The sequence below is a fragment of the Pinus tabuliformis genome, chromosome 7 (assembly GCF_031772625.1).
Source record: "Pinus tabuliformis cultivar Carrire ecotype Pingquan chromosome 7, CPIR1, whole genome shotgun sequence".
NCBI classification, from domain to species: domain Eukaryota; kingdom Viridiplantae; phylum Streptophyta; class Pinopsida; order Pinales; family Pinaceae; genus Pinus; species Pinus tabuliformis.
This window is the reverse complement of record NC_142293.1, coordinates 1767536194-1767680372: the sequence shown is the minus strand read 5'-3', so window position 1 is coordinate 1767680372 and position 144179 is coordinate 1767536194. Positions and strand designations below refer to the sequence as shown.

General features: G+C 38.9%; 2 protein-coding genes across 2 annotated transcripts; both read left to right on the top strand.

The window, feature by feature from the left end:
* The first annotated feature begins 30509 nt into the window (after window positions 1-30509).
* Window positions 30510-101606, top strand: LOC149255425 (pentatricopeptide repeat-containing protein At1g02150-like). Its single transcript, XM_089460486.1, has 3 exons — window positions 30510-30565; window positions 30736-31156; window positions 99978-101606. The coding sequence occupies exons 1-3, from the start codon at window positions 30531-30533 to the stop codon at window positions 100977-100979; spliced, it is 1458 nt and encodes a 485-aa protein (XP_089316612.1). The 5' UTR covers window positions 30510-30530; the 3' UTR covers window positions 100980-101606.
* Window positions 42446-44008, top strand: LOC149255426 (FT-interacting protein 3-like). The gene has a single exon (XM_089460923.1). It carries the CDS (start codon window positions 42446-42448, stop codon window positions 44006-44008), a length of 1563 nt encoding a protein of 520 aa, XP_089317049.1.
* Window positions 101607-144179: the final 42573 nt, after the last annotated feature.

Here is a 144179-nt window from a genome sequence, read left to right as displayed (position 1 = left end):
ATGACCATCTTTCTGAATTAGATGGTGTACTCTTGTACACTTTGCCCTTGCTTCTGCCTGAAATAATGCCACCAGAACCCCTAGTCCTCTACATACCTGATAGGATAAAACTGTGACTTTATAAGAGTTTTGAAATCCTCCCACTTAGTCACTCAAGGATCTCCCTCCAACCTCAAGGTCTATGTGTGGCCTTGCCACCAAGTTAGGGCATGTCCCTTCAATTTCAACGAGGCAAATGAAATTTTATGTTCTTCCTCCATATGATGAACACTAATATAAACTTTTAATTGTTGTGACTGATTATTTAACTTCAATGCATCAATCTCACCTCAATAGAGCTTGATGTCAACCTTCACTCCCATTTTGAACAGGGACTGTGAATGGTTCACGACACTCAAATTAAGTTGTTCCTTTTTGGGTTCTTTCTTAGATTCCCTCTTTGGTCTTTCCTGATCTCTCCATTTCCCCTCTAATTATACCTCTGCATTAGAAGCTCTATCGTCTCTTAATACTTTGATATTATTCGCCAGGGTTGTGTGAGGAAACTCACATTACAATATATATCTGCAACTTGTGCTTCTATCTGCGCAAACCTCTCCTTTGCGAGATCTTAAGGGTTATTAACATATTCACCAACCATGGTTTGGGTTTTATGACCTTTGGCTTAATTGATTTGGATCTCCTGCAACTCCCTCAATATACCAAAATAAATATGCTTTGATACCAATATGATCTATAAATTGTCATGAATATTTCGCTAGACAGTTTTTCACAACATATCTAATAAAATTATACATAAAATATAAAATGTATATTATGAGGGTTATTTTCCTTAGACTTATGGATTTTTTTTTCTTTTTTTTTTTGCAATATATAAAATGTGGAAAAAGGAGAACAAACACAAATGCAATCGCTCACAACCATAAGAACATCAAATATGACCTAACCTTTTCGGGAGAAAACCCAATTGGAAGGTGAGGCTACTCTACTCTCTCTTTCTCTAAACAAAAATGGATGCAAGTATAAAAGAGTGATACCTATAGCTCGTGGGTAGCTACAGTGCACAAAATCTCTATGTTTTCTCTCACTCTATTCACTCTTAGTGATTGTTCATCTATGAAATAAAATGCACTCTAACAAAATGGAAACCCTTTTCCTCCTAGAGGCTCGATTATAACATATTTCAATAACCTATTAGTGGTTAATTTTCACTCCTTCAACTATTAACTAGAGTTTGAATATGGACTCTTCTAGAGTCTTCTTCATCATGATCATGTGCCTAGCCCCTTTCCCATAAATAATGGGGGCTAATCTGGCATCCTCTCAAATCATGGTGATCAAAACCGAAAGGTTAACTTCTCAGTGGCATAAATTTTGCATATAGTCTCCAATTGAGACAATTATTTCGTAATTGGAATGGTATTTGTGTGGAGAATAGTGTTATGGGGTGCACACTTAAGTGGAAAATTTTTATCCCCAATAAACACCATTTGATGCGTCAAATTATTTTTGAAATGTTTTAGACCCCAATTTGCCAAACTGGGACCTATCATTTAAAATAGTCTTGTGAATTGATTCCTCCAAATTTTCCACTCTCAAAGCATCAATATGGATGAAAAATAATGATCCAATCTGGATCATTCGACCAAAGATTATATGGAACAACGCAATACTCAATATAAGAACAAGATAGGATTTATAGTGATCCTCCTATTTCCATGACTTAAGCAAAGAGCCCTTTGTTTAATGATAAGTGTCAATTAACCAAAATTTCCCAAAACTAACTTGCAAATGTTTTGGGTATCAAAGTTTGAAATGTACCAAAGAGGAACAACCTAAATACACTCTCGATTGCAAGGGAGGACCTGGTAGCAAGATGGATCTTTTCCGAATAGATTCCAAAAAATTATAATGTCTTGGAAATATTGTAGAGTCACACACAGAACCTCACCCAGGGCCACATAGAGAACCTCGCTTAATGTCATGCACCAGTAATGCCTTTCCCTCGAAGGCAAAATCTAGCAAGATAATCCTTATTCACACCTTCAAGGAAAATAAGATAATTTGAAGTTCCATAATACTAAACAAAGCTGAAGAGTATGTCCTACGAGGATTTACCAGGTGAACTTCCCCTTTGAATCACAACAAAACTCAACCTCATTGAAAAATTCTATCCAACCTTGTCGAAATAGATGAAGCAACCATTAATTCATCCATGTTGATGGGGTGTGTCCTTTTAAATTTATACCTTATATTTGAAATCTAGTTGCAGAAATTTACTAATGAGAGGTAATTAATTGACACGCTAAATGTCCTTGAATTCATAATCAAAAGTTACAAATGATTTTCATCATAAGACTTTTGTGATCAATGTTATAGTATGAATCGTCTTTCGGAATCATCAGAACAATTTTTGGATCAACATTTTAAATCATATAAGTGTGGTCCATCCTCGAAATGAGATATGAATTAATATGAATTATTATATTTCTAACCAAATATTAAGAAGTGACTAATTAGACCAAAAAAAAAAAAGATCAAATGAAAACCTAATTTAAATGTAAACCTTAATAATGTAATTAGTATTAAGCCCCAAGGGTTAGCTTAAGTGTTCTGGAGCTATATATGAATTTTTTGATATTGTTTCTAGTTGTTGTTGATCACGGATTCAACTCTCTTGGATTCCCTTGGGGTGAGGCCCCATAATCAAGGTCGATGATTTACTTGTTAGATAAAAGTAATGCTGAGAGGGGTGGACAGGGAGGAGGGGTGAATTAGTATTACTGAAATATAAAAATTATTTCTGCAATTAAAACTTATTCGTGAATTTACTTCATAAAGATATAAAAAGATCATGCACATGAAAAACACAAATAATCATCACATGGAGATACTTGGATTTTAGGTGGAAAAACCCCCTTCCAGGGCAAAACACCACCGAACTGTTTGTTGCTTCTTCTTATTATCTATTTCTTTAAAATATTCTCATTTATATTACATCAACTTGCTACCACTAGCAATGGAGCACACACCCCTTGACTAAAATGAGAAATGTTGGCCACAACCAACATGGAGCACCCATTCCTACAATAGACAATCAACATGCACTTAACTTGAAGCCCCCACTCCAAGTACAAACAATTCTGCAACAAGATAATATAATTTTGAACTGAAAACATTGTTGCATAAACAAAACTATCATCAAGTAAGAACCCTCATGCAACCACAATTACACACTCCAAATGATTGAACAAATATCTCCACACACACTCTCCAAACTGATCTTCAATCTTTGCACACAACTCTGAAACAATATTGAAGAATAATTTCTAAAGCATGCACTAACTGCTACAGTCATTGGTTTGTGCACTTTCTCTACATGCACATGCACTCACTCACATTGTTAGAGAACCAACCAAATGAGCAACCATTCTCGACATATTTGTAATATATGAGATCAATTAATTATTCCAGGTGATGGAGAACATCCAAACCTATTCACATGATTCATATTTGATTGAGTTTGACCTTTTAACCAAATCAAGCTACTCATTCCACTAGCCTTTTGATAATTTCAGCTTTGATCACCTTCTAGAGACCCCACAACTTGTCTCGACCTTTTCTGGAAAATTTTGACAATAGACTTCGCCAAAAACAAAATAATTCCAAATGAGCGTGCGAAATCTGAAGAAATTTTCGTGAATTATTTCGGTTGCACAGACAGGCCTGCTCAAATCTAACTGGTCGCTTGCACAACATAACAATTCAGCGACTAAAAAGTTTCAGTCTCTCTCATAACCCATCATCCCAACGACTAAGGCTAAGCATAGGCTAAAACAAGAAACCAGGGCCTCATACTTACAAAAAAGCTTCAAGGGATCATGTAAACCTACAAATCAACCTTCCAATCCCATCATGACATCAAGAAACCAATTGCATAACTTCAACAAGACTCCACAGACATCAACAACTAGACCTCTAGCACACATGTAGCTCAACTTCAAATGAGGCCTTATTACCTTATGACACCTCTTTTACAGACCTTCTGAGACTATGACAACATTTTACATCAGCATGACATCCCTCAACAAGTATACAACAGACTCAAGATGATACATAGGGACTCATGAGTACATAACTTCAACATGTGACATCAATGGCAACACAAACATGCCAACAAACTCCCCCTTAGCCAATGATGTCAACCTTTAGCTTGTGAAAACAAATATTACATTTACATACAACAATCTAAAGTTGAGCACATACACAACTCACTCTCTCTCCCCCTTTGACATGAATGGAAAGCGATTTTACATGGCAAGATAAAATACATAACAACAATGTGATACATAACCAAAAATGAAGTACTCCCCCTGAAGAGGTGAAACCAATACCCCCCTGAATATATTTGAGATCACACCATCTTGAAGAAGCAATACATCTTGAAGTGAAGCAAGAAGAAGCAAGAAAACAATTCATAATACCTCGAAAAGCATGAAAACAACTTATCACTACCAATTATCCAAATTTTGTAGTAGAAAGTGCTCTTGGTGGTAGCCATATTGTCAGGCCAGGCAGTAACTCCTCAACACAAATCAATTCATATTATTCCTTCAGGTTGGTCTTTATTATATACATGAGGGAGACTGTTCACTTCATCTCCCGATGACTGTTCATATCTCTTATTATTTATTTACATTGATTTTATTTATTTTCCCAATCCTGATGATTAGGTGTCAACATTCCCCCCCCTTAATCTGAAGGGATGTTGGTGAGTCCAAGCATCATTCTGAATCATTCAAGCTTTTCTCTTCCAAGTGCTTTGGTGAAGATGTCGACAATTTTCTCATTAGTGGAACAATGATAGAGATGGATTGTTTTGGCCTCAACATGATGTCGAATCAGATGATATTTGGTATTGATGTGCTTTGTTCGATCATGGAACTTTGGGTTCTTGTCCAACTTTATTGCAGAGGTATTGTCAATCATGAGTGGAGTTGATTGTACTTGTTTTACCTGCAAATCTTCAAGAATTTTCCTGAGACACACAATTTCTTTTGTTGCTTCAGCTGCTGCCACGTATTCTACTTTTGTTGTGGAATCTCCAAGAACTGATTGTTTGCGTGATCTCCAGGAGACAGCTCCTGATCCAAGACTCATAGCATATCCTGAAGTGGATACCCCATTTTCTTTGTCTCCATCGAAGTCTGAATTAGAGTATCCAAACAAATTGAAGTCGTCCACCTGTGTATACTTGATTCCAAAGTCTTGAGTTCCCTTCAAGTACCTTAGAACTCTTTTTGCAGCAGACCAATGTCCCTCACAAGGCTTTTGCATAAACCTGGAGAGGATTCCAACAACAAACGAAATGTCTGGTTTGGTAGTAGTTAGGTAGTTGAGACTTCTTACAAGCTGTCTATACTTTGTTGCATCCTCAAATTCTTTTCCTTCAATAGATGTGAGCTTTAAGTTTTGTTCGATTGGAGTAGTAAGAGGATTGCATTCCGTCATGCCAAACCTATTCAACAGATCTCCAATGTATTTCTTTTGAGAAAGAAAAATGGACTTTGGTTGTTGGGTTACTTCAATACCAAGATAGTAATGAACATAGCCCAAATCAGTCATTTCAAAACTTTTCCCCAATTCCTTCTTTATGGATGCAATGTAGCTTTCATTGTTCCCTGTCATCAAAAGATCATCTACATATACCACAAGATATAGAACTATTTTTCCAACTTTCTTGACAAATAAAGTTGCATCATCAAGATCATAATGTTTGAAATTGAGTTTCAGAAGATGCTCAGTTAGTTTTTCATACCAAGCTCGCGGTGCTTGTTTGAGGCCATACAAGGACTTCACAAGTTTGCATACTTTATGTTCATGTCCTTTCACATCAAATCCTTCAGGCTGGGACATAAAAACATTCTCTTTTAGATCTCCATTCAAGAAAGCAATTTTTACATCCATTTGATGGAATTTCCAACCATTCTGAGCTGTTAGGGCAAAGAGTGTCCGGATGGTAGCCCATTTTGTTGTGGGGACAAAAGTCTCCTCACAATCGACCCCTTCCTTCTGTGCAAAACCTTTTTCCACAAGCCTAGCTTTGTGCTTGTCAAGTGAGCCATCAGCTTTATACTTGTTCTTGTAGACCCACTTGCAGCCAATTGGTTTGGTTCCTAATGGAGGATCAACTAGCTTCCAAGTGCCATTCTTTATGAGGGCATCATACTCTTTTTGCATCCCTTCTTTCCATTCATCATGAGAAGCAGCTTCTTTGAAGGAAGTTGGTTCAAAATCTGTAGACAAGTTCAATTCACAATCATAAGAAACATCCATATCAACAGGTGAATTAGAGTCATCCACATCACCTCCATTTTTCTGGTTTGAATTTCTAGTTCTTGTCTTTCCAACCTCATCAAGATGAACACTTTCAAGTGTCTTTGTCAACCACTTTGGGGGACCTTTCTCAGATGGTACAGGCTGCTCCGCTGATTAAGTTGCGATTGAATCAAGGTTGAGTCTCCCAATTTTGTCAATCACATCACTTAAAGCATCATCTGTTGTTGGAGTTTCATGCAGGGGAGAGTGTTCTTCAGAAGAAGATTCCACATGTTGATCTAGTATAGGAATCCCCCCTTCAAGATGTGGAATATGATTATCAAATTCTTCAAATGATTTTGCTTTTGTGAATCTATCCAAGCGATCAAGTTGCCGCTCAACAACACTGTCAGTTTTGGATGATTCAAGAAAAATTACATCTCTAGATACAACAAACTTTTTATTTACTTCATCATAGAGACGATATGCTTTGGAGGTGTTTGAATACCCCAGGAAGATACATTTACGACTTCTAGCACCAAGTTTGTTTCTATGTACCTTTGGTATCAAGGCATAACAGGTGGAACCAAAGACCCTGAGATGCTTTACCGAAGGAACATGTCCATACCACATTTCATATGGAGTCTTGTTTCTAATAGCATTAGATGGACATCTATTCTTTATATATGCAGCACATAGAACAACATCAACCCAAAACATTATCTTTACATTTTTGAAGAAGAGCATGGATCGTACCATATTTAAGATTGTCCTATTCATTCTTTCAGCTACACCATTCTGTTGGGGATTATAAGGCACAATTGTTTGATGTTTGATCCCATGTTGGCGAAGATAGTTTTCAAATTCATTTGATGTGTATTCTTTTCCATTATCAATGCGAATAGACCCAATATGAGATTGTGCATCATTTTTAATCCATTTATGAAAGTTCTTGCATGTTTGAAAAGCATCAGATTTGTTCTTCAATAAATAAACCCAACACATTCTAGTGTAGTCATCAATAAATGTCATCATATATTTATTTCCATTTGCAAAAGGAACAGGCATTGGACCACATAAATCTGAATGAATGAGTTCAAGTTTTCTATGTGCTCTTGAATTTGAATCATGAAAAGACTGTTTGCTATGCTTTCCTAGAATGCAAGCATCACATTGCTTAAGTTTCCTAGGAATTGTGGGCAAACCAGCAACACCATTTTTCTTCAACAAGTGGAGGTTGTCATAGTTCAATGTCCAAATCTAGCATGCCATAATAAACTTGATGGAAGTGTACCTTCTTCATAATGAGAATTGTATGAGAAATTTTGTGCACGAGCAGAGGTTCCTTGCAGCTTGAGAAGCCTTTCTTCTTCTATTCCCCTCATGACAAGTGAGTGGTCAGATGCTTTTCTTACCTCAAGATTGCCATCAAACATATGAATGGAGTGAACTTGCTCGCAGATGTGGACCAAGGACAACAAGTTTCTCTTGAGCTGTGGGAGATATAGAACATGATGCGAAAAAAAGTCTAGAAGACCAGGCAGTTTAAGCCTGATTGTGCCAAGCCGTGATGGCTTGATTTTTTATTGGTCTGCAAAGTATACTGCTCCATCAACATTGTCAGTAAATTCTTCAAAAAAATATTTTCTATGAGTCATGTGGCAGGTTACTCCTGAATCGAGCAACCAATCATTTTTCCAAGAAGCAAGTGAAGCATTAAATAAATCTTCATTTACTCCATTATTACATTGTGCCACAACATAGTGAGCGGATTCAGGTGCTTTACCTTTGTCTATATCATCAGTTTTACCTTTTTGTTGGTTTCTTTTCTGCTCAATTTTGTCCCATGGTAACTTTCATGTAGAGGCATCATGTGATCCATTTCTTTTGCAGCGTATGCAGTGCAAATATGCCTTTTCTGCTTGAGAGTGTCTGCCCCCCCTGCCTCTGAAATATCTTCCTCTTCCTCTTCGACCACCTCTTCCTCTTGAAGAATCTTGAGCAGGATGCTTTTCTTTATGAGCAAGGCACACAACCTCTTCAGAAGATTCAGGGGTTGTCTTCTTTCCAAAAGCTTTCTCTCTTTCAGCAAATTTTTTCACAAGAGAGTCAAAGGTAATGTCTTTAAGATTTCCATTTGCTTGCAATGACTCAAGATAATTGGAGTAAGTAGGATAAAGTGCCTTGAGAAAAGCGATAAGAGGAATATCCAAATCAATTTTAGTGGCTTGGATATCATGCATTATAGACTTTACTTCAGATGCAAGAGCAAGAGGATCATTATTTTGCAGTTCAAGAGTGAAGAGTTTAATCATGAGTTGAACAACTTCAAGTGCAGAATGTGAGTCATAGAGTTCTTTCAGCTTTTGTAAGGCTTCAAAAGCAGTTGAAAATGGCATAATATGGCGACTCACCTCTTCACTTACAGATGCTGCGATTAATGCATAGGCTTTGTTGTTCTTGTTTTCCCAAATGGCGAGCTCTTTGTCTGATGTAGGTTGTTCTGGCTATTTGTCTCCGTCTCCAATGCACACTCCTTTCCACAACTCATTGAAAATGAGGGTGTGTTTTATCATCCGGGACCACTCAAGATAGTTCTCCTTGCCAGTGAGAACTATTCCCACAATGGATATGATTGAATGCATACTGTAACAAAAACTTATGCTGCAAAACTTTTACTCTTAATGGGAAAAAATATAATTCTGATATGTCTGGACAACAAATTCAAATCGACAGCGAATGTCAATACCCAAGGCTGTAAATACACAAATCTGTACAACACATTCAACACTTCATGCCACAGTTCTTTGACCCACGACCTAGTTTTTTAAAAAAACTCTATTCTACACATGGCATTCAACACATTTTATATGCCAAAAAACTTCAACGCATATAATGATAGCAGTGTTATATAATGTAATGAGACCAGTGTGAATACAATGTAATGAGACCAGCGTGAATAAAATGTAATGAGACCAGCGTGAATACAATGTAATGAGACCATCGTGAATACAATGTCATGAGACTAGTGTGAATAAAATGTAATGAGACCAGCGTGAATACAATGTAAGGGGACCAGTGTGAATACAATGTCATGAGACCAACGTTACATTGAAATCACCATATTGGCAGCGTAAATACACTGAAATCACCATGTTGGCAACGTAAATACAATGAAATCACCATGTTGGCAACGTAAATACAATGAAACCAGCGTTACAATGAGATTAACCTGTTGCACAGCATCATCGGTTATGGGGATGCGAACCAGGATTGTGCACGCTGCCTTATCTGCTGGTATTTAATGCGAACCAGGATTGTGTGCGCTGCCTTATCTGCTGGTAGTTACTCGAACCATCAACGCATCAGTGTTTCACTGCTCCTCCGCATAGCTTCTCGGACCATCAACGCAGCAGCGTTTCACTACTCCTCCGCATAGATACTCGGACTATCAACGCAGCAATTCAGAAGGGTTTTCAGAGCTGAGGCATGGCAGAAGTGGCGCAGAATTAATTATGGCAGACATAGGTCGGAATGGCGCAGAATCAATTATGGCAGACATACTCCACAGAGGGACAGACTACAAGACAATGGCAGAAGGGAGTTACAATAATTTCAGGCGCTGGCTCTGATACTATGTCAGGCCAGGCAGTAACTCCTCAATATAAATCAATTCATATTATTCCTTTAGGTTGGTCTTTATTATATACATGAGGGAGACTGTTCACTTCATCTCCCGATGACTGTTCATATCTCTTATTATTTATTTACATTGATTTTATTTATTCACCCAATCCTGATGATTAGGTGTCAACACATATGACAACAATTAACTCCATGAAAAAATCCTCAATGCCTTTGAAAAGGCAAAACACCCATCTTCTCTCTAAGATATTCAAACTGCTCCCTTGGAAGTGGCTTGGTGAAGATATCTGCAATTTTTTCATTTGAGGCAATATATTCCAACTTCACAAATTTGTTGACCACTTGTTTTCTTAGAAAATGATATTTAAGTATGTGTTGTCTACCATGATGGGAAGAGGCTCTTCATACTCAACATGCATGTCTTGATGAGTTTGCTTCATCCATAATATGTGTGTACAACAAGTGGTTGCTGCTATAGATTTAGCTTCAATTGTGGACAAAGAGATATAACTTTGTTTCATGCTAGCCCAAAAGACCAAACAATCTCCCAAAAAGTGAGCTGCTCCTGAAGTACTTTTCCTATCATCAATACTACTAGTCCAATCAGCATCAGTAAAAAGAACCAAATTGAAATGTTTACATTCGGGATACCATAATCCATAGTCAAGATTGCCTTGATGGTACTTGAAGATCATTTTTACTGCATTAAGATGAGTCTCCTTGGGATTAGCTTGAAATCTTGAGACCAATCCTACAGCTTGCATAATATCAGGTATAGAAGCAGTTAGATACAATAAGCTGCCAATCATGGAATGATACATGGACTAATTTACTTCTAGTGATTCATCATCTTTACTCAATTTACAACCAGTCACCATAGGAGTGCACACTGGTTTGCAATCTTCCATGCCAAATTGTTTTAATTTTTCTCTAAGATACTTTGATTGAGAAATGAAAATGCCTTTATCATCTTGAATGACTTGCAAACCAAGGAAGAAAGTAAGCTCACCCAACATTGACATCTCAAATTCTTTTTGCATTTCTTGTCGAAATTTTGGCCCATATTCTCCAAATCACTCCAAAAAATAATATCATCTACATACACAAAAATTATTAGAAAATGATCACCTTCAAATTTGATATATAAATTGTTGTTCATGGATCCTTTTTTGAAGCCTTGTTATTGTAGATGTTTGTCTAGCTTTGCATACCATGCTCTTGGAGCTTGTTTCAAGCCATAAAGAGTCTTTTTCAACCTGCACACTTGATTCTCATCATCACCCAATAAAAAACCTTCAGGTTGCTCTATATAAACTTCCTCTTCTATATCACCATTCAAGAAAGTTGATTTAACATCCATTTGATAAAATTTAATTTTCTTGAAACATGTAAAGGCCAAAAACATTGTTATTGCATCTAATCTAGCTATAGGTGCAAAAGTTTCATCAAAGTCAATACCTTCTACCTGAGTATACCCTTTGCACACAAGTCTTGCTTTGTTCCTTACCACCTTGCCTTCTTCATTTAGCTTGTTCTTGAACACCCACTTGGTTCCAATGATTTTTTTGTCCTTTGGCCTTGGCACAAGCTCCCATGTATTGTTTTTCTCAATTGGATCTAACTCTTCATTCATTGTTTTGACCCAAAGTTGATATTCTCTAGCCTCATTGAAGCTTTTGGGGTATATTTGAGACAATAGTGCAAAATGAGCTTGATTGAAGCTATCCAACAACTTCCTTCTAGTTTGAACTCCAAGATTTTTGCTTCGAAGAATTTGACTTTCTAAGTGCTTCTTTTGGATGTGACTTGGTGGAGCCTTCTTTGTAGTGGAGGTCTTTCTCTCTTCTTCCTCTTCTTCATAAATTTCTTGGTCCTCTATTCTATGAAATCATGATCAACCGCAACGTCTTTGGAATCATTAGATTTAGGAAATTATTCATCAACAGCAATATCAATACCTTCAATTACCTTTTTGGTTCTCTTGTTATAACATTTGTATCCCTTGATCTTGAAGGAATAACCAAGGAATATGCCTTCATCAACTCTTGGTTCAAACTTGCCAAGTTTATCTTCTGTACTCTTTATATAGCATTTGCTCCCAAATATTTTGAAGTGGTCAACTTTGCTGGTCTTCCTTTCCAGAACTCATGGATTTTTGTCACTATTAGGCCTAAGAAGAACTCTATTAACCAAATATATTATTGTTTGAGTTGATTCTCCCCAAAAAATGTCTGACACGTCAACTTCATCTAACATAGCTCATGCCATATCTTGGATCAACCTATTTTTCCTCTCCATTACACCATTTTGTTGTGGTGTTCTATCTATGGCCTCTTGATCCCATGCTCCTTACAAAAATCATCAAATTCCTCGGACATGAACTCACCTCCTCTATCATATCTAAGACACTTTATCTTCAAATCAACCTCATTTTCAACAAGTACCTTAAAATACTTAAATTTGTTGAAAGGTTTTGATTTTTCTTTCATGAGCATAATCCATATGGCTCTAGTGAAGTCATCAACAAATAATATGAAATATTTCTCACCTCTTGGACTTTGCTTCCTTGTAGGACCACATACATCTGCATGCACTAGCTCCAATGGTTTGCTTGTAGTGAACTCCTTGGATTTGAAATGTACTCTTGTTTGTTTCCAAAATTGGCATGACTTGCATATTATGCTATCTGGTTTAGCTAACCTGGTAATCCTTTAATTGCTCCAATCTTGCTAATATTAATTAGATTATCAAAATTAACATGACCCAATCTTCTATGCCATAGCCAAGATTCTTCTATTTTGCTCATGCAACAACTGTGTCTAGTGTCATAAAAAATATACATGTTGTTGTCAATTCTAATGGCCTTTACCACCAACTTTCCCGATTTTGCATTTATGATCTCACACTCTTTAGATCTGAAAGTCACCTCATGCCCATTATCACACATTTGACTCACACTAAGGAGATTTTGCATCGACCCATCAACATAAAGCACATTTTGAACTTTGGTCTTCTTGTCCAATCTAACTATTCCTTTGCATTTGATGGGAACTATTGCATCACAGCCTTTTTTGTACTCTTTTAGCTACAAGAATTTTCGCTTATCACCGGTCATGTGCTTGGATCAACCACTATCAATCAACCATTGCGCATGTTGATCATGAGCTATAAGGCAAGCTCACAATTTTCAACATTTTTCTTCCATATTTTCTTAACTTTCAGTTGATTAGATTTCTTTTGAGGATGTTGCATGAAAGAGTTTTGAAAGTTAGATTTGCACTCACTAGATCCGTGACCAAAGTTATTGCAACCGAAACACTCAATCTCATTCATTACTGGAGCAAAAGAATTATTTCCATTAGCATGCAAAATGTTTGGTCCTTGAGCAACTCTTGATCTATCAATTTATGGCTTTGTGTCCAAAGTTATTACATGCAAAATAATAACCATAAAGCAATGTAGGATGCTTGACTTTTTGTTTCCATGATGGAGGAGTGAAATTTGAGGATCTTGCTTGCTTCACTTGCTGATTTTATGCTGATTTGATTTCAACTTCATTTTTTTCACACTCTTTCGAGTTGTTCCAATATTTGCTTGATTTTATTTTCCTTTCAAAACATCTGCATAACTGGTACTTGGTTGATATTTAACATTTTGTAGAGGAGGCTTGAACCCCAAACCATTTGCGTGTCGAGAATATTTTGCAAAGTTTCAAATCCCTTGACAATTTTTTTATTTAGACATGCTTTAGTTTCTGATTCTGATAGATTGGCCCTTAATGCAACAATTTCTTCCTCAAGTTTGTGAGGATTTTCTTTCCATTCTTGTAGTTAATTGGTGAGAACATTTTCTTTCATTTTTTCTTCTTCCAATTCTCTCTCTAGGCGGATGATGTCTTATTCATGGGTACATGCAATAAAAGCTCCACCAATATTTTGCTTCAAAGATTCATTTTCTCTCTCCAACTCGACCAGATTATTTTGTTGAACCACAATTTGTTGCAACAAATTTTCCTTGAATTTCTCAAGCTCATCCAACTGGGTCTTCAAAGAATTATCAACCAAAGGAGGTTTATTCTCCTTTAGTTTGCATATTTCCTCTTTCAACAACTTTTTTTTGTTTCTATCTTTGCTTAGCTCATCAAGTGCAGTAATGAGCTCACCTTCATAATCAATCTTTCCATCCTCAAGATTTGATTCATCTTTGGACTCAAAAGCCATAAGAACACATTCATTGTGCTCTTCTTCTTCTGATGAAGATTTCTCACTGCTTTCATCTGAAATATCACTTTCTTCTTTAGATATTTCACCGAGACCCAATCTACAGGCTTTATCACATATCCCAAACCCGAGATTACTAAACCCAACAGAGAGCAAACCACCTCTTGGGTTTACCGTATATCCTGTCATTCACCGACAAGGATTCCTAGGCCCATCAAGGCAACACAATCCTAGCTTTACCATAACCCACAGTTTGGCTTAAGGGTCACTAGGCCAGTGGCTTTACCGTGATCCATAGTCCAGTTCAGGGACCACTAGGCCATGTGCTCTATCATTCAGATATCCACGCCACTCAGCGTCAAATCTATCCGGAAATCCAACTCGACCAAAACATGAGAACCTCATCACACCATCTGAAAATGGAAATGCTAGACTAAAAACACTATTACACCTGGCAAAACCCATGCCACAACAACAAAAGAACCACATTCAATACCATGCATGTCAAATCTAGCAAGGAAAATACACATACAAATCGATACCTGCAAAGAATCCTATTGTAGCTCCTTGATCCTGCGTTTCCCTACTTGATCTTTGCTTCCTCTTACCTTCTTTGCCTTTCTTACTCCAATGCAAAAATGCTCCAATAAAAATCTAAGTGTCCAAGAGTGAGTGAGAGAGAGAGAATAATGAGAGAGCTCCAAAACTCAACTAACAAAATGTTACCAACTGATCCTCATAAATCTTTTTATTAATGAGGCCTCTTTTTTCTTCATTTTCCATTATTTTCCTTCAATTTCCTCTTCTCATGCAACCTATGACCTTTCACCTCCCTTTTCTCCTAATTTCAATTATTTTCATAAATAAATGTGCCAAAATGCCATTTTGCCTTTCCAAAGCCTTAGTCATTGCCTTTGCCAATTTCCTTAGCCATAAACAATCAAATGAACACTCCCTAGGATGTCTTGCCCAACATTTAGCTTGGAATAAGTGTCCTATCAACCGTGGTTATTATTTTTTCCTTTATTTGCTTTTATGGCATGAAATTTTCACTAGGGCTATTACAGGACCCTGCCCCTTGGGGAACACTGTCCTCGGTGTTAGACCTCAACAAAACCGCTGAAAAGCAAACATACTACCCATGGAACCTTATCACATAGCTCGATACAATATTTACAATGATCACCCTGCTAAAAAGCAAACCAACATAACAACATAATAACATGACATCATAATGACATGATACCCATACTGCTTATTGGAGCTTTATAACTTAGCTCATGGTGGTATTTACATCCATACACATATGTACATATACCAACATCATCAAAACATATATGAGAACATATACCAAAGCATATACCAAAATCACACCAAAACACCAAGTCAAAATTGATTTGCCTCAACGGGCAAACAATGAAGGATACATAGCCTGCATCTGATCCACCATCTCCCATGTAGCTTCATTAGACCCAAAGTGCTTCCACTACACTTTAACTTGCTTGATTGCTTGGTTACAGAGCATAAGCACCTTTTTCTGCAATATACACTGAGGCTCTAGCTAGAATTCTCCATTTAGTTCCACCCCAATACAGACCAGTCAATCACATGATCAACATCTTTAACATACTTCTTAAGCAATGATACATGGAAAACATCACGGACTTTCACTGTCGGAGGTAGTGCAAGTTAATAGGCTATTGGCCCAATCCTCTCAATGATACTAAAGGGTCCACAAAACTACGGTGCCAGCTTGGCACATGATCTAATCCGTAAGGAGCTCTTCTTCGATTTGATGCTTTAATACACATATTCCCCAACTTGGAACTCCTTGAAAAACTTGTTCCTATCTGCATATCCTTTCTGCCTATCCTGTGCTGCCTTTAGATTCTTATTTATAACCTGCATTTCCTGTGTCATGACTGCCAACATATCTGGTCCAATCAACACCCTATTAATTGGATCACTCCAACTAATGGGAGTGTTGCAACTCCGCCCATACAATGCCTTAAAAGGAATCATCCTCAAAGATTCTTTATACCCATTGTTTTATGTGAACTCAACCAAGGGAAGGTACTCTTCCCACTTCCTTTATTCATGCATCACATACATCCTCAACATGTCCTCCAATATCCCGTTGACCCTCTTTGTTTGTCCATCTTTCTGTGATGATAAGTTGTACTAAAGGCCAACTTTGTGCCCAAACCTACAAATAACTTCTTCCAAAACTTGGAAGTGAACTTTGCATCCCTGTCTGACACAATCTTCTTCGGAACACCATGCAATCTGATCACATCTCTGATGAATACCTATGCGACATCGCTAGCTAAGAATGTAGACTTCACTAGAATGAATTGTGCAACCTTTGTCAACCTTCCCACAACAACCATGATGGAATCATGTTGTCTCACTGTCTTAGGCAACCTTGTGATGAAGTCCAAGGAAATGAATTCCAATTTCCACTCTGGAATCGCGATCAGTTGTAGCAATCCAGCTGAATTTTTACACTCTGTCTTCATACGCTGACAATCAAAACACCTAGCCACAAAATCTACTACATCCCTCTTCAGATTCATCCAATAATAAATTTTCTTCACTGCAGTCAATGTTTTCTAATAACCTGGGTGACCTGAATAAGGTTTCGCATGAAACTCTCTCGAGATCACCTTCTTGAGCTCGCTGCTATCAGACTCATATGTCCTATCTCTGGATCTGACCAATCCATCTGTTGTAAGGTAATAATCCATATCCTGTGCACCTGAACCTGTACCTATACATGTACCTGTACCATGACCTGTACATGTACCTATACTAGCACCTGTACCTGTGCTCTGCTGCAACCTGTGCATAATCTCTATATATCTGACATCCTGTTGACCTGCCTGCAAGATCCTATCCTATAAGTCTATCCCATAGGAGCTTATAGTTGACAAGTGATTTACGTGTACCGGCCTACTAAGAGCATCTGCCACCCTGTTCTCTTTACCTTCGATGTACCTGATCTCGAAATCAAACTCACTGATTGTGGCTAACCATCTAGCCTGCCTGGCGTTCAGGTTTGGCTGATCAAACAAATACCTCAACCCAATATGATGATTCATTAGTACAAACCTCCTGCCAAGAAGATAGTGCCTCCACATCTTCAATGCATGTATGATCACTACCAACTCAAGATCATGCGTGGGGAAGTTTTGTTTGTTCTCATTCAATTTCTGCAACTCATAGCATACCACCTGTCCATCTTGCATAAGGACTCCACCAAGTCCTCTCTTGCAAGAATTTGTGTATACTACAAACACTTTGTCTGGATCTGCAATATGTAGCATTGGTGCATGTGTCAACAACTTCTTAAGTTGCTCAAAATTAGCCTCACACTCCTCTGTCCATTCGAACTTCTTACCTTTCCCCTGTAATTATGTGATAGGATAAGAAATCTGTGAGAAGTTCCTAATGAACCTTTGATAACAGCCTACCAAACCCATTAAAGATCTCACCTCATCCACACTCTTAGGAGCTACTCACTCCATGATGGCTCTTATCTTCTTTGGATCTACTACAATGCCCTCCTTGGAGACAACATGCCCCAAGTAATGTACCTCAGTATAAAAGAAACTACAATTGTTGAACTTAGCATACAACTGATGCTCCCTCAACAACCTCAACATTGTTGCTAAATGATCGACATGCTCTTTCTCATTTTTAGAATATACTAATATATCGTCAATGAACATAATAACAAACTTATCCAAATGCAGACACAACACACTATTCATCAAGCACATAAATGGCGTTGGAGCATTAGTTAAGCCAAATAGAACAACAACAAACTCATTTTGCCCATACCTGGTCCTGAACGCAGTCTTGTAAATGTCCTCCTCTTTGATGTGTACATGATGGTATCAAGATCTCAAATCAATCTTCGAGAACATTGTTGCTCCCTTCAGCTAACCGAACAAGTCATCAATCCTCGGTAACGGATACTTGTTCTTGATGGTCCCTTTGTTCAACTACCTGTAGTCAATTCATAATCTGAGAGTTCCATCTTTCTTCTTCATAAACAATACCGGTGCGTCCCAAGGTGATACGATTGGCCTAATGTATCCCTTTTCCAACATTTCCTTCAACTGTAGATTTAACTCAACCAACTCAAGTGTGCTCATCCTATAAGGTGCTTTTGATGTTGGAGCTGCCCCTGGAACTAACTCAATAGAAAAGTCTACCTCCCTGTGAGGTGGCAACTATGTAATGTCCTCACAAAATACATTTTGAAACTGCTGCAAAATTGGGTACCTACTCAACACATCTGCATCCTCAACCTCCTTACCATTATCACTAGAAATGTGTACTGCAGATAACATACACCCTTTCATGTGACTATGCTTTGCTTGCATAGCTGTCACCATCCTAACTAATGTGGCTTTCTTCTTACCCTATAAGACTCTTGGTTCCCTATTGTCATCAACACACTCAATAGCTTTGTCATAATAGTCTACCTTGGTTCTATGAAGATACAACCAATATATGCTTAACAACATACAATATGATCCCAACGGTAATGCATTCAAATGTGTTGTTGTAGGCATACCATTCAAATAAAATGCACAAGCTCTTACGCAATGATGAACTTGTTTCTTCGTACCTGTAGCCAACTGCACTAACCAAGACTCTACATGCAATTCCTTACTCAAACCACACTTATTCAACAAGTAAGGACTAACATAGCAATAATTAAATTTAGGGTCAATCAAAATAGAAATAACTTGATCACAAATCTTACCATCCATCTCAATGATAGATGCCCGGTGTTATGCCTGTCTGTTGTCCACTGTTGCATAGATACGAGGAATGCTCTACCCTACATCCCCAACAATCTGCATCTCCTATGCACTGTATATCTATGGCCTACCATCTTGGTTATGTGGACAATCTCACTTAAGGTGTTCCTTGCCACATGTCCAACACTCCAACCAACCAGTACCAACACCTCTATCTTGTTGTTGTGACTCATGTCCCTGTCTAGCTGCATTAAATCTCTTTTGCGGTGCTACGTTCTCTTTCTCATCTACATGCTGAGGCCTTGTCCTCTTAGGCTACAATTTACCTTTACCTTTACCTTTGTCTTTTCCCCTTCATCCTTGTTGAGATTCATTCTTACGCTTTGATTGGTCATAACAATGCTTCAGTTTCCCAATAATTGCCTCAAGTGACCAAGGCTCATCATACTCAATCCGATCTCTAAATGTTAATGGAAAACCACTGACAAATCACTAAACTTTAGCCTTTTCATCAGTAAAATATGGTACATACTTGGTCGTGTACTCTTCATTTGTCATTGATTCCATGTTTAGCTCATAGAACTCTTTAGCCTTACTTTCGTAGTACCAATCTGACAAGTACTTCTTCTTGAAAAGCCTCTTGAACTCATGCCAACTCAAATCATTCGTCCTGATGTCTCTTACCCACTTCACATCTTCCCACCAAATGTTTTATTTACCTTTCAAGTTGAAGATCTCTACTCTAGCCTTCATGTTATCTGTGTAATTATGCAACTCAGAGAATTTGTTCATCCCAAGTTTCCAAGCCTCTACATCTTCTAGCTTCTTCACATCCCCATCAAAAGTAGGTGGCTTCTATTTCTTGAACTCATCTGGCAAGTATCCCCTATCATTCGTCTTGTAAGGGTGATAATGATGACGATCATGATGTCTATTAGAACCAGAACTAGAATATTATCTGTATCCATTGCCTCTCCTATCCGGAGTGTCCAACATCCTACCATCTATCGCTGTGTTAGATATATCTGACTTGTGTCTACCAGGAAACCTGCTGCCATATGCCCCATTAGTTCTATCCTCATGTCCATCGCTGATCCGAAGTGGCGGTTGTCACTACAATTCTAATAAACTCTGAAGATGTATAACATCAACCTCTGCTCGTTTCTCTTGTGCCTATATGATCCTGTCAATTATCAGCCTTACAACTCCTTATTTATTCCTTCAGGCTTCTCAATGTGTCTACCAAATCAAAAGAGTGCCCCACACCACGCTGCCCATCTGATTCATAGGGAGATTCTATGTAGTCTACCACCTTGCTAGCCATTTGATCTCTTTCCTGCAATGCATAATATGTTAGATAAACCAAATCACAATAAATCAACATACCTTAGTATAATTCGGGGAGGATACCTTGTCTAGAAGATCAACAATCAACGTGATACATGTATAACATAAACATAATATCATATATACATACACAAATAAATGCATCAACACATAAACATCTTTCTAGTTAGGATCCAGTCATTAATGCAAGGCCATATTAACAATGCATGCTATGACCTCATGCATGACAATAACCATTATTCCATTGTACACATTGTCACATGCATAAGCAATGCCTAATCAACTAAACCTACACATAAACGCATGTAGTCAAAAACATAAATGATCAATTCTTATAATCAGCCTACAAGACTTATACATGTAATCAAACCTACAAGAATGCACCTCCTATACAAGGATGTAGTTAAGCGACATATAATCAATATGTAAGCGACATATAACCATATGCAACCAATCATATACTCGTGACGATGCATTCCACAAAATCAATCATGAAGTTCCTCATGACAACCTTACTACCATCATGATCAACATCAAGCAAATGCAACAAGCACATGGAATGCAAGTGTAAGAGACACACATGCAATTGACATGCATGCATGACCAAGACACATCACCCATCCAGTCTGAGGGGTGAACCATGCTCTGATACCAATCTGTAACACCCTCCTCACACATCTACCCAAGAAATTAGCCAACCAGGGTAAACATGTGACGAGAGACTACTATGATTGGATTTGACCTTCTATGTGACCTTAAGGAAGTGGAATCGACGACACACATCAACCAACCTATCCATGTCAGCCACAAAACCCTTAGGAGACATGTCAGCCACTCAGACATCCTATTCCTGGGTCCCATTGATGTTCTGGACATCTTAAGCCTCAATCGCTCTCATGCTATAGGCATGAAAACATCCATAAACCTGAAGTCGCTCTCACAGGCTTGCTTGCCAATGTCCAAGGACCCAATTTACCAGTGTTATGCCAACGTCCCAGATTTGAGCCATTTTTTTAGGCCCAGAGCCCAGGTCACTGCCCAAAATGGAATGATAACTTAGGAGCCGTAAAAAAACAGGGAAACAATGATGCAAAAACAATAAGTTAAACAAGACATTAATCAGATCCCTACTAGCCATGACCGACATTTCGTCAAACATGTCGCAAGCATGTAATATACAGGTGTAACCAATAGAATTAAACATAGGGATTTTGTACTTAGTTGAGAATCGCTAAGAACCATTTTTCCTTCCAGACATTTGTTGCATTACCATCTATTAGACCATATATACATTATCCATTCATTTATGAGTAAAAGCATGCTGAGAGACATACATAGTTGTTGTCATACAACACACATATAACCAACATAACACCAACAAAAATACTCATGAAAGTACAACCATATAAAGCACATATAATCCATCAAAATGCTCATAGAAATACAAGGAGAAATAACCTTTCATTAATGATGCAAAAACCAAATCTAGGATGGGACTTCCACGTTCCACCTAACCATAGAATGGTTGAACCAAATCTCTCTTCAACCATTCACCCCCGTTCCATATTCCAAGCATGAATGTGGGACTCAGACCATACGAACCAACCAGGGGATGCTAAGGATAAACCACCTCACCCTCATCAATATAAATCAGTGTTTACCGTAATCCATCCTAGATCATTGGACCAGCACAATGAACACATCATAACAGACTTTATTGTGATCTCCACCCGATCACTAGGCAAAACAAGCATGGATGCCACCGAATTTCTCCACCTACACCGTGAGGAATTTTCCTGTCTCCTAGTCTCTCAGGCTTTACCACAATCCAAACCTGGATCACTAGGCCCTAAACCGAGACCCACTCTCCAAGCTTTATCACATATCCCAAACTCGAGATTACTAGGCCCAACAAAGAGCAAACCACCTCTTGGATTTACCGTATATCCTTCCATTCACCGACAAGGATTCCTAGGCCCACTGAGGCAACACAATCCTGGCTTTACCGCAACCCACAGTCTGGCTCAGGGGTCACTAGGCCAGTGGCTTTACCATGATCCACAGTCTGGTTCAGGGACCACTAGGCCATGTGCTCTATCATTCGGAGATCCACCCCACTCAACTTCGAATCCATCTAACAATCCAACTCAACCAAAACATGAGAACCCCATCACACCATGGCTATTTGGAAATGGAAAGGTTAGGCTGAAAACATTATTACACCTAGCAAAACCCATGCCACAACAACAAAAGAACCACATGCAATACCATGCATGCCAAATCTAGCAAGGAAGATACACATGCAAATCGATGCCTGTAGAGAATCTTGTTGTAGCTGCTTGATCCTACTTTTCCTTGCTTGATCTTTGTTTCCTCTCGCCTTCTTTGCCTTTCTTGTTCCAATGCCAAAATGCTCCTAGAAAACTCTAAGTATCCAGAGAGAGAGAGAGAGAGAGAGAGAGAGAGAATAATGAGAGAGCTCCAAAACTCAACTGACAAAAGGTTACCCACTGATCCTTATAAACATTTTTATTAATGAGGTCTCTATTTTCTTCATTTCCCATTACTTTCCTTCAATTTCCTCCTCACGTGCAACTTGTGACCTTTCACCTCCCTTTTCTCCTAATTTCCATTATTTTCATAAATAAATGTGCCAAAAATGCCATTTTGTCTTTCAAAAGCCTTAGCCATTGCCTTTGCCAATTTCCTTAGCCATAAACAATCAAATGAACACCCCCTAGGATGTCTTGCCCAACATTCAGCTTGGAATAAGTGTCCCATCAACCGTGGTTATTATTTTTGCCTTTATTTACTTTTATTACATGGAATTTTCACTAGGGCTGTTATAGAGGGAGGGGGGGGCGTGTGAATCAATGTTACTAAATTAAATTATTTATGCAATTAAAACTTGTTCAGAAGTTTACTTCAGAAAGATATAACAAGATCATGCACATGAAAAACAAAAACAATCATCACATGTAGACACTTGGATTTTAGGTGGAAAAATCCCCCTCCAGGGTAAAAAACCACTGAACTGTTTGTTGCTTTTTCTTATTATTTATTACTTCAAAATATTATCATTTACATTACATCAACTAGCCACCACTAGAAATGGAGCACCCACCCCTTGACTGAAATGAGAAATGTTGGCGACAACCAACTTTGAGCACTTAATCCTACAATAGACAATCAACATGCACTTAGCTTGAAGGCCCCACTCCAAGTACAGACAATTTTGCAACAAGATGATAAAATTCTGAACTGAAACATTGTTGCATAAACAAAACTATCATCAATTAAGCACCCTCATGCAACCACAATTACACACTCCAAATGAGAGAACAAAACACACACTCTCCACATTGATCTTCAATATCTGCACACAACTCTGAAAAAATGTTGGAGAATAATTTATGAAGCATACATTGCAATACTAAAGCTTTGAACTCACTGCTACAATCATTGGTTTGTGCGCTTTCTCTACATGTACACTCACTCACTCACATTGTTAGAGAACCAACCAAATGAGCAACTTTTCTCCACATATTTGTAATATTAGAGATCAATTAATTCTTCGAGGTGATGGAACTCACATAAAACCTGTTCACATGCTTCAAATTTGATTGAGCTGGACTTTTTAACCAAATCAAGCTACTCGTTCCACTATCCTTTTGATAATTTCAGCTTTGATCACCTTCTAGAGGCCCCATAACTTGTCTTGACCTTTTTCTGGAAAATTTCGACAATAGACTTCGCAAAAAAAAATAAAATTCCAAATGAGCACGCAAATTCTTTCTGTCGCATGGACAGGCCTGCTTAGATCCAACCGATCGCTCAGACGACACAACAAACCATCGAATGAAAAGTTTCAATCGTTCCCATAACCCATCATCCCAACGACTTAGGAATCTGGCCCTCATACTTGCAATAGAGATTCATGGGATCATGTTAACCTACAAATTAGTTGATCGGAATATGGATTAGGGGAAAAATTTGCTAAAAAGTAAAAGTACTCAAAATCGATCAAAACCTGAACGACCGCGTCCGTCTCGGTGATACGATCCCAATGCAACTCGTTTCACTCAAAACGAAGTTCGTATGAGAAAGATATCATGTTCTGATCGTTTTGTCAAACAAGCAAAATTTTGGGATAGGCTCACTGAGATGCTGACTAGGCATCCATACAACCCAGTGAGCAAAAATAATATTCCAAGGAATATTCTCGAAATATTTTGACATGTGGCTCAATCGAATGGTGACAAGTGTCGGCACATTATTTGGTTAAGGGCATTGAGGTGGACCGATGAGAGGCTGACATGTGGCAAGCTCGGATGCTACCACGTGCCCTCTCAAAGGTCGGGTAAAATGTTTTGGCAAGTCGGGGAATCAAACTCACGACCTCACCCACGCAAACCCAAAGCCTTACCACTATGCCGCACTAATGTTTCTTAACAATCAATGGGCACAATTTGTATTTCTTGTGATAGCGCTGACAAGTTTGGGAGGTAACCGCTAACCTTAACCTCCACATGTGACCAACTTCATAATCGACGACTAGCGCTAACACTAACCACGGGGATTATCGCTAATTAAGCCATGTTTTTTTTTTAACAAAGTCGTCTACTTGTGTATTATAAAACTTGCGATTCGAAAACTATTACAATAAGAGGAAGATTCCAAGAGCTGAGATTCAAAATTGGGCTCGCAGACCCATAGTTCTCGAAGCTCTTCTTAACTACACTTAATACTGAATTTAAACGGCTATAATGCCTTACAAAGGATCCTCCTATCCATTTATAACTACACTGCATGAGTTAGGGGGGATGTTGGGTAACCGAGTCATCCTGGAGAGGTTCCCTCTTGCTCACTCTTGTTGAAGCTTCTCCTTGCTGGCTTTCAGTTAAGGTGCGGAGGTGGTCAATGACTGCCTCCATGTGGATGCAGCGATCCTTAAGGTCTTCGATTTCTTTTTTCCTCTTCTCCAGCTTCTTTCTCTTCAAGTTTCTGTCCGCGTGAAAGTCCTCAGTGAGTTCTTTCACCTGCTTCTTCAGAGCATTGATCATAATGACATGTGCCTTGCACATATGGCAATCTCTGTTGTTGAATATGTTATCCATCGGGTTCCTTGGCTGCTGCTGGTTAGCTTGCTGATTGTTCTGGTCAGCCATCTTGCTGGGAGCGGTGAAGGCTTTGTCAGATGCTGAGGAGTTATGAGGCTTGCCGCTTGTGTAGCCAGATTGCTTTGGTGAGGCAGAGTTGAGGTGAGTGCCCTGTTGATGATTGAGAGCAGTGCTGGGAGCACAGAACCAACTGTTAGTATTGAAAAGAACACAGATAAAGGGAAGATTGTTTACCCAGCTCAGATGGAGATCTGGTAAGTCCGCCCTCGTGGAGTTTGCTTGCGCTCGATGCCTGGTGCCACTGTGCGCAAAGGAAAGCCAGCTATTGCCGTTCACTAAGAGAATCTCAGAGTGTATTTGGTCTCCGGTGCTAGCCTTGTTACTGCAGAAAAGACCACCTTGGCACTGCCTCCGATCCAGAAGGGCTCTCCTGCGCGCGCTATGGTTTTGATGAGTAGTGAGGGCCTTTGGGTTCTTGATGAGTTTAAAAAGGATGCAACGTGCGATCTCCCACTCATGAATGGAGGCGGAGTGACTGATCATATCTGTCCTCGAGTGATCTGAGGTGCTCTGTGACCGTCCTTGTATTCTGTAACAAGTATGGGCATGATCACGCCTTCCTTTGATTCCGGGAGAGTGTCGAAGAGAAATGCTGTTGTTTTCTTGCATGTTAAGGTCCTGAGGCCGATTCCCTGTCCTGTACCCTCCTTTTTGGCAGTCGAGATCGATTTGTAGAGCAGAAGATCTCTTTTTCGCTGGCCTGTTGTCTCGAGTTAGATGCCTGAGGTGACTAACAGTCAGATGCATTGGGATTAAGATATATCTATGGGATATCATGATCATATATTTCCTCATTCTCCCTCACCTGGCCCGTGGGTCTTTTGATGGCCTTGTTGGCCAGCTCGTCAGCTGTCTTATTATGTATTCTGAGGACGTGTTTATAAGTCACGTTGTTCATGCCCCTGGCCTGTTCAAAGATTCTGTCTTTTGTTCTGTTCAGGGCACATTGGTTGAAGTTGTTCCCCTTGTTTAAGGCTGCTATTAGGATTGCTGAGTCTCCCATCACTAGAAGGTCATGAATTCCCCTCCTCCGCGCTATGGAGATCCCCAAAAGGAGGCTATATGCTTCTGCTTTGTTGTTTGACAAAGTCCCCAAGCTCCATTCATATGTAACCATCGTTTTTCCTTGGGGGTCCTTTAAAACTCCCCCTGCTCCAGCTATGCCTGGATTGTTCTTTGAGGCCCCGTCGAAGTGTAGTGTGTGCCTTTTTTGCCTTTGGATCCAGTTGTTAACTTCCTCTTTTGACCCTCTGATCTTCCATTCACTCTGTCCAGATCCCTTGATTGTCTTGAATTTTGGATTTGGCTTGCAGTTGAATCTTTGAACCCATGCTTTCACTTGCTCAGTTGAGTATTCCGGGTCAGCTTGTTGAATCCCGTTGGCTTCAATAGTCTCAGCTATAAGCGCAACAGTTTTGGCCAGGATATTTGAGATCCTAGGTTTTTTGTCTTTGAAGATGCTTGCGTTTCTGGCGAGCCATATCTGCCAGCAGAGGTTGGAGGGAATGCTGGACCAGAGTCTCTTGGCGAGGGTTGTGTCTTTGGTTGGAAAGGGAGAGAGTTTCCCCCAGCCTTTCTGGCTAATTAACCCATGTTTATCCACTAATTAACTACGGATTAAGTTGGCAGCGGTTTGGCAAGTTTGACAAATCTGGCATTGCGGCAATTTTTGCGGGGTTAACTAGAGTTTCTCCACATTTGGTGGAGTTTTCCTAGGGAAAACTGAAGAGACCATAACTTCTTCATTATTCAACCAATTTTGGCTTACAAAGAGTCATTTCTAGATGATTTGGATGCTATGAATACAATGGAACATGTTGCAGAGGCATAAAGACACTTATGTACGTGATTTTTCTACGTTGAAGTTTAAGGAAGCCTAGGGCCACCAGGAGAGGAGGTCAAGCCTAGATCAGCTAAAGTCCAATTACAGAGCTTGGATAGTCATTTTTGGGGTTTTTGGGTCTTTTGAATCCAATGGAGTAGGTTGCAAAGCCATTGGAGCACTACAGGTGCATGTAATTAGAGAATTTACCATTAATCCAAAGAGGGCCTAGCCATTGAAGCAGGTCCAAGGAGATGTAGCCTAGGAGGGGTGAACTCCTTTATCAACTTTGTGTTATGAGTTGTTGTGTTTTACTTCTCTGCATTTTACTTGTTGTATATGTGTTTTAAACAACTAATTAATCTCATAAATTGCTCATAAAAGACACTCAATACTTGACACATAATCCTTCACATTTTGGTTAATTTGAGACGATCCTAAACACCTTTTTTAGTATTGATGAGGGAGCTTGCATAGCATTAACAAGTTTGCCCAACATTCAGATCATCAGCCTTCCAAGCCTATCATGACATCAAGCAATCGGTTGCATAACTTCAATAATACTCTACACACATCATCAGCTAGACTTCTAACACACATGTAGCTCAACTTCAGATGAGGCCTTATTACCTTATGACACTTCTTCTACAGACCTTCTAAGACTCTGACAATATTTTACATCAACATGACAACCCTCAACAAGTATACAACAGACTCAAAATGATACATAGGGACTCATGAGTACATAACTTCAACATATGACATCAATGGCAACACAAACATGTCAACATTACTCAATTTACCATCCACAAAATGTGGAGAAGTACTTAGGGATTCCCCATGCTTTCATATGCTAAATATTATAACTCATAATATATACATAAAAATTAAGTATACCACTTTAATAAAATATATTAGGTATATATTGAAGTATAAAATGTATTATATATATTAAAGTATATATTGTATTATTATTATTATTAATAAAGTTTTGTGTGAGTATATATATAAGTTTATTAAACAACCGTATTACTATGAGGTATATAATAGAGAGCAATAAAATGATAAAAGAGTAAGAGCCACATGATAAAAATAACACAAAAAAGTTTAAGGAGAAGACAAAAAAGTTTAAGGAGAAGGAAAATAAATAAATGGAAAAATACGGAGAGAGAAATAAAGAGTATGAACTAGGAAGAAATTTGGTGGAGGGAGTAGGGATCCAATTCTCACCAATCTTCTAGCCATCATTCCTATTCAGGGTATTAGGCCATTTTTTCATTTCAATAACCTACCTAAATTTTCTATTGTGATAATGGTCCACCTTTGTTAGAATTATGGCATACTTGATACAAATTTGATGTTTGGTTTTGTCTTAGTACTTGGCCAAAGTGGAAGGATGTGTGCGATTATGCTTAACATATGTGGAGTGTTCCTAGATTCTAATCCTGAAGAAACGACATATTTCCCAAATGTATTGTTTTCTATAGGAGCAGGGAATCATATAGACACCCTTTTGATCAATGGGATTAGTAGGGTCCTTCATCCATTTGAGGGAGTTTCTAATGGTTTTGAAGGGTTTAAAGGTTGCCCCAATATTCTTCCTCTTAGAATTATGGAAAGCTTACCAATTGTCCCTTGAATAATGGGAAGGACAACTTTGGAGAGTTCATCATTAGTGTGATCCTTGTTTTTAGGTCCATTATTAGCATTCTTAAAGGCCCTAATTCCTTAATGTGCTTCTATAACCATCATCTTTAAAGACCATGAGAAGATGAGTTTTTTTCTTCCTCAAAATTATTTTTATTAGATCTCAAAGCTTTGGTAGCTACATTGTTGAGAACCCCTAGTCTCTATGTTTGATGATAATGCGATTAGGTATGAAGATATTGTTCGATATGGGTTTTCTTTCTGTAAACTTGGTGGGCCATGGAACCATATAACTTCTTCATGACTTAGGCATCTAAGAAGGGAAGATTGTCTTCAACTTCAACCACCATCATGAATTTTATGTGATTGGATTGCTTCTTAAGGTGCTCTGCAAATTCATCGAATTCATGACAATCATGGGGCGAAATAATAAAGGTGTCACCCACAAACCTTTTACAAATTTTTAGTTGAAAGGTAGAAGATGCAAGGGTTTTCTTTATAGATGCTCCATGGACAAATTAACTACAATTTGGGAGAGAGGAGAACCCATAGCTTCCCACAAATTTGTTCATATATATCATCGTGGTAACTAAAAAATATGTTTTAGAGCATATCTCCGTCAAATTAGAAGTACCTTTGTCAATGATCCTCTTGATAGCCTCCATATGAAATAAAATGATATTTTGAAGTGCACGAGACTAAAAATAGTCTTTTACGAAAATAATATTACTAAAATCAAATTTGATATTCTTGATAATATTGATTATATTAACCAAGAAAGTAATCCTGGACAAAGGAGTTGCGACCTCCACAGCGCCGCAGTCCCCCACTACTCGTTATCGAAGAGACCGTCCGTTGCAGGGAGGAAGCGACCAAAGATGCTCCTAGAGCGCTACGCTAGCAGATGGCCAGGGGAGTTGTCTATAATGCGATTTTTTGGAGATTCTGGTGACGGAATCCGGCGGAAAAAATTGAGGTTAAATCTTGATTTGTATTATTTAAAATGGTTTTTTAACTGCATATTTGGATTCAGCGCCCTGAAAAACCCTTGGGACGCTTTGATTGTGCAGAAACTAGCTATCAAACTTGTGATTCCAATAAATTGCTGCCGGATTTTGACCGGAAAAACTTCCAAGAAGTCGCATTATAGACAACTGCGATAACAGGTCGCTCAGACCGGATGTGTCCACGTGGCGTGCCAAAGTGGGCAGCGTGATGAATGATACTTACAGTGGGCGCGTACTCTCTTATGTAACTACGTTGTTCATTATCCATTAGGGTTCAGGGTTTATGTGAGGGAAAACGACAATGGAAAAGGCCGTTAGTGTCTCTATATTCATGCGCGCGAGGACGGATAAATCCTTTGACAGGGTGCAGAGCGTGTGAAATGTGTAATTTCAAACCTCTTACACTCGGTTTCACCGCTCTGAGCACCATTACACATTCTATAATACACAAAACATCCACGAAAGCCTTTCAATTCAAGGGATTTTGGTAGCGATCTACCTCATACTAGGGCTTCAGAACGGTCAGTACCGTAGGAATTCCCCGTTTTCGTTACGCACAAGCACCGGCGATGAGGTCGCTTGTCATCTCCGCTATCAGCAAACGGTAACTTCTCTTTACATTATTTGATTTGAATTTAGTTTTCCAAATTCTAGGACATCACATTTCATTCCAGTTGATTTGATTTTATTACGCCAACCATGAATCTTCACAGAATAAGTTCACAATCTTATATATTGTTTTCTTCACAATCTCGTTCGCTATTCAAACATTAGAAGCTTCCCGACACTGATATGGGGGCAGTCCATGACACATTCCTGCCACGGAGGCTGCCTGGACACCCTACTCTACCGTCCTCTTTATACCATAGGGTCTCCGGAAGCTTATTTGAATGGGTTATTTGCCGGCGGGAATAATCTGTATGAAAGGCGCAGGGTTTGTCAAATGTGGGTTTTCAGAGCACTTTCGATGAAGGCCGTGGCGACCGAGAAAACAGCCGAGGAAAGAGAAGCCTTTTCGCAGGACTTGCCGGCCAGTTTGTATAAGAGGATTTCCAGGATTGGAGCTCGAAAGCGCAGTGCGGTAGCAGAGTTGGAAGGGTGGATTAATGAAGGCAAGGAACGACCAAAGAAGCTCGAGTTAAAGCGGATGGTCAAGGAACTCCGAAAGTATTCTCGACATGAGCACGCTTTGGAGGTAATTTGTCATCCTTTCTGTGTTTTCTTGATACTACCCTAATCCTTTATTTTGTTATGTCAGTTTTAGAAATGATAGGTTTTATAGTGTTTGTGTAGACGTTAGGTTGATTATGAGCTGGAAAATGTTGGAAAAACATAAGCATGGCCAACAAGGCCTTAGTGGACTGGTAAGGTCGACCGAGTATGAGACCACGATGTTACCAGGGTTAGAAAACAGGGCTGAACTGAGAAACCGACACACTACTTGTATATTTTTATATTCATCACTCACGACCCGAATTAATTGTGTTAACAAACCCATACAATTATGATGGTCGACCCTTTAAGAAATGGCTATGGATGGACCCAAACTGTAAAATAAAAAACATGTTGGGCCAATCAGACACGGGAATTTCGTGACTGAAACGAATATTTCTGTTTTGGTCCTGTTTTGTTCTATTTCCTTGTGGTCGACCCTTTAAGAAATGGCTCTGGATGGACCCAAACTGTAAAATAAAAAAACATGTTGGGCCAATCAGACACTGGACAATCGTGACTGAAACGAATATTTCTGCTTTGGTCCTGTTTTGTTCTATTTCCTTGTGGTGTTCTTTGTTAGCTGAAACAGAATATCCAGAGAAAAATGGACAGAATATAGCTGCAGAAAGCAAATAAACAGAACTAACATGGAAGGTAATATTGCAGCGAAAAGCAAATAAACAGGACCAGAATTGAGAAACAAGAGTCAGGTGGTGGCAATGTCACTATTCTTGCTTTTTTGCACATTGCCACCATGTGAATTTTGTTTATTGTGCAAGAATGACATGGGCTTATGAATTTTGTTTATTATGCAAGAATTGTGTTTTCTGATGTGGATCTTTATCTCTCGCGATGTGATCGTTGACTAACACTTGCGGGTTTTAGTTTAATGGCAATCGTGATTCCCAACAAGTGGTATCAAAGAGTAGGTCACGATTTCGATACACACCAGACTCGCATTGGGGGGATTGTTGGACATTGGATAAACCAATGCTCCCCGTGTACTTTGTGACATGGACTATTTGCCTCTCGTGGATCCTTATCTTTGGTGATGTGATCGTTGACTAATACCTATGAGTTTTGGTTTAACGACAATCATGATTCCCAACACCATATTCTCATTTAGACACTTCTGCTGTTATCTCAACTATCATATATATCAGATATCTTCTCACCTCTCAAAACAATGAGATTTCCATAATTGTTACTTGATGTATACATATAATTGGATGGTATTATAGCTTATAGCATGTTGTGATGATGGCGCTTACTAAAATATGATCTAACAACACTTTGTAATCCTATAATTTATTTGTTTTCTTTATCATACTTGGTTAGAACATAGTTTTCTCATAAAAATGTGTCATATCCCATAGTTAGGATGTACACTAAAGGATTAGCTAAGGTAGTACTCCATATCCCTCCCATACATGACATGTTCCGTGATATCATTTTCACCTCCATTCCATCTCATAAAAATAATGTTGCCCCTATTTGTGCTTGGCTTTCCAATTGTCTATTTGAAATGAAAATATGTGAAAGCTTTAAATGAAATGAAAAAATCATTGTTTGTCTATAGAATAAGTAAAGGTATAGAATATGCTCTGTTACCTGGGAATCGCTCTCTAGAGGTAGGAAATCCATTCCAGTGGTTCTCGCGCTCTTGGAAGCTTTGGAATTGTATGGGAACATTGCCTTTTCTGTAGGCGTTGCAATGGGGGCTTGGGAAAGTTCCGGGAGCTTTGAAGACTATTTTTTTGGAGTTCACGCGTTCCCTGGGGTTGGGGAATACAAAGCATGTAGACAAATATGTTGAACTGCCCACAAAACATGAGGCTTTGTTGAAACTTTCACAGGAAGAAAGGCCAAAGACATCCTTAACACTGATATCCTTAATTGAGAAACTGGAGAAATCTCTTGATGGGTTAAGGAAGCATGTGACACCTCAATGTAAGGGCGATATATGAGATGTCATGCTCATGAGTATTTATTTTTTTGTTTATGTATATGTATTGCAGAAGATTGTGTGCATATTGTATGTGGCAGTGAATGCTTAACCATTAGAGTCGCTTTACTTTTTCTCATAAGAATAACTAGAGAAACATAGGTAAAATTGTTCCTTTGTATTTTTAAGGCAGATTGTTTTAAATACTGGTCATGTGTCAGAGAACTGACAATGAACTTGACATTATAATATCTTATATATATAAAAGGGAGAGACTCAGGAAGAGAGTCATAATATTACCGTTCTTGATTAGCCATTTCCTGTAAATTTTGGGGAAACCTCTAGCCATTCCCGACACCCGTACCCAAATTCCCAACGTTCCAGAAACTCATGCAACATAAAGAATGTGTAAAGGGATAAAAAGATGAAATGCAAATGCAAATTAAAATAAAATCTTAAATTAATGCCGTTATAGTCTAGTCCCTAGCTTGTCTTAAAAATATCTAAATAAAAAAATAGCTTGTCTTAAGAATATCTAAATAAAAAAATGTGTTAATATGTGTTTGATAAATTGATTTTAACACTTGATGAAATAAAATAAAAATGGGGTAATGAAATAAAGCAGAGAAATGAAACTCAATGTGTAAAGCTCCCTTTTACAAGCTATTAAAAAAGACGTCCCAGCTCCCTCATGAGCATAGAACTGGTCATTAAATTTTTTATATTAAAATTATTTCCACCCAAATTTATTATCAATAAAAACGTCTCAATGTAAATGTAAAAGATAGGAGAAAAATTAAAATTTAATATTATTTTTTTAGTATTATGTTGCGTAAATATCATTAGAGAATTATAAATCTAAACATTTGTTATAATTATTATAAAATATTTTTACATAATTATTTATCAAATATTTTAAGATTTAGATGTTAGAGACTAATAAGATTTGTCAAGATGGTTAAACTTTAAAATAAACTTCTATCTTTAGAATTTTCCAAAAAAATAATATTATTCATTTTTTATATTATATTGGATAAAAAATCAATATTATTCATTTTTTATATTATATGGAGTAAATATCATAAGAGTGATTACGAAAAATTATTTAATAATTATTTAATCAAAATATTAATGTTTAATTAATTAAAAATATATCTATAAATAAAAATGAGATTGATTAAAAAATATATTTATAAATAAAAATAAGATTGATAAAAATAATAATTTAAAAACACATTTATAAATTATTTAAAAACCAGAGAAAAGGACCAAAAACATAAAACAATTTAGCATGCAAATCGATAAAGATGCTCCATTTAAAATAATAAAGAAATTTTATAAATCTAATCATTTTAATAATAAGAAATTAGAACCTAATCATTTTAATAATAAGAAATTAAAGCTATAAGTGTGAGAATCCAAATTAGGATAATTTTAGTAAAAAGGAGAAAAAAAACCAAATATATTCATTATCTTTATGATATACTATTTGCAAAGTCTTGCTGTACATGACTCTCCTTTCTAACAGAGCTAGTGGTTCTGTCTTGAATTTGTCTTGACATTTATTTTGCTACTCAGCCTTAAATATTGAAGAATCTATCCAAGGTGATCTCCGATGATTATTTACTTTTCACAGTCCTCTCAATCTCCGATGATTATTTACTTTTCACAGTCCCCTCAACAATGATCAAACACACTCTCTTTGCTGCTAGCAACATCTTTGGCAGTATATCTTTTGTTTGTAAACCTCTTTTTGAAATCTGAAGTCTTTTGGTTCAAGCTAGACGTCTAAACTTCAGAGTTGTCTTTAATGCAATTTTTTGGAGATTCCAGTGACGGAATCTTGTCGAAAAAATTGAGGTTAAATTTTGATTTGTATTATTTAAAATGGTTTTTTAACTGCATATTTGGATTCAGCACCCTGAATAACCCCTGGGACGCTTCAATTGTGCAGAAATTAACTATAAAACTTGCGATTCCAATAAATTGCTACTGAAACCTCCAAAAAATCTCTTTAAAGACAACTGCCTGAACTTCTATGTTTGCAGCGCTCGTTTGGCTTCCCCAGGATTGACCATATTCTAATTTATTGACATGTTGAACGATGAGCAGACTAACAAAATAACTCTTCAATACTAACAGTGATATGATTCAGTCCCTGTTGCCACCAAGGCCTGAACCACCCCCAAAGCTCGGGTCACTTTCTTCCGGCAGTGACTGCTCCTCGGAAAGCAGCCACCGCCACCGTATGTCAGTGGATTCTTCTGGTTGTTTTCTTTGAAAACGAGGAAAAAGAAGACCATGTCTAAAGCAATCTGTCACAGCTGCTGACAGAAATATCATTACTGGGAAGACAGTAATGGGATTTCTGACAGCAGCAGCTACAGATGAAATTGACAAAATTGACTCCAAACCTAGGTTACCGTACAAAGCCCTGATATTATGAATTCCTGGAACATACCGCACAAAGCCCTGATATTATGAATTCCTGGAAAATATGAGCCTTGAGGCAACAATTTATAGACGAAATCAATTCCAACATCCACAACTAATTTTTCCATCGAAACTCCCATCCCCTAGTTTTTCCATCAAAACTCCCATAGTTTACGAGTTGTTTTGTGCACATACAGACACATGTTACCCATGAAATCGCCTTAAATAATCAAAACTATCCCCGTTTACTCTATCCCAATTTTAAACAACCCAAAAACTCGCATGAGTCGCCACTTGTCACTTGCTCGATGCTTGATTACCTTTAGAATTATGGAGTACGTCTTAACATAAAATGTCCAAAAAACCTCGCATGGATCGCTGCCTGTCATCTGAGTTACTCCTGAGTCCCGACTGGTTACATCTAGAATTAAACTCCAACTTCGATGTATTTTAAGTTTTAAGTGACAAAAAAAGATTTAAAGGTTTTGCATGTAAGTTCCTACCCTGCTTACATGTAAAATTAAACTCCAACTTCGAGGTATTTTAGCTCGCACAAAAAGATTTAAAGGTTTTTGCAGGTAAGTTCCTACCCAAGTTAATAGAAAAAATGTCAATAGTATTCATTTGGTAAAATTACATTAAAAATAAAAATCAAATCAAATCATTTGGTAAAATTACATTAAAAATAGAAAAAAAACAAATAAGAGGAAATAAAATAATCAATAATTTATAATTACTGATAAAATGTTTTGATTGGGTCTGTGCCCTTTTTCTCACACAAAGAGACCAAATACGTCATTACATATCTACAATTGGTAAACCATGAAGAGAATCAAATTTGCCTTGGAGAATAGTCTCAATGTACCTCCTCGAGGCATTGGGAAACAGACATTGGCTCAAATTAAGCAATGGGCATCTGCTCAAAATCTGACACTTCCGAGAGCATTGCAGTTCATCCATGGAGACGAAATCGGTCATGAGGAGTTAAGCATAACACCTGCAGCAAGAGATTCTTTGCTAAAACTGATTGAAGAGCTTAGAATTCTAATTCACAGTGAGACAGTTGGCAGGACTATGGAAGCTATTATCAAAATGACTGATTTTAAAAGCTACTTTAAAAAACTCTATCATAGTGAGAAAACTTGTATAGAACGATTAGATCAACTTTTAGTTTTGCAGACCATTGCAGATTCATCAGCACAGAAGTATGGAACTGGGCAGTCGGCCCATCTTACATTTCTTCGAGAAATTTCTTTTGTATCTGATCGGAAGAGTGAGATGGGTGAAGATGGCAAGAACTTTGTAAAGCTTATGTCTCTTCATGCTGCCAAGGGATTGGAGTTTGACTATGTGTTCGTCATTGGTCTGCAAGAGGATTTGCTTCCATTGTCTGGTCAGAATGTGATTGAAGAGCGCTGCCTTTTCTCTGTAGGATTAACAAGGGCAATGCCACGTCTGTACATAACATTTTTGACATCAAACATCATAGAAGGAGAGGAAATTGAAGCAGAGCCATCAAGATTTCTCAATGACATAGTTAATTGTGAGATTAACCATATTACGGAAGGAGAGGAACTTGAAACCAAGGCATCAAGATTTCTCAAGGACATATGGCAAAAAACAAGAAATTAGGAAGGGTGCCCAGAATATACTTGAAAGCGGTCGGTTGAAATTCCAGCGACTTCCCCTGTTAGCACCCACCAACTCGAAATAACCAAATACAAATTAGGAAAGTATGAAAAACGAGCAAAGTAAGTCAATTTCATCGATGATCATAGAAACCCTTTGTGTACATGGGTAAATTCTAAAATCAGTGACGGGCAGACAGGACTCAATACCGAACAATCGAAGAAGTTGACACAATCCCTGAAGATAATGGCCATGTAATTAAAAATGCTGTTAGCATTCAAAACTAGAGGCCTCTCTTATTTGAGCTAAAGACTATCTCCTTACGTTAAGAAAATAAGAAGCGAACAGGGTTTTTACCTTCCTAAAGTTAGACAACGAAACCTTCGCCCTAGCGATGCGACGAAGAAACACATTCCGATACCTGTAAAAGTGGAGTAAATTAGTCAATGGAAAATTCTATTCGATTAACCAGATTTACAAAAGGACAGGCAAAAGAGTTCGGACTCGCATTATCACCAAAGTCAAAAATATTAAATAAAACAAAAAGAAAACTCAGAGAGAGTACGTGTATGGTTACTCTACAATAGGAGCCTCAAAGTACAAATACTGCCTGCCAAAAGGACACGGAGATTACGTTACCTATTCTAAACCCCATTAATTTTCCTGCAACCAAATCAGAAGGGAAAAATCGAAAATAAAACAGGTCATCAATGAAACGCATACAATAGGAAGGCGAAAAGGGCAATGCGGCCATATTCTTCAACAGCTACAAGGAAAAGCAGTAACGAGTGAGAACAGAAAAATACAGTAAACCCAGTATACGAAGAAACCCAGTCAGTTTGGAAACCCTCTTCAATAGACCAGAATCGAAAATAAAAGGAAATAACATACAGGTAAATATATGGCTGGATTGCTACCTTTGAGAAGAAATCGAACCCTAAATAACTCGGCTGGAAACCATTAAAATTCTGAAGTCACTCATGATTTTTCCGTCTTAGAGAGACTGAAATTATTTAAGCAAACAGAAAAGGAACGAATACAATGCAAAATATGAATTATAAAATACTAATCAATGAATGAATTGAATTGATTTACAACGAGAAGTAAAGCTCAATAAATAATACAACTGTATTTACAGAAACAGCAAGTTTCTACTAAGAATATAGAAACAGCAAGTTTCAAACAAGAAACGGCTAATTACAATCATAGGTGAGTTGTAAACACTAAAATAGCATTATCCTAATACCCCCCCTTAAGCTCAATCTATTTACAACACCTATAGACCCTCTGAATTTTACAAACATATCAGGACCAAGAGGCTTGGTGAAGATGTTTGCTGGCTGCTCCGTTGTGGGAACATATAACAACTGAATGGATCCGTCTTCAACAAGTTGTTGAATGTAGAGACAATGAGTTTCCACATGCTTTGTTCGTTCATGGAAGACTGGATTCTTGGCGAGTTTGAGCACTCCTTGATTATCACAGAACAAGGGAGTAGGCCCTGCCTGGGAAACATGCAGATCCGCAAGCATACGTCGAAGCCAAACTGCCTCGCAAGATGCCTTAACTGCTCCCTGATACTCTGCTTCTGTCGAGGAGAGAGCCACTGCCTGCTGCTTCTTACCAGCCCATGTGACAGCGCCGGATCCTAGACTAAACACATACCGAGTTGTAGATTTATGGTCATCAACCGAACCAGCCCAGTCTGAATCTGTGTAACCACTGAGTGTAGGATTTGAACTCCGAGTGTACAAAAGTCCACAATCAAGAGTGCCTCTTACATAAGGCAGCACACGCTTTGCTGCTATCCAATGATTAGCCTTAGGTGCTGACATGAAGCGTGAAATGTAGCTCACTGCAAAACTGATATCAGGTCGAGTGGCAGTAAGGTAGATGAGGCTGCCTACTAACTGCCTGAATAAAGTTTCATCCACAAGTGGTGAGGATGACTGAGTTGAAAGTTTGAGACCTGGTTCCATAGGAGTCGTGGTAGGTTTGCAATCTTGCATTCTGATCCTGTCCACAGGATTTCTGGCATACTTGCACTGAGAGAGAAAGATGTTGTTCTCAGTGTGCCAGAGTTCCACCCCTAGACAATAATGAAGAAGTCCCAAATCTGTCATATCAAAAGTGCTGCACAAATCCTGTTTGATCCCATGGATCAAATGTGCTGAACTGCCAGTAATGATAAGATCATCCACATAGACAACCACAAACAAAATATCATCACCAGTATGTTTGATATACAGGTTTGCATCAGATGGACTCCGCTGAAAACCATGATCTGTTAGGTACTTATCAATTTTCATGTACCAAGCCCGAGGGGCTTGTTTCAGACCATAGAGTGCTTTGACTAATCTACAAATTTTCTGTTCTTGACCTGCAACCTTGAATCTTGGAGGCTGTGTCATGTAGACTTCTTCCTGTAAGTCACCATTCAGAAAAGCACTCTTTACATCCATCTGATGGGCTTTCCAACTGAACTGCACTGCTAAGGCAAGGACAAGCCGTATGGTACTCATCTTGGCTGTAGGAGCAAAGTTCTCCTCATAGTCTATGCCTTCCTTCTGTGAGAATCCTCGAGCAACAAGGCAAGACTTATACTTGTCGAGGGTCCCGTTAGCTTTGTATTTTACTTTATACACCCATTTGCAGCTAATGGGGTTCTTCCCTGTAGGAAGATTAGAAAGGGTCCAAGTGTGATTTTTCTGAAGACTCTGGAATTCTGCTTCCATAGCCTGTTCCCACTCAGGTATACCCTTAGCCTCTGAATAGGTTTGAGGCTCAAAAACACTGTGTAAGTTAGCCATAAGAGCAAAATTTATTGTAGGCTGGTGTTTGCTCTTAGTTAGGGAAGTTCTACCTTCAAGGTGCTCATTATCCCGAAGATCACCAATAGTTTTAGCCCACCATTTAGGCCGAAGAGTAGAAGAACTAATATCAGGAGCGGGTGGAGGAGGTTGAGGAACAACAGGAGTAGCAAGAGGAGGATTATTTTCCGGAGGAAGCTCAGGTAGTGCAACATCAAATACTGATGCTGCATTATCCCTCCCATCAAGTGGACCTAACGGAAGAAGAATACTGTGAGGTTGATCCTCAGAACACTGCTTAGAAGTAGGAGACTGAAAGAATCCTCTGTCTTCATCAAACACTACGTCCCGATTGAAACTAAGACGACCAGTGTCTATATCTATCAGCCTGTAGGCCTTGTGGTGGTCACTGTACCCTGTCATCATGAGTTTTTGGCTTTTGGAATCCAACTTAGAGTGCTTAGCAGCTGGAATCCAAACATATGCAACCGAGCCAAACACTTTGAGGTGACTGATCTGAGGCTTACAGCTAAACCAAGCCTCTTCTGGAGTCTTCCCCTTAACAGCTTGAGTAGGTGATCGGTTAAGAAGATAGACAACAGTAAACACTGCTTCAGCCCAAAATTTGTTCGGAACACTCCTGTGTTGTAACATGGAACGAGCCATTTCAACAACTGTATGGTTGCGACGTTCGACCATAGTTTTAAAAACCGCTCAGAAAAACCGGTAACCGGTCAAACCGGTAACCGGTTTGGTATGGTTGCGACGTTCGACCATAGTTTTAAAAACCGCTCAGAAAAACCGGTAACCGGTCAAACCGGCCGGTTAGCTAGCTGGCTGGTCCGAACCGGCCTAAAAACCCGGTCAGACCCTTCATTTGCCCGATTTTTGGCCCTAACCGGTTTGTTACAAACCGGCTGGTTTTGTCCTAAACCGGCCGGTTTTGTCCTAAACCGGCCGGTTTTAGGCACAACCACCATAAAGTTAAAAAAAACATGTTTTTGACTATGTTTGAGGGGTTTTGGGGGGGGACTAAGGGTGTTTCAACCCTAACAATGTTGGCAATTAATGGTAATGTTAAATTCTTAAAGTAAAAGTGACATTTCCTTTAATTTTTATTTTCATCCTTTTACTTAAATTTTTAACATTACCATGAAATGACTCAGGTTGTTTGAGAGTGGTTTCGACCTCATTGGATTTCATATGGAGAAACTAGAATTTTAGATTTCACTCAAAATTCAACAGACTTAATGGTTTTCAGGATTTCATGGTTTGGGGGTAAACAATAAATGCAATTAGAGCTCCAAATGATAAGAAAAACTCCTGATCTAGATCCCATTGTGTTGGACGATTGATCCAACATCAGAATGGGTGGAGGAGACTGAAGAACCTGTGTTTGAGGCTGATTTTGATATCGACATGGCTTTGGCGGGGGATGAAGCAGATTATGTGGTGGCATCAGAACCAGGATCAATAGCGGCATCAAGGAAAGGCAAGGAACCAATGGAAGGCACTAGTCATGCAGGTCGACAAACTCGTGCTTCCATTAGGTCCACTTCTATTGTCATTGGTGGCATTGATACTGAGGTTGCAGATCAGGCTGAGGCATCCTCAGACTCTGAACCAGATGATGTCTATGTAGCTCCTGATGATGATCTTGTGTCTACTACTAGTAGTGGTAATGAACTTGATGATTGATCATGTGTATACTGTAGACTTGTAGTAGGCCAATGGCCTCATAGCTTGCAACAATGTTTTTGGACTTTATAGGCATTTAGAGCCTCATTTGTTATGTATTTTGCTATTTTGTTGATGATATGTATTGCACTCGGTGCCATTTTGATGTATTCACCTTTACATGGTATATAAATGAGCAAACTTTGCATATTTTGTCTCTATTGGCTTGGAATCATGGTTTTACATCTTAAAAATAGTTTTGTTTCATTAAAAATTAATTATTTAATGTATTTTTTTTTAAAACCGGTTCGTTTAGACCAAACCAGTGCCGGTTAGACCGGTTCCGGTCGGTAAACTGGTTCATTAGGTGGACTGGTCTGGTCACCGGTTCCAGTTTTAAAAACATTGCGTTCGACAACACTGTTCTGCTGAGGAGTGGTAGGGTGTAGTTAATTGGCGTTTGATGCCATGGGTATCACAGAAAGTTGGAGAAAACATAAGAACAAAATTCCCCCCCCCGTTATCTGTCCTAAGAGTTATGATATTACAACGAGACTCTTTTTCAACTAAGGACTTAAACTTTTGAAAGATACTAAATACATCAGATTTATATTTTTACGCCGTAAGGCGTTTCCCTCTGAGATGAAGTCCCCATATGCCTTTCTGTCTTAATGGTAGTCGTCCGATCTTTTTGTTAGACGATTGAAATAAAATCAGCCGTACAATTTAATAAGAAATATTTTAAAACATTAAGAAAACCGTTATCGAACCCGTCATGACGCGTGGATATCAACGTTTGATTCTCACGGTCGAGAATCGTTTGGGGATATCTGAGGATGAAATTCTTGGGAGAGTAACGATTCCTGTGAATAACATAGACAAACGACTGGATGATAAGCCTGTGAATCCTCGATGGTTCAGACTTGACAACCCTGCTGTTGCTCCGGGGGAGGGAAAGTCGAAGAAGAAAGAAGTGGAGTCCGCGAGTAGAATTTATCTGAGATTGTCTTTAGATGGGGGCTATCATGTGCTGGACGAGCCTATTCATTACAGTGGCGATGTGAGGCCGACCGACGAGCGTCTCTGGAAGCCTAACATTGGTATTTTGCAGGTTGAGATCTTGCGCGCTCAGAACTTGCTTCCTACGAAGTGCAAAGATGGACGACACAGAATGGATGCTTACTGCGTTGCAAAATATGGACAGAAATGGGTTCGTACCAGGACTATGATTGATACCTTCAGTCCAAAATGGAATGTGCAATATACCTGGGAAGTTTATGATCCCTGTACAGTAATCACTGTTTGTGTTTTTGACGATTGCCATCTTCAAGGAGACGAAAAGTCTTCAGCATCCGTGAAAGATGCCGGGATCGGTAAGGTTCGAATCCGCCTTTCGACTCTCGAAACAGATCGCGTATACACGCATGCCTATCCTCTGTTGAGGTTTAATCCCTCAGGAGTCCTGAAGGTGGGCGAGCTTCATCTGGCTTTTCGTTTCTCCTGTTCGTCTCTGATGAACATGATGCTGATTTATACACAGACATTGCTGCCGAAGATGCATTATCTTTGTCCCCTTTCTCTAAGGCAGTTTGACCATTTGACATACCAGGCAATGCGGATAGTGGCAATGCAGCTGAGCCGAGTCGAGCCTCCTCTGAGGAGAGAAGTGGTGGAGTATATCATGGATGTGGATTCACATATGTGGAGCATGCGCCGCAGTAAGGCGGAATTCTTCCGCATAATGAATATCCCGGCTCCTCTCACAGCGGTAGGGCGATCGTTTAACGATATATGCCTCTGGAAAAACCCTGCAACCACCGTCCTGGTGCACATCCTCTTCTTGATTCTCATCTGGTACCCAGAGCTAATTCTTCCTACCGTCTTCCTCTGCATGTTCCTGATTGGCTTATGGCAATTTCGTTTCCGTCCACGGCACTCACTCGATATGGACACAAGCCTCTTCCAGGCCGGACTGGTTCATCCTGACGAAATCGGTGAAGAATTCGACACATTCCCCACTAGCAAAGCCTCTAACGTTGTGAGAATGCGATACGATCGAATCCGGGAGTCTGCTGGGCGAATACAGACCATGGCGGGGGATATGGCTACTGAAGTAGAAAGGCTTCAAAATCTTCTGAGGTGGAGTGATCCACGAGCGACTACCATATTTGTCATATTTTGCTTGATAGCTACCACAGTTCTCTATACCACGCCCTTCCAAACTGCAGTGATTTTTGTTCTGTATCTCCTGCGCCATTCGAGGTTTCGCCACGGGCTTCCTTCTGCTCCTCTCAATTTCTTCAGGAGATTGCCTGCTCGTACCGATAGTCTGTTGTAAAAATAGCTTGGTCTTTCATGTCTGTTGAAGCTAGACCTCTGTTCTTTTAATTTAGCTTTTGTTCTGCGAATATACTATTCTAGTTGTGTATGTTTCTTTAATTTACATTTCCATGTTATTTCTTAACCGATGTAATTGACGATCTATCTATGATTTTATAGCTGCAACAGTGCAGAATTACCAGCATTCCTGTTCCGAGACTATGTCATCAAGGCTTTTCTCCTTCAGCTAATCTAATGTATTGGCACTTCCTCATGTTGTGCAGTGGAGGAGCTTGTAAATTTTCTTATAATCTAATTTCCTTCTAAAACTGCTGGAGAGTTGATGCGCTGTATAGCCAACTGTACCATATTTTTCAACACAGAAAATGGATGCTATTTCAGCTGTGCTCTCTTTTCCCTACATTACAGCTCCAGCTTTGGATACTATATAGGAGCCACCCGTGCTTCTGCCATAGTCTCTTCAGAAGATAAACCAATATTATGTTTCTTAACTGGACTGACTGCATTAATAACAAGTTAATTTGGTGTGGGAACGTGGTTGAATCTGATCAATGTCTGAAATTTTTGATCTTTTTTAGATTTGTGATCTAGAAGAAACGCTTATGCCACAAGATTAGTAACTCTTTATTTGGTTTTTAAGAGATTTAAATTTGTAACCACAGAGAAGATCCTTCCACCAGAGAGACCACCACAGGATTACCAAAGTCTCGGTTTATTATCCAAAACTAAGAAGAAAGTGGAAGACCACCACAGGATTACCATAGTCTCTGTTTATTATCCAAAACTAAGAAGAAACAGTTGTAAATTAAGGTTCAAACAAAATAGTTCAATCATAAGAAGAAGCAGTTGTAACTTAAGGTTCAAACAAAATAGTTCAATCACTTCATTTCGACTAAAATAGTTCAATCACTTTATTCCAACTATGATGCTTAAAGCGAATTCAATCACTTTACTTCAACTAGGATGCTTACAGTGACATCTGTGAAGTGGTTTGTGGAATTATGCAATTGATGTGAGTTATTTCTCCATCTCCATATTCTGTATGGCTGTGCAACACCATTTCTGTATGGCTGTGCAACACCATTGTATTAACTATTTCAGCATGTAAATATTTTGCATCACTGTGCAACACATATGCAACAACTATGGAGAAAGCAGGTCAGACTCCCTAAACTTCCCTGAGTTACCGTTTTGCATTGAACGAAACAAATCTTCAACCTGTAAACAGTGCTAAACATACCCTAACCCTCCCAGTATCCAGTTCAATTCTAAAGTCCTCACCAAACAGGATTTCATAAAATCTCTTCTTTTAATGAATCAAAATTTTGTAAGAAGTATCACATGTGTTTAATTTGAGTGAATAAGAAAAATTTACTTTTGGAGTTTTGGTGTTTGGAATTGCTTTACAGTAGTCCCACTAATGTGCCCTCATTTTTTGCACAGTTTCTATTTCTATAAAATGACATGTTGATATTTTATGATAAAGTTTCTATTTATGTAAAGTGGCATGTGGGTATGTTATAATAAAAATAAAAAGTAAAGATGTCTTAATTCTTACTGAATTAAATGAGAAAGATAAAAATTCCAAATAATATGTCTCAATTCTGGTTAAGTTTGTAAAATTTAGTTAAGTTAAAAAAATAAAAACTCCAAATAACATGCCTCAAATCTTGTTAAGTCTATAAAATTAATTGATTGTTGATACTAGCTTAAAAATTAAGTTAATTCTTGTTAAGTCTGTAAAGTTTAGTTAAATTAAAAAAATAAAAACTCCAAATAACATGCCTTAAATCTGGTTAAGTCTATAAAATTGAGTGATTGTAAGAATGGTTGATACCAACTTAAAAATTAAGTTATAATATCAAAATTAAGTTATAATGTCAACTAACTTGACCCAAATAAATTAAGCAGTAAAAAAACATTTAAAAACATTTCATCAATATAAAATTGTGCTAACTACATACACCAGAATTTCCCCCAAAACTCATTCCAGGGATAATATGAAAAAGAATTTAATATTTCACAGCTTTTAAACTCACTTGTCATGTAATTCCTATGGCTTTTACGCCATACCTTGTCCCATACTCCACTTTTTTAAGGCATCCCTGGTCACAAAACCCGCCTTCACTGATGTAGCAATACCATAGACAGGTTAGAAAGCATGGATGAATGTGTATACCTAGAACCATCCACTAGAGAGTAACAAAGATGTGTTACCATCTAGTGTGGGGATGACACTCTCAACACCTTATCTATTTATTTTAGTAAAAAGATTCTATGTAAATTTTCTTTCCCTTATAAAATATAAATTTTGATAAAATACATTGAGGGTTCATTCGACGAAATTTTATTTTTTAGTTAAATTTCAAATCATATAATTCATAACTTAAAAAGGGTGCAAGAGAGGGATTCCAAAGTTTTATTTTATGAAGAATATCATTGTTCATTTAACTTTTTGTTTCAAGGAGTTTTATTTTAGAGTAAAGTTTTATTTTTATATTTGATATTAAAATTTAAATATATGACAAAAATTAATATTAAAAATTAAATTTTTTTAAGAAAAAACAATTTCTTTATATGGATTGCTTATGATGATGATAATGAATGGTAATGATGAAATGTATATAATTTGATAAACTTATTTATAAATATATATTGCATAGAAATTTGCTTTTTAAAAGATTTATAGGTGAATCTTGTTGGCATTATGATTCAAGTGTTGTCCTTGATGGCAACTCACTCAGAGGTTGGTACAGGTGCTCAGAGGTTGGTACAGGTGATGGCAACTTAATCAGAAGACAGATCTTAGTACAGCATGCCAAGGAAGTTCATATACGCAGGTTCGTTAAGCCCAAGTCGCGTGTACACGCTAGTTGGATTCAGAAAAAGCGCGTGTATGTGGAAAAGTACCTTTGGTCCATGGTGGTTAGTCCTTGGAAGTTGTGCCTATGGTTTCGGACCATTGTGTCTCGACGGGCGTGTCGATCCCTAGTTTTGAAGTTGATGGTATTGTGTTACTATGGTTTTGGCTCTTGGTATTGAGCAAGGCCTAAGGCTATATAAGGAGAAGAAGATCATTAGGCAAAATCATCTTTTTGACAAGGCTTGAATATCTAAGAGAGGAAGAGATCTGATATGCAGGTTCTGGGTTGCTTGATCTAAGCCAAGGAGAGATCACATCGGTTGATGGAAGACTAGATCTAAGGATAGATCGGGATCTAATGGTTTGAAATGCACTATCATGATATGGTTGATTATACGTATTTCTAGATCTGCATATTGTCGCAATGTTATGTTCTGGGTCTAACTGATGTCTGGTACAGCTGCAAATTGAGAAAGTTTATTTTTAGATCTGTACGCAGGTTGGCTTCGGTAAAAACGCGTGTATACGCGGGTTTTGCTCATTGAAGTAGCGTATATCTTTTGAAACTTGATTTTGGGTTTACAGTAGGGTCTGACTGTTATTGCAGAGTTCTGTAGTCTGCTCTGTGTTCTGGTAACTGGTGATTGACAGGGTTCAGTGTTTCAGTGTTTCAGTGATTCAAAGTTTGGTTGTTTTATGCTTCAATGATCTGTTGTGAAAGTTGAATGAATTGGGGTCTACAGATTGTAATGTTGTGCTTCAGGAATATCCAGTCTGAAAATGTATGAAAGGTGGTATCTGAAGGAAAGAAGATTGTAGGTCAGTACCTACGTACTAGTATCTTGGCTAGTACAAGAGCAAAGGGGGTTGGAGCTCCCTTCCAAGGAAGTTTGGAGAACGAGAGAAGGTTGTAGCCTTCTGCAGGTTGTAGCCTGCGTACTGGTATAAGGCTGCACCAGTACAAAAGATTGTAAACTGAAGTTTCATATTAAAGAAAGATAGAGACAACTTGCAGCAGGTGGTTTTCACCCACATTGGGTTTCCACCTTATATCTTGGTGTTCATGTGTGTGGCTTTTGATCTGTTCTGTTATACTGCACCTGTTTACTGTTAATGTGGTGAATAATGTCCTGATGAACTTAACTGAAGAATAAGCTAACTAAATTATGAGTTTTCTTCTTATACGCTGTTTTATTTAGTCACAGTAGCGTGTACACGCTGGTTCACCTAACTGAAGTAGCGTATATGTTTCTGAGCATTGAAAAAGTTTGATTGATCTGATAATACTGATTCACCCCCCCCTCTCAATATTATTTCCAACAAATCTTTCATGCCTTTATAGTCAATAAAGGGATAATTGTTGTCATCAAGCTTTTTACTTCTTAGGGGACGCGTTATCGCTGCTGCCGGGGTTCTATGCCTTGTGATTTCATTTTACATATTTCATGCACTAAACTACTTGTCGATCCGATGTAAGAGATGAGAATGTAGTCAATATCGCCACTTAAAATGCATGCAATCACATGCCCACCTCAGCTTTCGATCCACTAGAAGAGATGTCAATGTTATCAATATCGCCACTTGAAGTGCCCCACAACCACATGTCCACCTTAGCTGCATACTCGGGAGTCCCTTTAGGAACAACAACGACAATGCAAGTGAGAAGCTCTTCATCAACATGAGCCATAACGAAGATGAAAAAAACTTGGGATGTTCTGGGGAAGGGTTCGATAGTTCTAGGCTTGTCTTCGTCAATACATTGTCTAGTGGTAAATGAACTATGCTCACGGATAGATATAAGGTAACCATATGAAAATATTTTTAAAGTTTATATATGTGTGTTTCCTAATAAAATGAAACAATTGTCCAACAGTGGTTATATCTTGCCCCTTTATCGTTTTTTTTAAACCCAAGGTACTTTACAAAACATATAAGGGTTGTTCTTTGTATTTGTGGCTGGGAGACTTCATTAAAGATGATATTACTAATGCAAAACTATTTTGCTTTCATAAATGAGTATGATATCTGAGTTTTCACTTGTCATTTTCTTTTGTGATGAAGTTTGTGATATTTGAGTTTTCACTTGTCATTGTGTTTTGGGTTGAAGTTTGAATGTTGTATTCACCATTGATTATGATATTTACATTTTTACTTTTTATTTATTTTTAACTGAAGTTTGTTGGAATAATTTAATTTATATATTTTTGTAAGAGAAGTTAGTATTTCAACATGTTAATGGGCATGTTAGTTCATATTTGGTTTCTTGTTAGTTGACATTTGGTTGCATATTTGTTAGGTGTATCTTTGCACCTTATAGGGGAAATTGCCAGTATAGACTTTTAGTGAGTTATCTTGTATCATTTTTTTAATACTTTTTAGGTATGCTAAATGGTTTTATTAATCAGGTAATTAGAGTAATTTATAACTTTGTTGGTCTCATATGACATGGAATTAATTTGAGTGAATAAGAAAAATTTACTTTTGGAGTTTTGGTGTTTTGAATTTCTTTACAGTAGTCCCACTAATGTGCCCTCATTTTTTGCACAGTTTCTATTTCTATAAAATGACATGTTGATATTTTATGATAAAGTTTCTATTTATGTAAAGTGGCATGTTGGTATGTTATAATAAAAATAAAAAGTAAAGATGTCTTAATTCTTACTGAATTAAATGAGAAAGATAAAAATTCCAAATAATATGTCTCAATTCTGGTTAAGTTTGTAAAATTTAGTTAAGTTAAAAAGATAAAAACTCCAAATAACATGCCTCAAATCTTGTTAAGTCTATAAAATTAATTGATTGTTGATACTAGCTTAAAAATTAAGTTAATTCTTGTTAAGTCTGTAAAGTTTAGTTAAATTAAAAAAATAAAAACTCCAAATAACATGCCTCAAATCTTGTTAAGTCTATAAAATTGAGTGATTGTAAGAATGGTTGATACCAACTTAAAAATTAAGTTATAATATCAAAATTAAGTTATAATGTCAACTAACTTGACCCAAATAAATTAAGCAGTAAAAAAACATTTAAAAACATTTCATCAATATAAAATTGTGCTAACTACATACACCAGAATTTCCCCCAAAACTCATTCCATGGATAATATGAAAAAGAATTTAATATTTCACAGCTTTTAAACTGTCACTTGTCATGTAATTCCTATGGCTTTTACGCCATCCCTTGTCCCATACTCCACTTTTTTAAGGCATCCCTGGTCACAAAACCCGCCCTTCACTGATGTAGCAATACCATGGACAAGTTAGAAAGCATGGATGAATGTGTATACCTAGAACCATCCACTAGAGAGTAACAGAGATGTGTTACCATCTAGTGTGGGGATGACACTCTCAACACCTTATCTATTTATTTTAGTAAAAAGATTCTATGTAAATTTTCTTTCCCTTATAAAATATAAATTTTGATAAAATACATTGGGGGGTTCATTCGACGAAATTTTATTTTTTAGTTAAATTTCAAATCATATAATTCATAACTTAAAAAGGGTGCAAGAGAGGGATTCCAAAGTTTTATTTTATGAAGAATATCATTGTTCATTTAACTTTTTGTTTCAATGAGTTTTATTTTAGAATAAAGTTTTATTTTTATATTTGATATTAAAATTTAAATATATGAAAAAGTTAATATTAAAAATTAAATTTTTTTAAGAAAAAACAATTTCTTTATATGGATTCCTTATGATGATGACAATGAATGGTAATGATGAAATGTATATAATTTGATAAACTTATTTATAAATATATATTGCATAGAGATTTGCTTTTTAAAAGATTTATAGGTGAATCTTTCATGCCTTTGCAGTCAATAAAGGGATAATTGTTGTCATCAAGCTTTTCACTTCCTAGGGGACGCGTTATCGCTGCTGCCGGGGTTCTATGCCTTGTGATTTCATTTTACATATTTCATGCACTAAACTACTTGTCGATCCGATGTAAGAGATGAGAATGTAGTCAATATCGCCACTTAAAATGAGTGTGACTATAGTTGTGCATGATGATTTGCACAATCAGAGGGATTTAGTATGACAATGAATTGGCCAATATCAAGAATTGTAGTTTGTGCTCACGTCCAACAGAGTGTGAGTGATTATTTGCAGGTCAAATACAAGTTTGGTAAGCCATTCTCATCAGTTCTTGAGCAGGTGTTGAGCTGGAGAGGCAGGCAAGAAGTGGAATAGATTTGGAGATCAGATCTGAGCTGTATTGTGTGTAGCATGTGGAGATAGTACTGAGTCCTTGTGAGGAGTATTGTACTATGTATTGTTACACGATTCAATGAATATAATATACAGATAGTGTGGGGTTTTTAGCGAGATGCTTTCCCCCAGATACATACTGTGTTAATGAGTTTGATTGATGCTTCTATGTGTACCTGTGAATGTTTCTGCTTCTGTAAATTAATGATCAACGTAGAGGAGATTATGTATTATACATGTTCCGCTTATAATTGTATGATCAGGATAATCTCTGTGAATATGTGTTAAATTATTCAAAATTTCTACAACCTCACTATGATGCTAATTGCTCAATCCTTTGGTGATGGCTTCGATCCCTTAGCTTCTAGGCTCGCTCCATGCTTATGCCTTACATCTGAATACTTGCAAGAGAGATCAAAGGACAATACGAGATACCAGAGCATACATAATATATATCAAACATTAACTACTTGATAGATCAAGGAATATCAAGCTAAATGCATAAATATTTAGACATTGATGGAAAGTGAACATTAGATGTATATATTAATGAATAGAAAATGGGAAGCATACAACCATTGCCTTGATGTTGGAGACCTCCTTTTGGTGGATGTCCAAGTCCAAGCCAATACTCTTTAATCACTCCTTCTCCAAGTTAGATGGGCAACATTTAGGAATAATCTCATCATAGGAATGCAGGATATCAATGACAAACCATTTGGGAATGGAGGGGATTTGATTTATAGGAAGGGCGAGGGAGTTAGGGATCCAAAAAAGAGGGAGGAAGGTACACATCTCAAGGGGAAGGCCCTTAAAGGTAAGCTAAGGAGCTCCAAATGAGAGAGCTCAACCATATCTCTACCCAACAACATCTAGCTCGTTGATTCTCGAAGTTTCCAGCATACGAAGATTCTCCTCCATTTTGAGAAAACCTACCAGAAGAGGTTCAACACACGTTTTCATATCAAAACCCGCGTTGGCAAAGCTAGGTCGAAGAATTGAAACCTGCCATCAACACAGGCAAGCAGTGGAGCAATGAGTGTTGGCCCTGAAATTTAGGGTTTTAGTCAACCTTCTCCATAATTGACTTGGGGCAGTTTTTCTTCCATTCTTCGGGGATGTTTCAGTATGTGTTTCATGATGAGTACACTACACAGTTGTCAATATTTTGGCATTTTGGGATGTGTAACAGGAAGTGGATAGGAGGTGTGACAAAATACTATGTAACAGATGCCCCCTAAAGCATGAAGAAAGCACAGGGAGTGATGGGTGAAATAATTTACAAGTCAAGGAAAGGACCAGAAAAACATCGTGAGGAGACCCACAATTCAAGCATATACATATACATATCTGACATCTATGACATAAGCATGCCTAGTGATACATGAATAGGCATCTAATAGTACATGAATCCACAGTATGGGTGCAACCATCCGAGTAAAAAGGATCATATATATGGACCCACGATATGGTCGCAACCATCTATATAAGCACGTGTACAATCATGAATAACTCACAACTCCACACAACCTAGGTTTTATCAGATGGAACCTAGGGTCTTGAGGTTTGTCCCGATTCGATCAATGTATGAATTCTAGCATGCGAATAGATGTGTCGAAGTTGAACATGATAGAAAACCACCTGATTACTGGTCAATGATGTAAACCATTAACATGCACAAGAGAAACCACCAATAATGAAAATGGCTCTCAAGGTATAATAAGAAAAATCCAAAAGTGTAGATAATGAAGATGAAGTCAAACACTTGTAGAATAATTCGATCAAAAGCTAATAATGTGAACCTATTTTTGAATGAGAAGAACTTGCCATTGAGGCATGCAAGCTCCAACGTATTAGAAGTGAGTTTCTAGATCATCTTCCTGGATAATGAGCTGAAGTCGACAGGAAGTGATCTGTGAAAGGAGGGCCATAATGTATCCCACATCATTGATATGAAACAAAGGATATAGTCAAGTAGGTAAGTTTGATTCAGGACTGTGGCAGAAAGCTAAGACAATGTATAAGTGGTAAAAACTATAGATAGGACTTCTCTTGAACATATCGATGACACGAATCTAGAGTTTGGCACCATTTGACTCAACATGGGATGAGAGGTCATGATGACGAGGTAGTATAATTAGATGATAGGAAAAATGGATTTCCCAAACCCAGGAAGGCAAGTGATGAAGTGAGGATATCCCAAACCTGACATTAGCAATAAATAAGTGTCATGTTCAAGAGCGACACGCTTCCTTTACACAAAATATAAGAGATGTTCACCTTCATTTTTCCTCCAGTATTTCTAGTGAGTACACACTGCATGGATAATGAATTTCCGCATTTTATGCCTTACGGCGTTTCCTTTGCAACATCTAGTGCAAATGCTAGTAGAAAGTACACCCACATCTTTCTATTGAAATCATCTACAATAAGCAAAAAATATTCGCAACCAGTAACTGAAGATGTATTCATAAGACCACAAATACCAGCATGAATTAATTGGAGTACCTGAGATGTGCTCCAAGATTCTCCATCCTTGAATGAAGACCGATGTTGCTTGCCAGCTTGACAGGTGCCGCACACTCCCAGCTGCTGAGTCTGAATATCAGGTAACCCTGACACAAGTCCCTCTCGAGAGAGCTGAAAGAGATATTGAATATTTAGATGCCCATATCATTGATGCCACAGAGTGTTGATGGGAGAAACACGAGCTGCTAAAGCCACTTCTGGAGAATCACTAGTGTCAAGAAGCCTGTATAGACCATGATCCTCTAGGCCAACAACAACCGTAAGACGAGTCTCCCTGTCAATAATGGAGCACTTGCGCGCATTGAACACTACATCAAGCTGAGGAGAGTTCCTCATAATCTGGCTGACAGACAATAGATTAATTTCCATACCAGGAACATAGTACACATTTAAGAAGATGAGTGTGCGCCCACCAGGCTGGATCTGAACTGTACCTCTGCCAACCACTGTGTACTCTTCACCTCTGCCGAATACCACGGAATCATTGAAAGGTGAGAAGTCAATAAACAAGTCACCCCTGTGAGAAAAATGACGTGATGCACCAAAGTCAATGTACCAGGAAAAAGATGGGGCATGATCTGAGGACCTCTTAGCCATAAAGGCGTAAAAAACAGATTCCTTCTGCTCAGAATGTTCTGCAACATTCGCTTGCTGATAAGACCCTCCCTGCTTCTTCTGTTCAGAAGCAATCCTCTGTCGGCAATCTTTCTTCATGTGGCCGAACTTGTGACAGTAATTACACTGCACATTTTTCTTCTTAGCGGGATCAGAAGGCTGAGAAGAACCTTTCTGCTGAAAGGACTGAGAGGACTGATATTTGGCAGCAAAAGCATTTTCTGAGGAGGCTAATGAAGCACTACTACCAAACTGCTGTTTCCAATGATCTTGTTGCATGAGTTTGGTGCATAACTCTGGAAACTTCAGATCAACATTAGTGGAGGTAATGTTGAGTGTTTCTATGAAGTGCTCATAAGGTTTTGGTAGACTTTTCAGAGTGATAACTACCATATCTTCTTCTTCCATGGTCCGACCAATGGCTTCGAGCTGATCTCGAATGTCTTTAATCTTGTTAAGATGTTCCTATAAAGACATATGTTCTTCCATCATGATAGAGAACCACTAATTCTTGAGAAAAAAAGCTCTACTCTTGTCAGATGTCTCATGCAATTCCTTCAAATGTTGCCAGATTTCGGTAGCTGTCTTGCCGGAAGGAATCTGCGGTAACTGATCATCAGTCACAGAGAGTTTGAGAAGCATAACAACCTCTCGATTTCGATCATCAAACTTATCTTGATCAGCACCAACTGTACCAGGTTTGAGCTCTTTGCCCAAAACAAGCTGGTCAAGACGCCTATATTAAAAAATGGTCAACATTCTCTGTTTCCAGATGTTATAATTGGTGCCATTAAAGCGCTGATTGCCTTCCAACATCAGATTGGTTAGTGAGGCCATTTGCATGTTTCCAAAGACATGGAAACAACAAAGGAGTCTAGAACGGATTTTAATGCAGATGCCGGCTGATCCGAACAAACACTGACTGGTGCTGGAAACAAAATTCAAATCTACTGACTCGAAAAAATCGAGGCACGGAAAAGGATTCACCTAGAAAATTCTGACGACTACCCAATTGAGATATCATAAAACCCACATCAAATCTGTAATCGGAAAAAAATTTCGACAAAGGAAAAAAATTAAAATACCTTGGTCAAAAAAATGAGCCACCAAAAAAAATCCGTCAATTGACAGAGATTCTGATTGAATATTCCTTTCTTGGTCAAACAACGGCATCCATGATTCACCAACCAGACCCTTTCTTTCACGTAATAGTGAAATACACTGCCCAGGGAACATGGATAAACACGTAGACCAACAATTAACTGAATGCTACGGGCCACAGAAAATGGTACTCTCACAGTCCTCTTGTCAACACAGCTTTAGGTACATTATAGCACGCTCAGGTAAGAAATTGGGGCTTTTCTTTCATGAGATCCTCAACATTGTACAGTGACCAATACGTGCCAATACAATGACCAATATTCCAATAGATCGAAAACTGCCCTCAATGAAAAAATACTGGGCGTGAAAAATACTGCACATGAAAAATACCGGGATCAGTATCGAGCTCTGAGCAAGCAGTAATGGGTGAATTCGATCTCCTGATCTGTCGACAACGACGGTGACTGAGACGACAAAAATATAGTCTCATGCTAGAGAGGAGCTGTGTTAGGCACGCTGTAAAAGAACATGTGATTCAGGCCCGACATTGTTGCTTCTTTGTGAGATCGCCAAGGGTTTCAAGACGGACTTGAGATGCCAATCCTCAGCGGTTTTAGCACTGCAAGAAGCGGCAGAGGCATATCTTGTCGAGTTGTTCGAGGATACTAACTTGTGCGCAATTCATGCAAAACTGTCCGTGTGCACTACAAAACTGTCTGCATACACTCCGAAACTCCAACTGAAGAAAAAATTCGATGAAAGCCTTGCCATCGTTGAGAAATCTGAAGATGAATTGATTGTCACACCGCTTGTCTCCGAGCCCGAAGCAAAATTGTCCCCCCCCGTGGAGTCTAGTTGAAGCGACAGCGGTTTGAAGGCGCTAATCGGTTTTCTGTTGGAGGAGAAGTTGCGGTCACTTTGCTGCAGAAGACGATGGTTTTGCCACATATACCAGGGCCATACAAATGTTTGATGACGATGGGGATGAGATTGATCCGGCCAATCCTTTAATTGGTGTCACAAAACCCAACTATTATATGGCGAGTTATATTCCACAAGCAAATCCAGAATGGCCCAACTTCCACAATCAATCGATTGTAGGTACCAACTTCCACAGAATGGCCCAGATCCAGATCCTTGCGGCACTTATTTAAAACCACGTAGGTTTAGAACCCTTCAATTTACTAATTATGACCCTAAATGACAACTGAAGAAAAAAAATTCTCCACAGAAGAGCAATTTCGAAATGAAGCACTAAATTTTTCAAACTATGAAAAATTATTTCGAAAAAAATACCAAAGCTCTGATACCATAATGAATGAATGAATTGAATTGATTTACCATGCGCAGTAAAGCTCAATAAATAATGCCACTGTATTTACAGAAACAACAAGTTTCTACTAAGAAAGTAGAAACAACAAGTTTCTACTAAGAATATAGAAACAACAAGTTTCAAACAAGAAACGACTAATTACAATCATAGATGAGCAGTGAACACTAAAATAGCATTATTCTAATAAATACCTGCACAATCGGCAAAGGTCCTAAGGGACTCTTGAGGATTTCATGCCTCCCTGGTAAATTAAATAAAGAAAAAAATGTGACAGAGCAAATTCTTTACCAGAGAATCCGCCAAAGGCCTTGTATAGCAAGAACCTGGGCCCATGTATGGAGAAACACAGGTGAACTTACAGAGCTGAACAGAGAAGAACCATGGTATCACAAAAAACATCGAAAACGAGTCAAACGATGGAGTTTAGGGTTTTTACTACCCTGTGGAATATCACAGTATGGTAAAATGTAGGACAAAAACAAAACCAACACGATATACAATAAAGACGACATCCGATAGTGAAATGAGAGCATACGATGCATATGCCCATCGACAGAGCTCACTGCCACATCGGACTTTGTAGCCCTGATGTGGCGGCTGTGCTCAAAGCATTGCTTTGGAAAAATAAGAACTTAGAGTGAACTATAGAAACTATGTGAATTTTTTTTGCAAATTTTTTGTACTTGCAAAACTAATACAAAATCAAGAATATTGATGCAACTGCTATGTAGTGACATAATAATAGCAGTAAACAAATTATCCTGTTAGGGTAGCCCGAGTGGTGGCATTCATGGTGATAATCAGTGTTTTTAAACCCAGCCGGTTCGGTACCGACTCGGCCAAAAAAATTTCAACTTGGTGGTTGAACCGGTTCGGCCGACCGAGTCCGTATCAACTCGGCCGGGTCAAGGAAAGAGGCCAGTGAACCCCCAAAAACGCAATTTTTTTTTTTTTTTTTTGGTTTTCTGAGTATGGGGGACTCCAAATGGTTTTATTAATTGGGTTTTTGGTCTTTGGGGTCCATTCCCTTCTCCTAGTATTGTTATGCTATTCAAATTTCATGGAATGTTAAATTCTTAAAGTAAAAGTGACATTCTCCTTAATCTTCATTTAAATGAAGATTAAAGAGAATGTCACTTTTACTTAAATTTTTAACATTACCATGAAATGACTCAGGATGTTTGAGAGTGGTTCCAGCCTCATTGGATTTCATATGGAGAAAGTAGAATTTTAGATTTTATTCAAAATCCAACAGACTTATCAGTTTTTTAGGATTTCAGGATTGGGGGATTGCAATGTTTCCATTGAATTTTGTCATGTATTAGGGTATGGAACTATATTTAATCAAGAGCACCAATCCCTCTATGTACCTTGATGTTAGTGACATTGGTTGTTGAACTCCTTCGGGATTCGCTCCCAAACTGGGAGCTTCTGAAAATGTCGCTCCCACTCCTGTTTTCGCTCTTGCTCCCCGCTTTTGCTCCCGCTCCCAAGTAACACTAAGCCAGATGATGTTGGCAACTCTAGCAGTAGCCAGTAGTACTAGTCACAAACTTTTTTTGTAGAGGCCATTTATAGCCTCCTTGGTTATGTGTTTTTGTTTTGATCTCTATATCATCATCGTGTATGTATTGGACAGTGCACTGGGTGCCATTTTGATATAATGGATAGATTCATGAGCCTACTTTGATCATATGTTGTCTTCTATCTATATTCTAATGCTGGGTGTTTGTAAACATGAATGAAAATCTTTAAAATTATGTGTTTTTATAAAAAATAAATATTTAATGTATTTTTTACAACGACGGAGTCATTGAAATCGAACTGGCCGAGTCGATACCGAGTTGGAGTTGGAGTCGACCCTCAGCCGAGTTGGAGTCGGAGTTTTAAAACATTGGTGATAATGCAGGGTAGTTCGATACAAAATTATACAAAATCATGAATCATAGATGTCACTGCTATACAGTGATATAATAATAGCAATAAACAAACTATCTTGCTAGGGTAGCTCGCTTGGTGGGACTCATGGTGATAATGCAGGGTAGCCCGAGTGGTAGGACTCACGGTGATAATGCCGCCAATCTTGGTTTGAATCTTGGCTAACCTTGCTTGTATTAAATTTTATTAACCCCAGCTACTAGCAACTTATTACCTAGTAATTTTTCTTGCTATAAATTAATTTACTACAAATCTACGTAATAAAAGAACTGCTGGAATTTTAACAGGTAAATAAAATATAAAACAGCGGAAGCAAAATAACCAATCTCACACATGCACGCATAGAAAATTTACCCCTCAAATCTGGTGTCCATTAACTTCTGTTTTACTGCATATAGGGGGCTCCCTTACTGGGAAAATGGCCCAGATAGAAACAGTGGGAAAATCACAGCAGCTTATCAGCCCTGTGAGAAAAACCAAAACCTGATCTGTGCTCTTTTTTCCTGGCTGTATGGATTGCTGTACGGGCTCCTGTAAAATTTCTGTCTATTGCTCTTAGCCGAAACCCTGCTGCCATCACCTGTACTTGCTACTGTCACTTTGTACAGCACTGTTGTACCCTGTACAGTGCTGCTCTGCCTCTGTACAGCATGGCTGTACTAAGTTCTGTGCTGCTGCGGTCACCTATATGGTGATACGGGCTACTGCAATCAAACCCTTGCCTAATTGTGTGTACAGACTACAGTGTGGACTATAGCTCTTGCGTTTCCTACATCAGAAAATAGTACGGTCTCCACTGATTTTCTGTGCATGGTTTTCTGCTTGTTGCCTTACTACTGATTTCCTGTTTCCCTTAGCTTGAGCATTGGTTGAAGGTCCTTTATCACCATTGCTGTGTTTTCCTTGAATCTCTGTTCTTTGTGATCGAATCCACAACTTTGATCTTTAAAGCGATTGACGATTGAGATTAGATTTCAACTTCACTTGAGATCTCAATGGTTGAGATTCATCTATTCCACCAATGCAAATAACCTTTGGAATTCAGTAGATTAACCTACTTTTTCTTATAAAAACAATTACTTTAATAAGTCTTTTGCTTAAAATAATTTGCTAAGGTTAAAGTTCTTGGACGACTTCCACATGTCTGGACGCTTATACCCGTGGGAAAGTACTTGTCCCATGCTACTGTCATCAATAGCTTGGTATGGTTTGCAGGCTATCATATTGGGCGAAGGTGGGGAGTGGGGGGTTTCTTAGCAGTAACGCTATGCAATCATTAGTGGCAACAATGATAGTATGGTCTAGTTAATGATTTTTCCCCTACTAAAAAGAAAGAATAGTAGTGAGTAAACCATTATTGATATTCAGAATTGGATGCTATCTTTTTTCATGATAATGCTGCTCAACTCGATTCAAAACCTAGCTAGCCTTGCTTGATGTGGTTTGCGAGCTATCAAATTGGGCCCCTGGGCACTGCGGCGGGGTTCTTGGCAGCAACACTGTGATCTTTGGTGGCAGCAACACTGTGATCTTTGGTGGCAGCAATGATTGTATATTCTAGTTATCCATTTTCTTCCTACCCAAAAAATAAAAGAACAACAATGAGTAAACCTTTATTGATATTCAGAATTGGATGCTATGTTTTGTCATGACAATGTTGCTCACCTCGATTCGGAACCTAGCTAGCCTTGCTCGATGTGGTTTGTGAGCTATCATATTGGGTTGGGGGGGTTTACTATGATCTTTGGTGGTACCAAGGATTGTATGTTCTAGTTATCCTTCCCTACCCAAAAAATAAAAGAACAATAATGAGTAAACCTTTATTGATGTTCAGAATTGAATGCCATGTTTTGAGGGGACAACCTCCAAAATTAGCAGAGCTCTAGAAACATTAATGTTCACTTGATAATTGACCACATACCTTCTACTACAATATATAGTTTTTAATTGACTAGAATTGTAACCACCTAGTGTACTTCCATTAATGAGTCCTCAACCACTGACTAGTGGACCTTCTTTAATAATGCTACTTACCTGTGTTGCATGGGTACCCGCACCCGGGGGTGGGGTTCTCGAACCCGTCCCGGGTTCCCGCACCCAAGTACCGGATTCGGGTACGGGTTCTTCCCAGACGAACCCAGAAGAACCGGGTTCTTCAAAAAAAAAAATTGGGTTCTTTTCCTTTAATGGGTTCTTGGGTTCTTCGGGTGCTTGGGTTCTTCGGGTTCTTTGGGTTCTTCATAAAAAAACTATATTAAAAATTTAGTTTTCAAATAATTTTTTTATTGAAATTTAAAAATTAACTTATAACAAAACCTAAAAAACCCTAAATCAATTCTTGTAAATCAATTTGGAATGGAACATTCTTCCACGGTCCTTACCATCAAAACCTGTGTTGCACGGGTACCTGCACCCGGTTTTTAAAGTTTTTTACAAGTCTTGTTTTTTAAGAATTCTTGTAAATCAATTTGGAATGAAACATTCATTCCCGAGCCAAATAACCATCAAATTATAAATTGTAAATGCACACATACAGGTTCAGACATTTTCGGTCAAATAGAAAGTAGGATTGAGACCAGCCATAAGCTGTAATCAGCTGATGTTGTTAAATGGCGAAGGGCTATTTTGGACAAGGCTAAATTAAGTATCAAAATCTGCCAATTTCTCATAGCATTCTGATAACATCATGTTAAGATTAAAACTAGGAAAATATGCCTAAATCATATATGATCTCTACAAACTTGTACACCAAGTAATCTCTAAAAACTGCAAATATGTTTTATGTTTAGATAATTAATATTCAGGCAGAGCTTCGCACTCAAAGACAAACTATCCCTCAAGCCATCAGATGGCTGCTGTGCATTTTATTGGGAAACAAAGATTGATAAGTTTGTTTTGTGGAAGGGTAAGGCTGCCACTGTTTTTGGGATTGCTTTACCACAGAGCACACCATGCATGGGGCAGGTGGATGATTAGACATCAAGAGAATTCTAGACCACTATCAGGTTGAGAAGAATCTCCTATGAAAAAATTGTGTTTTTATATGGGAGAGACTAAACATTCAAAGCAAAGTTACAAGCTCAAGCTCCAGCCAGAATGAGCAATTTCAATAAGGAGAGACGCTGTCTTGAAATTAGAGCAGGAGGTAGAAATGCTAACACTCCTTCGCTGTGTAGGAGGAAGGGTCTGTACAACCACAGCCTGATTCATTGATAGGCATCCTTGCAAATGAACCTAAGCTGCATAGTTATTTTAAAGCCTGTGTGTGATAAAATCTGTCCCAAGTTTCACCAAAATAGCTGAGTCTAGCATTTATCCTAGTATGTATTTTGAATTTTCAGTTTTAGTAGTAGCCTTGAGCTCTCTCACATAGCTGTCACAGTGTCATGGTTACACGGAAAAGATTCAAAAGAACAGTTTTTTGGTGATAAATTTTGAAATTTCAATGTCAATGTTGAATGTTCAATGATGTGCATGTTTAAATGGTTATCATTAAAGTTTTCTTATTTAAAGTTGAAAAAATATACAAATTCAAATTTCATATATATTATTAATTATAAATTTATAATTTATAAAATATAATTATTAAAATTTAATATTATTATATTACCCGATGAACCCACGCACCCTGTTTCCAAAAATGTCGTCCCCATCCCCGTACCCGTCCCCGTCCCCGTCCCCGCACCCACGTTTCCTGGCAACATAGCTACTTACATTTACTAGTTTCATATTTGACTTACTCTTGGGGCCTTATTTAATACATTAAGTAACAATCTATTCCACTGATTATTGGAGTTAGGATGGGACTCTAACATGCTCTCCCCCTTACAAAACAACCTTGTGCTCAAGGTTGGGGATGAGAAAATTAGCAGAGCATCTCTGTTAGTTCCCACATAACATGTTTAAGTTGTGAATCCTTCCATTGGATCAAAACTTCCGAGATAGCATGTTGGTTAAGATAATGCTCATGTTTGTCCAAAATGACCTTAGTTTGCAAATGGAACCCTTCATGTCCAATTTTTCTAAGCTAGTTTGAACTCTAGACTTGGGCCCAATCACTTTCTTCAAGCAATATACATGAAAAATTGGGTGGAGTTTAGAATGCTTAGGAAGAGCCAATTTGTAAGCCATTGGACCTATTTGTTTAGTATAGTATAATATCCATAAAACTTATGAACATCTTTTGGTGGTCGTTCTCCTTGAGTGAAATTTGCTTAGAGGGTTGGAGATGCAAGCCTTTCATTAAAATGGTGTTTAATGAGATGTTGATCAACTTGTTTCTTGACATGATTTTAAGCCCACATTAAATTGTCTTTGAGGGTATGAAGAATGTTGGCAATGGTTGTTATTGTGTTTTCCACATCTATAACCGTAGAGAGCCTTAACAAGTATGAGATCATTGATAGGTCTGGTTATCCATAGATTGCCTCAGAAGGGGTCGTTTTAGTATCACCGTGATAGTTAGTATTTTATTACCATTTGGCTAGGGGTAACCATTGGGCCCATTGGACTTGTCAGTGTAAAGCAAAACAACACAAATAAGCTTCGAAACATTTGTGATTGCTTTCTTCTTGTTAAAATTGGAAATTAGGGCCAAACTCCACATGGGTCATCTTATTTATGACAGTTGATATTTTTCTTGGATTCCTCTTTCCGAGAGGTGTAGGATTGATCTAAAGATCATCCAATTCTGACATGTACAAATGAAGTTATGAATTTATTTTGATTATGGTCAAATTGTCAAGGTCGACCAACAAACTTATGTAGGCTTAAAAGCCCAACAATCACGTCTATTCATCCTCAACTTTGCATATAAATAGAAGGTGAGTTAGCCTCATTTGGACACACTCATCTTCACACTTCTCTCTCTCTCTCCTCATTGATTGGGTACAGATTTCTGGGCCTTTCTCTCTCCACACATCCTAAATTTCAGGAGAGCGAAATTTCAAGAGGCCAAAATTTCAGGAGAGCGATATTTCAGGAGGCCGAAATTGTTGACCTAGGTTGTCATTGATGTCAATATGGCAATATTCTAGATACTAGATGATCCATGAAGGGGAAGCAGAACAACTCCATGAAGAGACAAGAGCAAGGCCATCAGGATAGCCAAGCCATAAGCAAGAGTCGTTAACGAAGGAGTTAACAAAGAAGGCATATCAAAGCTATTGCAGAATATCAGAGCAAGAGAGGCATATCGGAAAAGGCAGAAGCCATCAAGGTATGAAGGTATCAAGAGGAGGTCATTGAAAGACATTGCAAAGACAAAGGAAGACATTGAAGCAAGAGGAGCCACATCGGAGGAGCATTGCATGTAATACATGCCCAAGAAGAACCGAGAGGAAGAAGTCCTCAAAAAGAGGAGTTAACATGCCAGAGGAGGCAAAACAGAGCTATCGGAGCTACAGGAGGAGCCACATATATATATATCTATATATGTCAAAGAAGAACACATCGAAGGAGCAAACAGAGCCATTGGAGGAGCAAAACAGAGCTATTAGAGGTACATCAGTCTTATCGGGAAGTAATACATGCCAAAGTGCCAAAGATTGGAATACATATATAAATGCGGAAGAGTTAAGGGCAGAGGTGGAGCAACATATAACATATATGTATGCAAATACACTATCGGAGGTAGAAAACTCATATAAGTATGCAAATACACTATTGGAGGCAGAAGACTCATATATATATGCATTTACACTATCGGAGGTAGAAAAATCATATAAGTATGCAAATACACTATTGGAGGCAGAAGGCTCATATATATATATATATGCATTTACACTATGGGAGGCGGAAATCATAGTTGTATCCGAATACACTATTGGAGCGGAGAAATATGTATATATCGGAGTATAGAGGCGGCATATATATATCGGTGTAATCGATAGGTTCTACTATGAGCCACCACTCGAAACCCCTAACTGCGATATATATATATATATATATATATATATATATATATATATATATATATATATATATATATATATATAAGTGTTTCGAAGCATGTCTTTTTCAGTGTATGGGCTCTAAGCCTTGGCACATTCAAACTTGCGAATCTGCAACATATATATATATATATACACACACATATAATTGTGATACATGCAGACCCGCTGAAACACTGAAATATGATTTAATATCATATCGCATCTGCCTTATCGGTACTCACATATTGCAATACACAAAGGGCTGTCACTCCCCCAAGCACCGATTGCGATGTATGTTGCGGACCCGATGCAACATTGCGTTTTGTTTTAATATCATATCGCATCCGCAGGTGAATCGGCCATTGGCCATCGGGAAGCTGCAACTACTGATTGCGATATATGTAGCGGACCCGATACAGGAATAGATGCGGGTGTAATGTTTTTTGAAGTCTGCCCTTTAGCGTTTTGGCTGTTTTTTCTCATATATTCCTGTGTATTTGAATCAGTGTTGCACGAAGCGGCTCCCCCCCCCGGTTCCAAGCCCCGAAGCGCGTCCCGTACGGAAGCGCCTAGGAAGCTTGGCCGGAAGCGCGCTTCCGGCTTTTTTAGACGCTTCCTGGAAATTTGGAAGCGCTGGCGCTTCCGAAGCTACGAAGCGCGCTTCGTACGGCGCTTCCCAGACGCTTCCCAAACGCTTCCCAGGTGCTTCCCAGATGCTTCCCAGACGCTTCCCAGGCGCTTCCCAGACGCTTCCCAGACGCTTCCCCGACGCTTCCGTACGCTTCCAGAAAAGCTTCCGGAAAAGCATTTAGAAAATCGTTTTTTTTTCAATTTTTTTTTAAATTTTAGGTGAGTTTGCTTGTTGGGGGTGGGTCCACCTTGGGTTAGGGTGACAAATGAAAGCAAACAAAAATATAAATATAGCAGATGCTCCCTCCTTTATTTTTCATTTTCATCCTTTTACTTAAATTTTTAACATTACCATGAAATGACTCAGAATGTTTGAGAGTGGTTCCAGCCTCATTGGACTTCATATGGAGAAAATAGAATTTCATATCCTATTCAAAATTCAGCAGACTTAACAGTTTTCAGGTATTCAAGATCAATGGGATTGTGGCATTTCATTAGATTATATCAAGTATGAAGGTATGCGATTAGCATTTAATCAAGAGCACCAAGCCCTATATGTACCCTGGTGTTGGTGGTGTTAATTGTTGAACTCCTTTGTCACGCGGCACACCCTTAGCAAAAAATTACCTTTCAATCAAGTCAAAATCATCGATCAAACATGTTAAGCTTTTTCTACCATATTTTAAGTCTTGAATTAGGTAGTTTGATCAAAATTGGGCAATGTTGACTAATATCCCTAGACAATCGAGGTAGAGGCAAAGGCTAGACAAGAGGAGAAGAATCTAGATTCTAGATCATTAATGTACAATGGATGTTATATCTATCTTGATTTATGCAAAAATATGCATGTTTTCATGTCTTCTACAATTAATTTGGTATTTGGGATGTTTGTTTTGAGTATAAATGCAAAAAAATATAAAATATATATATATATATATATATAGCAGACGCTTCCGCGGACGCTTCGCTTCCTAGATTTTTGGAAAATGACGCTTCGGCGTCCCCGCTTCCAAAAAACGCTTCCGCTTCGCTCCCGCTTCGTGCAACATTGATTTGAATATTTGCATTGCGCGGGGTTTGAAGGCAAAAATGCATTAAGAAACGCTCTCGATAGTTTAGGAGGCCTGAACGATGCCGATTGCGATTGCGATGGTGACGTGGCAGGCAGGGGCCGTCCTGATTGGTACAGTCTCTTTGTGTATGCCTATTATCATTGAAAAAGGGGGCTCTGTTACAGTTTTAATATGCAATAGTTTTTCTCTGTGTATTTGGTCCTCGCCGTTGAATCAACGTGTCCCAGGAGTGTTGGTGAGCACGAAGAGACAGAGGAAGCCACAGCGACCAAGGAGGGAAGCCGAAGGATCAAGCGAGGCAGAGGAAACTACAGAGACCGAGGAGGAAGCCAAAGAGCCAACGAAAAAGAGGAAACCGACAGTTAGAGGCATCATGAATATATAAAATAGGAAAAACAGAGAACAAGGAGTGTTGAACGTTTTTGAAAAGGCTGGAGGAAACAGAGGCAGCTGTAGGGTCCAGCAGAACAGAAAAAGGGCAGAAGGACCAATAGGACAGGAGACAGTCGAAGGGCAGAAGTAATCAGCTGGGATGCAGTCATGTTGAAGTATTCACTGTGACAGTAAGAACATATGCTTGAACAGAAAGCTGGTTCTTATGCAGAGCTTAGTGCAGCTAATAGTAGACTCACTAAAGCAGTGTGGAGACATTATCAGAGGTCATCTATTGGAGACTCTGTGTGGACAGTATGAAGAGTTGCAAAGACTCTTTCATAAGAAGACTGGTTGTCATTGATGCTGTAGCATGGAGACTACAGTGAAGCTGTAAACAGACAAAACTCAGTGAAGAAGAGTTCTGAGAGCAGAACATTACTATCAAACATGCCTTGACAAGAGTGGGTCGGAACCCTTGGGGTTGGTGCCTCAGAAGTAAGAAGGATTGGAGTCCTTGGGATTGGTGTCTCAGTAGTAGGAAGGATAGGTGTCCTTGGGACTGGTGTCTCAAGAACTTGAAGGATTGAAGTCCTTGGGAGTTGGTGCTCCTAAGTCCAAGATTGTTGCCTTGGTGAAACAGAGTAGGAGCTTTGGAGGTTGGAGCCTCACAAAAGTCCAAGTTGGTGCTTGGGAACTGATTGCAACCATTTATTGTATCTATTTTATTGCAAAGATTATATTAATAAAAGTATTGATACTTGTTGTTCATCTTGTGTTATGAAATATAAATGTTTTAACTGGTAAAATAATAGTTGGAAAAAGAAATACTGATTCACCCCTCCTCAATATTTCCAACAGAAATTTCAGGAGACCGAATTTTTGGACAATTTGACCAGCATTGACTGCAGCTAGGGTTGACCGCAGGTGGGTTGTTTGACCAGACCTTGACTGGGTTGAATTTCACTGTTTTGAGGGTTGTTTTATCTTGCTGTTTGGAGGCCAAAGTTGATTGATTTGCTGAGGGTCAAATCTGCCCAGTTGACCAGCGTTGACTTTTCTAGTTAGGGCTCTTTCGCTGCTGTTATAAATTATCAGATTTGTAAATTATATTGTCTCTCTTTGCTGAACTATTGAAGACTAAAAGAAGATTTGATCAAGGGTTTTCCCACATTGGGGTTTGTCTCTGGCTGGTGCCACATCTTGTGTCCCCTTGTCTTGGCTTGTCTTCTACTATTTATGTTTATGTTCTATCTGCATTTTACTGTCGTGTTGATGTGATTGCTAATTTGAATATGGATACCAGGCTAATAAAGAAATTGAAGTAAAATTGCTTTAAAGCATACAACATACCATTGTTGCCTAAAAGTAACACTTTTGGCTGTTAGTTTGGGTGTGATATGCGGTGTTGGGTTTAATTGGGAACCTTGAAGTCAAAATCACCTTCTACCAAAAGTTGCTTGTGAAGGGGGTCACAATAAGCTACACTGGATTTAGGCATACCATGTAGTTCAATAATAGACTTGTGTTATTGTGGAGGCCTTGAATGGATGTTGTAAAGCATAGATTTGTTCCTTGATTTTGGTAACCCACAATGAAATCCATATAAATGTTTTCCTGCATAGTTGCAAGAATGAAGAATGCTTCCTCCGAGAGGATTTATTGTTTCCCTTTTATGTCACTGACAAGTATAACATTCAACAACAACAGTGTGGATGTCTTGCTCTATGCCTTCTCAAAAGAGAGAATGCTTAATCATGTCACATGTTTTCTATAACCTAGAATCACCCATTGTGGGAGAGGAGTGTAATTGGTATAACATGTTGGATTTAAATGAGGAATCTTGAACCAAAAAAATATACAGTGGAACTCATCAACTTGCCCACTGTAACCTAGGTGTGTCGGGGGGCCGATGTGGAGTTGGTGGATCATGTGCATGATCTTGGAATTGTTTAACCATTTTTGGTGTCATCAATAGTCTATTAGGCACTAGGAAAGATGAGGTATACAAATCCTTCCTCATCATACTTCCACCACATTTTCCTTGTCATTCTTGTAGATAATCTCATAGTCATAGCCACACATTTTAGTGACCCACTTTTTGCTTCGAGGACGATAGCTTATGTTCTAGGAAATATTTCAAGATACAATGGTTTGTTTTAATTTATAAACACCATTCCCTCAAGTAAGGATGTTACATATCAATTTCATGACAAATAGCCAACATTTCCTTCTAATAGGTGGACTTGCCCAATTTTCTATCCCGTCATTGTTCATTGATGAAGGTGAGTAGGTGTCCCTTTTGCAAACAAAATCTCAATTGCTTTACCCGAGGTATCACATTTCAAAACAAAATTCTTGTTGAAGTTAGGTAGGGTGAGGATTGTTGTGGTACACATAACATCATTTAAACCTTAAAAAGCCTTTTCAACCTCCTCATTCCAATTGAACGCACTCTTTTTAAGCAAGGTGATGAGAGGAGCAACAAATTATGATAGTTTTGGACAAAATTTTGATAGTAGCCCGCGAGGCGAATAGAACCATTCAAACCTTCACGAATCTCAGCATGAGGCCAATGTTTCATTGTCTCAATTTCCTTGGGATCACACACACATCTTTCACACTAACAATATGTCCTAGATATTCAACTTGTGAAGCACCAAAAACACATCTAAAACACTTGAGGAACAATTGGTGATGGCAAAGGAGTTGTAAGACCTAATCCATGTGTGCAACATGTGCTTCCCAAGTTTCTTGTTAGATCAATATGTCATCAAAGAAGACTAGGACGAAATGACATAGAAGGGCTTAAAGATGTGGTTCATGAGGCTCTGAAAGGTGCATTGCAAAGACCAAAGGGCATCACGAAAAATCATAGTGACCTGTTAATTTGGCAGCTCAATGACAAATTCCAACCATTGCATTGAATTTCTCTTTTCGAGAGGACCAAAATTGACTTTTGAAGCACTTAATTCGGATATGGAAAAGTGGATTTTTTAAAAGAATGTTCAATGAATTAATTCACATAGAGCAAACAGCTCAATGATAATACAAAGATATTTACAAGAATAGAAACATCAGGTTTCTATGTAGAATATCGAACAAACAGTTTCATCTAAGAAACTGCTAAAAGAATAAGAATAGAAACATCTAAAAGACTGAGCATTACTAAATAGAGATATAGAGATATATTCTAATACCCTCCCTTAATGCTCAATCTATTTACAACACCAATAGACCTGCGAAATTTTACAAATTTATCAGGACCAAGAGGCTTGGTAAAAATATCGGTGGGCTGCTCTGTGGTGGGAACATAGTGCAACTGAACTGAGCCGTCTTCAACCAGCTGTCGAATGTAGTGGCAGTGAGTTTCCACATGCTTTGTTCGTTCATGAAAGACAGGATTCTTGGCAAGTTTGAGCACTCCCTGATTATCACAAAACAAAGAAGTAGGCCCTGTCTGAAAAACATGCATATCTGCAAGCATACGACGAAGCCAAACTGCCTCACAGGCGGCCTTAACTGCTCCCCGATACTCTGCTTCTGTTGAGGAGAGAGCCACTACCTGTTGCTTCTTACTAGTCCAAGTAACAGCTCCAGATCCTAGACTAAACACATACTGATACGAATATGTGTTTTATAAACACGGGTTACGGTGCCGTCTCAGCGATTACAATTAACCACGTATTACGTATTACATCAGGTTACGTAACCGGTTAAAAAAAAAACACGGGTTTCAGATCCACGGGTTTGACTGAGATAATATAATGGCGTTTGCACAGGTTACGTTGGCGTTTGCACAGGTTTGAGATAATATAATGGTGCATACAATGAACCACAGGTTTCAGAACAGAGCCACGGGTTTTCAGATCAAAGCTCACGCGTATATCCACGCGAATTACAGGGTTTCAGATCAAAGCACACGCGTATATCCACGCGAATTACAGGGTTTCAAAATATCCACGGGTTTTCAGATATATATCCAAGAGTTCTTAACTGTAATACCATCCACGGGTTTCAAATATCCTCGGGTTTCAAAGCGTATATCACAAGTTTGACAGCGTTTGAAAATATCACAAGCGTATATCACTTGTTTGCACAGCGATTGAAAATAAAAAAAATAGACAGTTGCCCGCAGATCAAATTTTCAGACCACGACTCTGATTTTTAAAAAACAAATAAGTTATAAACCGAGAGAAAACACCTGGATCACGATTGCTGACGATTGCTGAGGGATTCCACGATGTGGTCGAAGAAAATAGCTGGATTCAATATTCCAAGCAAACTGGCCAGCCAAAAAAATTCCGCTTCCACGAAAACAGTCGCCGCCACAAAGTTATTTCCTTAGTAAACTGATCATGCAAGAGAAGAATCCAATTCTGTATCGAGATGGACGACTGTAAGCTTTTATCACAGCGAGCAAAGCCGAGGCTAAGACTCAGTGAAGGCTGCCTGGCTTACAGAGGGCTCGACCTTAGAAAGGACTCAAGAGATTACAATGCAAAGAGAATTACTGTTTCAAGAAGAATCTCTTAACCTTGCTCTGATACCATAAAAGAATGTTCAATGAATTAATTCACATGGAGCAAACAGCTCAATGATAATACAAAGATATTTACAAGAATAGAAACATCAGGTTTCTATGTAGAATATCGAACAAACAGTTTCATCTAAGAAACTGCTAAAAGAATAAGAATAGAAACATCTAAAAGACTGAGCATTACTAAATAGAGATATAGAGATATATTCTAATATTTTTGAGGTCAAGCCCACAAGTACAAAATTTTCAAGGTCGACCTTGGGTCAAATGACACATCTCAAGCATAAGATGGCACCCCTCAAGTTGCATATAAATACAAGTTGAGTCCTCATTTGGCACCTTATCAACTCACAACATATCCTCTCTCTCCTCATTCTATTGGTTCGTACAACTTAAAATTGCAAGGTATCTCTCACATGTGCGAAGGACAAAAGTCATTTTTTGATTGGGCCAAATTTTAGGACTGTTTCTAGCCGTTGATCAACGTTGACAAAGGGGTATTTGACCATCTTTGTTTGTGTTTTTGGGTGGAATATCTATGTTTCTCTAGGCCACATTGGAGGGCACACAAATCAAGGAAATCTAGGCAAGTTGACTGGCGTTGACTTCAAGGCTGACTGCAAGTTTGACCGTACAAGAAAGTGCAGACTTTGATCGAGTTTGACTGATTGTTTTGGGACTGTTTTGGGTTGACTTTGACCAACATTTGAGGCTGAGCTTGAATGACTTTGACCGAGTTGCTAGAGGTATGTTTTGATCCTTGGCCGTTGACTGGTTAGGGTTGAATTTGTTGTTGTTGATTGGGACAGATTTGCAAAAGGATCGATTTGACTATTGTTGATTTCATCTCTCTCCGTTGTCTTTGATTGGATAGTTGCTTGACATATTATCATTCTTGGATATCTAGTTAAAGCTTGACTTTGACTCTTGGATGACGTATTCTCTCTGCTGAACATTTGAAGACAATCTAATAGAGGAAGAATTGCAAAGGGTTTCCCCCTTGTGGGGTTTTCCCCTAGTCATTGACCAAATATTATGTCTCTCATCTCTTGGCCGTTTTTCATTGTGCGTTTATATTATTGTTCTATTTACTATTTCTCTACTGCCATTGGTTAATTGAAGAAGTGGAAATTGTTAAATTGGATGCTATTGGATATTGTTGAAGTAATAGTTGCAACATAGAACAATTGATGAAAAATTAACATGACCATCATGAATGTCAAAAGCAATTTTCAGAATATTGGAATTTATTGATAGCTAGAGCAAATTTCAAGTTTGGTGAAGAATTGTGCTTGATGTAGCTCATAAAAAAAATCATTAGTGATTGAAATGGGGGATTTATATTTGGTTCTCAAGTTGTTAAGGGCACAAAAATCGTGACATATATCCCAAGTGCTTTCTTTTTTAAGGACCATGACAACTAGAGAGGAGCAGGGTCTGATATAATCTTGTTTTGGGGAAAAGGATGATGATATGGCTGCATATTGGGTGGTAGGCTGTTGGGAGGTAGTGGGATGCTATGATCACACTCTCCATTCGAGGGAGGTGATACTTTGGGGACGTTCAAGGACTTGTTGGTGTTTGTCCAATACTAACTGGAAATTGAGATGAACTAGATGAGAAGCATCCCCAAAGGGTTGAATAGCATGGAATTGTGTAAAGAGGATAGAGGTAAAACAACTTTCACTATTGCATGGGGTACTTTTAGTATGACAAAGTTCCCTTTGGTTTGGTGAATTATGGAGCTACTTTCCATGGAGAAGTGGTTTAGCATTTGTTGATGAGAAAGATTAATTTATTGTTATCTAGTTGGATGACATGACAACCTTTTCTAAATTAGATGAGGCCCATCTCAGATATTTGAAGCAAGCGTTTGTAAAGTTTAGAGACATGGATTATCCTTGAATCCTAAAAAATCATTCTCTGCTATGGAGTAGGGAAAACTGTTGGAGCATATTGTTTCAAAAGAGGGAGTAAAGATTGATAGAGAGCATGTTGAAGTAATATGCCAAAATGAACCTTTTCTATTTTCTTTTCCATACTATGGGAGTTGACAGATTCAGAGAGTTAGCTTAATTTTGAACATGTAAGAATTGCCATCCTTTTGAAAACTCATGTATAATTCTAGGAAGTTCAAGGTGATGGGGCCTAATGTTCATAGCCATTTATCACCCAAAATAATATCACATTCACTGATTCGAATGGAAAACATCAGGGTTCTTAGGGAATACTCACCCAGTTGAAGTTTCACATTTTCACATCAACCACCACATTTTGTAGATCCCCCATTTGTAACCATACTCTGGAAGTTTTTGGTAGCATGGATATAACAATGTGCTTCTTGGGAAACATGGTAATGAGTGCAATTATGGGTTTCATCATCATTGATTAAGACAATGGACTTTTGTTACTTGATATAACCAACCAACTTTAATGTTTGAGAAGAAACTGGTCAAAGCATGAAGGAAAATTTGGGGTTCTTCACTTGGTTGATCAAAGAGAGGAACTTCTTTGGTGACTTCTTTGGTGATGGGAGTGCCTTCCTCTCAAGTCTCCCTATCAACATTCTCATCCAAAATGCTCATAGAAGTAGCCATAAGTAATTTTTGTTCCTTACATTTATGCCCTAGAGAATATTTTTTTTTTCTCATAGTTGTAGCAAAGACCCTTAAGTTGGTGTTCCACCATTTCAACTTGTGTCAACTTTTGGACCACTAGTGGTGGGGCAAGCTGCTAAGGAGCTACCAGATTTGGGTGGGGACATGGAGCAAAGTTGGGGTGTTTAGATTGAGCATAATGTATAATTTGGGCATGACAAGCAAGTTGAATGGCCTCCAACTAAGTAGCGGGGAGGTTCACCTCTATATGGGTTTTGATTTCTTGCTTAAGACCAATAATAAAACATTGCTTAAAAAATTCATCATTTAAATTTTTGTTCTAATAGCCAAACATTCAGATGCCTCAATGGTCTTCCACCATGCTTGTTTGGTGCAATTTGGTAGGCTAGCCCAAAAATGTGTCTTTGATAAAGCATACAAAGGGGGTTTTCACAAACTATCTCCATGTATTGACCCTTGGAGGTGTGTTCTTATGCCATTGTCACCACCGACGACGTTCCCCATTCAAATAGATGTCCTCGTTTTGGTGTTTCATTAATTCATTTGCTATGACATGAAGGGAAAATTAATGCTCCATTTAGTCAACCCAAGTAGTTAGATCTGAGTTATCAAACTTATTCAAATCAACTTTAGGGAGGTGAGGCATCAAATTGTGAGAATAGTCGAAAATGAGAAGTGATCAATGGGATCTCCTTCATCCTCAAGGTGCTTACCCGTAGGGGAGCCTTCACCAAAGATAGTGTTACTCTTCTTAAGCTTACCCTTCAACATTACAATTTGATCAAAACAAAAGTCGACTTATGTAGTGAGGGAAAGACATATTGGTTTCCATTTTGCTACTTGTTTGGGTGAGAGAATCAACCATATTTTGTACTTCCTCCATTGCTAACATGCTTTGGGTGTTTGTCATGGGACATTTATTTATTATTATTAATTTGTTGTTCCTTAATTTAGGGGGAGTATTACTCCCTATTCAATATTGCAACATTGATGAAATTCCCAAGTTCCTAATTTTGCAAATTGTGTAGGAATTTTGCTAATTGTGTTGCAAATGCTAGGGTTTGTAGGAAGAGGCTAGAGTTTGTAGGGTCATAAGGGTAAAGGATTGTCAAGTGTTGTATATCTCTTATATACTTGAGGGTTTCCAACAATAATATTTGGTGAAATATTTCATGTCACTAAAGGAGGATAGTTCATTCCCTTACCTATATACTTGATTCCTTAGTACATGAGAGTGACCTTGTTGAGTGTTGTTCTCAGTGTACTATAGCAACAAGACAATCAATAGTTTTAGGTGAGGTTGGCTTCAGGTGCACATAGGGGGGCTTTTAATATACCCAAAGGTATGTGGAAGACAATTCTTTATATAGGTGTTGTTTGGTGCAATACTACTCGAAGAGGTAGCCACAAAGGTTACAAGGGTGTCCAACCTGGTGTTGTCTATTTCATTTTTTGCATGTATTCTTCTTGACTGTAGGTTTACCCACTAAAAAGCAAACTTCTATGTTAATTAAAGATGCTGGAAGATGTATCTAACCCAAAAAAACTTTTAAATAGGAGCATGTGTTGGCATAGGAAAGCTATTGATAGCATATGTGGTGTTTTTGTTCGCTGAAATAGAATAATCAAAGCAGAATACGCAGAATGTAGCTATGGAAAGCAAATGAATAAAGCGAGATAGAAGGAAATATAGTTGTGGAAATCAAATAAATAGAGAAAGACAAGGAAATATAGTTGTGAAAAGCGAATAAATAAAACTAGACTTGAGAAATAATACCAATAAAGCAAACCTTTATTGATATTTAGAGCTAGATGCAATGTTCACTTGCCTCTTTGATGGGGCAACCTCCAACATGAACGAAGCTCCAAATATAATAATATTCACTTGATAACTGACTAGATACTTCTACTATATTGTATAGTCTCTGGTTGACCAAAACCATAACCACGTATTAGACCTCCATTAATGAGGCCTCAACCACTAACTGGTGTACCTTCTTTAATGAGGTCACTTACATTTGTTTATTTCACACTCTATTACATCATGAGGACTTATCTAATAGATATTGCTCTTAATACATTAAGTAACAATCTATTCCCCTAACTAGGGGAGTTAGGGTGGGACCCTAACATTCTCTCAAGAAAGGGCTAAGCCATTCAACAAAGATCCATTCTCAGAAATAAAACTCAATTTAAGCTCTAGGTAGTTTTTGTAGAATAGTTACTAACCCTCCCACCTATCACTTAAGCCAATGGAAGCCCATTGCATTGTTACCCCTTAGGGTGTGTTTCTTTAAGCATTCCAACCTCTAAAATAGGGCACTTTTTTTTTAGGTTGCATACTTTGTGACCTGACTCCTTGTGTGAGACATCTGTGAGACGTGTCCTGTGCATATTTAACACTAAGGTTTCACATGTTTTGATGTTGGCCAATGGCTAATGTCTTGGGCATTGGCATTAGGCAACTATTTTCATAGCGTGGATTCATAGATTTTAATGTATTGAAAAATGGTACCAAGGAAGTGTTTCCTGGTTCTTTGTGCCCAACATAGGAAAAGTGGTAAAGTGGACCCTTTTGTGAAAAAGTGACCTTATTTATAAAGTCAAAAAGTGGCTTTTTCTATTTAATTACTAAAAGTGATTTTATAAAGTTTGAGTGGCTTAAGTGATTTTAGAAAGTGGTTTTTTCTAAAAGTGACTTAAGTCATCTCAATGAGAGATTAACTCACAATTGTTGATCTTGAGATGGCAAGATTTAATCTTCGCCATTGAGGTCAAGGGTTTAATGGTTTTAGTAATTAATGAGTTTATAAAAGGAGAATAGCAAGTGAAGAGGCAATTTTTTTTTTTTTTTTTTTATCCTTGAGATTTGGAGAAGTGGAGGAGAAGGAGAGGAAAGGAGAAAAGGATGGTGAGAAAGCAAATCCCAACAGAGAAAGAAGTGTACAACAATAAGAAAATCAACACAAGTCACAAGGACAAAAGGAGGCACGCATATTGAGGCATATTCTTGATTTGTTGACTAAGCTCCAATGAGATTTTCAAGACTGGTCAAGCTGAATTTCGTGGCAGTCTGAGCATGTTTTTCAAGGCAATTTGAGCAGATTTTTCAGGGGACTGTTTGCGTGGACTTTGATGTTGATTCAGTGCGAATTTGAACACTGGTTAGATAGAAATTCGAGTGACTTAGCGTGAATTTCAATGCAAATTTTGGCACAAATTCAAGGGAGATAAGTGAATTTAACTGTTGTTAATTAATGTTGTCAAATTCTCTGACAAGAAATTAACTTATCGCTTCCTTGTTGGTTTTCCCTTCGGGGTTTTCTAGGGTTAGTTTGACCAAAAATATTGTGTCTAAATTTTATGCCTGCATGTGTGATTTCTCAGAAATTGTGAAAGTAGAGTAGAGTTGTGTATTTCATTTGGAGACTTTTAAATTCAAGTTCAGAGCAAAATTAAATTTAATGTGAAAAACAAACTTGAAACCGTGTAGGGATCTATAGGTGCAATTTTACTATATGGTATTAGAGCAACAATGAACCTATCAACTGAGAAATGTTGAACAAAAAGCATAAACAACCTACATACCCAGAGATTTGGTGGTTGAGAGGGAGATTGTTTACCAATTTCTAGTGTTGAAATGTTGTGTTGGTTGAGAGGGTCAAATGGCTATTGGTTTGAGGGTGGAGGATAGATTGAGTGGTGCTGAAAATTTTGGCCCATGGAAGGAGAGGATAATTTTGTTGCTTGAGGAGTTTGAGTTGTGGGATATTGTTGAGAAGGCAGTACAACCACCTACTAATCTTATTCAATTGTCAGACTTCAACAAGCACAATGTGAAGGCTAAGAGAATCCTTCTTGATGTGATTAAAGACCACCTTATACCTCATGTGTCAAGGAAGAAATTTGCTTACGAGATGTGGGATTCCTTGATAAAACTTTACTAGAGCACTAATGAAAACAGGAAGATGGTGTTACATGAAAAACTAAGAAACACCAAGATGACCAAACCTGAGACAATGACCTCATACCTTACCAAGATCACATAGATGAGAGATGAGTTGGCTGTAGTGAGAGAGATTATTCCTAATGACCAGTTGTTCAGGATGACATTGAGTGGATTTCCCAAGAAGTAGGATGAATTCGTGGATGACATTGCATTCCAAGGAGCATCTTCCAGATTGGGGAAGGATGTGGGATGATTTCTTTCAGGAGGAAATCAGGGGGAATGCCAAGAGCGACAGTCAGCTTGGTGCAGTGGATGAGGAGGTGAATGTTGCCATTGTTGCTAAGGGCAAGAAGAAGTCCAAGAAGGGTTTCATAAGTGGGGCCAAGTAGAAAGGGAAATAAAAGACACAAGAGAAGGACATGATCAAAGTGAGATGCTTTTCTTGCTAGAAAATGGGGCACTATGTCTTTTAGTGTCCCAACAAGAAGGGAAAGAAGAAGAACGCTGCAGCTTCTGCAGAGATAAATTGATCTGAAAATGGAGGACGATGTCAATTTCCTCTCTCTAAAACAGGGATCGTTCTCCTGATGCTTTGCAAGGAAAAATGGGTCATAATAAAAACCAGGTTTTCCAAAAGGTCTCTTCAAGTTATGAGTTAGTTTTCACATGTAAACTTAATCATAAGCAACACAACATCACATAACTCATACAGGCATTCATGAAGAGTAGAACAAAGGATTTGTTGATGGAGTTCACCCCTCTTGGGCTACATTTCCGGGCTTGCCAACATAGCTAGACTGCTCCATATATTCAGTGGAAAAAGGAGTACATAAAAGTTTGCTGATAAAACATGTGGCTATTTCCCCTTCAAGGAAATGTTCTCTTGCAATGAACTCTCACATAAACCTCATGACAACCTATAGTTAGTCACGAAAACATCAACAACACAAGGTGTCTCCTATAAAGATCCTGTACTCCATCTGAAAATGAGCATACATGAACATATAAGCACTTCAATTCCACATTAAAGGACAAATAAAAAAACTTTCCTCAAAAATAGACATTGAGAAAAGTATAAAAGAGATGAACCTTGCAAATAACAACTGTTGTAGTAAACTTCTAAATGTAAGAAAACCCCTACAAGGCCTTCTCTATGCTCCACCAACTTAAAAAAATGCTCCAAAACATTGATTGATCCATACAACCATTAACTGGAACCTGCAAAAAGTTCCTTTAGATGTGCTCAAATCAACAAATAGAGGTCACTATTGGATCCAGAATGTCCAAAAACCCCTAGGTAGACTCTTCTTGAGCTCCGAAAGGACAAAAATTCACAAAGATATGGCTTTACAAGCTCTCCTTGTAGTTTTTGCTGTTATTCATCCTACAAATCGGACTAATAGCTTAACTGTCCTACAAATTCGCCCTGTTTTCTATTGCGGAGGTGACAATTTCACCCTCCGACGATGCAATATGTTGGACAATTAAATTGCCCGATAACCCATATGCGCAAAAAGTCAAGCCACATGGGCCATGTGGTTGCGTGCTGGGCCTTAACGCCCGCCCTCTCGGCTTAGCATCTTAACTGCTAGGTTGTGGTCATATTAACCCCCATGGGGTTAAGGGTCGGGCCAATGGCCCGCCCTTTGTGTTGGAGTCCATCGCGCTGATCCGCCATGGTCACATTGGACGCCATATGGTCTGGGGCTAGCCCCCTTACAAGTGCCCTCTGCCTAGTGCCTTCAACACGGTCTTGTGTAGGTGCATGTGACTAGGGCCAGGAGCTTTCCCTGAGCCCTTTTCTCCATTGGTGCCTTCCTAGAATGCCTGTGGTTCTGTGGGCGATTGTGACTACGGGTCGAGGGTCGTTGCCTAGCCCTTCTCCGCTGCGTTGTGGTCATGTGAGGTGCAGGGGACCAAGGGCCGGGAAGTCTCCTCCACAAACACGCTCCAATGAAACTTTAAATAATAGTTCAGTCCTTTGACTATTAAGACCCACCGTGAGGCCTAGTGGTAAGGCGCTGCAATGTTAAACCAAAGGTTGGGGGTTCGAATCCCGCTCCAGCCTCTGTCTGACCATACCAAAATTTTAGTGTGCTCTGAAGCTGCCACGTGGCAAGACATGATTGGGCCATGTGGGATCCCATGATTTGGCCACACAAAACCAATCAAATTCAACCCCAAACTGACGAACCAGGAGATGTCCACTTGTCAACACTGATTGTTCTGTCCCTGCACAATCACCTTGCGTGATGTTAGCAATAAGGAAGCCTAGTCAGCAACCTGCTCATTTTTTTGCTGTTGGGCCAAACGATTAGAATGCAATAACTTGAGCATATGGTGTCGGATTGAGGTGAAATAAATGTTGTTGAATTCAGAACGACGAGCACTTTGACTTGACGCCGGTTTCAAGACTTTCTGGGCACTTCCACTTTTGAGTTAAAATTTGATCACTTGATCACACCTCCCCACTAAGAACTTTTGGACTCCAAAAGTTTACTTCTCCTTGTAAATAAAATGAGACTGAAACTCAAAATTACCCAAAAATTCATTTCTAATGTTATCTTTTCAATTGGTGCCCTTCAAGCTCCAATCAAGGCACTTCACTTATCTTCTTCGTGAAGACCTACTATCCTGTTAAGAATCGAGCCAAAAATTCTTATCGTTGATGCAGGAACAAAAACACTAATGAGTGGAATCTGAACATTCTCTTTAATCTCATCTTTGCACGACTCAAAACAACTTCATCTTGAAGTTCAACTATTGAAGACAAACTTGACTCCATCTTGGAAATCAGAAGCAATATAAAATTGCTTTACTGTCCTCAAACTGAGCTTGTACACAAAAGTACACTGCTGCAAAAATTCAATGACATAATTGGCTTTGCCTACAAAAACATAGTCATCTTGTACAATCTTAAACAAAGATTCTATTCACAACAAGTTTCATCTTGAATACTTGCATCAATGAGTACATGACAAACTTGGATGACAACTTGTACATTCCAAAAGTCCTTACACATATGGACTTATAAACAAGCCAATAGCATAACGCCAATGAAACATACTTGTTGCACGTAGTGACTATTATTGTACATAAGTACCCAAACAGGTAAACAACAACACGTAATTACAAATTTACAAAACAACTATACAAATAGTCTACCCAATCTTTGCCTCTCCTAAGCTTATGGGTTCTCTTTTTGCATCAACTTTGCGACTGCGTTGAAGGTTGCTTTAGGATTGTTGCGAGTACTCTTTGCCACCTCTTGCTTTCCTTGCATTAGGTTGCACAATCTCTTTTCCCTTCTTGGAACGAAGTCGGCCTATTTTGAGGAGCCAAGTCCAACTTAGAAGCCTATATAAAAGAGGGAACTCAACCTCCTTTGGACACATTCACTTCTCACTCATCCAAGCGAAGGATAAGCACAAGAAGGCTTGCAAAGAAGAAAAAAGATGAAGAAAATAAGTTTTTGGGCTAATTCTCTCTCACATGTGCGAAGAAGGAAGGCTAGGGTTTGATGCTTCAAGGTTGAAATTCTCTATTTACTGGAAGAGGATCAAAGTTGCTGGAAGGACCTAATAGGTCACCTACTAGCCCTAGACAAGGAAGCAAGTAAAGCGAAGTTGCTGGGAGGCCTTGGAAGGCTAAATTTCACTCACACGTGTGGATGCAGTAGTAGTTTTAGGGGGCAGAAAATTTCAGACCTACAGTAGAGGCCGAAATTATGAAGCTAGAGGTCGAAGTTGTGCTTCTTGAAGAGATTTGACTGGGTTTGACTTGAATAAAGGAAGCACATCATCAAGAGAGGTCGGACTTGGTCTTGGAAGGGTATTGGTCTTGGTCTAGAGATCTTGGAATTCGTTAATTGAAGAATCTATAAGAAGAGAAGAGATTTACGGGTTTTCCTCTCAAGTGGAGAGCTTTTGGCCCTGGCTTGCAACCTATATCCTGTGTTCTTGTGTATTATTGTTCTTCTTGTTTGGTAGCTGTTTGTTGATAAGAACAAACATAATAATAAGAGAAGGAGCTAATAAGTAAGAAAAAGTAAAAGGATATCACAAGCAGTTATCATAGAAAGTGAAATCATCCTAACTACTGCTCTAGATTTCTCAACAAGATCTACCAAATTTGAATCCAATAAGCATGTAACTTTAGATTTTGGTATTGTGGGAGTGGTCAAAGGTTTATAATCCATAATTTGAAACCACTTTAAGACTCAACTATCTACTTACCTGACCCAATCTATACCTCATCCATGCCTTGTGAAACCTCTAGATCCAAAAATAGTGCATCAATCCCTAGTGTCTTTCATCTCGAACTGATGTGCCAACTTTCCCTTGCATGATGCAATGCGAATTTTTGAAATCCTTTAAGGTATTTAGATCATCCACATATATGACTAAACCAATAATTTTAGAACGATTAAATAGATGATAAAGATTGCAATGTATATAAGCTTTGGTGAAGCCCAATCCCAACATGCAATCATCAATCCTCAAGTATCAAGCATAGGATCCCTGCTTTAGCTCGTTAAGGGATTTCTTCAACCCTCGCACATGGGTCTCTCGCCCATGCACCTTGAATACTCGTAGCTAAGTATAATGTATACTTCTTTCTAAATCATGCCATTAATGAAGGTTGTTTTTATATTTTTGAAATGACTACGAAACCAAAATTGATGCTAAAAACATAATACTATAAATAGAAGTATATTTGGCAATGGGAGCAAAAGTCTCCTCATAGAAGTTAATTCTCTTTCTCTAGGAAAAGCTTCTTACTACGAATTGAGTCTTATTCTTCTTTGTGTTGCCATCCACTGTGTGCCTCACCTTGTAAAACTATGTGGAATCAACGATTGATTTTCCTTTGGTCTTGGTAGAATCTTTCACACGTCATTCTTCATGATGGTTGTACTCCACCATGGTGTCCTACCAAACCAATTCACCTATTACCCCTCAATGCTCATAACTAGAAGGACTCTGCATCAATGATTGAAGACATCAATGCAACTTGATTAGGAATTTTTTTTGGAAGATGACTTATTTGGAATACAAAGTTTCTCCTTTACCTTTACAACCTATATTGTTTGAGGCCCCATCTTGTGTTTTTCATCACATTATTGGAGATCTACTATTGGTATTCTGGAGCATTGGGCCAACTTGGGAGGATTCATCTTCTTGGAGCCCCTTCTCTTCATGGCATCATATCATTTGACAAAGATCTTTGGTTGGGAGAGTCTCACTTCTCCTTGGTTGGATAGTGATTGTGCTTGTTGGTGGTGGGATTTTCACATGTGCTTGCCTTGTTGATCACCCATTGGTTACACTTTTGATGGATGATGGAGCATACTATCTCATTATGGTGGTTTGGTATGTATTGTTATCTTGGATATGGATGAGGATTCTAGCCCCCTAGGCGGTTAGATGATGATGTTTGGTGTTATTTTTTCTAACCTTAACAACTTGGCAATGTATTACCTAACATATATTATGCAGATCTACTTAATAAAAGGCATGGTTAGAATTTCAACATAAACACAAGTAATCAATGGAAGCATAATTCAATACACCAATCTCACAATCACATGCACATATATATATGCTCTTCAAATCGGTTCTTGTTTCAAATAACTTAAGAATTGACAAGGGCTCCCTTCTTGGGATAATGGCCCATCGAGGAAAATGCATAAACAAGAACTTGGAATTGATCTAGTTGATCAAGCCCTAGATTTGTGCTTCAATCTATTTGGTTGACCTGCCTTGCTACCCATTGCACCTTCCTCAAACCTTGCACACTTGAATGGAAGTCCTTCTCCACTCAATCACTGTCCTCTCAATGTATTATGGTCACTAGATGGCTCTTGTGTGCCTTCTCTCTTAGCCTAAACTTCCTTTTATACATTTGAGTTATTGACCAAATCCACAACTCAAATCCCCAAAGTGATTGATGGTTGAGATCTCAACATCATTTGAGATCAACTGTTGAAATTCCTCTAATTTAGAAAGGCAAATAACCTTTGCATTTCATTAGATTAACTCAGTGTATCGAATTAAAATCAATTACTTTAATAATTAAAGTAATTGCTAAGGTTAAGGGTCAATTAGGTGACTTTTGAACACTAAGGCGCTTGGGCCTATGCAAAAGTACCTATGCGAGCTACAAACATCAATAATTATGAGATATATGCTTCATGATTGTTGAAGCTTTTGAGCGACTTTTTCATAATGATGTGGTATTATTTGGTGTTGTTAGGAGGGGTGTTCTTACATGGTCCTTATATGTTGGATGTGTGATGTTTGGATGGTTTAGTTGTTTTATTATGTCTCTTTCTCTTAGGATATTGTTAGGTGGCATGATTCATGTTGCCTTTGTAGGATTTTCCTAAGTGATTGAAATTTACAATGTCAAATTTGCTAGAAATAACCTAGAGAGGAAGGTATTTCATGTTGTTAGTACCCTCTTAATATGTTATATATGAAGCTAGATAGCGAGGAAGTGCTTCGGATAATCTTCAGAGCTACCAATAGAAAGTCTTCGGAGTTTCGCCCCATATATTCCAGCCAGGACCTCCTACTTTTCTCTGCCTCCCGTACCAGCGCGGAGGGATAATTCTTCCCCCTAATGTATGTAGTTGTACAAGCCACGGCAGGAGGCATTTCCACCTTCTTAGATCAAGGTACTTATCAATTATACACACTAGAGCCCCTCAGGCCTTGGTCAATTTCAGAGTGATAAGGTGGCCTTGTATAGACTGGTAATTGAGAATTGATGAACGACGAAGCGAGGAGACGAGCTTGCTCTATTCTACCACTTATTTCTCTATTCCCACCCACAACGGGGTATGTCGTCAATTGCGAGGGCGTTATATGGGGAGGATAAACGCAAGGTGGGGGGCACATTGAAAGAATACGACGGCGAAACACTTGCTCGCATAAGGACCCGAATGATAATGGTAGGCAGCTGGACATTGCTCTAAGCAATTAACAGGCAGGGAAGTGGTTTGGGATGTCGAGGTAAAAGAACGCAGCATAGCGAGTGGGTGGAAGGTGAATTTATACGGCTTAGTCAAATCCCTCACCATATGAATAGTGAGTGACCCCTAAGTAATATGGGGCCCTTCTGCTTTCTGAATCTCTTTCAATTCTGCAATGCTCTGTTGTTCTGACTTCATCTTCTGGAACTCCTTGGTCTACGCAGGTTCCCCAGCTTGGGTGTGTCAAGTAGCCGTAAAACGCACGCAAATGCCCTCTCCTCTCGATGGCGGCCCTCTCCTCTCCCTTATGGTCGAGCACCCTAAAGGGTCCTTAACAGTCGAGCCCCTCCGGTCCTTATGGTCGAGCACCTAAAGGTCCTCTTGGTCGAGCACCTAAAGGTCCTCTTGGTCGAGCACCTAAAGGTGATGGCGGCTAGTCGAGCCTGCTTACGCATCCTTTCAGACGATTTCTTAGGTCTACGCAGGTTCCCCAGCTTGGGCATGTCAAGTAGCCGTAAAACGCACGCAAATGCCCTCTCCTCTCGATGGCGGCCCTCTCCTTAACAGTCGAGCCCCTCCGGTCCTTATGGTCGAGCACCTAAAGGTCCTCTTGGTCGAGCACCTAAAGGTGATGGCGACCAGTTGAGCCTGCTTACGCATCCTTATCAGTCGAGCCTGCTTACGCATCCTTATCAGTCGAGCCTGCTTACGCATCCTTTCAGACGATATTCCACGGGGCTCTCGATGCATGCCTCTGGAAAACTACCGCAACATAGGTTGGCTTATGAGAATGACATATATAATGAGAGTGATTTCCTATTTCTTTTTCCCCAAGAAAAGAGAGGGCGAGAAGGATGCGAACGTGGCCTATCAATGTTCGCATCTTGATAGACCACCTTTCTGTACTTCATTTACCATCTGGATAGGTCCGATAGGTCTTGCCCTTCATAGGCCACTGTGAAGTATGGAAATGACCAGTTTCAAGCCTCTCTTCAATTGAAAAAGAGTAAGTCAGTAGTCAAGCCTCCTAACCTCACCTTCCAGGGCTTAAGGCTATGACTCTTAAAAGGCTCCTGGGCTTAGATTCTGGGATTCCCATTTCATAGCGAACCTAGGCGCCTGTTCTTTAGACCGTATTTGGCAGATTATACTCAAATTGTCAATCAACGTATATAACTACGTGTTGTATATCCGTGTTGGTGGGATGGATCGTGTAGTCCCTGGTGGTGGTGTCGTGTAGGTGTGAAGGGAAAGGAGGGAGAGAATAGATCGGGGATAGAGATAAGCTATCAGTCAGTGATCAATCGAGAAGAGATCGGGTGTATCGGTTTCCTCCTTCAGTCTCCCACCCCGCTCCCCCGAGTAGGGGGATATAACGTGACATAAGCGAAGCGTCCCGTGTTCATTCATTCAGTGTGCTCACTGGTTCGGGTTGAACTGTGTCACGATGGGTGGTTTGTGTGGGCTGGGCTGTAAGGTCAATGCTACTGGTCGGATAGGTGCTCATTCTTGTCTCTCCCTCATACCTCCTAATCTGGCCGCTCAGTAACGGCAAGGCAGTTATCTATTCGTTTCCAACCCCGACACATCCATCCATCATAGATTGTGCCTTCGTCCGGTGGACCACGCACGCCTCCCTCCCTACACACAGAAACATCTAGCCAGGCAGGAAGCACGTAAGTAATCCCGCCCGCCGTGTTGCATCATTCATTCATTATTGGACCAGCCCGTCCGTTCGTTTATTCTCCTAGCCCGGGTTGATTCGACCAGCAAGCAGCCGTCGTCAAGTTATTTCATCGTCTCCAGTTCAGATCCGGGTCTCAATCGAAAAGATCCATCCCAGGCAGGTATCACTCAATCGAGAGACGGACAGGTATAAAGATCTTCGATCTCAGGTGGATAGATCCGGGTAAGATAGATCCGGGTCTCAATTGAGATCCGGATATCAATCGAAGTATCGATCAGGTCGAAGGCAGCAGTAAGTTCGATGAAGGCAGGCGGCAAGATCGATGAAGTTATCAGGGGTAAGTTCGCAAGGTCGAAGGCAGCAGTAAGTCAGGCGGTCTCAGGCAGTTAGCAAGAGAGGTCGATATCAGATCGAAGGTTCGGTTTCTTGTTGAGCGAAGCATCATATCGTCGGGTTGTTCTAGCCACTCTAGCATTATGGGTTAACCATCCATCCCTAGGGGAGAATTCAACCAGCAGCCTGCCCGTAACGAACGATGCCTACACTAACTCAAAGCCAGCAGCAGCGAGGGTCCTCCCCCCCTAAAACATCAAAGGATTGTCTGGTGTACCGTAAGTCTTGCGTGGTTCATTTTCAAGGTTGCCAGGTCGAAGGTAGTAAGTTCAAGCGGTATCAGGCGAGCATCAAGATAAAAGAGAGAAGGGAGGGTAGTTGAACTGCTTTCGGTGAACGGTGGACGATCGGTTAACAGTGCGCTCGCTGTTGGTCACATGGTCCTTAAGTTGAACGGCTGTAGGAGCATGGGTTCTATCGATCAATCGAATCAATCCAATCCAATCAATCCAATAAATAGATCAAGCCCGCAATCAAATCAAGAGGTAGAACGGTATAAGAATGTATATTCTATAAGCAGCTACGTGTGTAATAAGCACCACCCCACCTCATCAGATAATAAGGCAAAGCCTCACTTCACCAGCTGGACTGACTGGAATTATGAATTGAACTGGACTAGTGGTTAATCGTTCGCTCACTAGAACGCTTGCTCACTTGGTATCGCTGAGGCAGCCATTGGAGGACACCCAGCTCGCTTGGGCTATGCGGCTCCGTTCGACCGTTAGTAAATAGTCATTCCTGGACTGGCTCTTCTCGTTTAGGTAAAGAGAAAGGTATTGGTCAGTCAAAGTCCCATTCCATCTCTCTCGTGACCTACTAGTCAGGCCAGTCAGTCTCTATCCTCAGAAATCCAGGATTGGTTAGAATACCTATCCTTTCTCGCGAGCCTGTACCCTATGAATCCTTGTGCCCCTTCCTTTGATAATGGAGAATGGGAAGGTGGCCGTTGCTGGGCATCTCAGGCATAGGGGGTGAGATTGCCTAATCCGAGGAGGCATCTCCCATGAGCGAGGTGGTGAGGCATTAGGGGGGGCTGCTCCATCCAAATGCCCGCCACATGAATGAACGCGTCGTACCCGCTCCTACCTAAACGAACCTCATTCAGTCATTCTTACAGTCTAGTTGGGTGGGACGGTGCCTGACTATCGGACTTCAGATACGTTATGCCAGCCGGGGTCGGGCCCTCGCATCGGATAGCGCCTCCTTCCTCTTGTCCAAGCGCCTTGATCCTCTCCCTGGCCCGATCCTCCTAGGCAGCTTCGATCTTGATTTCCATTCATGCTTCTCCTCTCCCCCGCACCTTATGGATGGATGCCGCTTGCTGCCGGCTTTCCCCCCTTACCTTACTTGTCAGTCAATTTGTGGAGGCTAGCAATTTTGGTGTGTAGGCCGATCGAAACCCTGCCTATAAGGAAAGGGAGAACCTAAACTCGCTATGCTCAAGGGTGAGCCTGTCGAACTCTCGACTAAAAGGCCGCCATCGGCTCGCCCCCCTCTCAAATAAGTAACTAAGGCTCGAAATCGTCATTCAATCTATCAGGAATGACGTATATGAGAAAGCGTCATTCAATATCTCACATCGAATCTGGTATGACACATATCGATGCATTCATTCGTTATATACGTAATTACGCTTTAGCATATCATGCATCTATGGGCATATGTCATTATGCAATCGAGATCTCGAACTAAATGACATATATAAACCTAATTGGTTCATTTCGACCAGTGATTCCAGTCATTCATTATATACGTAATTACGTCATTCGAGATATGTCATTCTGCATGAATGAATTATATATGTAATTACAAAACCTCCGCCTCCTAAAATGGCAAGAATAGGACCTTTAGGTGCTCGACTCTTTTTTTACTTATTTGGGGGGGCCAATAAGTAAATTGAGAGAAAGATGTGAAAACCTCCGCCAAAGCATATATTCTCTATGTTGCGGTAGTTTTCCAGATTCACAGGCAGACCTGGAATCACACTTGCTGAAAGGACAGATTCGTTGGTACCACTATGACCTATTGGTTCCGGCCGAGCGTCAGGATACGATTCATCCATTTGAAACCCACTCCATTGCTAGGAAGGAATAGACGACCTACCCGCCTTTCATTTACTGATACTGCCTGCTACTCACCTTCTACCACCTGAACAACTCTTACTGGTCTCCCTATACCACTTCTTTCATGAATCGCTTAGTGGGTGGGTACAGCTATTCCCCTCTTATCGGGACGGCATGACACAACCTTTACTGAAGTGTTGACAAACAACCTACCCACCTGAAATAACGAGACTTGCCTTTACTGCGTACCACTCGATGAATGAATGCTTAGGAGGGCTACTGCACTATACTTATCTTATCAGGACCAGATGGATCAACCAACCTTCTCCTTACCTTTCTTACTGCCCACCACACTTACCACCACAAGGATAGACTCTTGAAACCTCACCCGCCTCAGCCTCTTATACTGCACCCGCCTCATTGGAAGGAATCACCTGAAATGCCTTAAATCTGAGATTTTGATCAAGCCAAATTTGAGTTCTTGAACCCAACCCACCCTACACCAAACTTGCTTTGAGGGTAATAGACTTAGAATAGGGTTTACCTCACCCGCCTATGCCTCGTTCGGATGAAGGCGCCCACGATGCCGGAGGGAATGAAATGAAGCAAGTTGCCTATACACAAATTAGAGTTCTTTACCCCAGATGGAGCTAGGTGCGTTTGGTTCTATCCCGGTCAGTTCCAATGTAGCATTGATAGCATCGTATATAGTATCCAATTTGACAGCAACTGTCAAAAATGGGTTCAATCTCCACCAATATGCGCATTCACCAAGTTGTTACACTCACAGCTACGAGAAGGAATCAATTACCGATATGATGATGGTTGGTCCTTCACCCCGGTACGAAATTCATGTGCGTTCGAATCGAGATGCAATAGAACGGAATCTGCTTCATCTGAGTATGCTCGTAGTAAGTGGGTACACGACATCTTTCACTGCTGCTTCAACCTCTCCTGCTACCTCGACGACTGATGGTGGGGGAGAAACTACTGGGTCAACTTTCACTATACCTTTATATCAATCTCGAATTGACTGTGCCTTTGTTCCTGCTGGCTCATGCTAGGTCTTACTCCTTAGGCTTCATGCTGGCTTAGTGCTTTAGTCTTGCTTCTGGGGATCTTTAGGTCTGAAACAGTAAGTGCACAACCAAGCTGCAGTTATCTCTTCAAACTGCCCAAATGAACTCAGTTACTTACTGCTCACGGTTCAATCTAGTACCGGCCTATCTCGAGCCTTTTGCGCCCTATCTCTAACTGGTCGAGCCTTTTGTCAGAAAAAGGGAGAATTCCTTCCTCAAGTACCGTTGGGCCCCCCTTCTTCCCTTTATAAAGGAGGTATCTCTAACTGGTTGGGCCTTTTGTAAGGTCTCTCTAACTGAACAACTCCCTCTCTAAAAGGAAGGAGTGAGTACCAAGCTAAGTACTTGGGCTTTTGTCAGGTTTCTCAAACTGGAAGTTTGCAAGGGTCACGTCACCATGAGGTATCCTCCGGAGGCCGGGCACACCCCAAGCAAGGTGATATAGCCTGTTGATCTAGCTTGGTCGAGCCTCGATCCAGCAAGCGGTCCCAAGCAAAGAGATCCACTAATGAAATCCCTCATATCGGTTTCTGAATGAGGGAGATTCCGAGCAGATATGGGCATATGTCATTATGCCTTCTCTGCTAAAGCGTAATGACATATTGGTCGAGCGACTACGTTCCTCTCCTTAGATTGAGAGCCTGCTTACGCATCCTCTCACTATGGTCGAGCACCTAAAGGTGATGGCGGCCTTATCAGTCGAGCCTGCTTACGCATCCTTGGCGGAGGTTTTCACATCTTTCCCTCCTATTCTTGCCCCACGAGGAGGCGGAGGTTAGGTAGATCCGAACCGTGCAGCCAGCAGATGTGAAAAGCTTAAAGACCTGGCCGCTTTAGTATGGACCAGGACCTCTATTATGGCTGATCCAGTAATGAAGATAGGCTAGTGGTTTATGGCCCGATCCATTTGTTGCTTCTATTCGGCGGTGAAAGAAGGTTGGTTGATTCGGGTGGGGAATATGGAAGCGTGAGGGTGAAGTGGAACCAGCTTCTATATGCATTGAGCGAAACCAGCGAAGAGCGGAACCGGTACGTGCCGGAACACTGGCCAACATCTGGCTTCACTAGCGGCTTCATGAAACGGACTGCGGAGGCTTACAGGGCAGTGAAACAGCCTTTGGGATACCATGCCCTGAGTTCTCCATTCTTATTAGACGTCACTACTATATAATATGTTATTTAGGTACTACATTGCCTATATATGGGGGGGTTTAGGTTTTAGATTGCCTACTAGTTCACGATATAACCCGTATATATTCTGTTATATTAGGCATCGAGCTCGTCGAATCAAGGTGGGTGGTCGAAGAGCCAGGTATGGTAGGCCAAGAACATGATGGTAAGGGATGGGAAGGAGAGCCCACTATTGCTGGTCCTGAAGTGGCTGCTGGGACTGGTCGATCCCACTATACACCACAGGGAGGGAGGGAAGGAGGAGGATGGATGCCTTGCACGTAGCCACTGTTATTACGTATATAATCTGAGAACACGTACGCACTATTATTAGAGGATGCCCCCGGCAGGGTGAGGTAACGAACGCTCGACTAAAAGGCCGCCATCGCTTAATCTTTGCCCATACAACTTGAGTACCCTTCAACTACTTGTCCTTTGGCGGAGGTTTTCACATCTTTCCCTACTCATTTTGCTCCACGAGGACCCTTTAGGGGGCTCGACTGATAAGGAGAGGAGGCGGAGGTTTTGAAAGGTTTCCCTCCCATTCTTGCAGGATAAAGAAAAAGACCCTTTTTGACAGACATGGAATTGACAGACATGGAAAGCCATGTAATGGTAAGGCGTAACGTATTGAAAGCCAGTAAGTAAGTATTGAGGGAAGAAGAAAATAGGACGTAACGTATTGAAAGCCGGGGAATAAATAGGACTCAAGAACCTACTGAAACCCATTTGATTTGATGCCGAAAATCAAAGCGTAATGACATATATAATGAGATCTCTATTTCTTTTTAGACTATATTCTAAAAAAACGTATTGACTCGTATCATGTGGCTAGAGATAGCATAAAGAGGGTGGGTCGTGTGGGTCGCGGGTTAAGGCTAAGTCGTTAGGGGTCGTTAGCGCCTTATCTCCCGCCTTATCTCTTATCTCCCGCCTTATCTCCCTGGCGTTAGCTAAGGTTAAGGGTCTTTCTTTGAATAAACACTCGACTGCAAAGGGGGCGGGGAGCTGGAAGCTTAGGAACGAAGAAGTAGAGGGTCGAACACGAATGATTCTTCCATCCGAGCGAGGTTGGGAACCTCACTGGTGGTGATCGCCGCTTGGTCTTCGATTGACCCTGCATGCAATGGAAGAAGGGGATCTCAAGCCCGCCCGTGAATCTGCATCTATAGCGCACTGGGACGTCCAGAAGAGAGGAGCCTGCGGCCAAGCTAGGTTTTATGACCTAGGCATGCATTCATTAAGGGCACTAAGGCAATTACAAAGTGGTTAACCTCGTAGATGTATATATAGAACGTGAAAAAAGGAATCAAGAAAGGGGGAGCTTGGTCGTGGTAATGAAAAGCTTTGCGAAACGGGTCCTCCAGTTTTGTGGTTGGCCAATCATAGGGGAGTGAGAAAGAACTATATAGAACATTGATAAACTATATACCCATCAAGTGTGATCATTGAACCGGGTGTGTGTAATTGCCATGGTTCTTCGAAAATAGAGGGAGTTTAAGGTGACGTAACAGCATTTTGAGAAGCACTATCCCTCCTGGTTTATGACTTAATTGGCTCGTTAACCGAACGTTCTGTTTTCCGCTTCGTATCCTCTCGCAACAGTAGAACCAACCGTTGGGAAGCGAATCATTACGTAGAGAAAGCAGGAGAAGTGGAACGAGTTCCTTGATGCTTATTGGGTGGGGGGCATATGAATGAGTGAGCGACCCCTAAGTAATAAATATAGGGCCCTTGCTTTAGATCCTTTCTTGATTTTGGAACTGGTGTTAGTAGCTTAGCTAATTTGATATGTTGCTAGTGGTACTGAAGCCTTTGTTGCCACCCACCGTAGTATCTGTCTAAGGGGAATAGCCCCGTCTATACTATATCAATCAGGCTCTCCCTCTCGATCTAGTTCCATCTCTATAATAAATAAGTTCCTATCCGTGTTTCGGCATGATCCTACTCTCCCCGCACCCACTGGGTGTTCCCTACCAAGTGATCCAATCAACAGATACCATTATGATATCCCTCTCCTTAGCTCATCAGGTACCCTTTCTTTCTTCTTTGGTCGGATGTCGAGTGCACTATCACTTTCCTATATATGCTACGGGGCAACCCCCTTACGTATGGATGCATTCATGGGCATGGAAATAGATTTCTTGGCTTGGCCTTCCCTATTTCTTTCTTGGTGGGCATTAGTGCAAGCAAGCAGCCAGCGTAGGCGTAACCTATTCACTCACCTACTATATCTAGGCAAGGCCCATCCGAAATATTCATTGTCCATATGGCCCGATAAAGCGAGAGAAAGAATATCACATGCAAGTGACACTTGAGATTCTTCCTTTCGTTACGCGCCCCCATTTCACGAGCACAACCATCATGCATGAAGAAGGTTTTCTAAGAGAATAACGAACGACAAGAGAGATAGATAGCCAGTTAGGTGGTGCCGCCCAAATAGATATAGGGGCTACCCCTATCACCTTCCAGCCATCCATCTTTGATCCTTCGAACTACCGGGCGGTAAAAGGGAGAGGTGAAATCGCGGGCTCGGGAACCTGGTTATTGGAACACACTCACTCACATGGTAGCGCGCATCCATGGGAGGGGGAATTCGAACCAACCAACACCTGCCAATAAGAACCAAATAAATACATAAATACATATTTACATACATACATATTTGGTCAGAAAATAACCACAAAAGAGACCAGCGAAGAAATAATCGGAGAAGGGGCAAATGGAGAAGAAGCTACCGATCGAACAGGGATGCAGCAGCTCCGTGACTCATCGCACCTATTAGTTAGTTTTCGTCAAATCCCTCACCATATGAATAGTGAGTGACTCCGTCCCTTCGGTGTTCAGTCAGGTTCAATGCCTACCTATTGTGTGTGTGAAATCGGGCAGAACGACTTCTCGCTGTCGCTCAGGTTTTGAGTCAAACTTGACCATTCATTCATTAGATTCTAGTGGACTTGCTATTTTTAGCCCCATGAACTCTCTTAATATGTTATATATGAAGTTTGAGTGATGGTGATCTAAGATAATGATTTTGGTTTAATAATCCCTTGGTGGTGGTGCACTTTAGGTTGGACCTTTTGTTTTGTTGTTATCATGGATGGGTTTTGCTTAGGAGAACATGTTTGATTTACATTGTACAAATCTTTAAACTAAAAAGTGGATCCCCGCATTGTCACACATGTTCATGGTGATCTAATTTGTTGGTAAGTAATTGGGAAGAAGACTATGGTTATACTTGAGCATTAACCTTTGTGCACACATGTTGAGGTTGATTTAACCATTCAAAATTCAAAGCAATCTAATTTATTCAAATTAATGATAATAACTCGGGAACCCTATTTTATATGTTTTCTTTTTACACTTGGACTAGCTATTTGGACTTAATTGAAGCTTTCTAGTGGTGGACCCCACTACTTGTGCATAATTTTTGAGGCACATAATTTTATTGGTTTATTAAAGAGGTTGGCACACTTTTATAGGGCACACTCTCTTGGGTTGGTTGAAAACCTTGATGACATGGCGTATGGAGGAGTATTCTATTGATGAGTTCTAAGCAACTTAGCACATTCTCCTATGCACACTTCAATTGGAGAATATTTTACGTTTTGTTGGGTGGTTGACGTAGCTACATGGCACAATTTTCTAAGGTGCATCCCTTCTAGTGCTCTATTTTGCAATTAGGAAGAATTCAAAAATTAGGGGTCCCACAAATGAAAGGGAGAATAGGTATGTGGGCCTCTTATTAGGCTGGCCCTTATTACATATACATTTAGAGAATTTTTTTTTTCAATAGAACGGTTATGATTTGTTTTATGGAAAGTTTGTTTCAAGGCCAGAACCTTTTACAAATTCAACTTATTCTTCAATTTCCAACATTTGTCCAAACCAAAAAAGACCATTACTTCCACTACGCTTTCTGTCTATTCTATTCTTGAATTGACTGCACTTATAGATCTTCCAAAAGACACCTAAAACCAGTACATACTTGCAAAACATATTCAAAAGATAAATGGAAATTAACTTGCCTACTAGGGACAACCTGTCTTCAACAACTTCTTTAGCTGTTTCCGCTTCCTCGCACCGTTGCTAAATAGGAACAATGTGTTGAGAAATCGATGCAAGTAGATTAGGTTTTGATTTCTCTTTCTTGATAATTACTTGTGACTTATGTTGGCTTCCTTTACTTTATTATCTTATCTTTCATCAAGCAATTACCATATTATGTATGTTTGAAGATCACAAAAACACAAGACACAAGATGTAGGCACTACGCCAAGGCAAAACCCCCCTCGAGGGGAAAACCCAATAAAAAATTCTCTTCCTTCAATAGTTTTCTTTGAGACTCTTCAACCTAGACATAGAAACCTTCCCTCCACACCAAGTCAACCCTTCGAGATCTGACCCCTTTGCAACAACACTTCCACCCCAACAACTTCGACTATGCAGCAACTTACATCATCAGGCAACAACTGGCAGCAACAATACTTGGAAGACTTCGATCTCCCAAACTAGGGCACGAAAGAGTGAGAGAGTATCACCAAAACTTCGTTTTCTTCCTTCTCCTTGGCCTTGACCCAATTCGGATTCCTTTTGGCTTCCTTGATCCACTTCACACTTTTTTAGGCTTCTAGAGAGATATTGAACTAGCTTGAGATGTGATGCTCCAAATGAATTCGATCTCCTTCATTTTATAGGCTCCGGGTGGGGTCAAATAGGTGCCCTTTAGGCTGACTTGATCTCCATTAGGCTGACTTGGTGTGGAGGTTACATAAATCATATTTTACTCAATAATAAACCTTTTTACATGATTCCAAAGCCCAAGAAGGGTCTCTTTAATTGTACAATGACTCTATTGGCTCAATATTAATCCTAGGGGTCCTTAATGGGGACTTTGACTAATATAATGATGACCTAAGCATGAAACCCATGCTTTAATAAGTCATTGATACAATAATCATTTTTTTTCTTATCCTTTTGACTAGTACATTACATAATGACTTAATACATTTATGAAGACTAAACCTAGTTACATTCTTCAAAACAGTGGGTTGAGGAGATCCCATTTCTACGCGATGTTCAAACTACTTCTCCTCCTTTTATCAGATTGAGCTGCGACTTCAAGTTTTCCCAGACGAAAATCCAACATCTTCGCCTTTACCTGCATCCTTTCAAGCCTGACTTAAAGAAGGCCAATTTTTTGATTGACAAGAAGAGTTTGTACTTGATTTCCATCAGCCAACATTTTCCCTTGACTGTTTAGCAAAGATATAATATGTTCCATGGTGGCCGTTATGTAGTCCAATTGCATTGCAATTTTTGCATTCTCCTGCACCACTGTATTCTGCATTATACTGCCCATGTTCTCTATCATTTGTTGATGCGGAGGAGCTCCCGAGAATTGGCTAGTCCAAACACGAGCCACAACCCTAGGTAGGAATACTCAACATGCCTTAGGAGCAGCGCTGCCTACAAAAGCCCCTTCTATCACACTCTGCTTCCTTTCACGGTGCTTAAGAAACTTACTCCCTTCATAAATGCCCTCGTCCATCAATCCTCGACCTGCATTTTTGCAACCAGGAATTGAAATTGCCTTCATCACTATGGTGCTGATCAAGCGTGCCAAATTCAATTCTTGAATGAAAGCCCCTGTCCATCGTTCCTTTATGTAATAACTAGCGCTGGTTCCTGGCCACCAGCCGCCAATTTCCTTGGACTTGCTAACCTGTCTCAGCAAAGTGGGTATTGAAAATCGTGTACCATCGATTGAACAAAGCCCCCAAATTGCTACATCAAATTTCAATGACTCACCATCTTGAATTGAACTCTGTCAATGTTACAATGAGATTCTCGAGATCCCCTTCCTCCTTCCTTTGTGCTTATAGTGCTCAAACCACTTTGAGCTTGTTTTCTTATTACTTTGATCATGGCAAAGGCTTATATAAAAATCTTTCATTATCTTGGAGTATCATCCCTTGATCCAAGGTGGCTCCTTTGTTTGCTAAGGCAACTACCTTGGTGTTAAGATGTCGCTTAATATGGAAGAACTTGAGTTGCAAAATAGGAGTTTATTATATTCAAAGATTTTTTTTTAGTTTGATCACTTTTTGAATGACTATCATCGAGTTCCCAAATACCATTAGATGTTAAATATTCCTATTGCCATTTGTAGCCCTTGCCACAAGGCCAAGAATTCCACTTGGGTATTTCTGATGATCCCCATTCCCCAAACATACTGAGTCTCAATTTCTTCATTGGGGTGAAAGATAACCCTTCCTGCGCTTGCCTCCCCATATACATTTACATATACATATAACCCATATATACCAACATATATATATATATATAGAGAGAGAGAGAGAGACCCTTCTCGTACTTGGAATAAGCTGTGTGACTGGTGGAAGATCTAAATAATAGTGTTCTCAACGAGGGAGCATCACTTCTCTAGCCCATGATGAAGAAGAAAAAGAGGCTAAGAAGCCTTCTGAAGCAACGTGGATTCCAAATCCCCCTTTTCTAAATATGGAAAAATTTTGCTTGGAAAGAGAAGTTAAAAAAGACACTTTTTTCTTAGCATGGATGCTTTCTTGGAGTGCAAATCTACATGGTGAAAGCATATGCTTTATAAAACGAGGCAAGTCAAAGATTCCAAGTCAAGTTGGGCACACCTCCATGAATCCTTTTTTGTCGGGGAACACTCCTTCAGCCCCAAAAAGATGATACGTCCACAAGTTGGGTACCCTGCCTACTTTCTTGGAGAAAGTAAAGTCCACAATGTAAGAAACTTGAGATACCATCCTAAAGGGCCAGTTGGGATCCCTGTCCCTGGGAAAAGAAAGTAGAAACCTTGATTTTCTTGCCTGATCATCACCAAAATCGTCTCCATTGCATGTTATTATCCAAAAATATGACCACTTTTCCATAAATATGGACTTCTAAAAATTGAAAGTTTCCCAAAAAAGTGCAAGTATTACAGCTCTCATCCTCCCATGCGCACAACAAATATTGTATTTCTCATCTAGTGCATGGAACTTTTTGAACTTAAAAATTTGTCGACTCTATACTGGTATGAATGTGAACTAATCCGTGAAGAACGCTGCTTTGAAGACCTCATGTGAGAAACCTGTCAAATCTTCAACTTTGAGAATGAAGATCTGTGACCATCTGGCTAAAGCACTCACAAATAATTGATTCCCAAGGATGTACTGTTGATGATAAATACATCATGGTGTGTATCCATAAATTGTCGATGTTGAATGATGGACTTTGGATGATAAGTTCATCCCTTAATGTATCCACAAATCGTTGATGTGAAATGATGAGCTTTGACAATGAATCCACGCAATAATGTGTCCATGAATTTTTGATGCTAAATTAATCAAGATGAACTTTCTGAAAATTTCATTCTGAGTGATAACAAGTATGATAGCCATTCTTGAACCCTGCATGTCCTTTAACTCTGAGTCTGTTTCTGCAAACACTCCAAAAAACCACATTTCAGAACAATGGCAAAAGTTTGGCAAAGGTGTATTGGTTGGATCAGCGCTATTGCCGATTTAACAATAAGGTGGATGATGTGCTATGACAAGGAGGGAACCTTCAGTAGACTACATTGAAGTGATCAACAATATGCATTGCTCAAGAGTGAATGCCATGCTTAAGAAATTCAGCTTAGACGCTAGTGAGAGTCTGTATGCAGTTAAATGTAAGTGACATTGTAATGGAGTTAGATGTATATATAATAGGGATTGACCTAATATTGGGTCACATCGGTAATGAATGAGAATATATATATATATATATATATATTTTGAGATCAAGATAGTGAGTATTGGATACATGGACTTCTAATTTGGATTTAGGGATGCACTTGGGCTATTCGGGAGTAATTCTAACGTATAAGGAGTTATTGCGTAACTATCATTGTTAGAGCTGTGTTCCATGTCACATTTGGTGTACACGGTGTGTATGCTGGTTTATCATCCTATTCCAAGTATGGGGTTCATAACACTTTTCTCGTCAGCTGCTCTACTAGTGTTCAAGGTCTGGATAACTCTCCTAATATCTCCCATTTAAAAATTTAAAATTGGTGGCCTGAGGTGGGGAAACAATAATAGAGGTGAGCTGGCAGGTCATGAAAGGACATAACATGTGAAATCCAGGATTCCTCAACTTCAATTGGAGGAAACTTTCTTCGCAAGGAGGGTGGACCAAAATCCCCATTATTCAAGGGGTGGGGGCGAGTGAGGTGGGGTTTGTTGTATCTTAAACGGGTATGTCTTCAAACAGGGGGATGCAACTGCATGCTATATTTACTGTGCATTTAATTATAAATGTTTGTTTTTCCTCCTGAATGGATTATATCGTCTCCTGCAGTTTTTCCTGACAAAAGCTTTAAATATCTCTCCAATGAATGGGAATGTTATTATAGATTTCTCAGGGATGATCGATATTGAAAGAACATATGGTCGATGTGTGATACTCTATCCTCTGTTCTTTGATAGCTAAAACACATAAAATAGTTAGTTCTGAAAAGTGCGGTGCTGGGCTACTTGAATCAAGGACCAGTGATCTCTAAAACTGAACTTTTTTTAAAAGGGAGACTCGTGTTAAAGTTAGCCATAGAAGCGATGGAGGGTGTGTTTTTCATTTTATTTTAGTAAAGACAATTGATTATATTGAAACTAGGTTCTACTTTTACTTTTCTGTATTTTTAAATAATGTGATTGCGGTTACTTGTGTTGCATTTGTTTGCAGTTTTATGGTTTTTATCGGTTACTTTGTGTTGCATTTGTTTGCAGTTTTATGGTTTTTATCTTCAAAGAATTTGGGTCTCCTTCTGTTAAATAGTTGATGTAAATTATCTATTGTGCCTTGATAGGGATTTTGCAGATTTTCGAGTGGATGAGCCAAAAGTTTTCATTCTCTTCAGGTGAACTTGCTATCCACTTAGACTTGATAGCAAAAGTGCGAGGCAGTGCCAGTGCTGAAAGGTACTTTGCAGATCTCCGTGATACTAAAAAGAATCGAGACACTTATTCTGCACTTCTGAACTGTTACATGAAAGAGAAAAATATTGAAAAATCAGAGGAAACCATGGAAAAGTTGAAGTACTTGGGGTTAGCTAAATATACTCTTACCTATAATCAGATGATGACACTCTACATGAACACACAGCAATTTGAAAAGGTGCCTTTGGTGATCCAGGAAATGAAGAAAAATGGTATCTCACTCAACGCATATTCTTATAACATCTGGATGAATTGTTGCGCAACTTTTTCGGACATTGATCAGGTGGAAGGGGTGTTCAATGAAATGGTGTGTGATGATAATGTTGATCCAGGATGGACTCATTACAGTACTCTAGCAAACATTTATCTCAAGGCCAAAGTCTTTGACAAGGTAGAATCTGCTTTGAAAGAATTGGAGAGTAAAATGAAAAGAAAGGATCGTGCTGCTTATGATCATTTAATTAGTTTGTATGGTGGCCTAAGGAACAAGGAAGAAGTATACAGGATATGGCAATCTTTTGAATTGGCCTTTTCCAAAATGACCAACAAAAGTTATATGTGCTTTCTTTCTTCATTGGTAAATATTGGGGACTTCGAGGGAGCTGAGGATTTTCTTAAAAAATGGGAATCTCTGGAATCATTTGATGACATTGAAGTATACAATGTTCTCCTTGGTGCTTATGTCAGAAAAGGGTGGTTTCAAAAAGCGAAAGGGCTTTTTGAGCATGTGATGAAGAATGGGTTCCAACCAAATGCCAATACTCGGAGAATCCTTGCAGTGGCTTCACAACCAGCACGCTCAGAAAGCCATGGAAACATTGGCAAGATCGCTTTCGGCCGGACAAATTACTCCATGGCAGCCAATGGCAGCCAATGTCCGTAAGTTTGATAGACATAGCAGAACTCACGACAGAAGATAATATCGGTCCTGATGAAGAAACAAACATCCTTTACAAACAAACTGATGGATTATTTCTGACGAAACAAACATCCTCTACAAACAAACTGGTGGATCATTTTTGAAATTTTTGGTTAAGAAATCTAAACCACAGTTTGTGAAACCGGGAACAGAAATGGGGCGATTGTTTTCTCAAATAGTTGAACAGGAAGAAAATATTTTCAGGTAATGAGGCTAAAGCCTGATGTAAGGGAGAGTTTAGTCACGAGCAACCGCTTACTGCGGGCAATTGTTTTCTCAAATAGTTAGGCAGGAAGAAAGTGCTTTCAGTTGACGAGGCTAAAGCCTAATGTAAGGGAGAGTTCAGTCACGAGTGACCGTCATTATAGTTTTCTTTTACGCAGTGTGAGTTAGTTAGTCGACTTCTGTTTCTTTGGTATTATTATATACATGGTAGGGTTAGTTCTGGTCCTCTTTTTACCTTACAAACGAACATTAAATTCTGCTCAACCTCAAAACAAATACATCTTGAGTGCTCATTTAATTTTTATCTTCCTGTTAAAACTTGTTTATATTTTTCAATTACGAGGTTGAACCTACGGTTCTTAGATATATTCTAGAAATTAGCCTAATGACAGCAGTTGTAATTTGTGCTGATATATCATTTTCATAAGCATTTATGGGTTCCAACGTTGGAGTGTCTTCCAAATATTTATCGACAAACTAATTGCTTTTTTTTTGCATGTGGAAATTTCAATACTCTGTTATATCCACAATTACTAATTGCACTCTTACACTCAGGTTATAATCTCTATTTAGCGTTCCTTCACACTATCCCTATTTAATGTTCCTTGAAGACGAAACATACTGAACCACAACAATAAAATTTTGACTGATCAAGGAATTGCAACTATTTTGAACTCCAAAAATTATGCATGCAATCAACCTGGCCTCTTGAATTTTGGTGCATCCTTATTTCGGCTCTCTTTGTTACTTGAATGATATCTGTGCACTCTTTCATTTTCCTAATTCACTTTGTATAAATAAGTGCGATTTTGCTCACTTACGCAAGTATTTCAAAGCTTTGCCCAACTGAAGCATACAAAATTTGCCCACGGTTTTCTTATTATTATAAGAAAACAATTAATGAAGGGAGAATGCAATGGCATGCAAGTCAAAGTTCCATGAGCTTTGAGACCCCTTTTTAAGAGTAATTAAACTATTTCATTTAATGAAAACAATGTAAAAGGTTTGCTGATAACATTTGTAAGAAATATGTGGTAGAAGAAGTGTTCTGTTATCCTGGTTAAAACTTAGAATTTTTAGAAGCTCAATATGTCATTCGCAGGAATTGAATCTAGGTGAGAAGGATAACAGTCATTCCATCCAACCATTATAGCATCTAATTGACAATTGTTTTGTTTTATCTTTGCTGTAGTATTGTAATCCTTGGAAAAATTTCCTTCCACATTTTTCATTCACATTAACTTTATTTATTTTTTGTTATTGTTATGGATATTTTCTTGAATATGAATATTATAATTCATACAACATTTGGTTTGTTTTGTTTTGTTTAGGTATCACAATAATTCCATTAAAAATAAATGTAAAAAAAATGATTTTGCATTAAAAGAAAATGTAAAAAAAATGAATTTGCTTAAGTAAATGTTGCCACTATTATTCTAATAGTGTTCTTTTATGAATTAAATGATAATTATCAAAATGATTCTAATGGTGCCTACTTCATTTATGAATCTTGAGAGAGAGAAAGAATGCAAATCCGGTTGTAGTTTTCTCTTGAAAATAAAAAACCCTTGCCTTGTCCATGGATGTTCTTTTACAAATTATCAGGTTTTTACCACATAAATCCTCTTTGTATTATTAATATGTGTCATTATTTCTCTATCATTGAATGCTTGAACAGACTCGTAATATCAATATGTTTTAATTTTTTTATTATGACAAGTTAATTATCCAGTGGAAATTTGTTTGTTGAATTAAGCTACTAAATAGTTAAGAAAATGAAATCTCCAAAAATGTTTCAAAGGTTACAATTTCCACAACTTTTAATGTATGACTTCGCAACAATTCTATTTTCCCAAAAGTTTGAGTAAAATATATGAATTCTTTTGTGAAAATAAAATTAATCTTACTTTTATCAATCAATTTCATGAATAATATTGCAGCTACTTTGCATCTCCTATATCCTGTATTCGTTTTGCATCTCCTATATCTTATACTCATTTTGCCAACATTATATTAAGAGAAAAAGAAAAGCGCTCAAAACCATACAAAATTAAAATTAAAATTTGATTTTCAATTAAAAAATCATCACAACAAAATTGATAAAAAGGGAAAAGGCAACTAAAGGAAGTGTAAGGCAGATTATTTGTGTAAAAACAAAACTGGTATTTGATCCAACAATTAAATCACTTTGGTGAGATGACATTTTCCATGGTTTGTTGACATTTTGATCATAATATCATGTGATGTTGCATTTACACATGGGCTTGTAGAGAAAATACTAATTTTGAGGATACAAATATTTTGTAGGAAGAATTTCAAATTATTGTGATTGATTTCTTGATATTTTGAACTACCATGGTTAATTTGCCTAGAGGATGCACTATTATATACTTGCAAACAAAGACAAATCATGGCTATAGTTTATAGTAATTGACATACCATACAAAAAATCTCAAGAAGTTCAATTTCACTATGAAATGTCCAATATCCACTGCCTACTAAAAGGTGGAACATTGTTTGGTCTCTAAACATGTTCCCTCACAAAATGATAGGAATGTCTCAATTCTTTAACATTTTTTCCCTTATAGGATTTTAACTACGAGATATTGGGAATCCACCATCTATCAAAAGGTGAAATATAATTTGAACAATTTGGTGTTTAACCATCTTTTGACTAAATTTTAATGACTACTTGATTGTTTAGTAATCCCTCCCTTCTAGGATTTTATTTATCATTTTTTCGGGTAGAGCCAACCCTTGTGGGATTTTATTTATCATGATTTTGGTTAGAGCCAACCCTTGTGGGGCCTATAGCATATACCTAATTTGATTGAGAATTTATTGATTTTGAAACATAGCTAAATGAAAATTTATTTATTAGACAATTTTATACAAAATTCTTCATTGTTGCTAAAAATGGGAATTCAATTAGAAACTCAATGGTCAGAATTTTCATGACGCAGTCTCTGTAGTTCAAAATGTTGAGAAATCTAGGGCATTGACGTTAGATGATTTCTCTTCTATTAGTGACTGTTTGTGAATGCTTTTTACTTGTTCAGATTAGGATCTTCGTCATGTTAGATTATTAGTATTCTTCTTCATCAAACAGTAAATAATGGATGAACATAAATAGATAAGAGACACATCGTGTAGGCTATGAGCCAAGGCCAAAACCTCTCACTCTTTGAGAGGAAAACTCACACAAATTCTTCTTATAGAAATTCCAATTGATGAATACCAAGACCAAGACCCTGACCCTTGACCTAGTAGCCCCTCCAAAACCAAGACACACATTCTCTTGACTGTCCTCTTCTTGACCCATCTTCCACCGAGATCTTCATCATTGTCTGGATACCGAGACTGCCTTGACACTCACCACCGCATTGACATCGAGATCTTCACCACTGGTTTGACACTGAGATCTTCACCATTAATTTGACACCGAGATCTTACTGCACCGAGACAAAGGTATAATTCATTGTTCCTTCACTGAGTCCCTTTTCTTTGATAACTGTAATAGAGGACGAACCACAAAATCTTCACAACTATTGATCTTATGAAACCATAGAGAGGCTTCTGAATTTCTTACTACAATGATATCCGAATTTACTTCACTGTGACTCACCACCAAAGCTAGTGATTCGAATTGCTTGATCACTGTACTAGAGGTCCGAGCCCATCATTGTTATCCATCCGAAAAATATCTACGTTATTGATTTGAGGCTTTTGCGATTTGTATTCTTTGTAGTACTATCTTCCAGAGTCATCGCATTTATGTTTGATTGGAATTGACGTTTCGAACCAACCTTTGTGGTACATCATCAAGATTAGATCCATGAGTGAAATAAGTCATAACTCAATAAGGTTTAAATAAGGCTAGGGTTGAGATGGGAATGAATAACGTCTGACATGTTGGATGATGTAATTTTACTTTATAATTGTTTATTTTTATTTTTTTTATTATTAATTTAGTCATTGTTTATTGGTTTTAATACATAATTTAGTATTTAGTTTTTTCTTTTTTAGTTTAAAATTAAGATTATAGTTATAAATATTAATTAGTGATTATTATCTAATGAATAATTAATTTTATAATTAATTAATTAATTAATTTATGAATGTTAGTGATATGATTGAAATGAATAATGATATATGTGATATGGTAGGATTGAAATGAGTGTTAATAATATGACATATATAAATGTGAATTATATATGATATATATGCTTTATCCTAATTTTTAGTTATAATAAAATTTAAATATGATATACTATAATCTAATATATAATGATGTATATTAAAAACACAATTAGTGACTAGTAATGATTTAAAAACTAATGTTATTGCTATGCATACTAAGTTAAATATTATTATTATTAATATAATATATAATGATGTATATTAAAAACATGATTAGTACCTAGTGACTAGTAATGATTTAAAAACTAATGTTATTGTTATGCATATTAAGTTAAATATTATTATTAATTCCAAATATTAGTTTAATAATTAAATTAAATTAAATATTATTTATTTATGTATTTATCTTTATTTTGTTTGAATTAAATGTGTTTAGACTTAATTATTTTATGCACTTATTGATTTAATTAAACTAAATTTATCATATTAATTAATTGATTGATTGATTTATTATTGTTATTTTTTAATGATTATAGAAAGGGTTTATACTTAATGGTCTAAAGGAGAAGGGTTTAATGAATTTAGGGGTTTCTTTTTTTTTTGGTTGTTTGTCATGGCGAGGAAGATCATGGAGGTCCAGTCGAGGGATGAGAAGGCAATGACATTTTTTATGAGAATGAAGGATTAGAGGTAAGAGTCGGGATCCAATTGTCACTAATTTTCCAACCATTATCGCTGTTGAGGTTATTAGGGTGTTTACCTATTTTGATGGCTTCCCTGAATTTTCGATGGTGATAATGGTCAATTTTGGCCACAACACATGAGTTTTCAATGCAAATATGATGATTTGTTTTATTGGAGTGCTCGGCTAAAGCTGAGGTTTTGGAGCGGTTATGTTTGATGTCAGCGGCATGTTCTTGAATCCTGGTTGAGATTGATCTATCGGTCTCACCAATGTAGGTTTTGCGACAAGAACAAGGGATCAAATAAACCCCTTTGTGGCATTTGGGGTCAATGGGATCTTTAACTGATTTTAGGCATCTGCTAATGGTGCTCATAGGTTTGAAGGTGGTCTTTATATTATTCTTCTTTAAAATATGCAAGATTTTATTTGTGGTGCCCAATATGTAGGGGAGGTTTACCTTACCAGCATACTTATCCATGGGTTGTTTGTTTTTAGGGTTCTCAGCTTTCTTGAAGGCTTTGATTCCTTGGTGTCTTCTATATCCATTCTTTTCAAAAACATCCAAAAGATGGTTCTTTTCTTGTTCAAAATGATCCTAATCCGAAATGCGAACGACCCTGGTAACCAAAGTGTTGAGTATCCCTAGTTTTTGAGTAGGATGATGGTGTGAGCTGGCGTGAAGGTAATGCTCTGTGTGTGTTTTCTTACGATAGACTTGGTGAGATATTGTTCCATCCTGGTTTCTTTTGATAAGGATGTCAAGAAAGGGAAGGCTCCCCTTCTCTTCCATTTCCATGGTGAATTGGAGGGAACTAGATTGACTGTTGATGTGTTTTAGGAAATTGTCTAGTTTTTCTTTACCACGAGGCCATATAATAAAGGTGTCATCGAGAAATCTTTTCCAGAGTTTAGGTTTTAGCGGTGAAGACTCAATGGATTTAGTCTCGAAATGTTCCATAAATAGATTGGCAATGATGTGAGACAAAGGTGATCCCATAGCCACACCGCATGTTTGCTCATATATATCATCTTTATAACTGAAAAAGGTTGATCTCAAACAAACTTCTACTAATTTGGCTATGTCTGGATCAATGACTTTTTGGATTACCTCCATGGCTTCACCTATGGGAATATTAGTATAAAGTGATTTCACATCAAAAATCACTAAGATGTCCTTTTGTCTATGTTGTTAACAATGATCATCCTATGAAAATCTCAGAGGAATCCGAACTATCTTACTGTGCCAAAGATCCGATTTTTATCTCTGTCTTACCCATACGAAAACATAGAGATATCACCGAACTGTCTTCTATACTTCATCACTAAAACTTCAGAAGAAATCTGAACTTGTGTTGCCACCGAAAATCTCAGACATCCGAACTTTTGTTGCCATTGAAAACTTCAAAGAGATATGACCGAAATTTTGTCTTTGGGGAATAGGTCGAGGTGCCTATTTATAGTGGTTTTTCCATCATATATAAGCCGACATGAGTTTATGAACCAGTGTGTCTTCAAAATGTGAGCTGACATGAGTTCCTTTATTTATCTTGAGGCCAACATAGGAAGAGGATTGTGTGCTTGTCGTTGGAGGGCTATTTTAGACTTATATACAATTGACACATCCCCAAGAAGGGTTCTTCACACATGACATAGACTCTTTGACTTTTAATGACCAATCCTAAGGCTCTCAATGGGAGCCATCTAAAATAAAATCACTTGCTCATGAAACCCATGAAGCAAGGCTTACAATAATAATTTTATTTTCTTCATTACATCATTTTACAAAAGTCACAATTACATGTCATTATAAAGGCCGAACCTAGTTACACTTTTCAACACTCCCTCTTAACTAGGCAGGTATTCATAATGGTACTTGGTCATTCTCAATCTGAAGAATTTCTCATAGGAAGAATCATATTGGTAACCCATCTATCTAGCATCATATCAACCAACATTGTCACATAACAAGGCATTGACTAACAACTCTATCCATATGATCAGAGCACAATGCTGGCAAGACCAATGATTCATAGACACCAAAATCATTGTCTCTCAAGGTAAATACTCCACTCGGGTGTTCATAGAGTATGGCCTTCTTTGGACTATTCTTATCTTGGATAGCCAGTCCTCAAAGAATATCGGTCCACGACTACTCTTATCTTGGATGCCCTATCTCATCCTCAAAGAGTATCGGATGCCAGATGATTACCCAATCCTCCATTTTGTCTTCCCAGGTGAAGACCAGAATGATGTGTCTATCTCTTCCTCTCAATTAGGGAGGACATATCAATTCCAATAACGGAATGTACTCATTCCTACAAAAGGAATGTACCTAAGCTCCCTCTTGGCTTAGGAATTTCCAAGTTTCTTCCAAGTAAGAAACTTGCTTTCAGGCTCCCTCTTAATTAGGGACCTACAACAGCTCCTCGACCAACTGCTTGAAGAGCTCCTTCTTTCGATGTCATGAATTTCTTTGTCTAATAGTCTTCATATTTGTGTCTTCTACTTAGGGCACAAACCATCCATCACTTCCATCCACGAGTTAGTCATGTCATCATTCCTTTCATTAGAAAGTGATCCATCAATATTCATCCGCCCTTGCTTTATGTCATGCTGCTTTTTTCATGCCATTTTTTTCGGAAGGATCTTACATCCTTCTATATTGTCCTCTGGGAAGTCATCCATAGTTCTTCCCTTTGGCAGTCTTGCATAAGCCCTTCCAGATATTTGTTCAAAAATAAGAAATGAACACTTAAATCAAAATTACCTTTGTGATGGTCTTTCATCATGACATCTTCTTGTAGGTATCAACATCCTGCATACATGTTGACACATCTCCCAACAATATCTATTGTCAAGGGTCTCCATATTTTTCAGACTTCCATCCGAGTCTTCATATCTTTCCAGGAGATTTCCTAGTAAAATCTTTCTTGGTCTTCTGGATGTTGATTGCCTTTACCATGGCTGGTTGTCTCACGATCTCTTCCTTCCTTTCTTCACACGTTTCTTTCCCAGGAGCTTCCAATCAGAGTTCTTCAATTGTAGTCAACCACCTCATACTTTGTATGAGGACATATTATGTTGATTTCATCTAGTGTGACTTATGCCTTTCTGCATCCTTTCAGAGGAGGAGATCCTTTTCCCTTGATCATGCTTCTCAAGATAGAAGTAGTGATCCATGTTACCTGCAACAATACGACATGAAATTATAATATTAAATACAAGCATACATACCTCATTTACCCTTAGGCCATCTAGGCTTCTTTAAACAACTTCCTTGATTGAAAAGACCTTCAACCCCTTGATATGCTTCATCTCTTACATCATTATACCATATCCCATGAACTCCACAAGTTGGAGTCCTTGATGAAACACTTGCTTCCTCTCTAGATCGGTGAACCCTTCGATGAGGATTCCATCAGAGAATCTTGAGAATATTTCATATCCCTATCTGGCAGATGTATGATGAACCTTGTCCTAGATGACTTCTTCCTTTCCTTAAGTTTGTAATGAGGTTTCCAAGAGCTATATCCTTCATATTTGACTGCCATGATTTTGTTCTATACATCCTTCATTTTTCTTATGGTGAAGTCACTAGCTCTTGTTTCTATTGCTTCCATGATGCCACGATGCATCTTATTATTTATTATAGCCATATCCTATAACATAATATTTAGGATCTGTGACAATACCTTTTGTGAGGGAGGCTTGGTGGGCTCCAGTATTGTAGCAATAATGCTACAACTCATGGGGCTTCTTATCTCTAATTTTATCAACCCGGTAGTTCGTACAAACTTGGAAGCGACGATGCTGTATGCACAAGTACTAGCTCTTGTCGCAACAGTCACTTGGTCAGCTGGCACAAGTCCGTTAGGGCTCAAGCCAACTTCTATATGCTCTCAGAAGAAGCTTTCTAAATGATGGACGAAGGCTATCTCAAAGGAAATTAATCTACTTTGCAAAAATGAACTGAAAGCAAACCAAAACAAGGAAACCCTAGTAAACCCTAATCTGACTAGTTTAACCTCTATGGTGCAATAGTGAGAGTGCAAATGTCTAAAAATGATTCCATTACTTCTAATGATGTGAAATGCATGAACTCAAACTACTTCCATGAAAAAGAAAATTGTTTTTGTATTTTTGCTCAAGTAGATGGAGTGATTATGAATTTGTTTCTTATTAGGGTTTGGCTGTGCAGAGGTGGTGCGAAGGGAGAGAAAGCTTGGGAAAGGTCAGGAGGGCTAGGAGAGGTCCCAGAGGGTCCCTAGCATCAGTCCACAGAAGTCTACAACGTTCAGGTGCTCGGCAACCAAGTTTGCAGGCTTCTACAGGATGTCTGCAGGGGATCCTACAGGAAACTAAGGAATTCTACAGGAAATCTGCTAACTTCTACAGGATGTGCTGTAAGTGGAAGTTTTGGGTGATGGTGAAGTGATGGAGCGGTATGGGTGGATAGGTAAGGTGGAGATGGAGCTTTTGATGACTCAGGGGCAGAGAAATAAGATGGAGAGAGAGTGCACGAAGTTGGTTGGTGAATAGAAGGATGGAAACAACGAAAGGTCAAAAAGATGGAGCTACGTGGGCAATGGAAGAGTTGGAAGGTGAACGAGCTGAACAGAGGTCGAGTAAGTGGATTTAGGCGTGGTTAAGAAGAAGAAGAAGGAAGTGGAATGATACTGAGCAGTGTAAATGAAACAAATTGCTTATGTCTTGCACCAAAACGAGAATCCATTAACCTGTGCTACCTGTGCTATTAAACCAATGAATAGCAATGTAAATCATGAAGAAAAGTCGTGCATGGAATTGCAATGAAGAAGTATGGCTCAAGAGTGAAATGCATGGAAGGATCCACGATTAAAACGACTGTGTTGCAGCTTGCATAAAAGTAGAAAAAGACTGCGTTTTTTTGGTGGTTGGTATAGACTGCACCCCAATCCCTAAACAGAGATGGCAGTGAAGGCACTAACAACCTTTTCTTGGAGTTCCAGTGAATTACAAACCTCCTATTCTGATCTAAGCAACTGAAAGTGATTCAACCATAAGCTAATCCTACTCAATCTCATTAAAGAAATCAAATCAGCAGACTGTGTTCTTACAATGTATATCAAACAAGGAAACAAAGTGCTGGAAAGAAAGGCAAATAACACTACAAGAAGAGGAGATCTATTGATCTCAGGTTGGGCCCTAACCTGAGAGCTATAGCTCCCTTAAAAGCTCAGAATTAGATCCAAATCTGCTTGCCTTTATTCATAATCAAAAGTCTAATGTCATGCCAAAACTGGCTTACAAAAACAAACACCGAGCTGTGCTCAGAAATTACAATATCAGTCCAAAAGTTCAAAAAGATCCTAACAAAGGCTACGACCTTCATATTTATACACAATGAAGATCAAGCTGGCTTCCTCCATTCGTGGAGCTTGGCTGTCCAACTGAAAGTCAAACTGCTGATCCTGTAGAACGTGTTGGCTGCCTTTAAGCTCGGTGGGGAGAGCTGATGGAGCTCGGAGTTAAGGTGAAAATCACGAGGAAGGTCATCAAGACTGTGGACAACCTCCCTATGAACCCGCAATGTCACCTTTGCTGTCTCCTTGTCTCCATTTGCGTGGTCTTTTGCTCTCTTTAATGCCAAAAACCTGAAATCATCATGTATTAGCCACATAGATATAATGCCTACCCTTCTTCCTACAAACAACACGAATATACTAAGAAATGAATGCATAAGTGATAAAAGATGAATGGTTGAGCAAGGTAAGTAGGCCAATATGAGCCCAAATTGTACCAAAAATTGGGGCTCATCATCACCCCCCAGCTAAAATATTTTCTCATCCTTGAGCAACTTTGCTCCAGCTCCTTGTCCTTGGCCGAGAACTAGGGCCCGGAGCATGCTCTTCCTTTCCTGTTCTTGGTGGTCCTGCCTCTTCTGCCCCTGGCGGTGACGAGGGTGGCGCTTCCTCCCCCTTTCCTGTTTCCTTGAGCCGGGCTTCAGAAGCCGATTGGCCTATCCTTCGTGTCCAGGAATTTATTTTTGGGCTTCCCCTCTCGGGGGTGGCCGATGTTTTAGAGGGGGATCTTTCACTGGGTGAAGTAGGGACACCCCCTAAAATGGTTTGGCTGCTGGGTGGAGGCTGCGGCTTGCCCGTGTTTATTCTCTTACTTCTCCTGGCTTCAAAAGGTAGAGGGATCTCCCTCTCTCTCTTCTCCTTCGGCTTTGGAGGTGTACTGAGGGCGGCCAGCGCAGCTGCTGCCTCCTTTTCGAGAATGCCAACCTTCTCTTTCTTGCGTTTTGCTTTCTCAGGGCTCCCTGTAGAGGGCCCCTTCTTTTCTGATTTCGGGCTTCATGTAGAAGACCCTGCTTTACCCACTTCCGGGCCTTCTGTAGAAGACCCTTTCTTTACCAATTTTGGGCTTCCTGTAGAAGACCCGGTTTTAGCCACTCTCAGGCTTCCTGTAGAAGCCTCTTTTTCAATGATTTTCGGGCTTCCTGTAGAAGCCCCTTTTGCCAATTTCGGGCTTCCTGTAGAAGCCCCTGTCTCTGTTTTTGGGCTTCCTGTAGAAGCCTGTTTCTGCTTTCCTGTAGACACGGGTGTCACCACCTTTGCTTGCTTTGCTGCATGGGTTTTGCTTTTTGGTTTGGTTGCAGGTGCTGATGAGGTACTTGGGCTGATGTGGACCACCTCAGCTTTGTCCGTTCTGCTCTTCAACCTCTTTTCTCTTGCTGACAAGATGGGTGTGCCACCTTTTTCTTTGTCATCCTTTTTCTCATGCTTATTCTTTTGTTCTTTCTTCTGCACTGTGGTCGGGGTCTTCTGGCCTGTTTCTTTCTATCCTTCGGCCACTGCTTCTTTTTCCTCACAGTTGGAGGAACCCGTTTCTTCAATCAGCATTCTTATGTCTCCATCTCTTGTCAAATTCCTGAATGATTCCCATGAGAGGGGAACCTTATATGAATGAAGCGCATCCTCCACAAGAAGTTTGATCAACCCATGGTGGGCTACCTAATCTGGTATGCCTTCTTTTAACTTTGTGGCACACTCAATTAGAGACTGTAACAGGAAATAAGGAATGCTCAGTTTCTCTTCTACAGGAAGATCAATCCGGTGCCTCAATTCAGTGAGCAACCGAAAGTGATATGCGTACAAGATGCTAAAATGGCCTTCACAGGTTATATACTTCATTATTTGCAGGCTGACTTCATTCCATGGTGGCAGCAAGCTGGTTCTTCGCACCCCATTTTTGTCCTCCGAGAATTCCTCCTCAGGTGGAAAGAATTCTTTCTTGGCCTGCTGGCTCAACTTCCTTTCTTCCTTATCCCATGGCAAACCCATCGGAATTCCAGTAATTCGACTGATATATTGCGGGATGAGCTTGAGGCTTAGACCTCTGAAGTTCACTGTGGCCAGTGTCTTGGATTTCGGCTTCAGAGCCTGCAAAAATTCTTTTGCCACTTCATCATCGTACCCCTGCAATTTGTCACAAAAAGATATCCATTGAACCCTTGTGAAGAGCTCTACTACTTCCTAGTTTTCCCTTAACTTGGTTGAATCAGTGGGTTCTCGTCTTATAAACCCACCCGGCATGATAAAACAGTTTCCTTAACCAGAGGTGGTGATTGTGGAAGAAATTTGGTTTACTGAGACAGAGCGTAGAATGTCATGCACATAACCCACAAAACTTATCCCTGAGGAAATTAACACAATTTAGTTACTCGACATCCTGTAGAATGACAGTATAGGCACAACAGACAACAATTTCACCATTTTTCTATGACCAGACTGTGGACGACAATTCTGCCACCTTTAATAACCAGTTGCATGAAGAGTTCAGGGTTACCTTTTTAATTGGCCACCTTTTTACGTGAGGCACCCGCTTTCCTGTAGAAACTGCGTTCCTGTAGGATGACAGCGTTCTTGTAGAATGACAGCGTTCCTGTAGAATGCAGCGCGCGATTTTCGGGAGAGACTGCAGTCGGTCTGCGCCTTGGGTGTGCTTCTCAATCGTTCTGATAACCAAAGGCTCGGCGTATCAAACTGCAGAAGGATCAGGATAGCCGCTCGAGTTCAAAACGGTGGTTGATACATGCATGAGTGCAATCTAGCCGATTAGATTTTGAATTCGGCGGAATCCGTGGCGCGGGGGTGAGCTGTCCCCGCCGGACCGTTGGGTGACGTCACCCCATCATTCAACTGCGCGTTCACTTGCTGCCACATCAATTCCCGCAGATCTACCACCGCCTCTTCTGTTAAACTCGTTTTTTTGACGGGATTGCTCTCACGTGCGTGCTGCCCATTCTTTTTGTCATGGCCGCCACTCACACATCCAACTAGACCATTAACTGGCCGATGTGGCCGGCCAAATGGCCATACGGTCGCTCAACCATTCACCTTTACACTTAGCAATCAATCAAAGTAACATTCATGCAATCTGATGGAAGGAAGGGTCGAGACACTTACCTGCACGGCTGCACACGATGTTTCGGCTCTTTGGACGCTGATGAGTCGATTTACCCGCTGCTGGCGAATTTACATAGGCCCGGAGGTCCATGTTCACAAGCTGTCGACGATGGATGGGATGTTTTAGTTGCATTCGCCCACGTTTCCTTGCATATGGCCTGCGCTGTGAATGGTATCCACTCTAGCAGGCTTAACTGTTACAGGACTCCCGCGGGATGTCTTGGAACAGTTCTTCCTCCTTGGGTGCATGCTGCACGAAGATGGATGGCCTCACGATCATGCTCCTGGAGCTTCTGGCTGACTGTGATGAATATGGTGTGAGATCTCTAACGTTTTTTCATTTACAATTTGCTTTTTCTCGAGGCTCCTCGATCTGCTTTGCTGGTGCAGGTAACTTTGTTGCATGCCGACAAGGATGGTGGAGCAAGATAACAACAATGTGCAAGGGTGGCAACAGTGGCTTGCATGCGTCCAAACCGATCCTTAGCCGTTAGATCTCCTCATGAAATGAATTCTGGGCCGTTCTGGGCTTCTACAGGAAGTTTCATGTAGAAATACAGAGCTTCCTGTAGAAGGGCTGCGTTTCCTGTAGAGAGTCTGCACCTTCCTGTAGAAAATCTGCATCTTCCTGTAGAAACTCTGCATCTTCCTGTAGAAAATCTGCGTCTTCCTGTAGAAGACTCAAGCTGTAATAAAATTGCACATACCTTGGAGAAAATGAGTATTATTGGAGGAGGTGCTGGTGAGGTGTCCTGACTGCATGATGAGGACCCTTGGCTTTGAGTTGAGAGGCTTCCTCTCCTCCATAGAACACCTGCATGCAATTTTACATAATGAATCTGCTGACCTTGTTTTTTCTTGTGTTTTTTTTTTTTTCTTTTTTCTTTTTTTTTGAAAGATAACAGGGGCGCCTCATTGAGGTTTTCACCCTTGCCATCTGCCTTAAGCGCCTCAAAGAGGTTTTCACTCAAGGATCTTTTTCCAATCTCTTTTTTTTTTTTTTTTTGAAAAGACAATAGGGGCGCCTCAATGAGGTTTTCACCCATACCACCTGCCTTGGGCGCCTCAGAAAGGTTTTCACCCAAGGATCTTTATTATCTATTCATTTATTTATTTATTTATTTTTATTTTTAGATTCTTCAGGGTATGCCCAAAGCAGAGGCAGAACCCTTCTCTATGACCAACACTGCCTTCTCCATAGTTTTGATGAACTCTTGTCTTGAGGGAGGCTTCCTGTAGATCTTCAATCGATGCCCATTGACAAGCACGTGGATGGCTTCCTCATCAATGGTCCGAATAAGAACGGATCCATTGTCATGACATTTTTCCACTGAATATGGCCCTAGCCATCTGGTTCTCAGCTTTCCCTTGAAATCTTTGTATCTGGAGTCATACAACAAAGCCCAATCTCCCGGCTGGAATTGCTTGTCATGGAGATGCTGGTCATGCCACACCTTTCTCTGAAGTTGAACCACTTCTGAGTGAAGGAGGGCCTGCATTCGATGCTCATCCAGTCCATTCAGCTGCAATAACCTTTCTTGTTGTGCATGGCTGAGATCTAGGTCCAGCTGAGCTGCCATCCTCAAAGTGTTGTATTCAAACTCAATGGACAACAAAGCTTTCTTCCCATAGACCAACTCATAAGGTGTGAAGCCAGTGGTGGTGTTCCAAGTGGTGTTGTAAGCCCATGTGGCTTCAACCAGGCGATCTGCCCAGTCCTTTCTGCTGCTGCTCACCACCTTAGTCAAGATCCCTTCTAATGATCTATTGGTGACTTCCACCTGCCCATTTGCTTGAGGGTGATAGGGGGTGGAAGTCCTATGCTTGATCTTGTGATGAGCTAGTAGATCTTTAACTAGGTTGGAGGTGAACTGGCTCCCTTGATCAGTGACCAGCTCTCTTGGATAGCCAAACTTATAGAAGATGTTTTCTCTTAGGAACTCGGCCACCTTTTCTTCTGTTGCTGCTTTGATTGCTTTGGTCTCTGCCCACTTTGTCAGGTAGTCAGTGCACACAATGATGTAAGACCTTTGCCTCGAAGGAGGGTTGATTGGGCCCACAAAGTCCATACCCCACTTCTCAAATGGCTCAAGAGTCACCTGAGGTTGGAGAGGCATCTCATCCTTTTGGGTCGGTTTCCCCATTCTTTGGCATTGGTCACACTGGCTGACATATCTTCTGACATCTTGATGAAGTGTGGGCCAATAGTAGCCTACCTACAGGATTTTGAAGGCAGTTCTCTTTGCTGCAAAATGTCCTCCACAAGGCCCATCATGACAAGTGAGGAGGATATCAAAGACTTCCTCCTCCCTTACACAACGCTTTAAGATCTGATCGGGTCCAAGCTTGAACAGATTGCCCCCGATCCAAGTAAATGAGGCACTTTTTCTGATGATTATTCTCTTCTCTCTTAAAGATAGGTGCGGAGGGAACTGTGCTGAAACAAGGTAGTTTGCTATATCAGCAAACCAGAGAGAGAGTATTGAAATAGAAAACAGATGTTCATCGGGCATCTGGTCATCCACCGTTCCATCCTCATCTGCAGACAAATCCAATCTAGATAAAAAGTCAGCAACAACATTTTCTCTACCTGGTTTGTCAACAATGGTCAAATCAAACTGCTGCAATAAAAGTAACCATCTAATAATACGAGCATTCACATCTGGTTTATTCATTAAATATCTAATTGCAGCATGGTCTGTATGTACAAAGGTTTGATAGCCAGTAATATAATGTCGGAACTTGTTCAGTGCATGGACCACAACCAAGAATTCTTTCTCGGTTATAGTGTAATTCAGCTCAGCTTTGGACAAGTTTTTGCTAACAAAGTAAATGGCATATGGAAGTTTTTTCTCAACTTGTCCTAAAGCTGTACCTATGGCTTTGTTCGAGGGATCAGTGTGGATATGGAAAGGTAGGGCCCAGTTTGGACCTCTCAGGATTGGGGCTGACACCAACTTGTCCTTCAATTCATTTAAAGCCCTCTGACAATCGTTAGTCCATTTAAACTCCACATCTTTTGCCAACAGGCCAAACAATGGCGAGGCTAGCTTGCTGAAGTCTTTAATGAATCTCCGGTAATATCCTGCTAATCCCAAGAAACTCCAAACATCCCTTACCTTTTGAGGAGGTGGAACCTTCTTGATGAGAGAAATTTTGTTAGGATCCACCTGCAACCCTTGGCAAGAAATGGTATGGCCTAGCACGGTCCCTTCAGTCATTAGGAATTCACATTTTTCAGGACTAAGGGACAAGTTCATCTCAATGCATTTGGTTAGGACTTTTCCCAGATTGGACAATGCTTCCTGAAAGTTGGCCCCATAAGGAGTGAAGTCATCCATATAGATTTCCACTGCATCATGGACCAGCTCTGAAAAGATGCTCAAAACAACTCTCTGGAAGGTAGCAGGAGCATTGCATAGCCCAAAGGGAAGGACTCAGTAGGCAAAGGTACCCCAAGGGCAAGTGAAGGTGGTCTTATCTTGGTCTTCCGGGCTGATTTGGATTTGGTTGTACCCGCTAAACCCATCCAGGAAAGAGAAGAACTTCTTTCCTGCCAGTCCATCCAACACTTGATCTATGAAAGGTAGAGGGAAATGGTCTTTCTTGGTAGCTTTGTTCAGTTCTCGGTAGTCCACACAGATTCTCCATTTCCCATTTTTCTTGGGAACCAACACCAGAGGGGACACCCATTCACTATCTGAGATGGGGTAGATGAATCCAGCATCCAACAGTTTTTGCAATTCTTCCTTGACAATGTCCTTAAGGGCTGGATTCATTCTCCTCTGGGGTTGCCTAACCGGCTTACAATCCTCTTTGATGTATATGTGATGGGTACAAACCGAAGGATGGACTCCTTTCATCTCCTTATAGCTCCAAGCAAAATCATCTAGGTGACTGGCCAACAGGCTACACAACTCCTTTTCCTGGGAAGGAGATAGGTAGGAGCTGATCTTCAACGTTCTCTCAGGGCCGAACTCCACATTCTTGACTCTGGGAGTCACAGGGTTGGTTGTACAAAGATCCACTAAGGTGCTAGCTTGGGCATCCTCCACTAATTTCTCTAAGGATAGTGCACTGGAAGGTGGATTCTGGATCAAGGTCTCAATCAAGTCATCCTCGGTTGGGGGGTCTCTTCTGGTGGTATCTAGGGTGCACAGAGGTGCTGAGTACACCTCGTCTTCCTCTCCTTCCTCTAACCAGAGTGGTAAGTCATGCTCTAAGGAGGGTTGGGCAGGAGGGTATAGGACTAGCTGTTTGGACATAGGACCATTTTTTATGGTCATATTTCCTACACGGCAACTTATGTAAGCATCTGCAGTGGCTAACCAAGGCCTTCCCAAAATGAGAGGGTATCCAGTAAGCTTTGCCTTGGGTTGCAGAACCAAGAAATCTGCAGGGTATTCCCAAGAGTCGATAGAGACCAAGACATCCTCCACAATCCCTTCGAGAGTCACAGTGGAGCGATCTGCTAATTGCAGTACTGTCGAGGTCTTCCTCAAGGAACCCTGAAGATTGAGTTTGAGCATGGTGTCCCTGGTCATCACATTAATGGCAACCCCCAGATCAATCAAGGTGTGAGGTATGATGGTGCCATTGATGTGGACATCTGCTACAGGACTTCCAGGATCTAGGTACTTTGGGCAGATGACTTGTCCTAACATAAGGTCAGACAGTTGTCCTATGACATTGATGGTTGAAGCATCTTTCTTTCGCCTGCCTGGGTGTTTGAAACACTTTTCCTTAACCAGTTTGTTGTATATTGGCACATCCTTGATGGCTTGGAGAAGTGGTATTTTTACACACAACTGCTTGGGCTCACCCAGAAGCTCATCCTCCTCTGGGTTGGGTTGTGTGGTGGCTGTCAGTCTCTCAGGAAAGGGTGGAATAGCCTTTGGTTCACTTTCCTGTTTATCTTCCTCATCCTCTGGGGGAGGAGGTTGGCGATCTGGTAGAGTCTTTCCAGATCAAAGATTGATCTCCTGAATCTCCACAACATAGGTAGGGCATGAGGTTTCCCCAGTGTATACCTGTTGGGCCTGTCTATTGTTGGGGTTTGGGTTCCGTTGAGCAGGCATTTGAGGTTGCCTTGGAGGAGCAGGAGGTAATGGCTGAGGTTGAACTGGTGGTGGAGGCAAAATGGCGGGAGGAGTATTGTACTGGGGCCTCCACCCCGACTGAGGTGCATTCCACTGAGGCTGTGGCTGGGCATGTGAATGATATGAATGAGAAGTAGGTTGAGTAGGGTACTGAGGTGGATAAGACCATGGAGGAGGCATGGACCAGGAAGGATGAGCAGGGGGACCCCAGGAATGCATAGGAGTCGATTGGTTGGGGCTGTAATAAGCTTGAGGTGCCCCTTGCATCCCCTGCTGATAAGGTCTAGATCCTTGTGGTCTCCTTTGGTTGAGGTAATAGAGAGGTTCAGTGGGAGCTTCTGTCCCTTGGTACATGGCTTTAAACCCAGGTAAGGTTGGACACTGATTTGTGGGATGGTCCTCCTCACAAACGAAACATACTTCAACCGAATGCAATGGGCATTCGTTCTTAGGGTGTCTCCTTATGCACCTAGGGCAGAAGACAGCCAAGGCTCTCTCAACTTCTTCTTTCTTCTGCTGGATCCTGAATGTGTCCAGCTGCATGGCAATGGTCTGTCTCACCTCACTCTTGAGATCTTCTAATTGATTTGCAAGCTCATGTTTGGAGAAAGGGACGCTAGTTGAGAGGAGGTTTCCTCTACCTCGTTTCCGAGCTGCCCTGGAGTGGTTTCTAAACACAGTCTTGATGTCCTCATAAGGCAGTTGGTAAATGTCCCCCCTAGCTAACATGTGAAGGGTATCTAAGAGGTCTTCAGGGACTCCTCGGAGCAGGACCAAATTGAGGGATTCAGGGTCAAGTGTGCACCTGGCCCGCTTATAGCTAAGTTGGAACCTCTCCTCATAATCCTCTAAGGACTCATCATTTCCCATGGTCATCCGAAAGATTTCTCCCTTGGTTTCCTTAGACCTACAATAATCCCTGTACTTGGTATTGAAAGCTTGCTGCATCTGAGCCCAAGTGGTGATACTATTCCCAGGTAAGCCCATGAACCAGCGTAATGCTGCATCCTTAAGAGTTGAAGGGAAGAGTTTCAGCTTTTGCTCATCTTCAGTATAGTCATAGGTTCTACAAAGGACAACAAACTCAAACAGGAAGGTATCAGGATCTTCAGTAGTCAGCCCATGGAAGTGAGGTAAGGCGGAGGGGCTAATGTTCTTCATTTTCATCTCTCCATTGGTCTCTCGGATGGGGAAGGCACCTTATATTCTCTCTTCTTCTCTTCTATTGTCAGCCATAGCTTCAGATGGAGTGGTCTCTAACTCTTCTTCTACTATAGGATCTTCGTATATCTCGGGATGTTCACCTATAGGTTCTTCTGGATCACTGTCACCAAAGAAGAGAGAAGGGTGACTCAGTGATGTGGTGGGGGTGTTGGGTAGGAATTTGCCTGATTTATCTCGGTTCCTACGAGGCATGAAATGGAAAAGACTTTCTTTTTTGATTGTTTTTGCTTTTTCCTTGGTACCTGCAAAACTGAAACAGATTGATCTACAACTAGCTATAAAGATGCAGAATTAAACTGAAAGCAGGAAAGAACTAATCTACTTTGCTCAAATGAAATTGCAGGAATGGAAATGCTAGTCTACGCTTGCAGAATTGAAACACTAGTCTACGCTTGCAGAAATGAAATGCTAATCTATGAAAGCAGGAAATGCTAATCTATGAAAGTAGGAAATGTCTATGCTACTTTTGCAGAATGGAAATGAAATAAACTACTTAGCAAAAGGAAAGAGTAAGAAAATAGAAGAAAAGCAACAATTACTAATACTCTGACGCTTCCCCGGCAACGGCGCCAAAAAGATGGTGGGCTCCAGTATTGTAGAAATAATGCTACAACTCCTGGGGCTTCCTATCTCTAATTTTATCAACTCGATAGTTCGTACAAACTTGGAAGCGACGGTGCTGTATGCACAAGTACTAGCTCTTGTCGCAGCTATCACTTGGTCAGCTGGCACAAGTCCGCTAGGGCTCAAGCCAACTTCTATATGCTCTCACAAGAAGCTTTCTAAATGATGGACGAAGGCTATCTCAAAGGAAATTAATCTACTTTGCAAAAATGAACTGAAAGCAAACCAAAACAAGGAAACCCTAGTAAACCCTAATCTGACTAGTTTAACCTCTATGGTGCAATAGTGAGAGTGCAAATGTCTAAAAATGATGCCATTACTTCTAATGATGTGAAATGCATGAACTCAAACTACTTCCATGAAAAAGAACATTGTTTTTGTATTTTTGCTTAAGTGGATGGAGTGATTATGAATTTGTTTCTTATTAGGGTTTGGCTGTGAAGAGGTGGTGCGAAGGGAGAGAAAGCTTGGGAAAGGTCAGGAGGGCTAGGAGAGGTCCCAGAGGGTCCCTAGCATCAGTCCACAGAAGTCTACAACGTTCAGGTGCTCGGCAACCAAGTTTGCAGGCTTCTACAGGATGTCTGCAGGGGATCCTACAGGAAACTAAGGAATTCTACAGGAAATCTGCTAACTTCTACAGGATGTGCTATAAGTGGAAGTTTTGGGTGATGGTGAAGTGATGGAGTGGTATGGGTGGATAGGTAAGGTGGAGATGGAGCTTTTGATGACTCAGGGGAAGAGAAATAAGATGGAGAGAGAGTGCATGGAGTTGGTTGGTGAATAGAAGGATGGAAACAACGAAAGGTCAAAAAGATGGAGCTACGTGGGCAATGGAAGAGTTGGAAGGTGAACGAGCTGAACAGAGGTCGAGTAGGTGGATTTAGGCGTGGTTAAGAAGAAGAAGAAGGAAGTGGAATGATACTGAGCAGTGTAAATGAAACAAATTGCTTATGTCTTGCACCAAAACGAGAATCCATTAACCTGTGCTACCTGTGCTATTAAACCAATGAAAAACAATGTAAATCATGAAGAAAATTCGTGCATGGAATTGCAATGAAGAAGTATGGCTCAAGAGCGAAATGCATGGAAGGATCCACAATTAAAACGACTGTGTTGCAGCTTGCATAAAAGTAGAAAAAGACTGCGTTTTTTTGGTGGTTGGTATAGACTGCACCCCAATCCCTAAACAGAGATGGCAGTGAAGGCACTAACAACCTTTTCTTGGAGCTCCAGTGAATTACAAACCTCCTATTCTGATCTAAGCAACTGAAAGTGATTCAACCATAAGCTAATCCTACTCAATCTCATTAAAGAAATCAAATCAGCAGACTGTGTTCTTACAATGTATATCAAACAAGGAAACGAAGTGCTGGAAAGAAAGGCAAATAACACTACAAGAAGAGGAGATCTATTGCTCTCAGGTTGGGCCCTAACCTGAGAGCTATAGCTCCCTTAAAAGCTCAGAATTAGATCCAAATCTGCTTGCCTTTATTCATAATCAAAAGTCTAATGTCATGCCAAAACTGGCTTACAAAAACAAACACTGAGCAGTGCTCAGAAATTACAATATCAGTCCAAAAGTTCAAAAAGCTCCTAACAAAGGCTACGACCTTCATATTTATACACAATGAAGATCAAGCTGGCTTCCTCCATTCGTGGAGCTTGGCTGTCCAACTGAAAGTCAAATTGCTGTAAAACTGCTGATCCTGTAGAACGTGTTGGCTGCCTTTAAGCTCGGTGGGGAGAGCTGATGGAGCTCGGAGTTAAGGTGAAAATCACGAGGAAGGTCATCAAGACTGTGGACAACCTCCCTATGAACCCGCAATGTCACCTTTGCTGTCTCCTTGTCTCCATTTGCGTGGTATTTTGCTCTCTTTAATGCCAAAAACCTGAAATCATCATGTATTAGCCACATAGATATAATGCCTGCCCTTCTTCCTACAAACAACACGAATATACTAAGAAATGAATGCATAAGTGATAAAAGATGAATGGTTGAGCAAGGTAAGTAGGCCAATATGAGCCCAAATTGTACCAAAAATTGCTGCTCATCAAGGCTATCTCAACATAGTAGAGATCTCTTACTTCCTCTTTTCTTGGACTTCTTCTCTTTGGTTCCACTTCTTCGGTTATATGGGCTTCTTCTCTTCCTCTTTTGATATTGTCTCTTTAGGACAATCTTTCCTATAATGTCCATACTTCTTATATCCATAGCATTGAATCTTAGCTATGCTCTTCTAAGGAACAAATTTCCAAAACTTCCTTTTCCTTCCTGCACATGTTTGAGTCCTTTAACCTTCAACACTTTTATCCTCAACTTGTCTTCTTCTATCTTGCATAGAAACCACAAGTTGTTGAATGAGTTAAATTTCTTATCCCCATGGATATTTTTTACCTTGTTCATCAGTTAGTGCATTTAGAACAAATATGATTATCTTCTTATCATCTCTCCCAGATCTCATAGTTGAGATCTTATGAATATATCCCTTCATTCTTTGATACCTTCAATTTTGTGTAGATCAGATCTAAGTTATGTGACCTTCTTTATCGCATATTCAGAGAATAGTTCTACCAGCTTACCATATACTATCTCTTTGATGTCTCCAATTCTGCTATATGAGGGGACCTTTCATAAGAATCCCTTTCCATGTATTTAGATGAGACCTTTTAATTGACGTGTTTAATGACTTCACTTTCTTCGAGGACTATGTCTATCCTCATTTTTCATGCAAGGAATTTTGGTGACCCAACCATCTTATAGATCTCCTTGCAAACATGAAGTCATTTTACCAAATTTGATTAAAGAATGAAATGTACTTACTTGACAAGTGAAGATGAAATATTCAACTTGATCAATTTGATGATGGTTGAAGAAGATGTAAGTTTTAGTTGTTTCCTCAGATGATCTTCTTCAAGGACAAGGAGAGGATCCTTGCTTCCATGGGAGGGATCTTACCTTATAGCTTTGAAATGATGGTAACGCCTTCTCGCTTTCAAGATACTTCAATTACTTTGGTAGTAAATGAGTGCATATAAGAATTTCCTCTGGGGTTTCGAATTTCTCCAAGATGACGTGATCTTCATCTTTAAAGTCCTTTGAGCTACCTTTCTTTGTAAATAACTTGATGATGACTAGGGGATCCAAATTTTTTTGCTGTTGTAGACTGCTTCTTCGATCTGGGGTTTTATTCTTCAATGTAGATCTTGATCTTTTGCTTTTATAACCTTCGACTTGCTTATATGCCTTTCTTGAAACTCGATCCTTGACTGTCTCTTTGATTAGATGCCCTTCCTTTGACTTTAGCACCTTAGCTCTAATGCCATGTTGAGAAATCTAGGGCATTGGAATTAGATGATTTCTCTTCTATTAGTGACTGTTTGTGAATGCTTTTTACTTGTTCAGATGAGGATCTTATTCTTGTTATATTATTAGTATTCTTCTTCATCAAACAATAACTAATGCATGAACATAAATAGACAAGAGACACAACATGTAGGCTATTAGCCAGGGCCAAAACCTCTCACTCTTTGAGAGGAAAACCCGCACAAATTATTCTTATAGAGATTCCAATTGACGAATACCAAGACCAAGACCCTTGACCTAGTAGCCACTCCAAAACCAAGACACACGTTCTCTTGACAGTCCTCTTCTTGACTCCTCTTCCACCGAGATCTTCATCATTGTCTGGATATCGAGATCTTCCTTGACACTCACCACTGCCTTGACACCGAGATCTTCACCACTGCTTTGACACTGAGATCTTCACCATTGATTTGACACTGAGATCTTTACCACAGAGATAATACAAATTGTAGTTACAACGAATTGTTATGTTATCAATGAGATCTTACTGCACCGAGACAAAGGTATACTTCATTGTTCCTTCACCGAGTCCCTTTTCTTTGATGACTGTAATAGAGGTCGAACCACAGAATCTTCACAGCTATTGTTCTTACGAAACCACAAAGAGGCTTCCAAATTTCTTACTGCAATGATATCCAAATTTACTTGACTGTGACTCACCACCAAATTCAGTGATCTGAATTGCTTGATCACTGTATTAGAGGTCTGAGCCCATCATTGTTCTCCATCCGAAAAATATCTACGCTGTTGACAGTGATCATCCTCCGAAAATCTCAGAGGAATCCGAACTCTCTTACTGTGCCAAAGATCCATATTTTATCTCTGTCTTACCCATACAAAAACATAGAGATATCACCGAACTGTCTTCTATACTTCATCACCGAAACTTCAGAAGAAATTCGAACCTGTGTTGCCACCAAAAATCTTAGACATCCGAATTTTTGTTTCCATTGAAAACTTCAAAGAGATATGACCAAAATTTTGTCTTTGGGGAATAAGCCGAGGTGCCTATTTATAGTGGTTTGTCCGTCATATATAATCCGACATGAGTTTATGAACCGATGTGTCTTCAAAATGTGAGCTGACATGAGTTCCTTTATTTATCTTGAGGCCCACATAGGAAGAGGACCGTGTGCTTGTTGTTGGAGGGATATTTTAGACTTACATACAATTGAGACATCCCCAAGAAGGGTTCTTCATACATGACATAGACTCTTTGACTTTTAATGACCAATCCTAAGGCTCTCAATGAGAGCCATCTGAAATAAAATCACTTGCTCATGAAACCCATGAAGCAAGGCTTACAATAATAATTTTATTTTTGTCATTACATCATTTTACAAAAGTCACAATTACATGTCATTATGAAGACCGAACCTAGTTACACTTTTCAACACAAACACAATTAATGAACAAAAGGTTATGAGGTATAGTTAAAGGCACTAGATTTAACCCTCATAAATCGAATAAATATATTAAGTGATACACAAAGGAAAGTAAATAGTTGGAAATTTCATTTTGGATATTAAGAGTCATCATGTTGACCTAGGAAAATCTTCAAACGAAATATGAGTGTGATTAAATTAGTTTGATTCAAAAGCATTAAACACTATATTATCTTTGGAACTTCAAGTGTTCATATTCAAAAAGCATTGCACTGTACATGTCATAATTTAATTGATTTAAGGGCACTAAAAAAACAATGAGCAAAAGTGGGTTGGAAAGTTGAAGATGAAGAAACATGCAATGTATTTTGGAAAAAAAATGCCTTCAAAGTACAACAATGTAGTATTTATTTTACATCAATTTCCTTCACAATCATTAGATGATATGATATACTCTTTATAGGTTGAAAAAAATGAACTAATAAAGAGTATGGTAAAAAAGAGATATTTTTCTTGTTCCTTTTAAAATAGAAAGAATAAAAAAGGCAACGATTAATCTAGCATTAGTAGTGCTAAGAAAAGAAAATTGCACCGCTCTTGTAATAAATGTGGCCAGAATGCTAACGAAAGGGATAAAGCCTCTCAACCATGCATTATTTGTAGATGACTCTCTTCTTTTGGGTGGAGCCTCCATCAAGATAGCCAAAGTTTATAGTGGAATTCTTCAAAAATTCTGTAGCATATCAGGAGCACTTATAAATAAAAGGAAAAGTGCAATATACGGGTGGAATGTGGATCAACATGCAATCCAAAGAATAGCCCTCTCCTTAGGCTTCTTGGGTTTCGCTTCTTGGGATAAAATCAAATACCTCGGGTTACCAATAACCCTGGGTTCTAACAAATATTCACTGTGGAAAGATGTAATAAGCAAAATTAAGTCCAAGATTACAGCTTGGGGAGGGCAATGGCTCACCAACGCTGGAAAACTCATCCTTATTAAATCTGTTTTATCCTCCCTGCCAATTTATCAGGCTTCCTTTCTTCTGGCTCCAAAGAAGATCACAGACCAGATCTCCAAACTGATCAGGGATTTTCTGTGGAGAGGAGGAAGAGGAAATCAAAGAAAATTTCACTTAGTGAACTGGGACACAGTAAAACACCCTATCTCTGAAGGAGGCCTGCAGATAAGAGACCCAGGCCTTGCCAATCTGGCTCTGGGAGGAAAAATCCTTTGGACCCTCTTCTCAAACAGCAAACACCCTGTCAGTCAGGTTATAAAGAAAAAATATCTAAATGGCTCCACGCTAAGAAACCTTCAGATCGATAACAACATCAAAGGGATGATGATATGGCATCTCTGTCGTTGTGGGATCGATTTCTTCCAAAAGCACTTGTATCGTATCCCTGGAAATGGAAAAAACACGATGTTGTGGCAAGACAATATAATGGGATAGTTGCCTCTTGGCAATTATGAAGTAATCAAAGAAGTCAGGAATTGGCTCATGCAACAAGGAATTCTCACCCTGGCAGACATTTCAACATGGGACGACTCCGGAAACTGGAGAAATTGGGATATTCCTCAAGCTCCAGAGTAGCTGCGCATTCAAAAGACACTCTTGGAAGAAGCTTTAACGGGCCTGGCACCAGTACACTTGCGTTCGACGGATAAATGGGGATGGGGAAAGACTGGAACCTACAAAGCAACGCATGGATATGCCTCCCTTCAAGCACAACAAGCTCCGAGCCACACTGCATCTTTGTGGAAACAGGTCTGGGACCCTCTCGGTCTCCCCAAAATAAACTTCTTCACCTGGGTTTTAATGCATGGGAAAGTGCTAACTGGCGACAATTTGAGTAAAAGAGGAATTCACGGGCCACATTGGTGTTCCCTTTGCTACAAAGCCCAGGAAACCATGGAGCATGTGTTCGTGGATTGCTCATTTGCTCAAGAAGTTTGGGACTGCATCCTTCAAGGCCTCAATGTCTCTGCCCCATCGCAAGTCACAGTAGTTACTCTTTTTAGCACCTGGAGAATGTGATATCCCCACGTGACCCAAAGAAAGACAACATGGAACAAAATCTGGAAAGAATTACCTAAATACGTCTGTTGGAAATTACGGCTCACAAAAAACGATAAGATATTCAACATCATTCTGAATTCCCATTTGAATGTGGCAACAAAAGCAAAAGCAAAAGCAATACTCTTAGAGATTGTGGCCAATCACCCCTTTAAAACGATAACTCGCTTCTCCCTAATGAAAATAAATGGATGGGATCAAATATATTTCGAGATAGGATAAAGGAAATCACTTGCCCCAGTAAAACTCTTGTTTGGAGATTACGAGAAACAAACACAAATTTTCAAGCTTGGTGGAGAAATAGGGTAAAACAACAATCTTTTTTGATGGTGCCTCCAAAAGCAATCCGGGGACAGCAGGAGCAGGCAGAGTGATCTACTCCCTGGACGATATCTGAGAAGATAGCTTCAGCTGGGGTCTTGGATAGAGAACAAACAACCAGGTAGAAATCCTTGGGCTATTAAAACCTTGTCAGATAACACGTGAAAAAGGCAATAAGGAAATACAAGTCTTCGGGGACTCAAAAATTTTGATAAAGATATTAAATTCGGAGGACCACTTCAGCAATCTGGCGCTTAACAAGACACTTTAAAGGCTGAGATACGTGCTTAAAGATTTCTCCTCCTACCTTCTTTTCCATATTCTACGTGGCTCAAATAAGGAAGCAGATGCAAAAGCAAACCTGGCATGCCTCCTGCCACAAGGAGCTTTTAGCAAGAATGACGAAGAACCAACATGGATCCCGATCCCGTAATCTAGAATATATCTACACCTATGTAAGGAAAGGATAGCTGCAACTAAAAGTACTTTTGAATATTGTAATGATGGTTGTTTTGGTTTCGGCCCAACTGGTTTTAAATAATTAATATAACCATTATAGTTAAAAAAATGGGTAAACATGCCATATATATATATATATATATATATATATATATATATATATATATATATATATATATATATATATAGGGCATGTTCTTTTTTTAAATGGGAGGGGCTAGTTCCCTACAGAAGCATTATGGGCCCTCTTTTTTTACATATATTAGTACAATTGCGTGTCAGAACATGCTGACAGCAGTCACATCGAAACAAATATCAAATTCCGGCATCGGGGTCTCCATGGAGCATAATATGCTGCAGCCGCAGCTCTGCAGGACTCGATCGCAGTCGGGGGGCATGCAAACGAACCGCCCCGACCGTCGCATCATGCACTCACACGCAAATATATGGGGCATGTTCACCCATTTTAAGAATACAAAATTGAGATTTGTATTTTCTTAACATGTTCTCAAAAAATGCAACTTTATTATTATGTTAAAATACTAAAAATACTAAATTGTATTTCAAAATAAAGAATAATAATTTCTTATATTAAAATTTGTAATTTTATTAAAAAGTATTTGATTTTAAATAATAAAAAAATAGAGTTTTATTATTTGACGGTTGCTCGGTTGGTCATTGTAAAGTTCGTAAACTATTAATTTCATTTAAAATTAAATTAATTATATTTAACTGTTTTCATCCATAGTAAAAATAAATTAATTTATCATAGTAGTAAGCTCAACTCAAAATAAATAAATAAATTTATCACAACCGGAATAAATCAATTTATCATAGGGGAAATCTAGGACAACACAAGAAAATTATTTGCGGCAAGTTAAAAATAAATTAATTTATTGTGGGAATCTCGACACAACACATATGCAATGGTAAAAATAAATTATTTCAATTTTAATTTTGATTCATTCCAAAAAATAAATTAATTTATTTTGAAGCTACCCCAATCCAGTGCGTGCATGAATGCGATCTTTGTTATATTTAATTTAACTGAATACCATATTTAAATGATTAAAGGTTAATATAATATATTAACATGTGTGTACATTGAAAGTTTAGATTTGTGCTAATTACAATTGAAACCTTTCAAAGATGAAGATTCATTCATGAATGAGGATGAAAAATACTTAAATCCTCCATTAAAAACGTATTGTAAATGATGAAAAATACTTAAATCCTCCATTAAAAACGTATTGTAAATCCTCCCTTGCTATGTATTGTACTGTGACAATGTACAATAAATAGATTTCTAAATTTACTCATAATTTTTTGTATCTTGTGTTTGGAAGCACTGAATTTTGATGGTTTGGGAGTTGTGGATCTCATTCATGAGTAAAATAATTTTCATGATTCAACAAATCATTTAGTTATGGTCTCGTTGTTTTTTCTTTTTATAAATATGTGAGAAAAATTAACACAATTGCATGATTGAAAAGTATTTTTTTAATTAAACTTTTATTGATGAAGAGTCGATTTATTATCAAAACATTTTGATTGAAGGACAAAATTTTAAACATAACGTTCCTTGACGTCCAACATAAAAATCCAAAACATAAAAAAAAATATTTGATAGATAATGAAGAATCCAAATTCCGGGTGTTTTAAATATGAATACGTCAATGGTACCCATTTCAAAATATTGGTGACAAAATATTGGTGACTATAAATGATAAAGAACATGTTTTAGGGAAATTATTATCTTTGCATGCCACGTATTGGTATGATGGGAGACCCCAATCATTACGAAATAAGAGGAAGTCCCCTTAAACCAATTAGCTTTCAAATAAATGAAATTTAAAAATTGGAAAAAAATAAATTTATTTTATTTCCTAAAGTTAACTTGCCTTATTTATAGTAAGTTGATTTTTTTGGTCAAATATAAATTAATAGATGGTCAAAGGTTTGATCGATTACGTATATCACCTTCCTTGTGGTAAGATTATAATAAGTTTCCCACTCTATCTTTCGATTCCACTCTCACTATATTTTCCGGTTATGGGATCGTGGAAGTTTCAAAAAATCAATCATGATGTTTTTTTAGATAGAAGGAGCGAGATAATGATAATAATGATAATGATAATAATAATAATAATAAATGGTGGTTTATAATGAGTTTGATTGGATCATGGAAGTTTCAAAAAATCCAATCATGATGCCTTTCAGATAGAAAGAGCGAGATGATAATAATAATAATAATAATAATAATTGGTGATTAATAATGAGTTTGACTATGGTGGTTTTTAGGATATTTACAAATTAATTATAATTAACTTAATTAATTTAAATTGATTAAATAAATCAATTAAATAATTATATGTACATAATTTAAATTAATTAAATTTACGAAATAAAAATAAAATACTTACATATTTAAGTTTAGAAGGTGAAATTCAATCAAAATTTGGCTAATCCTAATTTCCAAACCGTAAGTACAAACTACAAACTGAGTGAAATTTGAGCCATTAGGAAGCTAGTAACAAACCACACAAAATGAATAGTCAAAACAAAAATACGAGAAAAGTGAAAATCACACAAAATTAACAAAATCAAAGCATTAAAGGAGGTGATTTGACCAAAATTTACATGGAGGATCCCCATAATAAATTTGAAAATTATGGGGTTGTGATGGCCACAATAGGAACATAGATATTTACAACCAAGAAATCCGTTCCTAGCTGCGACGAGAATATATCCACACCTAGGATCGACTCAACTCCCCAAGAATTGATGACTTTGGTGGTTTTATTGTTAATGCCCACAATCAGACCTCCAAAGCAACACCTCACATCTAAACCAAAGAAATTCCAACCCGAAAAGAGGGAAACAAGGGCCTATGATATTTTTTCCCCTTCAACCAAGGTTTCCTGCAAGAGAAGTATATTCAGGGACTCCACTTAAATAAATCGACATAGAGCTAATTTTTTGGTTAGGCTAGCCAAACCCTGACAATTAAAAGAGATGATAATCATGAAGAAACCTTCTCAGGAGCTTGCGTCACTCTAAGCACCCCTTCGATAGACCTTTGTCTCCCATCAACAATATCTTGATATAATTTCATCTTAGCTTTAGATATTTGAGATTTCCTACCCCTTAGGTGATCCCCACACTTATAAGGAGAAGCAACATCAAGACCACCAATTCCTAAGGATGAAAAACCCTTCGATGGATGAGGTCAAAGGTTATAATCGACATGGGATTTATAAGATTCTAACATCTCTAATGGAAGTGAGATTCTAGGAGAAAGGAAAGCTAGAATAACAGGGGGGGTTGGGTAGGGAATAAGAGCAAGAGAGGGAGTGATAGGGGATAATGAAAAAGATGTAGGAGGGTAATCGAGGGACCAAACCCCATAGCCAAAATACATAAGGAATTAATGAGACAATTAACAAAGGGGGAGGAGGAGAGTTACCTGGATGGGAAGTTTCCAAGGTAGAAGAAGTGCCCACCATCGTGGGGATTTAAATGCTTTCATATACTAGAGATACTTCTCCTTTAGTTGAGCTCAAAACCATTTATGGTTTATTTAGATTTAGGCTACAACTTCGAAATAGAGGGCGTCTTAGACATAATAACCTTTTTTCCTTGGTACAACTCTTGAAACTCTTAGCATGAGAATTCCCCGATCCTTTTTTGCTCGTGAAGGGAAGAGGGAAGTCCTTCAACACATGGCCTTGTCGATGACATCTCTTGCACCTAAAAGGGATGCCTTCATAGTATAATGATTGACAATGTGAATAACCCATGTAGTATAGATCCAATTATGCAAATAATCCCTCCCTCAGGTCCACGTTTACTAGAATCCTAGCCATAGTCATATTCTTGGATGATTTATAAGACATATCAACTCCCAAAAAGACCCCAAATTTGTTCCCGAAAGCTTTGAAAACATTCATAGACCATAATTGAAGGGGGAGACTGTGCATTTTGACCCATATCGGGGCACAATCAACTCTTTCACGACTTGCATAAAAAAGAGGGCTCCATCTTTTCAAAAAGATAAGGGAGGATTCAACACTACAATTCTTCCCAAAAACCTAGAATACAACATTAGGAGAATCAAAGCAAAACATGAACCAACCTCGAACTAGAGGAATTAACTCTGGGGATGCCCCTAGTGAATTTCCCCTTTCTATTTTTACCCATTCAACTAGAATCTCTGCCAAGAAATTTCAACCTCTAGCGCACCCAGCCACCACTCCCTCCACCATGGACATTACTTACCCTAATTGCACATCCCCCTCAAGCACTAATTTCTTATTTTTTCCTTTAGTTTTTGCACAATGACTCTTCTTTCTTTTCTTCCAAATGTTGGTTTTCCTATGACCTGTCACCTATGTCGAAACACCATTAGGGATGATGTGTATCCCCTTCTCATCTACAAATATGGGTCGACTTACTTCACCGCCAATGGGAATGGACCCAAAATTGTTAATCCTCCAAAGAAATTCCAAAGAAAGCATGGCTATGTGCTTCCTAAAGAGGGAATGTTTGGCTCTAGCCCACTGCTACAGTGAAACCCCAAAAAAGGTGACACCTCCTGAAAAACCTCTTCTAGGGTTAAATCACCGCCCATATTTAAAATCCCTTCCATCAGAAACAATTCTTTTTTTTTGGTCAAGTAAGAATGGAGCCTTCTATTAACCGTACAAGTACATTACATATGTTACACGTCTTTTCTAGTGCAAAGACCCAAACAAGAACTAGTCTGTTGTGGGAATGTCATCAATAGGAAAAACAAAACCCAGGATCAAACCAATTCTCATAGATTTCCAAAAACTTTTAAACATGAATGAGTGTTAAACTCCCTTGGGCTCTCTATCATCCACTGATAACTTTAGAGCTTCCGCTAAGCTAACAGACCCCTCCAAAAGTCGCAGAGTTCCGTAAAATTCCACAAATCCAGACTCAATGGTATTACAAACCACAGTTTAAAAAAGTTTGAAATCTGCCCTACAAAAGATTCATCGGCACTTCTTCACCGTTGATCTATTCAAGATCCAATGGTCACAACACTTCCCGACTTCGAGACTTGCACCTCGTTTGTCAACCGTCGATCTCACTCCACCAAATCTAACGACTCACAGATATTTCGGCCGATTAACTTGCACACTCCAAATCTGCCCGAAAAAGCGATTTCACTTTCTCACCTTGCTGTTACGTGTCATTGTGTGTGTGGAATCAGAGCCCACGTGGAATTATCGTTTACGACTTTTCCTTCGCCCAAAATCCACTTATGGGTTTCTCCAACCCGCTTCTACTCGTTAACTATCGGGTAACTTCCTCGCCCAAACACCATAGATCTATCGGTCCAAAATCAATCTCCATGCCATTACGTCCTTGGTCTTCCTCTACTGATCTCGACCATCCACTCAAATTTGTTGGAATATTCATGCCAATACAATCTGCGGACTGCTGCCAATCAACAAGCAAACAGTTTAAGCATCCAGGTACTCCCACCTATCTCCTGAGCCTCATTAATCCATCTTGTCGATCCATCTATCCCTATATTTGGCAGCCTGACAGAGACAATCCTCTAACAGTTTGCCTAGGGGTATCAACTCCCAAACTTGCCAAATGTCACTTTCCTTACTAATCACTCCTTCATTCGCCAGATGATCAGCTAACATATTAGCTTTTCTTTTCACATGGACAAAGTTTACAGTTTTTAAGGTTTGCAGGTGGGTATAAATACGGAGAAAGACCTGTGATAGCCTCCAATGTTTCGACACTTTATCCAGTGTTGTACCATTGCATATTTTCTTGGCCACTCTAATAATCAATTCCGAATCTGCTTCAATGATGACATTGTGTGAATTTGAGTCCACCAATATTTCCAGGCATTGCTCTAAGGCCATGAGTTCCACCATGCTATTAGTGTCCTTCCCCAAGTGGCCATGAAAGATCTCCTTTATGCGTCCCTGTTCATCTCTTATAACACCCCGAAAACCAGCTAACCCTGGGTCTCCCTTAGACGCTCCGTCTATATTGACTTTTGAGAAACCATGTGGAGGAGGCTTCCAAATATTTGTATCTGCATTTATTTGGCTCATGGCCTTAATTATGCCTTGTGGGCCTATAAAATGGAGACCCAAATGCAGTAGTATACATGCATCTTGGGGCAGAGGAGGGTCCTTAGGAAGTTTCCACAACAAGCTTCTGACTGTGTCTTTGAGCTACCTTAAAATTTGATCAATTATGTGTTGGGGCTTGCTTGCTTTGTTCTTGAAGATCTTACTATTACGTTCTTTCCAAGCATCCCAGATGACAAAGTTTGGAACTAGAGTCCATGCTTTATTGATGATTTCATTCCCTGAGAAGTTTTTCCTCCAATTCTTCAAAGTGTTGGAGATGCTGAGTCTATCCCTATCAGTGTGCCTAAAGATTGAAGCCACCCATTCCCACATGGTAGAGGTGAAGGGGCAGAGGTTGAGAAGGTGATCCATCATCTCCTCTTGTGAGCCACATAGGTAACATTTGGATGGGCCAGTGAAGCCTTTTTTCAGGAGATTCTCCCAAGTTAAAATTTTCCTTTGATGAACTAGCCAAATGAATAACTTTATTTTCATCCAGTGGGGGCTCTGCCAAAGATTCTTCCATACTTGATCAGGGTTTTGGTAGTTAAACCCTGTTACTACCTGTTTAGCTTCTTTGAGTTTGAAGTTTCCTTTGGTGTTCCTTCCCCATATTAGTTGGTCAGGCAAGGAGGATACCAAAATCCTCCTATGCTCTAGATCTTGAGCAAGAGAGTTTGCCTGGTCCTTCAGAGGGCTCTCTTCATTGTGGCCTAGATCCTTCAAGATTCTCCATTTTCCATTGTTCCTTACCTGGTCCCAGAAGTCATTTACCATGAGTAGACATTTGTTGTCGGTATCATTCTTGAGAGTTTCTAATTCATCCTTATACACGTTGGGTTCCTGTTGCCAGTTATCCTCCCAAAACCGAGCTAGGTTCCCAGCTCGGATCTCCCAGAAACTATGCTGTTGAACAATACCTTTATTTTCCTAGGCAAGGTTCCAAATGTGGGAGCCCTTAATATGCCCTGACATTCGAATGTGATCCTTCTCCTGCCAATTCTTGGCATATTTTTGTTTCCAAAGCTTGGCCCAGGGGATTGCCGATTCCTTGATCCACCTCCACCGGAGTTTATCTCCCGAAACTCTACTGAGGGTTTCAGGGTCATGAAGCCCCAAACCACCATGGCTCTTGGGTTTGCAGATCTTGTCCCAGGCCACCAAAGCCCATTTATTTTTCTCTTCTCCTTTGCCCCATAGAAAATCCCTTTGTATGCTCCTGATCTGTTGCTGAACTCCTTTAAGAGCAGGATTGGATCAACGCGCTAAGGATCAAGGGTGGAGATTTAATTGCAGATTGATGGGTTAGGTCAGAGTCAATACTGCCCTCATGGTGGTTTCAGCTTATTGAAGGCTCTCAAAGCCGGAAGTGGTTTCTTAGATTTGAGCTCGATGCCACTCAACATGCAACATGTGGCTCTATTTGGAGAGAGAATACTGCCCTCATCGGGCAGGTATTCTCCGCGCTTATTCTCCATCCGATATGTTTATCAACCATTGGATCTTGCGAGGTGGATCAACGGCCCAGGTTCATTATGCATGTTGGTGGGTCTGGGTAAGAGTCATGCTTCATTGTTATCGTCCGTGCTTGTTCAGCTACGTGGTGGGTATCAATGATTTTCGGGGGGACCAGTTGCGCAATGTTTATTCACCTTTTCGGACCCAAAATCTGAGTAGCTTGGTTGACAATTTCTTTTCGGGTCCGGTTCTTTTGCTCCGTTGTTATGGATCAATTACATGTGTTTTTAGTCAGGGGTGTGAGCCCATGGCTCAACTGTTACATCTTTGGGTCGTTGCCCCATACCCTGGGAGGGTTAGGTAGTTCTTTGTCCCTGGTTTCCTCTAGGTGGCTGTACTATATGTATTTAACCCTTTTTGTTTAATTTGAATAGAAGGTACGACTCTTGCTTTAGCAAAAAAAGATAAAACTGGAACTTAGTTGGTATAAATATAATAATCCAACTTTGATTTTAAAAAATAATATAACAAACATCAACATAAAACTTCAATAGAATTGTGAAAAATTGCTAAAATATCTATCCAATTTTAAAATCATGTTTCATTTCCATTCTATGTGATAAGTTTATTATTAGAATCACAACAATATAAAAGAGTATCAAGTTATAAGTAATTGTTATATTATTAATACATTAGTTGTTTAAAATCAAGTTTAATTATTTATTAAGTGTGTTTTGCAACTCTAAAGCGTTGATTCTATTTTACTTCACTTTTACAATGTTAAAGGGATATAACTCATTAATTTAAAAAACACCATACGACGATTCATGTCAATAACAGTAGAGTTTAAGATGATTTGGATGTAAAATGATTTGATATTATATTGATACTAACAAAGATACACACCACAAAAAGGATTTGGAACATAAATTTAAATAATAATATAATGTAAAATAACGAAGTTACATTAATTTCAACAACAATGCAATGCAAAACAATACTTTCCATTGATATTGATAAAAATACTTTCCATTGATGTTGATAAAAATATAATGGTAAACATTTTAATGCCTTATGATGAAAAATATATTTAGATACAATAATTTGCACAACCATATGTGTAAAATTCACTAATTTTAAATGTAAATGCAATTCAAAACAATGAAGGGCATTAACTTCAATACATGTTTATTAATTATCATTAAATTTAAAGCTAGTCATAGTTAAATGAGTAATTGATCAGATTACTCATCCATCCTGTACCATTATAAGCCAAAGTGCTTCTGAAATCCATTATCTTTAAATATTTAGCCTAAACCGCCCCTCACATTCAATATACATTCTTCATTTCCAAGGCACGCATTATTATTTATATATATACTCCAAGCTTCTGATCCTCAACATCGAAAATAAAAATTCACTATTCAGAGCTTCACATTTATTTAAAAAAGATTATGTAACAGGTAAATCATATTTACATGTTGAAATAAATTTAAAAAAACCCATTAAAATGTAATAAAATTTAAATAAGTATATCAGAAAAGAAATAAAATGGATGTCACTACTATACAAACAATAATAAATATGATAAATAAAATGCATATAAATATTTTATATGTAAAAATTAAATATTAATAAAAAAATGAATATGTATTATTGAAAACAATGATTTAATGAAATTATATAATAAAAATATATTATTAATTAATTTAACTTCACATTAATTTTGGAGATTTAAAAAGAAATAAAATATGTAAATTTTCCTATAAATTCTTTTTGATATATAAACAATTATATAAATAGATGGTAATATATATTTTGTTTGCATAGTGAGTAAGTCTATCATAATTTAGTTGAATGCTATATATATATGGAATTTTTATTTGTTCAAATTATATATCTGTATATATATATATTATTTTTTAAATATCTTATTAATCATAAAAATATATAAAAAAAAAGCTCTAAACATAATAAATATAAAAAAAAATAAATCTCTAAACATAATATGATAATTTTTATATGAATGATTGTTGGACATTGAAATCCTACTTGAGTAGACTTCTATCTACGATCTCTTTGTCTCTCTATACATCATGCCATATAATTGTTCAAGTGTACCAAATGAAGCCATAACATCCACCAATTTGATAATGTTTTTGCATAATGTTTTATGCGAGAGAAATCAAATAAAATGAGAATGCATTTACAAATTGTTTGCAACTGATCACCCATGTGGAATACATATAAAAATCTCGAATTGCAAATCCACTTGGTTGATATTGTTATAGCTCCAAATCTCACTCTTATGGTTTGTGATGCTGCACTTATGGCCTAGGGCAACCCCTCCTTCCAGACCTGGTCCAAAAATTTAAAAAACAGTGTTTTATTCCCTATACGCGACTTTGCCCTGTGTTAAACGCGTGTACACGCGGGTCTGTCATACCCAACCCGCGTGTATCTATTAAAACACTTAAAAAAATATAATTTCCTCTTTTTCGGGCGGTGATCGCGGGTTTACCTGCTGGATCACCTGTTAGTGCCCGTGGCCCAACTGTTCCCAACCAACTCCTAACTAAAAAACTACTTTGGAGAGGGTATAAAAAGACATCAAAGGGAAGGCCAAGGGGAGAGAGAAAGGAGAGCAAGATTATTATGCTGAGATTTTTCCCTTAGACCAGGTCTGAAGTCCTTGGTGCATTCTGCACTTCCCCCATTCTGCATAGGAAACCCTTGTTTCCATGTGTATTGGTGATCATTCATCCTTGACATCATCATTGAGTAAGACTTGGAAGGAGCTCTTGTTGGGAGGCTTGAGGCTGGAACGAATTCGGGAGGAAGCTTGCTTGGAGCCTGCTGAAGGTGTTCAGGTGATATCTTTCCGATATATGTACTTTATTTGCCTTTATATATAAAGAAACACGTCTTTGTTCCCGAATAATCTTTCTTTATGCTTATGAGATTCTTGTGTTGAATTCTTATGAAAGTGGTTACATAAAGATTTTTTATAACTAACTTTATAGCATAAAGATGATTTATATATAAACTTCTATACATGTACTGTTGTGTTCTTTGATTTGTTTGTCTTGCAGGTCAAAGAAAGAAGAAGGGAGCTCCAAGAAGGGTTTGCACCCTAACGGTCTTCTCGAACGTAGGACCTTAGGTAAGTGCCCTTAACGTTAGCATTTGCTTAAAAGTAAAATGATGGCAGTGTGTGTGTGTTTCTTTGAATAAGCAATTTTCAGTCTGGTAGAGTCTTAGCCCAAAGGACCCTAGGGGTATTTTCCCTTCAACCAGATATGCTTGTTCCTAGAGTATATCTTTGTTGAGTATCTCTTTTATCACCGTTAGGGCTAAACATAAACATGAAGAGGGAAAAATTGGTCTAGGAGGTAGAAAGATTTGAAGAGAACGAGATGAAGCCATAAAGAATCAAAGAAAAAGCCAGAAAATACTCTTCATGTATGAATCAAATCCATTTTATGTTGTTGTCTATAGGTGTTTCAGAACTCAATGCATGAATGATATGTTAATGGTTGCCGAGTAAGATGACATGTTTATGATTGGTACATATCTGAAGTCGGACGGAGAGTGTTGTATCGCTAATTCGAGATCAGAGCTTATATGATATCAGAAAATCAAATATCTGTCATATAAGAAATTTTAAGAGGTGACACAACAAAAACTCCGGTATGGGTATTCTCCGATATAAGGGAATGGAGGAAATGATGTGGTAGGTGGGTCCAACAGATATTAGACATTTGGTTTATCGCAAGTTTCATAATGTGAATCATAACAAAAACTCTGATAGCATAAATTTCCACTATTTGTTTATTAAAGAGTCTTTAACGCTGTAGTGGTTCAACTGTCCGATTAAAATCGGAAGTGCGTCCAAAATCGACCCTGGTATTATCCTGCAATCCAAATAAAATAAAGCAATCAACATTTATTTAAAATAACTCAAATCTTAACCAATCATGATGAAAAAAACATAAGAAATAGCTCGAGAACAGTGACTGGTGAACGCGAATGAATATAAGAGGATTTGGGTATTGGAGACTTTGAAACGGTTGCAACATAGCTAAAATTACGATATTGTGGAAATATGATATAGAGCGGACATGATTTTGCATTAAATCATCGTAATAAAACCAATTGGTTCTGTAACTATATCAAAAATTTTAGATGTGTGACATTCCAAAAGTTTTGATCTACGAGCGGATGAAATATCACAATTAAACCAAATATTTAACTATATTGGGTCTGACATATCGGATATTGGTACATATCAGAAGTCGGAGGTAGAGTGTTGTATTGCTAATCAAAGATTAGAGCTTATGTGATATCATAACATCAGATATTTGCCATATCAGAAATTTCAATAGGTGACACAACAAAAAATCCGATATGGGTATTCTCCGATATAATGGAATGGAGGAAATGATGTGGCAAGTGGGTCCAACAGATATCAGAAATTTGGTTTATCATAAGTTTCATAATGTGACTCATAACAATTCGATTCAAACATACTTTGAATAAGCCGAAGGGTTGTTTCCAACAAATTCCTCAAATAACCTTTTCAACAACGTTTGTCTTTCTTTAGCACTGTAGTGGTTCAACTGTCCGATTAAAATCAGAAGTACATCCATAATCGACCCTAGGATTATCCTACAATCCAAATAAATAGAGCAATCAACATTTTATTTTTAACAACTCGAATAGTAACCAATCGTAATGAAAAAAACATAAGAAATAGCCCAAGAACAGTGACTAGTGAACGCGAATGAATATTATAGGATTTGGGTATCGGAGGTTTGTCTCGAACTATATCAGAGATTTTAGATGTGTACCATTCCAAAAGTTTTGATCTACGAGCATATGTGATATCACAATTAAACCAAATATTTAATTATATCGGGTCCGACATATCGAAAGTCAGAGGGAGAGTGTTGTATCGCTAATTGGAGATCAGAGCTTATATGATATCGGAACATCAGATATCTTTCATATCAGAAATTTTAAGAGGTGACACAACAAAAACTCTGATATGGGTATTCTCCGGTATAATAGAACGGAGGAAATGATGTGGCAAAAGGGTTCGACAGATATCAGAAATTTGGTTTATCTCAAGTTTCATAATGTGACTCATAACAAAAACTCCAATAACATAAAGTTACACTATTTGTTTATTAAAGAGTCTTTAGCGTTGTAGTGGTTCAACTGTTCAATTAGAATCGGAAGTCCATCCAGAATCGACCTTGGGATTATCCCGTAATCCAAATAAAACATAGCAATCAACATTTATTTAAAATAACTTGAATCTTAACCAATCGTAATGAAAAAAACATAAGAAATAGCTCGAGAACAGTGACTAGTGAACACGAATTAATATTGGAGGATTTGGGTATCGGAGGTTTTGAAACGGTCGCAACATAGCCAAAATTACAATATTGTAGAAATATTATATAGAGAAGACACGATTTTGTATTAAATCATCGTAATAAAACCAAATAGGTTTGAAACTATCTCAAAGATTTTAGACGTGTGCCATTCCAAAAGTTATGATCTATGAGTGGATGCGATATCATAATTAAACCAAATATTTAATTATATTGGGTTTGACATATCCGAGATTGGTACATATCAGAAGTCGAAGGGAGAGTGTTGTATCACTAATTGGAGATCGAAGCTTATATGATATTGGAACATTAGATATTTTCCATATCAGAAATTTTAAGAGGTAGCACAACAAAAAATACGATATGGGAATTCTTCGATATAAGGGAACAAAGGAAATGATGTGGTAGGTGGGTCCAATAGATATCGCAAATTTGGTTTATCGCAATTTTCATAATGTGACTCATAAGAAAAACTCTGATAGCATAAAGTTTCGCTATTTGTTTATTAAAGAGCCATTGCCACATTGTTATAACCAGAGCTTGGTCTCGGGGTCTATCTCTTAATTAATCCTAATCAGTTAAGATTTAAAACAAAGTTTTATTTATAATTTTCCAATGTTAGTAATATAGATGAATAAGTAAAACTAGATGTAATCCCCTTAAATTATAAAAGTAATATTGATTAAATAGTTAATCAAAATGAGCTTTTAATGACAACAAACATGTAAAACTCAATGAATCATTCAAAACTAAATATCACTTTCATTAGTATCTTCAATAGTGAAAAATACCAAATTTGATGCAATACACAGGAATGAATAAAATAAACAATTTCTTTTGAAATACATAGACAAAAGAAATCTAGAATAATAGTACACAAGAGGAATTTTGCTATGCCTTCTCCAGAAATGCTTGATTGTTCCACATTAAGATAAAATATCGCTTACAAACAATAGTGCACATATAAGTGTTTTTTTTTTTTTTTTTTTTTTTTAATTCAAATCAGAACCCCGATCTCATCATCAAGATGGGTATTTATACATTTGAAAGAATAGCAATTTTTCCTAGTTTCTCAACTAAAAGTTACATAAAAAAGGAAATCCAAACAATACATTAATATCCAATGGATAATCTTGACCTAATCTTAGAAAATCTCAGAAACCAAATCCAAATCCAATTCAAACAGACTTTGAATAAGTCATGTAGTGGTTCGATTGTTCGATTAAAACTGGAAGTCCATCCAGACTCGAACCTGGGATTATCCTGCAATCCAAATAAAACAGAGCAATCAACATTTTATTTAAAATAGCTTGAATATTAACCAATCAAAGAGAAAAAAATAAAATAAATAAATAAATAAATAGCCTAAGAATAGTGACTGGTGAACAAGAATGAATATCAGAGTATTTGGGTATCGGAGGTTTTGAAACAATCGCAACATAGCCAAAATTATGATATTATGTTGCGACTATTACAAAACCTCTAATACCCAAATCCTCTGATATTCATTCGCATTCACCAGTCACTGTTCTCGGGCTATTTATTATGTTTTTTTGTTGTTTTTTTTTTTCTCCGTAAGACTGCACTAATTTATATTACAAAAACCAAAATTTACATCCAATTTTACAAAAAGGTCCGAAGCCTTGTTTCTCCGAAGAGAATTTCCCATGACTATCCATTTAGAATACCTGGCAAAAAGGAACCAGTTTCTTTCAACCTACATAACCAGCATGTAATCGACACAACAGGCTTTTGAGCCAACACAGCGGACATATAACTTGACACGATGGACCCATTACTTGACATAATCGACACGTAAATAGACATGGACGACACATAAGCTTTCGCGGTGGACATTGACCCTTTGACAGACATACAAACTGAGTAAAACAGAAAGAGATGGACCGAGAGTAGCATTCCTGGCCGAGAGAACGGAGAGGCTTCTGAGCTAGTCCTCATCAGTGAGGTAAGGCTCATCTTCCATCGCTAACCCCTTTAGCTTCTTATCTTCCTCCACATCCAGGCGCATCCCTTTCTGAGCGGGCTCGCTGGGACCGGCTTCGACTTCGTCAGCTTGAGTGGGTCGCCTTAAGTCCACCCTGGGGACCTGCATATCCACTCTTGG

Bases quoted from the DNA above. Each gene is read 5' to 3' on its own strand.
- LOC149255425 (XM_089460486.1), top strand. From the start codon at position 30,531: ATGAGGTCGCTTGTCATCTCCGCTATCAGCAAACG. The intron at 30,566-30,735 runs GTAACTTCTCTT...TTCAAACATTAG, and splicing joins ATCTCCGCTATCAGCAAACG to AAGCTTCCCGACACTGATAT. The intron at 31,157-99,977 runs GTAATTTGTCAT...GGGATTTTGCAG, and splicing joins GACATGAGCACGCTTTGGAG to ATTTTCGAGTGGATGAGCCA.
- LOC149255426 (XM_089460923.1), top strand. From the start codon at position 42,446: ATGACGCGTGGATATCAACGTTTGATTCTCACGGTCGAGAATCGTTTG.